This window comes from Ananas comosus, linkage group 13, assembly GCF_001540865.1.
Source record: "Ananas comosus cultivar F153 linkage group 13, ASM154086v1, whole genome shotgun sequence".
NCBI classification, from domain to species: domain Eukaryota; kingdom Viridiplantae; phylum Streptophyta; class Magnoliopsida; order Poales; family Bromeliaceae; genus Ananas; species Ananas comosus.
The window spans coordinates 2,346,514-2,466,513 of NC_033633.1; the positions used below are offsets into that span (position 1 = coordinate 2,346,514).

The 120,000-nt window shown below is 34.6% G+C and overlaps 9 protein-coding genes and 1 non-coding gene across 15 annotated transcripts in view; 4 read left to right on the plus strand and 6 right to left on the minus strand.

Annotated features, from left to right (window-relative positions):
• The window catches only part of LOC109719687 (cytochrome P450 714D1-like), a 10,461-nt gene extending 2,699 nt beyond the window's left edge, over positions 1 to 7,762 (plus strand). Inside the window, exons 2-5 of the mRNA XM_020246469.1 lie at positions 4,369 to 4,595; positions 5,643 to 5,890; positions 6,398 to 6,767; positions 7,251 to 7,762. Of these exons, the coding sequence (XP_020102058.1) occupies positions 4,369 to 4,595; positions 5,643 to 5,890; positions 6,398 to 6,767; positions 7,251 to 7,721 (1,316 nt within the window). The 3' untranslated portion in view covers positions 7,722 to 7,762. The remainder of the gene's footprint in view (positions 1 to 4,368; positions 4,596 to 5,642; positions 5,891 to 6,397; positions 6,768 to 7,250) is intronic.
• TRNAL-CAA lies at positions 8,653 to 8,736 on the plus strand. The gene has a single exon. It is a non-coding gene; the product is annotated as a tRNA-Leu (tRNA).
• On the plus strand, positions 9,958 to 12,067 carry LOC109719088. Its single transcript, XM_020245613.1, has 2 exons — positions 9,958 to 10,069; positions 10,950 to 12,067. The coding sequence occupies exon 2, from the start codon at positions 11,088 to 11,090 to the stop codon at positions 11,883 to 11,885; it is 798 nt and encodes a 265-aa protein (XP_020101202.1). The 5' UTR covers positions 9,958 to 10,069; positions 10,950 to 11,087; the 3' UTR covers positions 11,886 to 12,067.
• LOC109719690 lies at positions 16,504 to 17,330 on the minus strand. Its single transcript, XM_020246473.1, has 2 exons — positions 17,310 to 17,330; positions 16,504 to 17,264 (listed from the first exon to the last, which is right to left on the minus strand). The coding sequence occupies exons 1-2, from the start codon at positions 17,328 to 17,330 to the stop codon at positions 16,638 to 16,640; spliced, it is 648 nt and encodes a 215-aa protein (XP_020102062.1). The 3' UTR covers positions 16,504 to 16,637.
• LOC109719772 lies at positions 25,195 to 30,410 on the plus strand. Of its 2 annotated transcripts, none has more exons than XM_020246582.1 (8): positions 25,195 to 25,683; positions 26,753 to 26,897; positions 26,981 to 27,131; positions 27,226 to 27,351; positions 27,427 to 27,507; positions 28,320 to 28,515; positions 28,604 to 28,874; positions 29,859 to 30,410. In XM_020246582.1, exons 1-8 carry the CDS (start codon positions 25,492 to 25,494, stop codon positions 30,065 to 30,067), a joined length of 1,371 nt encoding a protein of 456 aa, XP_020102171.1. In that variant the 5' UTR covers positions 25,195 to 25,491; the 3' UTR covers positions 30,068 to 30,410. The 2 variants fall into 2 exon arrangements, with proteins under 2 accessions (XP_020102171.1, XP_020102173.1); XM_020246584.1 differs by having other exon boundaries at positions 25,199 to 25,683; positions 28,323 to 28,515.
• Positions 41,602 to 46,047, minus strand: LOC109719546 (cyclin-dependent kinase B1-1). Its single transcript, XM_020246294.1, has 8 exons — positions 45,700 to 46,047; positions 45,478 to 45,622; positions 44,819 to 44,880; positions 44,617 to 44,728; positions 43,620 to 43,713; positions 42,870 to 42,939; positions 42,339 to 42,477; positions 41,602 to 41,983 (listed from the first exon to the last, which is right to left on the minus strand). The coding sequence occupies exons 1-8, from the start codon at positions 45,894 to 45,896 to the stop codon at positions 41,891 to 41,893; spliced, it is 912 nt and encodes a 303-aa protein (XP_020101883.1). The 5' UTR covers positions 45,897 to 46,047; the 3' UTR covers positions 41,602 to 41,890.
• LOC109719057 lies at positions 46,790 to 50,042 on the minus strand. The gene is made up of 4 exons (XM_020245565.1): positions 48,945 to 50,042; positions 48,239 to 48,505; positions 47,797 to 47,888; positions 46,790 to 47,690 (listed from the first exon to the last, which is right to left on the minus strand). The coding sequence occupies exons 1-4, from the start codon at positions 49,983 to 49,985 to the stop codon at positions 47,018 to 47,020; spliced, it is 2,073 nt and encodes a 690-aa protein (XP_020101154.1). The 5' UTR covers positions 49,986 to 50,042; the 3' UTR covers positions 46,790 to 47,017.
• LOC109719058 (protein LURP-one-related 8-like) lies at positions 56,553 to 57,770 on the minus strand. The gene is made up of 2 exons (XM_020245566.1): positions 57,392 to 57,770; positions 56,553 to 57,266 (listed from the first exon to the last, which is right to left on the minus strand). The coding sequence occupies exons 1-2, from the start codon at positions 57,659 to 57,661 to the stop codon at positions 56,874 to 56,876; spliced, it is 663 nt and encodes a 220-aa protein (XP_020101155.1). The 5' UTR covers positions 57,662 to 57,770; the 3' UTR covers positions 56,553 to 56,873.
• LOC109719529 lies at positions 91,726 to 92,266 on the minus strand (the record flags this gene model as incomplete). Its single annotated transcript, XM_020246272.1, is given in 1 exon segment — positions 91,726 to 92,266. A coding segment is annotated over 1 exon segment (235 nt), but the record flags the coding sequence as incomplete, so codon positions are not given.
• Positions 99,910 to 112,536, minus strand: LOC109719393 (probable serine/threonine-protein kinase PBL8). Of its 5 annotated transcripts, none has more exons than XM_020246039.1 (7): positions 112,305 to 112,536; positions 112,004 to 112,100; positions 110,141 to 110,469; positions 109,372 to 109,507; positions 102,320 to 102,456; positions 102,049 to 102,172; positions 99,910 to 100,754 (listed from the first exon to the last, which is right to left on the minus strand). In XM_020246039.1, the coding sequence occupies exons 3-7, from the start codon at positions 110,453 to 110,455 to the stop codon at positions 100,291 to 100,293; spliced, it is 1,176 nt and encodes a 391-aa protein (XP_020101628.1). In that variant the 5' UTR covers positions 110,456 to 110,469; positions 112,004 to 112,100; positions 112,305 to 112,536; the 3' UTR covers positions 99,910 to 100,290. The 5 variants fall into 5 exon arrangements, with proteins under 5 accessions (XP_020101628.1, XP_020101626.1, XP_020101627.1 ...); XM_020246037.1 differs by having other exon boundaries at positions 111,892 to 112,100; XM_020246038.1 differs by lacking the exon at positions 112,305 to 112,536 and having other exon boundaries at positions 112,004 to 112,245.

Consider the following 120,000-nt stretch of genomic DNA (forward strand, 5'->3'; position numbering starts at 1 on the left):
TATATATATATATATATTATAATATAAATCTATTCCGAGTATATAATTATTAATCGACCATCCCTAGCATTGACAGGAAAGGTTTTGATGGTTAGTGCCTAAAGTCCTCTAAGTTCGAATCTTACTTGTTTTACACTTACAACTAAATTCACTTCTGAAAACAAATGATCAAAGAAAATAGTACGCTATCTTTACTTTAAATTTTATCTACAATGTTCATAGTAAATAAAAGATTAAATAAAATAATGAATAAGAAGTTTAATCGGCCGGCAACATTGTCAACATCTTCGGATATTTTAGGAATTTGTAATGGGGAAGCTTCCTACCAAATAAGAAGTCTTTGAATGAGGTGATTGAATAATTAAATAACTATGCCACCTACCAAGTATAATAAGAACACTTCCTAACTAATTTGATGCAAATTTTCTGCGAACTCAAGCAAATTATTGTGACAATTTCAATAAATTATTATAAATAGAAGAGAAGTTGAAATTGACCAATAAGGTGCATATATATCTTTCTATTTCACTACATGAGTAACATTTGGTGTTAGTTACACATATGTTGTATACAACAACAATGCTTTATTAGAATTATTCTTTTATAATCTATGTAATTAATTAAATCAGCACATGCTGTAGCCACAGAGTAAGTCCCTGCCTATTTTAACACAGTTTCCAATGATTAAAAAAATAAATAACTTGCCATACATAATATATATATAGCTTCAAAAATAAAATGATTAGAGCGTTCATTAAAAAAGAAAGAAACGGAATGTGGTTAATTAATAGATACGTACTCCATCCAATTAAATGACAAAGTAACGTTTCTCAGCAGTTAACTTACAACTTTTATATATATATATATTATAATATAAATCTATTCCGAGTATATAATTATTAATCGACCATCCCTAGCATTGACAGGAAAGGTTTTGATGGTTAGTGCCTAAAGTCCTCTAAGTTCGAATCTTACTTGTTTTACACTTACAACTAAATTCACTTCTGAAAACAAATGATCAAAGAAAATAGTACGCTATCTTTACTTTAAATTTTATCTACAATGTTCATAGTAAATAAAAGATTAAATAAAATAATGAATAAGAAGTTTAATCGGCCGGCAACATTGTCAACATCTTCGGATATTTTAGGAATTTGTAATGGGGAAGCTTCCTACCAAATAAGAAGTCTTTGAATGAGGTGATTGAATAATTAAATAACTATGCCACCTACCAAGTATAATAAGAACACTTCCTAACTAATTTGATGCAAATTTTCTGCGAACTCAAGCAAATTATTGTGACAATTTCAATAAATTATTATAAATAGAAGAGAAGTTGAAATTGACCAATAAGGTGCATATATATCTTTCTATTTCACTACATGAGTAACATTTGGTGTTAGTTACACATATGTTGTATACAACAACAATGCTTTATTAGAATTATTCTTTTATAATCTATGTAATTAATTAAATCAGCACATGCTGTAGCCACAGAGTAAGTCCCTGCCTATTTTAACACAGTTTCCAATGATTAAAAAAATAAATAACTTGCCATACATAATATATATATAGCTTCAAAAATAAAATGATTAGAGCGTTCATTAAAAAAGAAAGAAACGGAATGTGGTTAATTAATAGATACGTACTCCATCCAATTAAATGACAAAGTAACGTTTCTCAGCAGTTAACTTACAACTTTTATATATATATATATATATATATATATATATATATATATATATATATATTATAATATAAATCTATTCCGAGTATATAATTATTAATCGACCATCCCTAGCATTGACTGGAAAGGTTTTGATGGTTAGTGCCTAAGTCTTCTAAGTTCGAACCTTACTTGTTTTACACTTACAACTAAATTCACTTCTGAAAACAANTATATATATAACAGGTGAAAATAGTCAAAAGAGTAAAATCTAACAGCGGAAAATCCGATAGCACCAAACGCTCGGTGCTATTGATAGTATCCCAGTCGAACTCTATATATAGAACTAAGCTGGAATATTATCAATAGCACAGAGTTGTTGGTGCTATTATATTTTCGGCTCTTGGATGAAGAAATGTACTGTTAGGAACTTAAGGTTAAGTGAATTGTTGGTTCAATAGTATAATCTAATGGGTGAAAATAGTCAAAGAGTTGAATCTAACGGCGGAAAACTCGATAGCACCAAACATTTGATACTATCTTGCGATAGTATCCCAGTCAGACTCTCTCTCTCTCTCTCTCTCTCTCTCTATATATATATATATATATATATATAGTCCGGTTGAGATATTATCGATAGTATTTCAGTATATTTTATTCAATGGATTAATTGGTGAATAAAGTTAACTTAAAAATAATTTTAAGACACTGATCAATTTTATGTTCATGCAAGTGAGCGTTAAGATTCTAAATATATTTTTTTGATCACTTAATATTGCATCATAGTATTCTTTCTTTTTTATTTTTTTTTTCTTTTGTTGGTCGAGAAGGGTTGGATGGAACTGTGGAATTATCAATATACAATAATGTTTTCTTATAAATGCACATTAATATTGCACACAAACTATAATGCATATATGTACGCAATAATGCACCTTTTTAATAATTAATGTACAGTAATATTACTACTATATAAATTTATCAAGATATTAACAGTGCATAAAGATTATCTACATACGTACGCAACCAATAATAGAAGTACATAAACACATATAGTCAATTGTAACACTATTGTGAGTGTACCCACGTACTTTATTTAGATTCCTTGTTGAAATGGTTTTATCTGTACCATTTATTGATGGGATTCGATAGTTTCAATGCAGCAAATTCTAAATTAATTTGCCTAAAAATATTCAAACGGTTGTGGGAAAAGTTGATAGTACACACTTAATTATTTGGACAGGTAACTACCAAAAGAAAATTAATCAAAATTGATGGTGACAATTAATCAAATGGTCGGTGAGATAACCCCCAAATAATCAAATGGTCGGCATGTTATATCTATGATCTTGTTCATATAATTTACAATATTCTATACTTATAGTCAAGTTTTATTCATAATTAAGCATTTTATTTGGCATATCTTTTTGATTTAATTAGCTAGTTCTTATTTAGATGTCGAAATAAGTTATTCAATAATATGATAGCTTATTCGGTATGAAAAATTGTTTCGCATGATAAGCTATAAGGAGTTTAATTTTTGGCCCCTTGAAGGAGTATTTTTAACATTCATTATTTGGTAAAATACAAGGTATTTTTTTATTCCAAAGAATTGACGATATAGAAGGCCAAATCTGGAATTCTAATTTATATATTTTTTTTATCACACTTTTGTATTAAATGCTATGAGGTTCTTTAGTAAATCAAAAAGATATTCTAAACAAGATATTCTTGCTCAAGAGACATGTAGGTAGTTGAAGTTCAAAATGAAATGTTGTCTTGAATAGGATACCATAGGTCTTCGTGTCATTCTTTTCAAAATAAAATGAATCATTATGTAGGTATAATTTGCTATCCAATTAAATTATAGATGCCAACACTTTTTTCAAGGAGCAAAAATGAAACCCCTAGTTTCCAATAATATAAGAAAATCTTCATACCGAATAAGTTATTATTGAATATATTTTATTCCGACATCCAAATAAAGTTGCAACATTCAAAATCGCTTCATTCTAACCAGCTCCGTTCTTAGGCATAATTCATCTAGACTTTTAAGTTCAATGGTGGAATTTTAAATCTAGAGAATCCTTTAATTCAATAGATGATTTGGTTGACGTGTAAGATTGAAGATCATTAAAGCTTTATAGAAATACATGGTGCATGAAGATATATATATATATATATAGGAGAAAGTCCTCTTTGTAGCAGTTACTCCACCTAGGTACAATACCAACAAACAAAAAGTCTCATTTTGTATAAAAGCACAAGAGAAAATTTTTGTTTGACTTTATTGCAATATGAAATTATTTTCGAGAGAAAAGTAGCCCACTATCTACTTGATTCATTTTTTTTATAAATAACTTATTAGCAGCAAATATGAAGTAACTAAGTTTCAAACTTGTGAGCTCACTTGTACTAGGAAGGGTTGGTGCATACATGCATGAAACTATTATGCTGTCCTTGATTAGACTTGAGTGTTGCAAATTAAGGAGAGCTGTCTGGAGATAGAGGAGCAATAAGTGTAGGTAACAAATAATTATTCTTCGAAAATTTCGAACAACGATAAGGATTAAAATGAAACACTTTGAAAATTTTATTTACCTATTTACACACATTAACTTTACTATGTTTGAGATTTTTCCATACAACTCAAATCTTGATTTTCTTCTTTTTTTTTTTTTTTTCCTTATTGTTACTAACAGGGCCAACATATTTATACTGGATGGAGAGGAGACCTGCATTGTATGTGACAGATCCTGGTCTAATTAAGGACATAAGCTTGTGCGTATCATTGGATCTGGGAAAGCCAAGGCACCATCAGAAGGGTCAAGAGCCCTTGTTTGGTCAGGGTATTTTAAAGTCAAATGGACCTGTTTGGGTCCACCAGAGAAAGAAAATTGCACCAGAGTTTTACATGGATAAAGTGAAAGTGCGTGTGTACTTACTCATTTCTTTGCCTGAGATACAGGGTGGTAATGTGGGTCGTGCCGGGCCAACACAGCCCACATTCACTCATGGCCGGTCGGGACCGGAGGCCACCTGGCACGGCACGAATCCTTATCCACACCGTGCGGTGCCATGTCTGGTCCCGACACGGTTTCTGGCCCAGGCCCGTTTAGGTTGGGCCTAGCCATCCTAGGGCATAGGCCACCAGCTCATAATTTTTTTTTTTTTTTTTCACTTTCTACTTCCTTTAATCTTTTTTTAATGTTTTGATTTTATTTTTCTATGTTTTTCATATTAATTTTATAATATACAGTATAGTTATTTATTGGCTAAATAAGTTTTGAATAATTTCTAAATAGTACTTTAAGAAAATTATTCAAAAAATATAAAAAACAAAAAAAGAAAGATACCAGGCCAAGTGTGTTGTGCCGGATCACGTGTCGCCGAGTCGTTTTTTTTTTTTAGGGAAAACTTTAAAAACCTGCTATGTGGTTTCGTAGTTTCTCACTTTGTCCTCCTGTAGTTTAAAATGTATCAATTTGCCCTCCCGTGGTTTTTTTTTTCTCTTTTTCTTATAAATTTTATTATTATTTTTTTCTTAAATCAGTGATGAAGTTAAAATTAAAAGGTACTAAAGTAAATATTTGATAAATCTAGATGAGTACATGAAGTTTTTTGTGTATAATTTAATAAAATATTAACAAAAAAGTTACCGAAAAGATAAAAAGAAACCACAGGGGGGCAATTTGATACATTTTAAACCATTAAACCACAGGAGGACAAAATGAGAAACTACGAAACCACGGGGGGTTTTTTGAAGTTTTTCCTTTTTTTTATATCCGGCATTGTATATGGCGACAGAAATTCTATACCGACTTAAAATAAAAAAATTAATTCTAGTTTTTTAAACTGTTCTACTCAAATAAAACTTTTGCGACGACACCGGTGTCTAAACACGGTAAATCGTATTCTAGGAGTGAAAGATGCAACAATAAGTATCGATCACCATTTTAATTGTAAGTAACTGCAGGTGATGGTGGAGCAGATGACAGAAGCAGCAATCCCAGTAATGGGTTCGTGGAAAAGCACTGTTGATCAGCAGGGTGGCACGGCAGTCATAGTGGTGGATGAAGATTTAAGGGGCTTCTCTGCTGACGTCATCTCCAGGGCTATTTTCGGAAGCGATTATTTGAGAGGGAAGGAGATCTTCGTCAAGCTCAGGGCCCTCTTAAAGCTCATAGCAGAGCCGAGCCTCCTCTTTGAACTCCCTTATATGAGGTATAATGTACTTTAAATTAAGTTACCATTTCTTTTTTCATTTGTCGCTTTTTTTAATGAAATGTAATATACTCGCTAAATACGTAAAGATAAATAAAATATTAAAATTTTGAAGTTGAAAAATTACTGGATAGACCGACCGTCCCTAATGTAAGTAGCAAAGAATTTGGTGATTGATACCCAAGGTGCCAAGTTTGAAATCTAGTTATTTTATATTTCAAGCTAAATTTATTTTTTTAAAAATAAAAAAACTATTAGATAACTAGTAATAATTTAGACATGTTTTTATACATTTTTACCAATTATACGCGTCTCCGACACGAATACGTATGTGTTCGATACGGACACACGAGATTTACAGAAATGTCACGATACATAGATTGCAAATAGCTTTGTCATTTTCTCAAAGAGTAACATGACCGTTCACCGTTTATCTCGATCATACTTCAATTCTTACCATTCAGTATGGTTGCAATATATACTTTCTCTAACGACGCACAAAAATAGGTGTCTACCGACGAAGAGGAACCGAGAAATACGGCGACTGGAGCGAGAGGTTCGGGTTCTGATACTCGATGCAGTGAAGGAACGAAGAGAAACTCCCACAACCTCTAGCCAGGAGAAGGATCTCCTGGGTTCAATATTACTAGAGAGCGATCGCGGCGCAACTCAAACCCCTTCCGAGGACTTCGTAGTCGACAACTTGAAGAACATCTACATCGCCGGGCACGAGACGTCGGCTGCCACCGCCGCCTGGTGCCTCATGCTCCTCGCCGCCCACCCGGAGTGGCAAGATCGCGCTCGCGCAGAGGTTACGGAGGTGTTGGATGGCGGCCGCCGACCGTTGGACTGGGAGATGCTCCAGAAGATGAAAACTGTATGTACATTGATCATCGCCTACGTATGTTATGTTCGAATCGCATGAAATAATAACTAAAAACAGTACTTCTACGTTGTTTTTATTGATAAAATTTCTGAATCGATAATCGACGCTGTCAAATATAATCAACATTATTCATCTATTATTTGTATGGTCTCAAACAATTTTTAATGATAAATATAAAAATATGTTTGGAACCATAGATAAATAATGTCAAATAATATAAACTTTGATATCTAAAACTTTAAATAACATTCAGATGCTTTATAATTAAAAATAACGTAAAATTATTAAGAATTATTATTTCTAGAACTATTCTAACTCTAATTTTACAAAAGATTATCTTTCGAGTGGACGCATAAATGTGACAACTAAACTATAATAAAAGTCTATATGCCTACGTAAGTGCTTCATGCAAAAGCACTTTTATTCACTTATATTTTTTTGCTTTGTTTTGTTTTTCTTTTAAAACACATGCAGTTAACAATGGTGATCCAAGAGACACTACGTATTTTCCCTCCCTCATCCTTCGTGGTGAGGGAGACGTTCCGGGACATAACGTTAGGCGGCGGCAGCGGCGGGGGGGGGGGGGGGGGGGGGGGGGGGGGGGGCGGGCTCCGTATCCCCGACGGTGTGAGCCTGTGGATTCCGACAAGCACGGTGCACCACGACAAGGCGGTGTGGGGCGCAGACGCCGACGAGTTCAAGCCCGAGAGGTTCGCGAGCGGCGTCGCGGTGGCCTGCGGGCATTCGCAAGCGTACATGCCGTTCGGATTGGGAGCCCGCACGTGCGTCGGCCAAAACTTCGCCATGGTGGAGCTCAAAGTTGTGCTCTCCCTCGTCCTCCGCAGCTTCACTTTCGCGATCTGTCCCAGTTACCGCCACTCCCCGGCTTTTCGGCTCATCGTTGAGCCTGAATTTGGATTGCCTCTTGTAATGAAGAGATTGTGAAAATATGAACCTTGTGCATGAATCGATCCCTGAAAAGAATTACCCGGAAATTACTTAAGCAATAATTAAGTGTAGCATAATATTGATTAGATTTAAAGAAAATATATATATATATAGTAGTAGTAGTAGTACCAAATAATTACCACTCTGATTAAAATTGTACTTTGTTGTGCATAATTTTTGCATGTGTAGTTCTTTAGAATTAGTATATGAAGCTTGGTATATTTAAAGAAAATAGAAAGTAAACTACGTTCATTTACGGCTAAAACATGAAGTAACTAAAATTCGAATTTGAAATCTAGACCTCTGATGTTACGGAGGATGTCCGCGAACTCTGGACCAAAGTTTGTGAAACTGCCGATACAGAGTTGAGATCTAAAGGCTTAACCATCCTGTCGGCAGTCTGGTGGGTTGTTTGGACCGACAGAAACTCAATTGTCTTTCGAGCTTCATCCACCGACGCTGCCCGATCAATTGAGCGAGTGAGACTCTGGACGCGTGACTGGACCTTACTTCATTGAACGACCCACTCCCGACCTCTCCCTCTTTATTTTTTTGCTCTTTACTCTTTACTTTTCTATGACTCGTTTCTTTTAGTGTTCTTGTTTTTTTGCCTCGGAGGCCGCAGTTGCCTCCACCCTGTACGCTTAATTCATCTTGCTTTATGAATGAAGAAGAGAGCTTGCTATCTATTCCTCAAAAAAGAAATATAGAAAACTAAACATCAAGCGCAGGATATACTTATGATTTTCATCGATCGAATATGAGAATGATAAAACCTTCCAGTAAACTGTTAAGAATTCTTGAAATATTATAAACTACGAAATTAATCACTTGATAAAGTAAAATTAGTTGTTTAACATGATATTAGAGTAGGGTCCAAATATTAATAAAGAATAAAGATATTTAAACACAAAATATGTATCAAATTGTCAGGATGGCCGAGTGGTCTAAGGCGCCAGACTCAAGTTCTGCTCCTCGTGAGAGGGCGTGGGTTCAAATCCCACTTCTGACAAATTTTTATTTTGTTTATTTTTTTTGTTTGTTGTTGTTAACTTGTTGTTGACATATATGCTCTACTTAAAAATGGTTTTTTTAAAAAAAATAAAAAGGTTGTTTTCTTTATTGTTATTTACATATATGCTGTGCTTTTTTTTGTTTTTTCGTTTTGCTTCATCATTTTTTTAAGAGAAAAATAGACTTTTCATTTCATTCATCTTTTTATAAAAAAAATTATCTGAAAATATGAAGTAGCTAAATTGTTAATTTAAGATCTCTAGTACGAACTATTAGGTTTTTTTAAATTTCAATAAAACTCACAACCTTTGAAATCTGCTTCATTTGTTGATATTTAGTAATCAACGTTAACATGCATGATCTACTTAAAAGTTAAAATTGTGATTTTAATTATGATAAATATGATGGACACATTTTTACCATCCGATTTTAGAATTTTATTTTGAGCTTTTGTTTTAAAACCTTTATTCTAAACTTTCAGATAAGTTTCATTAGCAACGGTTTTTTTTTTTTTTTTTTTTGTAGTTTCATNTCAACGTTAACATGCATGATCTACTTAAAAGTTAGTAATCTTTAGAAGCTTTTTTTTATATCCTACTTAATTAACACATTTTCTTCAATTAAAAAATAAAATTGAGAAATTGCAACTTTAATTATTATGATCAATGATCAATATGATGGATATTTTTTTTTTGAGAGATAGGTAGCACGCTATCCGTTTCGTTTATTTTATTTAGAAATAAACTTAGCTGGAAATGTGAATTAAGTAGGATTCGAAATTGGATCTCGGATACCAATCACCAAGTTTTTTGTCACTTGCTTTAGGAATGGTCGGTAATGTGATGGATATTTTTTTAAAATTTAGATTTTTATACTTTGGATAAGAATTTTAGCAACGCCCGTTAAAAACAGAATTTAACTCCGTTTACTTAAACCGTTAAAGCCAATCCGTATCACAATCACGGGAGCTATCCCGACCGTTGAGGAGGGATCGGACGATGGATAACGGAACGAAAAAAAGGAAATATAAAACACGACGCACACAGACATCGCACTAATGGCGACGCGACACGCGGCGTGGTGCCATTGGTCGAAACGGGTTCCGACGGATTCCGGAGCGCGGATGCGGTTCGAGGCTTCCTAGCCGTAGGATCAGGCCCGTCCCTTCGATCCAACGGTGAAAAGGACCTTCGTTACCATTTCGGCGCCTTCTTGTTGATGCCTCTTTTCGCTCTCCCGCCACTATCCCTAAACCCCTTCTCTCTCTCTCTCTCTCTCTCTCTCTCTCTCTCTATCTCTGTGTTGAGGTGATGTGTGCCCTTTTGTGTAAGGTAAGCTCCCCATTTGTGTATTTTTATCATATGATGATGATTAGGGTTTGATTAACAAGTTTTTGGTTCACATGGATTGATGGATATGTTGTTTTGTGTGTCAAAATCGAATCTTTGTGCTCTTATGTTCGTGTTAAAATGGTTTGTATTTGGGGGTTTATTGTTGGAAATTTTGAGAAGTAGGGAGCTAGCCTAAATATTTGAGGTTTTGTATCAAAATCGACTTCTCTTTTTTTTTTTTTAAGTTGTTGTGTTGATTTTAGCTAGATTAGATGTTCTAAGCATAGTGGAGATTGGTTTTCATCCAAACGCAAAATTATTTTAATTCCTGCTTATATCTCAATTTATACCTATATCTGGAATAACCATTTTTTATTTATTTTCGAACCAAACGATACCTTAGGGTTTTATGGTTTTAACAACTAAGTTGATAGATCAAGCTTGTTTGTTAGATCAAACTCAATGTTTCTTCCTTAATTCTGTTTAAAGGATTAGTAACTTTATGCTTTGAATCAGCTTATCTACTTGGTTATTTAGGGTTAGAGGGATTCAAATAATGAGTTTATGTTTGGAAGATGATATTTGATGCATCTACTAGTAAAATAGTAGATCAGTTTGCTATGTTTTAACACCAAAAAAGAAAAAAAAATGAAAAAAAACTGCTCGTTTTATCGATGTACTTTTGGAATATTTTGTTTCTGCTTGATCAGAAGTTTTCTTAACTACTTCTGATTCAAAAAGTTATAGGCTTTGCTGCTTATCTTTCTTTTTTTTAAAAAAAAAAACTTATTTTTAAGGGGACCTTTTCTTGTGAGTGGATATTTTTGTGAAACTAACTCTATTTCCTCATGTTATTTCCTTTCCCCCCTGCTGTTTGCAGTGAAGAATTGAAGATTTAGCTTCGATTATGTCAGATTTTTTATGGCTGATTTAATGTCAATGAAAGTTGGTAGAAGGTAAAACCACGTCCTGCAATTGCGGCAGTTGTTCTATCAGAAAGAAATTTGCTCATTAGATTATGTGCAAAGAGAACATCTGGGTTCCAGAGAATAAAATAAGCAAGGTTGTGAAAATGGAAGCTGATCAAACTGTTCTAGTGAATGGTGCGGCGTGCTCTCCTCCTGCTAATACCTGCTGCATTGAAAAAATCGGAGCTTCGTTAGCTGAGGAATTTGATATCCATAACATGGGGCCAAAAAAACAGGCGGAGAAACACGAGAATGACACTGATTTAGTTTCTTCCCAAGCTCCATGCTTGGGAAATACCGGTGAAAAAGAAGATCTGAGTGTTAATATCTGCAAAATTTATACAAGGGAAGTCATTGGTTCTGATCCAGCGTCCTCGCCCTGTAAAATTGAGGATGATTTGGTAGTCGGTTGTCAAACTCCCACGGAGAGCATCTTCGACCCCTTTGCTCCTGGCCCAGACGAATTGGCATTTGCGCCCAAGAAGAAGATGATGAAGGGAACACTAGTCCCTCTTCGGAGGCAGCTAAATTTCGATCTTAACGGTATAGCTGCTAAGAATTTGGAGATGGATTTTTCTGGAGATACAGAAGAAGAAGATCGAATTATTGAGTTGGTTTGCAAGTCGTTTCTTGAGCTGATTATTTCGAATCAGGTGCAGGAGATTAATGCTCAGAATTTCCCGACTGAGCCAAGTCGATCGGAAGGCTTCAAAACACCTGTTTCGTGTCCTCTTCTCAATGGCGATGCAGATACTTGTCCGGCTGCACCTATCAGACCAAATTCGAAGTCGAAGAGACTCAGTCCTGGTATTTGTCGAAAGCTTGATTTTGGGTCTAATTTGGTTTGAGATTTGTGACCTTTTTTTTTGCGCAAGTCTAGTTGAAGAACAGCGAGACATATACTTACTTTTTAACATGCTCTTGCTGTGTATCTGTAAGAAAACTTGTTACTTTTGAATGCCATCAGTTTATGGCCTGAAAGTGGAAGCCATCTTAGAATATTATATTAGATTTTGTCTTTTTACTTAAACCTGCTGTTACTAAAATGCTATACTGAACTCTTCTTGCAGATTCTTCCAATGCTCAGAGTTAGTAATCACTTGTATTTTTTGAATAGCTGCATGAGTGGCATGATTTTCCAAATCTTTAATAAAAGAACATTTTAATACTGAGGTTGAAATGCTTACCGATGCTCAATTGATATGATTTGTACTCTGAAAGTTGCAAAATTACTAACTATAATTATTCCAATTCATTATATTTTTTTTAAAAAAAACAAGATCTTTTAGTAGATATCAGAAAATGAAAAGTGAAACTGCCAAAACTGCTGATGTTATTATATCAAATCATTTCATTATGGCTAATGATTGAGCAAACTCTTAGGCATGTAAATATGTATCAGCATATAGTACAAAGGTTATATAAATGTTTGAGATAAGTATATAACTCAAACATTTCCTAAAATATGTATGCAATAGTTTTTACCCTGATTGGTCTTAAAGACTAGTAGTAAGCCTAAATGGGCAAGGATCAAAGTAAAAGGCCCAATCGTGTACATAAATGAAGCTGAAAACAAATAAGAAAACAAATAACTGATTTCAGGCTATAGGGCAAGCTCTTTATATATATTTATTTCTTTTTTAACCACCTCATTAGTTAAAGGTGCTATCTCAGAATATAGGCAACTATATAACTTTATATATATTTTTTGTAATCATTTCAAACTTGCTTGTTTGGTTCAGCTTATGTTTATGCTTTCAATAATACTTTTCTTGAGTTTGAGTGTTTTATAAATGTAAACTTTTAGAGATCTAACTACGAGGGAGAGCAAAATTGTGGCAAAGAAAGGAGCTAGTTGAAAATATAGTTATTTTTCTTTTTTCTAATGCAGTTCAAATAATATTTTTTTCAAACAGTACTATATCTTAGAGCAGTACCAAATAACTCCTTTAACTCGTGGACAATTATTCCCCACTCAATTGTTCAAATTCCACTTGAAATTTTGCTTGTAGGATAGGTAAGGATTGACCAAATTCTTCAAAATGTTCTTAATTGTAGAATTCCAATACAGATCACTGTTGAACTTTTTAAACCCTACCAACCAAAATTATATTCATACAATTATTATTATTATTATTATTTGAGAAAATATTAGCACGTTAGCCACTTTATTTATTAATATTTTATTTGGAATTGCAGAAAAATTGCGTCACGTGCCGTGAGAAAGTACGATAGAAAATATAATATTTGTTTCCGTATATAATATTGTATTTCATATATTGTAATACATCGGTTACGATATATTTTTTGCGATTCCATCAGAAAATATAAAAGCATACTTCTTTATAATTGTTTTTCCAACTTTATTTTATTTGCGGCCCCATCAGAGAATATAAAAAGCATATTTTTATATAATTTTTTTTCTAATTTTATTTTATCTGTTAGTGTTAGATGAATTTCAATACCAAAACGAACTTTAAGAATAAAACCCCAAAGAAAGCAAAACAGAGGGAGAAAGGGAAAGGAATAAAAATAAAAAAAGAATCTCAAAAAAAAAAAAAGGGGGGGGACTCCTCGATAAATTGTTCAATTTCTCTTTTCGTATGTTTGTCATAGTGCGAACTCATTTTTTTAATGCTCCTACCTATTTGATATTTTCACTTTAAAACTAGTTATTTACTTTATGTATATTACAAAACATAAATTTTTATTATTTGCATTTTATTTATTTATATATCTTAAAAATATATATTAATTAATGATTGAGATTAAGCATTCAAATTTAATTTGTTGGTGCATTATTCACCTGAGTTGGGCCGAGAAGGCGAACGACACGCACGCGCTTCTTACAAAGAAATAATTTGAGAAAAAGATGATTTCTTCTTGTCTTGCTTATATTTTTTAGGTAGATTTTTTTATGAGAAAAGAGTGCTGCTTGATCGTTATAGTTGGTGGAATCTTCGCGGTGGCAAGCGTTGCTCGACCGGTGCGTTGGTGAATTCCTCCGCGTAGCGAAGAATGTGCACGAGTTCAACGTGGTGGATTCTACGGTAGACTAATTGTTTATCGGATCGTATTTGTTCCGTTTTCACATCCCCTCCGAGTTCCCGAGTCACTTTCTCGTACTAAAAAACCTAAGTCTAAGCTGCCTAACAAAGCCAAAGAAATGGGTGGAAATTGGAAGCAGGAAACAGATCCGGTTAGTCTACATTCGCCTTACCCCCAGCGACTTTTGTCTTCCAACCACTTCATTAATGCTTCATTCAGCAAAAAGCACCATTTTAAGGATGTTTCTATGTAGAACTCACTCGCATATAGGTTGTTGGATTAAGTATCATTTATATGGTTACAGATCATCCCTAGCGCAAGTGGTAAAAAACTTAATGATTGATATTCAAGGTCCAAGTTCGAAGTCTAATTACTTCATATTTCCAGCTAATTAAGTTTATTTCATAAAAAGATGAACAAGATGAATCGAGCTAGATGCGCAGAGATCGTCTTAATCAGAGTTTAGATGCGAAACACCATTTTTGGCTTGATTTTTTTGTAATGAACAACTTAAGTCTAATCGTCCACCACCCATGTTCTTCTTCCGAACCATGTGTGGTTCACAATTTACCAACTTTAATGTATCTTCTATATATATGCAAATAACAAAAGTTATTGTCACCTTCTTTAATTCGATTCCTAATAATTAAAATTGCTTCTGGAATATGTCACTATAATAGTTCCAAATCACACATCTAAAGTTTAAGTTGCCTGCAACTTTTCAAATCACAAGCCAACACATAAGCCAAGACGGGGCCCACGAAAAGATCATGTTATTATTTATTATTTCTAGAGATGTCCACTTAATTTTGGCTAGTGATTGTTCCTTTCTCCTTTTATTGCTAATTGTTTACATTATCTTCTATAAAAAGATGTGGAGAATCTTAATTATGTTTCTTTTTTTGTGTTTTGTGCTTTGGAGAGAATTGTTGAGTTCTCTTTGCTTCCATAATATGATATTCTAGCAAGGATTTTGTCTGATCCGAAATATTAACAATATATTATTAAATCTCAACAATATTAAGTTGAGGATTCTTATTTCACTCTATATTTATGTGTACAAGAGTATTTAAAACAACCTCTTTTTTTTTTATTTGACAAAATAACCAAAATTATGCTTGTAAAGTGAAAAGCATTTTCACATTTACAAATGCTCCTTTTTTTAAAGATTTAATAATGTAATAGTGGCAGTTGTAATATTAAAATACCACTTTAAATTTTTTCTTAGATAAAAATAAAGTATGTATAATATTAAAAGATAATTCTTAACCGCACAAGTTTGTGAAAAAAATGTTATTATTTTATATTTTATTAACATAATATCAGAATAAAAAAATTTAAATTTAAATTCTGTTAGATCGATTTTTTAGTCGGCAACGTCTACGTACGAACAAAAAAACCACAAGAATATATATATATAATACTAGTATATATATATTAATATATATATATATATTATACTATATATATAGTATATATATAAGGAATATGTGATATTGCATATTGATCCCTCCAATTACCTATATTATATTACACACGTAGGTAAGCAAAACTAAGTAATAAATTAAAATCATCTTATTCAGTGTAAACAATAAAACAAAGCATGTATCTATCATCAATATCACTAAATTACAAATAAAAACACCTGAAAAAAAAAGAAAGTAAAAAAAAAAAAAAAAACTGTAGTGGTCTCTCTCTACATACAAGTATAATATGAGTATCTCCCGTCATGCAGTAATAACGTACCAAGGATTAATTGCACCATTACGTTCCCAACTTTTACCGAATTTTTCACTTTGATCCAACACTTTACAATTTTACAATTAAATCCCCAAATATTTATTATAATTTATTTTAATTAAGTTTCTACCATGGTCCATGGATGCCCCATACGGCAATTTGGTACAGTCGCTAGTTGTCGATAGTAGATATTTAATTAAAAAATAATTATTCATAAATAATGGGGATTTATTTGTAAAATTAAACAATTAATTGCACTATTAAATCTTCCCAATCTTTTACTTGAAATTTTACTTTGGTCCTCAATTTTTTTTTTCCAAAATTAGATTTAAAATAAATAAGGGTAAACTTCAAATATCATTTCTATAGTTTCACACTTTCTTACTTTAATACCCTATGATTTAAAGTGCATCAATTTAGTACCTTATAATTTCATTTTCTCTTTTCGTCAGCTCCTCCATTAATATTTCGTTAAATTATACACAAAAATTTTAGATATCCCACCTAAATTTATCGAATAAACTTTTCACTGATATAATGAAAAAAAAATTAACGGAGGAGATAATAAAAGGAGAAAAAGAAAATTATAGATACTAAAAGCACATTTTAAACCATAGGATACTAAGTAAAAAAGTGTGAAACTATATGCGTGGTGTTTGAAGTTTTCCCATCTAATTATTCAGAAAAAAAAAAAATTGAGGACGAAAATGAAAGGAAGGTAAAGGTTGGGACAAACGGTGCAATTAATTTAGATATTAAGGTGAGGAGGGGGTAGAGTGAAAAATAGGTACATGTGGGGGTGAGGCGGTCAATTAGAGCTGGGTCTTGTTGGTGCAATTTTGGCTCCGCACAGCGAGGTCGGGGATTCCGACGTCGACGTGGCACTCGGATCGGGCGACAGCATGGCGTTTGATGAATCCGAGGATGGTGACGCGGCCGGGAATGACGGTCTCGGAGTCGAGGGGGACCTGGCCGGCCAAGACGTCCCCGATAAGGTTCCCGAGCTGGGCGGCGAACCGGTCGGCCTCGACGGTGAGGGTGAGCCGGACCAGGCCGGTGCCGTGGCTGGGGATCCGGCCCGGCTCGACGGCGGCGTCGCCGACGGCGGCGCCGTGGTAGGAGAGCGCGGAGCGGCCGACGCCGTGCGCGAAGGCGGCGCGGTTGGGGTTGTAGACGCGGACGAGGAGGTCGAGCGTGACGTTGAGCTGGATCGACGCCGCGGGGAGGGAGACGCGCGGGGCGACGCCGGAGACGCGGGTGGAGACGATCTCCGTGACGGGGTCGCGGACGCGGAAGAGGGTGAGCGCGAGGACGAGCGCGAGCACGCCGAGGGCCGCGACGCCGACGGCGACGCAGAGGAGGAGAGTGGGGGATAAGCGGTGATATGAGGGGTTGGGGAGATGGGAGGGGGAGTTAATGATCCTGGAACTGCCAACAAACTTGAAAATTGGGGTTTTTTAAGTGGAAAATGCTGTCTCTAATACCCTCCTATCTGGGGCGTACATAGTAGACTTTTAAAATTACGTTATTAGATAAAATACAGTTAGAAAAAAAATATACAGAAATATGTTTCTACAGTGGGACCATAAAATATATCATGACCGGCTCATCACAATATAGAACGTAATATTACGTACAAAAACAAACAGAATATTTTTTGTACTTTCTCACCGCACGTAACACAATCTCCCACAATCCCAAAGGAAGCCTTACACATTTACAACTTTGAGTTAATCTCAGGAATTGAGCTCTTTTAAAAGCTAGGAGTTATTAATGCTTATAGATTTTTGATTTTTGGATAAGAATTTATAGGGGCAAAAAAAAATTGTTATGTAGAGTTGAGTGAGTGGTTGGTGAAATAGTATAATTTTACTAGTAAAATTGATTAAAGAAATAAATTTAATAGTAAAAAACTTATGAGCACCAAAGTCTATTGTCGGACTATAATTCTGGCTACAAGAAGGCTAGAATATAAAATTTATACCTGAAACATAAGTGTACAGACATTATTATTATTTTATAATAAAAAAAATACTGCATGTATATTTTTTATGAAAGTGTACATTTTACAACTCACCTTTATATGAGTATACATATTTTGCGCCCAAACATACCAGGAGTGAATTCTCTTTTTGGATTTTAGTGAAAAAAAAATGATAGTAAGATAAGTGGGTAGCTTAATAAGTCCATAATAAGAGCCACAAGAGAGCCACAAAAGCCCTATAGGTGTAAACTGTACATTCATGTACTGTTTATAATAGTAATAATAATAATTAAAAGAAAAAGAAAAATTGTCATTTGTATATCTTACTAAAAGTAGTATATAAATCTTATACCACTTATTTAAGAATTGAAAACTTTTTAAAAATTTGATAAGACAGTGAAAGAATGTGGACTTTTTGGATGAATATATAGGATGTGAGATTTATATCATATTTATAAGTGTGCTAGTAGCATTATTCTAATTATTATTATTATTATTATTATTTATAATTATGAGTATATTTTTTTTTTTTGAGAGATAGGTAGCACGTTATCCGCTTCGTTTATTTCATTCAGAAATAAACTTAGCTAGAAATGTAAATCAACTAGGATTCGAACTTGGGTTTCGAGTACCAACCACCAAGCCCTTTGCCACTTGCTCTAGGGTTGGATCAATTATGAGTATTGTTGAGAGCGAATTGATATTGTTATAGTAAGTTTGGATATTAGTAGAATAAATATATTGTATTGCTGATGATTTGCATTATTTTGCTCTGAATACTTTGGCTATATCTATTCTTTAGGGAAAGATAAAAGTAATCACCGTCCCTTTTATTTCAAGATTCAAGTAAGTGAACCCGGGAATCATGGATGGTAGCAACTTTCAGACAAGGGTGTGTTTGTTTTATCAAAAGTGGAGAGAAGTGAACTGATTTTCGACCGTAAATGTCTATTTCTGTTATTTTTTTTACCACAATTTTACTTTCGGTCGAAACTTAAACTCACTAAAATACCGTAATTGATTTCAACCCATTCGTGATTAAAGTCAATTACTACTACAAAAAAAGAGAGAATTTCTTTTTTGAGAGATAGGTAGCACTCTACCATCTTCGTTTATTTTATTTAGAAATAAACTTAGTTAGAAATGTGAATCAATAAGGATTCGAACTTGGGTCTCAGGTACCAACCACCAAGCCCTTTGCCACTTGCTCTAGAGACGGTCAATAAAAAAAAGAGAATTTCAAATTTTACGTCATCCACTTTTTACTAAACAAACATCAAAAGTAAGAGAACTTTAATTCTACAGTTGTAGAAATAAACAGCCAAAAAAAATCTCTCTAAACTCTCATTTATCGAACATTTATCTTAACCTAAACTTAGCCTTCGGTGAAACCAACTTGAATAAGAGAAATAGAGAATTGGTACTTAGTTATTAGACTTTGTAAAGGACAACAAAGAAAGTAGGGACCAGAGGGAAAGGGGTGACAAACCACACATGTTAGGCTTGTCAATAAGCTCTCTTAAACAGTGTTTGTGTTGGGAATTCATAGTTAAGATTGTGAAAATATGAGTTTGATTAGAATATTCTTCAGAATAAGTACCTTGTTACACTAGTAATTCTTTTTTCGATGATCAAACATCCAAATTATTTAAACCGGCCATAGTTGCTTACAGTTTTGTCGAAGAACTCTTAATATGAGGGTGAGTGTTGTATTTTCAACTAACGCAGTTTAAGACTAATGCCATGGACCAGATCTACTTAATAATTTCTTCTACTTTTGTTGGAAAAGTAATCAATGGTAAATTGTACGTCGAGTTTTCAAACTATAAAACTGGTGACACTTTAGCCCTCAAATTTTATATTAGAAATATATTAATATTTAGTCAACTAAATTAGATTATAGCACTTAATTATCATAAGCTTAAAATTTGAGATAAAAATTATTATAAATTAAAGTTTGAAAACTAAAGTATCATAATAATTTGAGGATCTAACTTGCAATTCCCTTAAGCATGGCCATTTATTGTGCATAAGTCAACCAGTCAACTATCATTAAAATAGATCTGAACCTGTATCCCATTAAATATAGACACTGACTTTAATTTTAAACCCAATTTTGTACATGATATTAACTGCTATGGGCGTGTTTGGACTTTAGATGTCCAATTAAAGTACGGATAATAACTTGTGGATAAAAATATAGAAAATTAATCTTAATTATTATGTATTTTGATCTGATCATTTAACTTTTTAAAATTTTAATTTTACCATCTAATCTTTTAATTTATTTGATTTCCACCGGTTAGTAACTCTTTAACTTTTAAATTCAAATACACCGTTTTTCTTTATATATTTAATTATGTGTAATATTATGTAACTATAATTTTATTAAAATATGCAATTAGCTTAAATTTTGTATCCGCATAGTTATCAAATTATTTAAATCAAATAAATTAAAAGATTGAATAATAAAATCAAAATTTTGAAAAATTAGATAGTTTAATCAAAATGGACTAAAGTTCACGCAATACCTTTTTAGTTAACTTGTGCTAAATGATAATTTTTCTTTTTGATTACTATTTAGAAAGTGTATGTATCTTTATGCCCTATTTGCATGCCGAAGCAAGTTATTCAAAAATATTCATTATAAAGGTTTGAAATTGAAAGTTAGAAGTTTGATTTTAATTTTTTTTTAAATGTCTTCGTATTCATGTGGTAAATATCACAAAAATTTGGAGTGAATAAAAAAAAAATTCTAAATAAAATACTTTTGTATCAAAATAGAGCTTTTAGTTTCTTTCTGAAGTGCTTGCAAATTTTAATTGTAAGAAAATAGTATTTTATCTACGAAGTAATTTATTTTATTTCTTAAAAATAACTTAGACATTGAACATATCATATCGTTATAATTATCCAACTCAACTCTTTATCAATCAAATATTGTTTATATGCTTTTTGAATAAAACAAAAGTTAAATATATATAAAACTTACTTGAACTTTGGTTATTTGATTCAACTATAGAATTAAATTTATATTATGTTATAAAAATATATTGCCACTGAAAAATTCTTTAAAAGGGAAACGTCACATTAAGGGCATTTTTGGATTAAGATTTCAAGTTTGGAATAAAAATCGGAATGATCCATTCCTAATTGTTAGTATTTGGTTTAAGAAATTGACAAAAAGAATCATATATTTTTTTCACTAACAATTATTTAAATTTAAATATTAATCTATTTTCAAGTTTGAATTTGAGTCACGGATTCAAAATTTAATTTTAAATTTTTAATTTTAAATTTAAATTCTAATATATGTTTGAAATTCAAATTTAGTTCTAAATTTTAATTTTAATTTTGAATTTAAATTTGAATTATACATTCAAATTTTACATTAAATTTGGGAGTTAAAATTTGGATTCTAAATTTTAATTATGAATTTGGATAGTAAAGTTAGGTTATAAATACAATTTAATTTTTCTGGATTTTAATTTGATTATGATTCCGATTTCGATTCCTCTTGTAAAACAAACAAATTAGAGAGTTCCAATTCCATTTTCGATTTCTTTCCATTTCTATTTTGAATCAAACGTGTCCTATTTGTGAATTTGAGGCCTAACAACCAAATGCATATCTTAACTTGAATTCGAAAATTTAGCGAAGCTCATCGATCCGAATATACGACTAAAAAAATTGTCTCGACTCTAAAAAGCTAAAAGTGTTGCTATAAGTCATTTGATCCACTTTTAGGGTTCATTTGGTAGTCAAAACTGAGTTAAAATTGAAGATATCATATCCTTTGTAAGATCCACGCAATGTATTATTACTTATAAAAACAAATAAAATATATTTTCCCATTACATTGTCTCGCGACACGGAAGTAATTTTACTCGCAATCGTAAAAGAAGCTCTAGTCTTTTTTCTTTTCTTTTCTTTTCTTTTTTTTTTCGGTTTGATGTTTCTCATGAGCTAAATAAGTTCTATAACTCGCTACAAGAAACTAAACTGATTTTAACTTCCTATCCATCACCTTTCTTAAAGTACCATGAAGTGGGAAAAAAAAAAGAAATCAATGTCACAAATTGGAATTAATCATCAATAATCAATATTTTATGTGTTCTCTTATAAGTTCTCAATACACATTTGAATAATTCAAAAAAAAAAGGAACATCATTTCTACTTTCGTAGTTTACAAGTTAATGAAGCACTCAGCTTGATTTTAACTTCCCATCAAACACGATTTTATTAATGGCTTAAAGTGAGAAATGAGCAAAAAAAACTTTAAATGTTTTAATTCCTAATTTCTCAAATTTGGAGGGTTTTTTTTGTCCTTTTCGTGTGGCCATGGCCATGGCCATTTTCACGCTACTTAAAAAGCTCGGAAACGTACGCCACCGAGGCCCATGAACCGGACCGGTTCGATGGATCCGTGACACCGACTCGCCACCTGCTTAAGTTCATTTATTTGAGTTATTATCTCGTTTGGACTTTTTCGGAAAATATATAATTTTATATTAAAATAGAGGTATTTTTTATAAGTTTTTTTTTTTTTTTGCATTTAGTTCCCCTTAATTTTTTTTTATAAATAATCCTAATAAATTTATATTTGTACATATGACCTCTTCTTGCCACACGAGCATCACGTTTGTATTTTTAAGTTGAACACAGTAAATGAATTACTGTATTTACCGTATTCGTATCCATACTCTAGCCCTTCTTCTTTTTTTTTTTTTAACTTACGGATGAAAAAAATATAAAAGGGAATAGAGCATTTTTATATAACCCTTCTTCTTTTTTTTTTTATATAGCATTTTTACCGTGTTCAACTTAAAAATGCTATCTAAGCGCTCGCTTTGTAAGAAGAAGGTTATTTATATAAATATAAATTTATTGGGGACATTTGTAAATTTTTTTTTAAAGGGACTAAATGCAAAAAAATATTTTTTTTAATATTTTATGTAATGTGAAATATTTTAATTGAATATTATTATTTTTATATAAAATAATTATTATAAAGAAGATTTTTGCCTCTTTAAGGCGGTTGATGTGCGGCCAAGCATTTTTATTGTACTTGAGGGATTTTAAAATTATTTATATGCTAAAGTCTATACGAAGCTGAGGACCTATTTTGCCTTTCTATAGAGTGTAACCCTGTGAACTGTATTGAAAAAGATTTAAAATAAATTCAAGCAAATATTTTTGTTGGAAAAATTGATATATTCAGAATAATTTTTGATATATGCCACAGTAAATACATTGCATCTAATTATAATTTAAACCTCTTTGCTTTGTTCCGGCAATAGTAAAATTTACTTTGGATATATTAATTCTTTTCCGTTGCAGGGTAACTAGAATGTTTTTTATCGGGTTATTTTAGTATTTTTGCTTTCAACCATAGCAGAACGTTTAAAAAGTTTCTAACTTTCAAATGCTCTTTTATAGATAATTGTACTTAAAAATTAGAAATAGACGCTAAGCCAAACGGGCCTTAAAAAGAGCGGGAGGTGAAGATTTAATTCGTGGCCCGTTTTGGCCGGATACAATGAGACGACAAAATTGAGATTTGCGTAGAGGTTCTACCAGTTTCTTTCATTTAGGGCATGCTTGTTTCAGCGAAACTAGACTTTGGATTGAAGTGGACTTTGGATTGAACTGGAGTTCGATGAAAACTACTTCTTCCCTACTGTTTGTTTTGTAGTTATGAAAGTGAAGTTCCATCAGTTCTGTTGTTTGTTTGGTAGGAAGTATATAATATAAAGCTATAATTTATATATAGATAATAAATATTTTAATAAATAAAAATAATATAATTATATTTTTTATAATTAAAATTTAATTTAATTATGCCGTTTGAGATTAACTCGAGTTTCGACCGTAACTTTTTTACGACGAGTCAAATAACGGAAATGATCGTTTAGGACGAAAACGACTTTCCTCCCTTCCACTTTCACCTCATTTCCATTCAAACAAACATGCCTTAGAGTCTGTTTGGTTAGCGAAAGTTTTGAGCGTCGGAAGTAGCATACACAATCAAATTTGTGAAACTCGAAGTTAAAAACAATTGAACAACCAAACATCTAACTATAATTCAACTGCACTTCAAATTTATAAAGAGCTAAAATATTAGTACGTTCATTAATCACGTTTAAGCCAAGAAGAACACCAACAAAGCCATGAGCTTATTTTCAAAAGCTATTTTTACTCAAAGTGATCTGGAATTATCTTTAGTTAAAGACTCAATATGTTTTTGATTTATCGCGAGATCAAAATTTACGCCCTTAAAATACTTTATTTATGCCCGAAATATGCTTTACATCAATCTGAAGCTCTTTAACAGTTGCAAATCTTTTGTTAGGAAGAAAAATTTTTTTTTTAATAAAAAAGAGAACGGTTGATTTAATTGAAAGGGATAATCGCCTATATACCCTTCAAAAATTTTGAAATATTTCATTTATTCTTACTTTTTTTTTTTGTTTCAAATATACCCCTCATATATTTCTCTCTTATTAAAAAATATCCCTGTTGTTAGTTTCTGTTAAACTATCTTGAGATAAATCCGAGTTAAATTTCCACCATAATTAAAAAAATAATAAAAGCACCTATTTTGTCCCTAATTTAAGGGCAAATAAGAAAAATTGATAACAATAGAAGAGTATATTTGAAAAGGCAAAAATTCAATTTACTTCTTTTACTCATAAGTTAAGTTAAGGGCAAATAAAAAAAGTTACTGACTGTCGAAGGATATATATATGAAAGGGTAAAATGGTAATTTTACAGAGATAATCATCCTTTCTATCAGCTCACTAATAGAATTTAACTCTAGGTGTATATTTGAAAGACTTTGAAAAATTAAAAATATATTTTTAATATTAGTTTACCTAACAGTTTACTAACAAAATTTAATTCTAGGGATATATTCAAAAATTTTTGAATCTTAAAAAAATATTTTTAATATTAATCTTCTGAAAAAAGTAAATATAAAATTCAGGAACTTTTCAGAAATATATAAGTAATTGCCCCAGTTGAAAATATAAGATAAATGATACAGGAAAGGTGACTAGGTGACCGGACTCGGCGCGGACCGGGCTAAATCCGAATCGGCTCGCCCGACCCAATCCACTTGAAACGTGGTCTAATGGGCCAGGGCTTATGGAGTCCAATTACCCGTGGAGTGGTGTCAAATTCGTAATTACCCGTTGAAGCAAGGGCATTTACCGCCGCCAATCCGACACGGACACACTTGACACTGTCTCGGTCCCTCTTTCCTTTTGGCGTGGATTCAAAATACAACGACTCTTTTTGTAATCGGACGCCACATCGAAATTCAAATCCACTTTTGTTCCAAATTTCACGCCCGCCACGGCCCCTCTCTCTCTCTTTCATCATCGTCTCTTCCCAAATCACAAACGACGAGGTTTATGAATAGGAGCTTCTCTCTCTCTCCCACACCCGCCCTACTCGGCTCCTAAACGCTCTCATTTAGGGTTTTCTAGGGTTTCTTAGCTCCTGAGGTTTCCGTTGGGGGAATTGGAGCTCGTGATCTCTCTCTAGGGTGTTTAGGGCTTCTCTCCGCTTGCTCCTTTCCCCCTCTTTGGGGGATTGGAGCTCGAGATCTCTTCGGGTGGGGGTTAGGTTAGGGTTTGTTTCGTTTTGGGGGTGGCTCTGTGGAGGTTTCTTCTCGTCGGATGGAGGGGAGGCGGATCCCGATAAGCCCGCGGCCGTGTAGCGGGCGGAGGATCGTCGCGAGGAAGCGGCCACGGGTGGACGGGCTCGTGAACACCGTGAGGAAGCTCCAGAGGCGGGAGATCAGCTCCGCGAGAGATCGGGCGTTTAGCACGAGCAGCGCCCAGGAGAGGTTTCGCAACTTCCGGTTGCAGGTTGGTTGCGTTTTGAACCCCGAATTGGCCATCTTGTTGTATGAGAATCTTTTATTTGGATTATGGTGGATGTGCTGAGATGAGGATTTAATGTTTGTTATAGTGTTTAATGATAACTTCTGTTAGTTGAACGCTTGTGGTAAGGCGGTGTGGATCTTCGGATTGATAAAAGATGGAAACCAGGGAATTAAGAATCTTGCAGATGTAAATTGTCTACAGAGGGTAGAGAGTGGGGGATAAAGTAACATAGAATCGAATAAAGATAGCATCTTGATAATCTAGAATAACCGCAATTTCATAAAGTTCTTATGTTGTGCGTGTTTTATGGCATAGTCTATTGTAGGATTTCGATAAGTTTGTTGAAACTATGTCAATATGTCATGCACGGCTCAGTCTTTTCTTTTAATTGAACGAGGAGAGAATCATATTTGATGACATTAGAACTGCTTATCTGGTAAAATTATGTAGCTCTCTGTTATCAAATTTGAAAGCATTCTTGTGTTGAAACCGTCAGGCACTAACTGAAACAACAGGTCGATAGGGGATAATAAATTTCATTTTCCTAATTTGTTATGTTTTGCTTGCTAAATGGCTTCTTGCTCGGTAAAATATGAGTAATTCTCATGGCATTAAGGAGTTTATAGAGGATATAATACAGGCGTGAACTAAATACTGGACATTTTGATATGTCATATGTCCATGCTGTTGGAGAACTAAATAGCTCTGCTGTGTTGAACTAGAAGTGCTGCAATCGGGTTTGGATCTTTATTTGAGCAAAAGATTTATTTGAAGAAATAGTTGGAAGCAATTAAGCATATAAATGCCCAACAGAGGGGATGCCCTTTCTATCTGTATGTTGTATGCCTGCTATTTCATGTTGCTTACAGAAAATAATTTTTGAAAAAGAATGTAGGCCGAATTCTAGACTGTTAATTTGTCTATTATCAATTACCAACTGCATGCATGTTGTTACTATCATTGCGAATTCATCTGCTTCCTTGCTGCAATTGTACTTGGGTTACTGACAGATGCTTAATTTGTATGATTTTTCTTATGCCCTTTGCTCCAGGAAGAATTCGATACTCATGATCCAAAGGGACAGTTTTTGCAGCTCCCTTATTTGAGAAAAAGGTCCAAAATTATTGAGATAGTTGCTGCTAGGGATGTTGTTTTTGCTTTAGCGCAATCAGGGATTTGTGCTGCCTTTAGCAGAGGTTTGAGTTACACACATTACCTTATAGTGTTATAATTTTCTTCAAATTTACATGAATGATTTACCTTTTCTATTTATAAACAGAAACAAACCAGAGAATTTGTTTTCTCAATGGAAGTCCTGACGAAGTCATTCGCAGTTTGTTCTATAACAAGAATAACGAGTCACTCATCACTGTATCAGTCTATGCTTCTGAAAGCTTCAGCTCCTTAAGATGCAGGTCTACTCGAATAGAGTACGTAAAAAACCTTATGTCTCATACATGTGATACTATATTGTGATTATGTTTTCCGTTGTTTAATAATCAAACTTAAAAATCTTGCATATAGGTATATCAGAAGGGGCAAGCCAGATGCTGGTTTTCCTCTTTTTGAGTCGGAAACATTAAAGTGGCCTGGTTTTGTAGAGTTCGATGATGTAAATGGGAAGGTTCTTACTTATTCTGCAGATGATAGGTACGAATGCTCATTATGTAGAGGACAGGACATTGTTTTAGATGATTACTGATATTTTTCTTATTTTGAAAGCAGCATATACAAGGTCTTCGACTTGAAAAACTATACGCTGTTGTATTCTATACCGGATAAGAATATCCAAGAAATTAAGATCTGGTAAGACTCTTTCCCTCTCTCTCTTATCATTTATGGCCAAAAGTTCTGTCAGCATGAATTCTTTTCAGGAAATTATGCAAGCTTACTATGCAGAAAGAACATAATAATAAACTAGTTTACTATGTTGCTCAACTTTTGTTATCGTATGTAAGCTTCATTGGCACTTTATTTTTACCACAAGTTGCATAATGGGAGAGCGATTTTGTTGGTCCTACAGGTCATGAGTTTAAATCTTTCTAATCCAACTGGTTTATCTTATTAATTTACAGACAGTAGGTTTCTGCTTTTAAAATGATGCTTCCCTTTAATGAAGCTTATTGGACATTCAAAAAAACAATGCTTGCATTTAAGAAATCTAGATGGTATGCTTTGAGTAGTGCAGTTTCATCTTGAATTTTATGAAGCTTTGAAGCCAGACTGGTTTAAAAAACACATCCAAATTCATCTAAGTTTGTTGTGTTGCCTCGGGAAATGCATATCCTAATTTTATAATGATTTTGTGAAGTACGCAACTGTTGAGATAAATGAAGGTGGCCAAGTGATCCAGTTTTATTCATACTTGTTAGTGCCCCATGAGAACCATTTCTTACAACTGCTTTCAGACTTTGTTTTGAATCTTGCGCGCTAATTGAAGCAAGTATGAGTAATTGAATTTTCTTTGTTGAGAATTGAGATAAAGGAACAGTTTGACTTAACTATGTAACTAAGTCATGGCGAATATGACTTTTATCAATTAGTGCTTTGTATGAATATTATTGAAGGGCATTGTATTGTGAGTTGTCTATAGATTTATATGTTCTGTTGTTTTGTAGCAGTCCAGGTATAATGCTATTGATATTTGCACGAACCACCAGTCATGTTCCTCTTAAAATTCTATCCATTGAGGATGGGACAGTTCTCAAATCATTCAACCATCTTCTTCATCGAAATAAGAAAGTGGACTTCATTGAGCAGTTCAACGAAAAGCTTCTGGTTAAACAAGAGAATGAGAATCTTCAAATTCTTGATGTAACAGTTTCTTCTCTATTTCTTTATCAAAGCAGTTCAAAACTTGGTGATTCTCCTGTTTCTGAAATGTCTATTTGTCGGTATTTAGGTCCGGAATTCTCAAATAACGGAAGTAAGCAGAACAGATTTTATAACTCCATCGGCATTTATCTTTCTATATGAGCTACAATTGTTTTTGACGTTTCGGAATCATTCAGTGGCAGTTTGGAACTTTCGAGGTGAATTAGTCACATCATTTGAGGATCACCTCTTGTGGCACCCCGATTGCAATACGAATAACATCTATATTACAAGTGATCAGGATATTATAATTTCATATTGCAAAGCTGATACTGATGATTCATCTGCCGAAGGCACTGGTAATGTTCATGTTTCCACCGATCACTTGTTAGTTGACAAGAAGTCCTTATCATTTTTGTAAATTCTTCATTACTACTTGCTTTTTTGTTTTCCAATTTAAAAACAGAAAGATGATATGTTTGACCAAAGTACTTTCGATACGTTCCTTATATCGTTTTGCATTTGTCTAGTTCAAATTGTTTTTATATAGCATCTATACATTGCACTACAATTATATTGTGTAATTATAATTAAGTACTTAACAGTAGTTACTTCAATTTGGGGAAAAATGGCATATAGGTCATGCTTTTTTTTTTTTCTTGCTATATTAAAGTGGCTAGGCTTCATTTATGTTCTTTTTATGGTAAATTTCTCTCTTCTTTAGATATCCTTTAAATTCAAACTGTTAATTTATGTAAGTGCCTTGTCTCACTCAATATCCTGGCAAACAGACGTTGCATGCTTTCATCGCTGAGGATCAAGTCGTATATGTAGTATTTACATTATGTGAGATTGTCTTGTGGAGATTTTCCTTAGTAGTCATATTACCACTCGTACAATCTAGCAAAGTGTCTGTGTCAGGTATTATCAGGAATAAGGATGCCGCATATAAACTATGACTCGCAAGCACTGAAGATTATCTTGTGAGGATTGACCCCGCTGTAGCCAATTAACTTTCGGAGTCGAAAGATCTATTGTGAAATATCTATTCTGAGTACACCGTACGAAAACTACCCTTTTAGTAATTCTTTACCTATGTCAGTTGGGAAGTATGGGGGAGCAGTGACGATATCCTCCCTTGCAAAATAATTGCTGTTTTTGTTTACACGGCATTCATTTGATTTCTCACAGGTTTTATTGAACCTTGGGATGTTGATTTTTGTAGCTTATACACTGTTGCGGTAAACACTAACATATTGGTCTATTGATGTTCTTAGTATCCATAACATTACATTTCATTGAACCTAAATTTCAAATACCGACTTAGTTCATTTCTGATGCAGCTGGATCTATAAACATCAGCAACATCTTAACCGGGAAATGCCTGGGAAAAATCCAGGCGAGCAGCTTAGACAAGCAAACATGTTCTTCTAGGTTTAAAAACACAGTTTCAGAAGCTTTGGATGACATAACCGCCCTTTATTACGACGAAGATCGCAATGAGATCTACACAGGTAATCGTCACGGTCTTGTTCATGTCTGGTCCAACTAGTAGAGATTTCCTCTGCAGAAGCGATATATCGGTATGACGGTAATCTTTGTATCATTAGCATGATGTACTTTTAGTTCTTCAGCCATTTTCTCCTGACCGCTTCATTATTTACCTTGTGAGGTTTGTTAACTTCTCGGCAACCTCTGCAGTGTTTTAACTTGTATTTCCTGTAGTTTTATCAGCCTCTTTTTTTTTTTTTTTTTGCCATTCATTGTAGTTTCGGGACTGTATGCACAACTCTTATTTGGTTTTAACATTTATTTTAGATGCTCATTCTTCCATCAGTTTGCCCTAACTCTCTTGTCCACCTGGCATTTGGCTTTGAAACCTGTTCATTTTTCTATCTTGTTGTGTGGTGAGAATTTTTTTTTGACCTGTGTGTAAGGAAATTTTTAAACTCTATTTGGTTCTTTGATCTTTAGTGAATGGATAGAACTCATTGTGAATGACTAACAATCCGAGTAATGTAAATGTTATTTACAGAATTTTGAAATATTTTAAAAAGACAATAAACCATGAAATTTTTTATATTGGACAGCCAATGATATTAGAAAGTTATACAAATGCCAATTGGATAATTGATCGAGAAGATCATGCATTTATAAGTCAGGTGGATATTTTTATTAGGTGGTGTTGAGCTAATTACATTGGGCCTATTTGCTATTTGGGCTTTGCTATTTGGGCTATGTAATTTAGTGAAGTCAAAATCTCCTCTCTATATTTTTATTATGTATGTGGGTCCTCTATTTGTAAGTCTTTGGATCATGGTTTTTTTGATCCAAAGGCTCATATTGTTAGCCTCTTCTCTTAGAGAGCTAAAGTAGGATATTAGAATATGAGAGAAAAGTAGAGAGAGAAGTAGAGAGTAAGAAAAGAAGTGGGAGAAAAGAAAGAAAACCCTAGGTTTGGTTTTGATCTTGGTTCTATCAAGAAGGTGAGATCTTCTTTGTGAGGTGTGGTTTACACCATTTGGGTAGAGCTAAAGATTGTTGGAGCTCTTTTTTATATCTTGGAGTTAAGGTGATATTTTTTCCATTTGAATCTCTCTTGTAATCTCCAAATTTATAGTGGAAGCTTCTTTTGCATTGTTCTCCCGTGGATGTAGGTATAGCCGAACCATGTAAATCTTTGTGTTATTGTGATTTGGTTTATTTTGTTATTGCTCTTGTGATTGATTCTCAATTGGATGTTTGTAGAGAGTGGGTTGTGAAATTGTCATCAATATTTTTCACCCTCATTTAACAACAATTGGTATCAGAGTTTGATTGGTGGTTATTTGAGCATTCATTTGTGTTTATTCACTCATCCTTCAAATGGAGAAAGCTATGAAATTTGAGAAGTTGAATGAGAGCAATTGGCTTATATGAAAAATCATGATAGAGGATTATTTGGTTGCAAAAGAGCTTGATTTATCAATATTGGAAAAAGGTGCAAAACCCACTAGTATGGATAATCATGAATAGGATATACTTGACCGAAAATGTTTGGCGGCAATTAGGCCATGCATTTCATCATCAATCTTGTTTGATATCTATCAATGCATGACCGCATCCGAATTGTGGGAGACTTTGAAGCAATCGTTTGAACAACCTTCTGGTGTGAACAAAATGCATGCAATGAAGAGACTCTTTCTCTTGAAGATGCAAGAAGGTTCTACTATTCGTAAGCATGTGAGTGAGTTCAACTGAAGTCTTTCAAAATTAATTTTGATGAAAAAGTCCTTTGTTTACTACTTTTGAGTTCTTTACCTTCAAGTTGGGATACTATTGTTACTATGGTGGTGAACACAATGGGGAACAAATTCAAGTTGAATGATATTGTTCCTTCATTGTTGAATGAGAAACTCGCAAAGCCACAAATCAATTGTTTAGTTATTTGAGTCAAGCAATAACTATTGATGAAAGAGGAAAGTCACCGAAGCGAGGCCAATATTCCAACACAAAGGGAAGATCTCAAAGTAAAGAAATATCAAAATCACAAGGTAGAAAGCTTACTTGTTGGTATTGTAAGAAGACGGGTCATGTGAGAAAGGATTGTTATGCTTTAAAAAATAAGCAAAAAGGTAAAGACAAGGATGTCAAGAATGAAGCTAACAATGCTTCGGATGGTGAAAGTGGAGTCACATTGAGTGTTGCTTGCACGGTCTCTTCTTGTGCAAACACTTGGGTTTTGGGTTCCGGTGCTTCTTTTCATATATGTCCGGATCGATCATATTTTTCTACATACAAAAAAGTGGATGGTGAATTTGTTTATCTTGGTAATGATCGGGCATGTAAAATTGTCAGTATTGGTGACATTGTCATAAAGTAAACAAATAGTCAAAAGCATACATTGACAAATGTGCGTCATGTTCCGGAGATCACAAAGAACTTAATATCGGCGGGACAATTGGATGATTTCGGTTTTGTTATCACTTTCGGGAAGGGCTTTTGGAAGATATCAAGGGATAGTATGACTATTTTGAAAGGGAAAAAAGATGGAAGTCTCTTTATACTTCATGGAACTGCTCAAAAGGGTGATGATTCAAATTTGATGGTTGCTACTGCAAGCAAAGGCGAAAATATGCAAGTTTGGCATAATCGACTTGGTCATCTAAGTGAGCATGGTATGAAGGTATTATAAGAATATAAACTTATTCCTTTTTTTGAGTATTCATTTCTTGATTTTTGTGAACATTGCATTATGGGAAAACAACATAGAGTTAATTTTAAAAGAAATGAGATGCATAGAAAGGGCAAGCAATTGAAATTGGTTTATTCCGATATTTGCGGTCACTTGGAGGTGCATACTACTTTGTTACTTTCTTAGATGATTATTCTAGAAAGAGTTGGATTTATCCTTTGGCTCCAAAAGATCAAGTTTTTGAAATTTTTAAGAAATTCAAGACCCGTGTTGAAAAGGAAAGTGACCATTTTATTAAGTGCTTACAAACCGACAATGGTCGTGAATTTTTCTCTAGTGTCTTTGATGATTTTTGTCTTCAAGTGGGAGATTATTGAGCTAATTATATTGGGCCTATTTGCTATTTGGGCTTTGCTATTTGGGCTATATAATTTGGTGAAGTCAAAATCTCCTCTCTATATTTTTATTATGTATGTGGGTCTCCTATTTGTAAGTATTTGGATCATGATTTTTTTGATCCAAAGGCCCATATTGTTAGCCTCTTCTCTTAGAGAACTAAAGTGGGATATTAGAATATGAGAGAAAAGTAGAGAGAGAAGTAGAGAGTAAGAAAAGAAGTAGGAGAAAAGAGAGAAAATCCTAGGCTTGGTTTTGATCTTGGTTCTATCAAGAAAGAGGTGAGATCTTTCTTGTGAGGTGTGATTTACACCATTTGGGTAGAGCTAGAAATTGTTAGAACTCTCTTTTATATCTTGGAGTTAAGGTGATATTTTTTTCATTTGAATATCTCTTCTAATCTTCAAATTTATAGTGGAAGTTTCTTTTGTATTGTTCTTTCGTGGATGTAGGCATAGCCGAACCACGTAAATTTTTGTGTTCTTGTGATTTGGTTTATTTTGTTATTGCTCTTGTGATTGATTCTCAATTAAATGCTTGTAGAGAGTGGGTTGTGAAATTGCCCCCAAAGTGTTTGTGAAATTGCCATCAATATTTTTCACCTTCATTTAACAACAGGTGGTGTAATTTTTATTAGGTGAAGGTGTAATTTTTATTTGGTTTATTTTTTTTTAATATCTTTTAACAACTTAATAGAGTGAGTGCTCAAAGATCTAACTTCGTATGTGCAAAACGCAATTAGAGTTTGCTTTATTGTATCTTAAAAGACTAGTCGATCCAGTGTATACCAAATTACTCGAACGGCCATTGGTCGAATTAAACCTTAGGCTATTGTTTGGTTGGGGGTTAAGAGGTGGAATAACTCCTTAACCCCCATTTTATCCTCAAACACTGCCAGTTTGGGGTGGGGTTAGCAAACCCCACCCCCCATCCTTGCTTTTGCCCCGCACGCCCCTCGAAGCACACCACTTTTCTCTTTCTCCCAGCCCTTTGTATTATAGATCCTTCCCCTTCCTCCTCGTTCTCACCCCGAAGCCTTTCACCTCCGGCTCTGCCTTCTCCCGAAGCCTCTCCACTCCGGTCGAAGCCCTTCACCTCCGGCTTCACCTTCGCCCGAAGCCCGTCACGTCCGGACCAAGCCCTTCTACACCCGCCCGAAGCCCTTCACCGCCGCCCGAACCCCTCCACCTCCGGCTTCACCTCCGCCCGAAGCCCTTCACATCCACCCAAATCCCTTCTTCCTCCTCGCGTTTGACATACCCACACGTCCGGATTTACCTTCTCACGGTTTATCTGCCCGGTCTACTTCTGCCCGAAGCCCTTCACCGTCGGCCGAACCCCTTCACCTACGGCTTCACCTCCGCCCGAAGCCCTTCACCTCCACCCAAAGCCCTTCTTCCTCCTCGCGTCCGACATACCCACACGTCCGGATCTACCTTCTCACGGTTTATCTGCGCGATCTACACGGCCGATTTGTTGGTTTCTTCGTGGATTTGTGGATTTCTTGTTGGTCTCGGTTAAGGCCCGTTCCTCGACATCTTGGTCGTAGGGAGGCGTTGTGCTGCTACCCTTCGGTCTTCGGTTCTGATCTTGCCAACAGTGTACGAATTCCCCGCCGTTGCGTGCTATCGATCTCACTGTCGCGCCTTGACTATCTCTGTGCTTGGTTCTGGCCATTTCTGAGCTTAGACAGGTTTGATCTCCATGTTTACCGTTCCCATATAGCGTTTCTATATATCCAATGTTGTTGAAATAATATCATCTATTTGCACAATGGTTGGTATAACGCACATGATGTTGATTTGAGCATACTTGAGAATATTAAGTATTGGTTGGAAGCTTGTGGTTCGGCGATGATGACGGATTCCAATTAAGATTAGAAGGATGGCATCGATGGAAACATCGATGCAATCCCATGTTAATTGGAATCCACTTGAGCCAATTATGGGAATGAACCATCAAGACCATATTTCGTGGACTATGCATTTTTCTGCGTTGGACACAAATATTGCATGAAACATTTACTCTATCCATGTTTTTATCATATCATTCTAACCTTTATTATATGTAGTCTACTTAGTACTAGAGAATAACAATTGCATCAGTTTATTGTGACCGCAATGCTTATACATTACCTCATAGGGCCTTTACTTTATCTGCCAATTTAAATAGCATGTAATATCGTATAGTGTATTTATGTACTTTGTATGCATCCATCATGCACTGGTTAATTATTAACTACAGATACGTCCCTTCAAAAAAGTTACAAAGTCCAAACATAAGCAAGGTGGGTTGGCAGATGACTCACCTAATGAGGCTAGTGGTGGTATTCGTAATGATACCAGAACAAGGAGTCAAAATTGGAGCAACATGCTCGATGCACGATTGTTGGGGCTGATGAGAGATGAACATGCATTTGGTAATTGCGTAAACGGGTCGTTCACTCCGATTGCTTGGAAGAGGATGGTAAATGATTTCAACAGTCGAAACAATTTGAACCTAACGAAGCAACAATTGAAGAATAGATTTAAAGTTCAAATTTTTTTTTCAATTTGTATCATTCTCTTACCAACAAAAGCGGGTGGGGATGGAATCATGACTTGCACATTCCCACACCTGATGACTTGTATCGTTATTTTGTTATTAAGGCATGTACATTAGATGACAGTATTAAATTGTTAATATCATTTGTTCAGGAGAATTCGGCGTACGCTAGGTGTAGGGATAAGCCATTTCCCGCCTATGATGACATTGATTTTCTTACCCAAAATACTACTGCGTCAGGAAGATATGCATTTACAACTGCTGTGGACACTCCCCCTACAATTGAAAGCTCCTTTGGGTCATCCCCTGGTGAGGATGATACTATTGCTGGCATTAGAATGTCAGCTTGTAATATCTCAGCGTGTCCATTCGAAGCAGGGACATCTGGGTGCGCCAGAAATGTTAACGATGATAGCGCAGATACGTCACGCTCCCTAAGCCCTCCCGTAATGCGCACAACTGGTGCAAGTAGTTCTGGTCATAGCTCTGGTAGTAAAAGAGCTCGATTCCCAGAGCGCAGCAATAAGCAACCACAAACGACATCTACATCCGGGGAACGAAAAGAGAAAGTAGATGCCCGAGCTTCTGCGATGGCCGACATGGTTGAGCTGGGAAAGGAAAAGCTTGTTTTGGTGCGGCAACTATGCCAGGTAGAGCTGAGCAGTCGTGCTGATAAGCCATCACAGAACAAATGCATGCAACGAGTGTATGGAATGACGGGGTTAAGTGATGATCACATCTTGGCTGTCGTCGATGCGTTTAAGAAAGATAAGAATCGAGTAGCTTTCATGTCATTGAAGGACGACCATGCAAAAACGTGGGTTGAGCGACAGCTTACGGAGCAAAATGTTATCTATAGGCAATTATTTTTCGGGCTTTAGACAAATGGCGTATTGGTAATTGTTCTTTATCGTTCCTCGACCTATGTTGCTTGTGGTAGTTCATTATGTTGTATGTTACTTTGGTTTATGTTTTCTGTAGTCTTAGCTTTGCATAATTTCTAGCTTGTGGTGGTGAATGATGATTATATGATGCTTTGATTTATGTTTTCTCTACTCAAATTAGCTTTGCATAGCTATATGTTCGTGTGTAGTTATTTTTGTTTTAATTTATTGCGTGCTAATTTATTCAGTATTTACAACAGTTTGATTTTGAACGACATTAATGGTGAACGCACTATATAAAATAATTTTTTCTTCAGCAACCATAGCCACCGTTATGACAATATTAGACGATGATGAATCTTTCGAGGCTATGATGCAACTTGAGTTAGAATCTAAACCAGTTGCAAATAGAGTACCCAGACAAAGGTGTCGGACTCGACCGTTTACCGGACATCAAATATTGTGAGATATATTGTCTGGTCATCATGAACGCTGCTACCATAACTTTCGTATGAGTGCAACTATATTTATTGCACTCTGTGATGCGTTAGTCAAGAGGGGGTTGATAAGTAGCACAAGAAATATGACTGCTGATGAGCAGTTAGGTATATTTTTATATGGCGTAGGGCATGGCGTGGCAAACCGAATTTTGGCGGAAACATTCCAATATTCCGGAGAAACCATCAATAGGCATTTTAACAATGTTGCACGCGGCATTGTGAGGCTAAAAGATGAGTATATAATATTGCTGTTAAGTAATGCTGCCGTGCATCCAAGGATTCGGGATAATCCAAATTTTCATTCTTTCAAGGTAACCATGCACGCTTATATATATAATACATTAGTGTATAAATAAATTTTATTACTACTAATATTTTTCATCTTTTCTTTTGTAACTGTAGAATGCTATTGGCGCGATCGACGGAGCACATATTCCAGTAGTGGTCAGAAGGAGTAAACAAACACCATTTCGATGTCGAAAGGGTTTACCTCACAAAATATGATGGCTGCGGTGTCATTTGATCTAAATTTTTTATTTGTATGCACAGGGTGGAAAGGCTCTGCTGCCGATATGAGAGTACTTCGATGGGCGTGCAAATCAGGTGGTTTCGTTGTTCCCAAAGATAGTGTTGCTAATAATTTTTCTGTTTAATTAAAATATATATGAACACTATTCTAGATAATTCCTGTTTACTTATGACATTTGGTAATTATATTATTTGCAGGCAAGTATTACTTAGTAGACTCTGGATACGCAAATTCAGAAAAATTTCTTGCACTCTATAGAGAAGAGCGTTACCATATTAGTCAATTTGACGCTAGCACAAGAGCCCGCGTTCATCGAAATCCACGAGATTTGTATAACCACCGGCATACTCAATTAAGAAATGTGGTCGAGAGGACATTTAGCATTTGAAGAAGCGTTTCAAAATTCTCAATATAACAACATCGTTTCCGTATAAAGTTCAATGCTTGATTGCTATGGCATGTTGTATAATACATAACTTTATTCGTCGTCACCAAGCAAATGATGAAATTTTTTCTGAGGATCCAGATGAACAGGACGCTGAAAATGAAGGTGGAGAATGCGATTTAGTGGGAGTAATTGATGACTTCCAAAATGGTGAGGATCTCCGTGCTAATATTACAAATCAATTGTGGAGCAGTAGAATATAAGTTTATCTAAATTTTATAATTGTATTGCTATTTGGTAGAACTAAGTGCAGTGGCTGTATTGTTATTTGACATTTGTAAGATGATAATGTATGAGATGCATATGCTTTGTAATACTTGCTTATTTATGCCTTTTATGGAACATGTATTAATGTTAGAAGTTGTGATGATATTTTCTGCGTTAAATGTTGGTAGGTAGATCATGTTGGTAGATATAATTGTTTTCTAACTCTGTTATATAGTTTACTCTTTCAAACTGTTTTGGTTGTATATGTATTTGTTTTTGATTCAATGTATTGTTATCTTTGTAAAAGTTCGTTGATGTGCAGATTGACTTGATGTACTTAAATATTTGTGTATTATTAATGATATCCAAATGGTAATGCTAATTTTTATCAAATTTCGCAACGTCTCGTATGACTGCCATAAGTGAAGTGCAAAAGTTGGGCGTACGCGTTGTGGTGGTTATATGTGCTTATTGGAAGTAAAAGTGTTATCGGCACAAATCGAATTTGAAAACGTCTAACGGTACTCAACTCTACTAGAGGCTAAATTTGAAAGGTTGAAAATTAGTGTTTTTGGAGGGTTAAAATGCAATTATAAGTAAAATATTAAAATAGTTCGGAAAATGCAAATGTGAGTGAAATTTGAAATTAAGACAATTTTAATATAGTTGTTTGAAAATTTTAGAAATTTTCAAAATCACAAAAGAGTAGTGAAAAATATTTTTTTGTACAAAATTACGCTAAAATGTATTTAATTTTAATCCTCACAATTATTTGCGAGCATAGAATTTTAAAAACCAAAAAAAAAATTTTATTTCAATACATTAATGTGAGGGTATTTTCGTCTTTTTATCATTTTACTAACCACTATCCTTCTTATCTCACCTACTCCAATCAAACATAATTTTTTACTATTTCGGACTAACTCTAACCCTCAATCTAACACAAAAATATTTTAATTCCATCTTAATTCTAAACTTAATTATATTTCTAGAATAACTAATTTTTTTTTAATTCCGAACCAAACGGTAGTCAGGAAAATGACTTTTTACACATTTTGAAGTTTTTTTCATCTTTCTACTGCATAGACTTTTTACCCATTTTGATACAACCACTGGGAAAAAAAAAAAAAAATCTATTTCTATCTCGAGGGCGTGTTTGATTATGCTGAGCTGTACCTTGCTGAAGTCAGCAAGGTCCGTCCTTACGACGACTCGACATCACGCCACACTCGTTGGGAGTGAAGTCGGAGGACGCGAAATCGCCATCCCAGTGAGACTGACTGATTGTGGTGTTATTTAGTATCAAACGTTATAATTTAGTCTTAAACAAGTAATCTTGTTTCAAATAGTTTTTAAAAAAAAAAAAAAAAAAAATAGATAGCACGCTACCCGTTTCGTTTATTTTATTTAAAAATAAATTTAGCAAGAAGTGTGAATCAATTAGAATTCGAACTTGAAACCTCGAATATCAACCACCAAATTCTTTGTCACTTGTTCCTGCTTTATTTATATATATTTTTTTGTTTTGAGCCTTTCTTATAGCAGTTATGACATATGATAATTTTTTATGGAGAAAATTTTTTTTTTCTTTCATCCTTATGGCCCACAGTTGCCGACCGTGTCTCCGCATTCGCTCTGACGTGCTCTTCCTTTTAGTCATCCTCAAATCTTACAGTACCCTCGCCGCAGTCTATTCTTTCGTCCTCCGCCGTGGCCTCACTTTCGAACTCTAAGTCTCTACCGGCAGCAGAAGTGTGGGTGAAATAAGAGAGGATCATAGCATCGACGTGGGGACAATGGAAAAGGGAGGAGAAAAGAAGAAGCGGCAAGAAGCAAGTAAAGAAAAAAAGGAGAGAGAAATAAGAGTAATTTAATCAATTTACTAAAACTCCAAATCTAATTTACAAAACTCAGAAAAATGTTCAATTTTTATAAAAACACAGTTTTTTTTTTTTTATAGAATAGAAATTGGCCAAACCTTTTTTAATTTAATTATTAATTCATTCCCCAGTAGCTTTTATGAAATAAGTAATAAATACCGATTAGTTCTCAAATTTCTAAATAACCTGATTTGATTAATGATCATTCATTTCTTAGTTCTCTGTTACCTCATTTGCATAGTGAAAGGCATCAAAATTTATGTTATTTCCAGTTATGCAAACAATTTTACCTATATCATGTCCCGCCATCTTTCTCACTATTATTTTTTTCATTTGTGAAAAGAAAATTAACACAAAAGTAATAGTCACAATTAATAAACCACCATATTAATTTTAAGATTAATTTCATACAAATTCCTGCAAACATAGTGAATGGCAAATGTATCCTTACAAAGTTTAACTTTCATATATTATTCCTGCAAAAGTAAGTCATGATGTTTTCAAATTTGTCCCTCTAATTTGTTACCGTTAGAGAGCTGTTTATATTTTCAAATTTGCAATCACAAATACGTCCCTCCAAAAGCCATTACAATATAATATAAGAGGAGTAAAAATATCAAAAACTAACCAAGGTTAAGTATTAACCTATGATTTGTCGGATTGTTGGCGCTAACCATTAATCCCAAAAGCTCGAACTGTTAGAAATATGCAACCAATTCATTTAAAACGTACAGATATAGCGCCCACGGGTCTCGATTGTGACTCGGCCCAATGAGCCTCACGCCACTTCGAACATGACTCGGCCCATTCAGCCTCACGCTATTTCGAACATGACTCGACCCATCCAACCTCATACCATTTTGAACATGACTCGACCTAACATGGCCTCCTGCCATAAGGCAGGATGCTGGCTCATTTAAGCCAACAATCCCCCATCCAGCAGCTGCACACATTCGCAGCATCCGAAAATCAAACCCGTGACCACTAGCTCTGATACCACTTGTCGGATTGTTGGTGCTAACCATTAATTCCAAAAGCTCGAGCTGTTAAAAATACACAACCAATTACTTAAAACATACAGATATAGCGCCCAGAGTCTCGATTGTGACTCGGCCCAATCAGCCTCACGCCACTTTGAACGCCACTTCGAATATGACTCGGCCCATCCAACCTCATGCTATTTCGAATATGACTTAGTCCAACATGGCCTCCCGCCACAGCAGGATGCTGGTCCATTTAAGCCAACATATTTTAACTTAATTTTCTAACGGCAGAAATATATTCAAAAATATCAAGACTTTTACAAGAACAACATACAAAAGTTGAACTTTGTAGAAATATATTTGTCATTCACTACGTTTGTAGGGACCTGTATCAAATTAATCCATAATTTTATATCATATGCACATATATAACATACCCAACTCTAGTATATTTAGAATTTATACTCTAATGTAAATTTAAGTTCTTCCCAATTTATCTTTTACGTATTTAAATCTTCATCTTAATATAATTTAACTACAAATGTGATCAAATCCAAACATCATTAATGCCACAACATTTGTGAATAGTGTCTGATGATGTAAAACTAATTATGACAGCATGAGAAATTGCCAAATATAAGTCACATACCGCACGCGGCATGCTCAGCAGCACTTTCTGGAACAGTAGTGAACAAAAAAACATAAACATACATCAGTAATCAAGAATTCTGGTTAGAGGCAACAAATGAAGTTACCAAAAAGATAACTGAAAGCACATTCTGACCATACAAACACACTGCTCTCTCTCAAAATCTGACTTGAGAAGGTAGATATTAGAATTGTGATTTGTCGAGGGTATCGAAGTAGGGATGTTCCATCGCTGCTTTTGCTGATATTCTGCTTGCCGGGTCGAACTGAAGCATTTTCTGCAGGTTATTAAACACCAATACAGAATTTTAATGGACACTAGATGATGATGATAGAGGTAGAATCTTGTTTTGACAAATTTTAAATTCCTATTTGATGCCGAAGGTACTGGAACTTGAAACACCACAGTTACAAATCATGCATTTTAAATTAAACGCCACCATCAATTCATCTAAAGATTTATTATGTTCCCTAGTTCAAGATTAAATTTGAGCTAAAAATCGGTGGATGGTATGTTTATCAATTATATAATCCTATTTTAGAAGCATCATAACTAACGAAGTGTTGCTTTTCCCAATTTCTGGATATCTAATTTGAGGTTCTATAAATTAGTTTAATGATATGGTGATTTACCGAGAGAAGGTCTACACCCTCCGGTTCCAGTGCTGGAACTGCACGAGCCAAATTTTGGGACTTCCACTGCGGATATTCATGCCAATCTCTCAGAGAGCTGACTCCAGGCCATAACTCATCATTCGGAGTCCCCAGCATCCTTTCAGAAAAGAAGTACAATATTCGGATAAAACAAAATAATTTATTAACATACATATAGTCGATGAAACTAGGATACATTACTTTTGCCTTACCCAGATCTAGAAAATGTTGATTAAGGTGGATCAAAATTGTTAAGATAGAATGTTAAACTTTCTACAGTCAAAACAAGAATGTGTCAAAGGTTCATTAGAAGATATTAATACTTAATGACAATTTAGTTTGATTTGGAAGTTGAAACAAATTCATAATTCTAATTCACTTTATTTTTGGATAACCTTTGTAATTCTCTAACTCCAATCAGGCAATGTAAGAAATGAAAACACACTAATGGTGATAATTGCATATGTAATGTGTTGAATAAACTAGCAGCTCATATTATTTTTAACGAACCTGAAAATGTGTAGCAACTGCTGCAATTCCGAATCACCAGGGAAAAGGGCTTGTCTTCTAACCATTTCAGCTGCATAAATAGAAAATTAAGTCAGAAAAGGCATCAAAAGGAGCAGAAACCAGGCAACATAATCCATGCTTGCTTACCCTCCCAAAGTTTCTTAAGCCATGCACAGTTTAAATCCAGTGTGATTTACATAAAAGTCACAAGAATTTGCTATTAAAGGGAAATAGAATCTCTAAATTTTCAAACAGTGCCTGAACTTTTAAACTTAAACTAAAGAGAGTTAGTAATATTGCCCATGCTGAGGCAACAAGAACTATTTGGTACAGACTAGCATTATTTATGATTTCAAGGCCATAAGATTTAGGCAGTAGTAGGGGCTAAGTCGGCTTCCATGTCTCTCAATAACTCATGTCTTTTTGCTTTCAGTCACACCAGTAGCACACAAAATATATGGACTCACATAAATATCAGAAAGTGCTGTTGATCTTAAAGAAACAAGTGTGCGAATTATCTTGTGTTAGCTCTCAGATTTGGTAGCATTTTCTTAACCGTCTCTTTTACGACAATTCTGAACTGGCTCAGATTTAGTTATTGAAAAACAAGCATCCTGTGAATCAGAAAGTGCTACTAGTATGCTACTCTTATTGGTCTAGATTGAACTGAAGGTTGGTTAGACAAAACAAAGAATTTAGAGAAATAAAAAGTTATCCAAATGAATTCGAAGAAAGTAGTACTTAACATACCAAATATACATCCAACAGACCACATATCAACTCCAGTAGAGTAGTGTGTTGTCCCTAGCAAAACTTCAGGAGCTCTATACCACAGGGTAACAATCTACAACAGCAGAAACTGGTTTAATAGTCTATCCCATTAATTTAACTTAAAAAATGGAAGTGAAAAATATACAAAAAGATCAAACAACGTGGGTGACATTAAAGATGTCCGTGGATCGGGTCGGGTCTGGATAATTAATATACTGTACCCATACCCTAAAAAGAAATGGTTACAAAAAAATATATAGACCCTATCCATTTAACTTCGGGTCAGGTCCGGGTCTGGGTACTAAAGTTTCTAATATACCCATCGGGTCTATTTGAGCGGGTCTGGATAGTGACTACTCGTATACTACCCGTTCAAAATCGGATATGGATCGGGTCTAAATCGGGTACGGATATCCGTATAAATATATTTTTTTATAAACTTTATTAAATAGTCAATAAACAAACTATATTGTTGACAATGAAATATTGTTGGCAGAAATGAAATGAAAAAAAAGAGTAGAAAACAAAGAGTAAAAAAATTAGAAAAAAGTAATGAGTAAAAGAGACGGCTAGGGTTTCATTAGGATGAAAATACATAGTGACTCATCATCTATGAGTCATATTAAAATTGATCCTTCAACTTCAAAAGTTTATTTTTTTTTATTTACTATCGGATATTTCATCGGGTCCGGGTCCGGGTCCGGGTCCGGATTTGAAAACTATTCCGGACCCTACCCATTTAAAAGTTAGGTTCGGGTCGGGTCCAAATCGGGTATGGGTATAAAATATCCGGACCTATACCCGAAATTTTAATGGGTAATTTTTTTTATCCGTATACTATTCATTTTTTATCGGGTCCGGTTCGGGTCCGGTTCGGGTCTGGGTAGGGTCCGGATCGGGTATGGGATATCGGATATTTTGGACACCTTTAGGTGACATAGGTTGATGATGGATAAAGAAGCTGATCAGGCAGGACCTCATGAGTGTAGCTTTTCAGAGGGATGGTGAAGGCTCTTCCGAGACCCAGATCTGCAATCTTCAAGATACCCTTCTCTTTGTCAACCAAGAGATTTTGAGGCTTCAGATCCCTTTAATCATCATAAAACATCGCATATCTCATCACTTCAAAGTTTCACGTTATAGAGTAAGGTAACAAATTCATAAAAGCAAAATCCGACCTGTGAAGCACGCCATGTCCATGGCAATGGGCAACTCCTTTACACAACTGATACAGGAAACTCTACAATAACAAGAATAAAACATAACATAATTCTCACATCAAGAATCAAGAATAAGAAATGAAGTCCAGCATAATCTAATGAACAACTATTAAACAAAATGAGTGATCAGCATAAGGATATCCTGTGCAGATTTATCTCTACATGAAACTGTTTGTTAATAACAAACCAAGTGGTCTTTTGACTTGTTGACTCCCCTTGATCAAACTCAGATATCTCATATACCATTGGCAATACCAAACATGACTGGATAACAGGAAACAAAATTAATGAGTGAGCCTGAAGTCAACACGGCACGAACTCGCCTAACCGGAATATGAACACAATATACTAAGGCCTTCACAATTATTTTTTTATTTCTTTTTCAAAAATTCAAAAATTAAGGTTACAATACAAACATGTAGACATAGTTCTCAGGTTGATCTGACGAATCCGAATATTAAACAGGTTCACGGCCCACAAACCTGAATCGCCACCCTGATCTCATTTAACAGCTACATGATTAGGAAAAAATCCAACACTAGCCAATTATCAATCAAGATTTCATTTTTCAAGCAGAACACACTCACAACACCCAAGAAACACATATAGAAGAATACCTGAATCACTTGCGGCGGAAGAGGCCTCGGATTGGGGCCCCTCCTATGCGAATCAATGAACTTCTTGAGATCAGTGTCCAGATACTCAAACACCAGATAAAGCAGGGGCTTTCCGTTCTTCTCCGCATGCTCCACATTAAGCAATCTACAGAACCAAATCCACTGAAGAAGAAGCACAAAATTTAGGGCAAAAATTAGGGCATGAAGGTGATCGTCGGGTACCGGACGATGTAGATGCTCTGGGAGAGCATCTGGAGGAGGGAGATCTCGCGGAGCGCGGTGGGGGGGATCCCTTCCTCGTCCATCTCGAGGCGCGTCTTCTTGAGGGCGACGAGTTGCCCCGTCGCCTTGTCCTGGGCCTTGTACACCTTCCCGTACGTCCCTTCCCCGACCTTCTCGAGCTTCTCGTACTTCTCCATCGCCGAGAAACCCTAGGTCGTTCTCGGATTCGCGAATCGTCGAAAACCCTAGATCGGAGCGGATAGTAGAGGAAGGAGTGAAACCCTAGCGCGTGATCTGTTTGAGGTTGGGAATGAGAGGGGACGCGAGTTTTTGAAATGTGAAGGGAGGAGGGAAAAAGGAATTAGTGGGCCGGGCCATGTGGGGAGTGTAATGGGCCGTGCGAGGCTATAACGGTCGAATTATTTGAAATTTGAAATGTGTAGATAGTTTATCCATTCTACTTACCTGGAAAGGACTTTTTGTGCATAATAAAAGTCGATGACAAGAAAAATTTTTTAAAAAATTCTTGCTTTGATAGGGTGTCAAATTCGCCAACCGAATCTGAATTCGAAAAATTAATCGGATTCAAACCTAGAATTGTACGATTTTGACCGTACATCGGATTTTATACAACTGGTTTAATTTTATATACGATGACTCGTAATGACAGAGTCTTAAAGCATGTGAAAATTATGGCTTCTTTGTTTGGCTGAAGCTGCTGCTAAAAAGCATTGTAGAAGACAATCGATTGAGAAAACATTCATTAATATTTTATTATAAGTTTTAAGTTGATACCTAGTTTTGTAACTCAGAAGCATCCAGTATTTGTGAAAAAGATCAAATTTGATTGTTCACTATACAATTTATCCCATTTCTAAGAGCATATACACTCCTTTCTCATGTAACTTCAATCTTAAGAAGCACAGTATTTGTTATCCCTTTTTTGTTTTTCTGCTCACCTTTTTTACTTGAATCTAGCAAATGCTACATAAAATTCCATAAAAAAAAAATGTAACTACTAAAGCGAAAATGTAAAAAATTTCATTCTTCAATGAAAGAACCAACTTTGCCGAGCTACTACAGATTAGGGCAATACTAAGATGCATTTCACTCCATTAAGTCAAGCTTTTGATAAGCTACTTCACCAAGTACAAAAAGGACTTCCTCTTATTCATGAAGCTCGGAAGCATCATCCATTGGCAAGAAACGAATTAACCATAAATACAAATCAAAATGAGTTTCATACTCTTAATCACGATTTCAAACTGCGGAGCATAAAAAGCACGGAGTATTGTGCTGCGAGCAATAGCGGTTGCTGTCAACACTTCGAGAGCGAAACTGAGCTATCAAAAGCAGACCCCACATGGCTTATAACAAAACCGTAGATCTTGCGCTTCAACTGCTCGACTCTTTCCTTCACCCTATCTTCTCCTTGCACTCTCCCCACCCCATCCAACCATTCATTGATCCTCTTCAGCTGTGAAAGCACTGCTGCCACTCTACCATTGTTATCCTTTCCGTTACTCGAGCCATCTCCGAACAAGCGGAAGCCCACGTCAAGCGCTTCTTCAACGAACTTCAAGAACCAGTTCTGCATCTCATGCCGAAGAGCCTTTGCGAGCTCGAGTGTTTCGCTCATTCCTTGTCCTCTTCTCCACTTGTTGGCTATTGAACTTGGTTGCCTCTTCGAAAGGCTTGTTCTCGGAGGATCTACGGAGACAGCTTTTGGCTTTTCTATATCCTTTTGCTTGTGGATGCATTCAGTAACATCATTTAATAGGCGGAGCGCTTCAAGATCTGTAACTAACGCTGCCTCGACCCAAAGAGTGGCTGATTTAGTACTCTCTAGAGATGTTGTATCATTCGGTCCATTGTTAAGAGACTCAGAAGTTGAGTTCAACTTCACAATATCTTCATAGATGGAGAGAAAGCGATCGATTGTCGGGAGCGGATTGTTAGCTTTCGATGTTGAACAAAGATTGGAAAACATGCTGCAAATGAAAGTTGACAAGCAAACCAAAAAAAAAAAACCTATTACTAACAACAAAGTTATAGAGAGATTGGTTGGAGTTAGAACCGAATAAAAGGAATTTGTACCTTAAATTCCTGATCACAGATTCGGTGACCAATGCCTCTTCCAACGCTTCCGCTGCAGCTACTGATGCAATGTCTCTCCTCAGGAAAGCATCCTGTAATTTAAAGTGAAAGAGGTTAGAAGGTAAAATAGATTGGTTATAGGATGAATTTATTTTAACAAAGCTCATTTCAGAGAGAGTGAGGATGCAAAAACAATTCTAGAGATGTCACAGATTTAATTATTCCTGCAGAATCTGAAGTTTGAACTAAGATCTTCAAAGACTTATTTGTTACATGTGTAGGAAACCTTTTCTGATAACAAACCAACTTTCGTGCGAAATTGCATGGGTTTTCAATTAATGGCTATTTGGCAAGTTCTCGTGCGGGGATAAAAACAATTCAGATATTAGTTACTGCGATTTATGAGCAGCAAAAGATGCAATTTTCTGAGAAGAACATCTACCTTTCCGAGCTTCGCGAGGTTACTAGACACACCGTCCAGTGGGATGCTGCCATCTGTCCACTTTCGCTCCTGAACTGTAACATTTGCAGATGCCAAGTTCTGCTTCTCTGAAGAGGTGGATTCCATCTTTTTACTCGATTTTGTTTTCTCATATTTAGAAACCTCCGGTTCGACCTTCTTACTTGGTTTAGGCTTCTCATTAGTGGATGCTTCCTCATTATTTGATTGTTCCCAACTAGCGTCGCTCAGTCGCCGTGACATTGCAACCTATCCAGATAAAAAGATGCAGAAAATGAGTCAGCATTTACAGATAAAAAAAAAAGCGCGGAAAAAAAAAAATACAAACTTAAGCATTCACACAGAACACGAAGCACAATAACTTTTTGTTTTTTAGCCTAGACCAGCTGTTTTAATTGAAGAAATCAAAACAACTTCAGTTTCAAAAATTTAACAAAATTCAGTTTGAGATAGCTTTCTCAATGAAATAGAAGAAAAACCAAAATGCCGTTTTATCAGAGCCATGATTGAATGCAATTCGGTACCGCTTACAAAGCCGTGGTCCTAAGTCCACATTTACCACTTCATGGCATAAATTTATATTTGGCGCACGTGATATGATTCACCAGATCTCCATCACCCATATAAATTTATATTAAGATTGATCTTTCGGTAAAAAAATAAACAGAAATTAAAGTGAAGTAGTAACCTGGGTCCTCAAAATGGCTTCTTTATCCACTTTACTCTTGGACCCTCCCTTGTCCTTGAGCTCCGAAGAGACCGACGAATCGTCCCAGCTCTTCCGCATCGACTTCACCGACCCCAGGAGCGCGTCCGACACCTTCGAGATCCCCGCGACCACCACCCCACCCTTCTTCTTCTCCCCCGTGGCCGGCGACATCTTCAGCCCGCCCGACAGCCTCCTCGCGGGCGACATCGACCCCCGCCTCCCCATCGGCGAGCTCGCCGACTTCCGCCCTGCGGGGGACGGGTTCCGGTACCTCGACGGGACCACGATCGCGGGCTCCCTCGCGGCCCTCCGGTTCTCCTCCTTCGCCGCGACCAGGCTCGGCACCACGCACTTGGACGGGGCCGGCGAGGAGGGCCGCGACCCCACCGACGGCGACGACGGCCGCGAGCTCTCGCCGTTGCTCTTCCTCGCCGCCAATTTCGCCCCCGCCGGCGACGAGAAGCGCCGCTTCCCGTTGGGGGCTGCCGCCGCCGCATTTTCCTTGTCGGAGATCGAGTTGTCGGGTTCGAGGGGGAAATTGGGGGATTTGCGGGAGGAGGAGGAGGAGGGGAGGAGGGGGGGGCCGGCGTGGGCGGGGGAGGCGGGCTGGATGACGAAGCCGCGGTGGGAGGGGGCGGAGCGGGCGACGAGGGGCTCGGGGGAGCCGGCGAAGGGGAGGGGGCGGGAGGCGGGGACGGGGCGGAGGCCGAGGGCGCGGGGGACGGGGGGGCGGTCGAAGCGGAGGCGGTCGACGTGGACGAGCTGGCCGAGCTGGGGGCGGGCGGAGAGGACGGCGTCGGCGTCGCGGTCGGAGAGCGCGACGTAGGTGGAGTGGAGCGAGTCCGACAGCTGCAGGTAGAAGCCGTGCGCCGGCCAGAGGTCGTCGGCCGTCGACGCCGACAGCGCCGGCACGATGCCCGTCACCTGCAGCACCGCCGACCGGTGCTCGCCCGCCACCCGCGCCTCCGTGTCCATCGACTGCAGCAGCTTCAGCAGCACCCCCGGCGTCACCGTCGCCATCGTCCGTCCCCCCACCACCACCACCACCACCAACCAAACTGTAAAAATAAGCTTTAATTTAGACCCCACTACTACTCCTACGAGGGGAGAGGCTTTGAATGAGCGAATGAGCGAGTGTGAGTGGTACTACTACTACTACTACTACTACTACTACTGTATTGTGTGAGATCATAGAGAGAGATGTGGCCATTTGGATTGTCGGCGGGGGGGGGGGGGAGGAGAGAGCCGTTAGGATGACGTTGGGGGAGGATTTTGAATTTGAATTTCAAATGATGCCCGCGTGGTCGGGGTGTAAAAACAGGAGAGAGCTGGGGGGTATTTTGGGAATTGTGGAGCGTACTATTCTCACGGGTGGCGGGTGCGACGGACTCGCGGTGGGGAGGGCCGTTACTCTGTTTTTTTTGTTCGAGAGGGCCGTGACAGTTGGCGAAGACTTATTGGCTCACCTATAGATTTTACCATCCAGTGATTATAATTAGTTAGAATTATTATGAACTATTTTAAATTAACTATCAATTTTCTAAAAAAATTAAAAATTAAAATTTTAATTTTTTAAATTTATTTGATTTGAGTCAATCAATAATATTTTAACTTTCAAATATGAATGTATTATTTTTTTTAAAAAAATAGTTAATATATTTTATATAATTCTCGCAACTGTAAATTTATTAAAATAAGACATTAGTTTAACTTCTGAAGTTAAAATACTGTTGACTGACTCAAATCAAATAAATTAAAATATTGGATAATAAAATTAAAATTTTGAAAGATTGACTAATAAATGTTTATGTTTTTACCTTTAATTATTGTTAAATGGCTCAACAAAAGAATTTTTGTTTGTTTGTAAATATCGATTTAAATTTAAAAAATTTTATGCTTATCATTATAAATATTGTAATATATCTATTTAATAATTTATTTATTTCCCAAAGAGCTTGAATGGAATCAATAAATCAATAATTTATTTATTTCTAGGAGTGCTATGCGGGACTTGTTTTCACTGTAAGTTACCCCAGCATTTTTAATTAAAGCATATATATAAACTATATTTTAAAAATCTTTGAACTTTTAAATAAATTTTGAATGGCTTGGCAAGGTGCTCCCAAATACGGTCCCATGCACCGTGTGCGGTCCGTGTCGTGCCGTGCCGTGAGCTGCTTGGCTTATTTTACACCTTTGGAACTTCCACAGAAACATTGATAGGCATTGGCGTGTTCGTGGGCCCAACTTGAGATCAACGAGCGTTGTCGCCTATTTTATTACTTTGAGCCTAGTTCGGCCCAATCCATTCATTCGGATTAAACCTTTTCGGGCTTGTCTTTGTTTACGAATGTAAAATTGCGTGGAGACATCTGTTATTCTGAATTGGTCACTTAACTATTCTTCTATCAACTAATGTCCTCTAGGGTTGAGTGGATAGTTAGTTGAATAGTATGATCTAACGGATGAAAATGATCAAACGGATAAATCTAACGGTAGAAAATTTGGTAGCACAAAGTACTTGGTATTATTAATAGCATTGTAGCTGAACTCAAGAGAAAGAGCTAGGCTAGAATATTAGTAATAGCACCAAGTCATTGGTCATATTAAGTTTCGGCTTTTTGATGAAACGATGCACAGTTAGGATGATAGTGGTTCTCTAGGGTTAAGTGGATAGTTGGTTGAATAGTATAATCTAACGGATAAAAAAATGATTAAAAGGATAGATCTAACGGCAAAAAATTTAGTAGCACCAAGTGCTTAGTACTATCGATAACATTATAGCCGGACTCTATGTGTGTGTGCGTGCGCGCATTCCATTGCTACCAACAATTAATAGTTAGCAAAATTCAGACTCCAAGTGGTATTAATGGTGTTTAGAATAATTAGATTTAACTAAATCACAACTATGTTTAAGATCATCTCTAATTTGATCAATGAAAATAACTGAAAATAAATAAATCAAAAGTTAAAGGATTTGAATGAAGCCCAATGCAATGTTAACTTAGTATCTAATTTGCCATGCTTTCATGCATTGGCATGTGACATAGATCAAGTGAAAAGAGCTTTGAACTAAAGATTACTCTTTTATGAACAAATCCATCATAATTTTCATTAATGAGTTCACAGACTCTAGTTGTTTCGCGTTCATTGATCTACGTAGGCGACTACTACAGTACAATTTTATAAAAATTTGAGTAATCTAAAACTTTTACTGAAAAAAATTTATTTCTTGTCGTACCAATAAAGAACAAAAAAAAGAGCTTACTTGATGTGTAATTTTTGCCGGCACATAAATATTTGGTGTTTTTTTTTTAGAGAAAGGTAGACTTGCTACGTGCTTCAGTCATAATAAATATGAACTGAGTTACAGAAATAAGACAACTGGCCCCGAGAATCATAAAAGTTCCAAACAAGAGTTGACTAAAAAAAAAATCAATTACATGCTAAGGTAACTTATGACAGTCTACTAGAAAATTCTTCCATTACTTCGCTAGCAATTTGGCCTTATTGACTGCCGCCAACGGCTCAGTGTTGATCCCTCTGAAAATAAAATTATTCCTTTGTGTCCATATAACCCACCAGCAAACTACAAATAAACGTGTTCTCGTCATCTTTTTCCTGTTACAGTCTTTCCGAGTCGCCCTTTTTCAAACTTTACGAACATCTTCACTGAGGGTACACCCTAAATCCCCTTCGCCAATCATCACCGTAAGCATAAAATATCTACTGAAAATACAACCTGTGAAGATGTGATCTATCGTCTCTAAAGAGGATCTACAGAACACACAAGATAGGTTCTACGTCCAATCTTTCTTGGATAAATATTTGATGTTGATGTCGTGCAAGTGTAAAACCAACAAAAGTTTCCTTTACGTTCGAAGTAGTAAGAACTTTTTCCCCTTTCTCCGGGGCACTGAGGCAACACATGAAGGAGACTCTTATATATTCAAATTAGAGTGAGAAATTCAACCATTAATGTGTGGTGTTTTTCCTTGACTGAGTTCTATGAATTGAAACAGTGAGAAACTTGACCATTGAGCAGTGCTTTTTTTTCCTTGATTGAGTCCGTAGGTGTTGCTTTCGATTTAATTCATTTCCGATATGTAGAATTTAGGAGTACCAAATCAAGAGAAATTTGACACGCATAGGTTGTTCAGAATGAAGATGGCAATGTAAAATGAAAAACATGGAACACGAGTTATCTACCGATAATATTACTCTACATGGCAAACATAGTCAACATAGTAATTGCAAGAAATTCTCTACTTGCTGAGACAGCTTAATCAATGAATGGTGTCTTATTCATTTACCTTGTAGAATGCCTCAAGGGAGAAGAATCTAGCAACCAAAAGTCATTAGCTTGACAAGAAAGTAGGAATGAGATTTTGTTTACATTCTAATGCACAATTTCATGCAAAATGCTTAGAGATACTCTTGATAGTTTTCAAGGTAAAAGGAGTAAGAATTGAATACGAATGCTAAAATCACAATTCCCTAACAGCTAAAACTTTGAGAGAAAGCAGTTATTTTATGTAAATTTTATATACTATCAGAACAAGAAATCCTAAGTGGAAATCCGGCCGGATCCTTAGTTTTATTTAATTTTCTTCCATATAATTTCAGTCCACGTCTTGAACTTTTCAAAACATCTGAAGGCTAGATGTAACAGCTATCAGGCCATTGGGCTTATTTAATTTCTTTTTTCTATTTAATTCAAGTCTGAAACAACAAAATTTTATGAAACAAGTAAAATATTTTTTTATTATAAATAAAATATTCTAGTTGTAATTCCAACCAGAGCTACAAGAAGGTTAGTAAAAAAAAAAAAAAAAAAAAAANTATTAAGCGCTTGATGCTACCGAGTTTTTCACCATTAAATCTACACCTTTAATCATTTTCATCCATTAGATCATGTTATTCAACAAACCATTCGCTCAACCCTAGAAGACTATTATCACCTTGATTGCATATCCTTTAATACAAGGGTCAAAAATCTAATAGTATCAATAACTTTGTGCTATTAATAGTATTCTACTCTAATTCAATATATAATTTATCAGGTTAAATGCATACAGATACCTGTAAACATAGTGATTTGCAAATATATCTTTACAAAGTTCAATTTTCATATATTATTCCTGTAAAAATTCTAATGTTTTCAAATATATTTTTCTAGTTTGTTACTGTTAGAGAACTATTTATATTTTCAATTTTGTCATCACAAATATGTCGCTCCAAAAGACACAACAATATAATATAAGATGGATAAAAATATCAAGTTATGTAATAAACTAACAAGGTTAAGTATTTAATATATAGTTAAGTAAATTTTTCTAACGAATTCTAATAACATGAATTTATTTAAAAATATTAAAATTTTTACAGAAATAATATATAAAAATTTAATTTTATCGACATATATTTATAAATTAATATATTTGTAGGAACCTATACACAACTAACCCACAGATCACCAAAAAAGATATTATTATGCTAATAAATAATAAAGTGTTGTACATAGTAGTACTATGGTGGTCAAGCGTGACAGATTTTGTTGTTTCCATTTAAGCCGTTGCATGCGTAGGAGCCACACACCTGGAGCAAAACAGTTGGTCGACGCCTCATCACGAAGACTCCTGCGTTCTCCTCCCACAAGAAAATTAATTTAAGCATTCGGTAGTCGGTAGAAGTAGTTATTTTAATCACTTAACTCCGCGTGAGAAAAAAAAAAAAAAAAAAAGAGAGTCTCGAGAAGCACTTTTTTCTGCTGTACGGTCAAGCAGAATTTTTTTTTTTTTTAAAAAAAATTCTCCACAAGAAGCCAAAATCATCCTCACAAGTCGACATGGCTTATTTGGACAGTGTGCCGACGAGCATAGACTGCCGGTGTTGATCTTGAAAAGGAAAAAAAAATATTTCTAAAATATCTTCAATTTTATCCAAATTATATTTTCATAAATAAAATTAGATTGGAATGCTTAGTAAAAGATTATTTTTACTATCAAATTTCTAACCTTGGGTGAAAAATTATAGACTTAGAATGATATTAGTCCCTTATGATTGAATGATCTTCTAGAATTGAGTGGTCCCCACTTGGTTATAATATTTAATTTAGAAATGATGAAAAGAGTTGATCCAAGGCCTAAAAATTTGATAGCAAAAAAGATCTTTTGCTATCAATAGTATTATAACACAATTTTTCATAAATATGTATTCTCGTTAAACAAAAGATCTATAATTGTTATTCGGGTTGCCGTCGTTGACATAAATCATGTACCAGTCTTTTTAGGTGTCAGAAACGAGTATTGTGATGATAACTCGATGAAAATAGAGATAGTGTGATGAATTGCAATCTAATCATTATTGAGATTTTAGCGGCGATTTAATGTGTACCCTTCAATATTTAATCTATATTTTGGGTGAAATATTACTAATATATGGATAGTTTTGATCATTTTATTAAATTTGAGGAGTTTTTTTATTTTTTTTAATCTTGATTACTTCTGGAGAATTTCTATATAATTAGGGGTGGGCTTATAGAATTAATCCTAAATTATATCGTGGAATAATTTAGATTATTCTTGAAAACTTAAATTAACCCTAAATTATATGTAATTAGAATCTTCTGATCTTTCTCTAACTTAATATCAAATGGATTTACTCTTTTTTTTATTTTTTCACCTTTCACTTTCTTAAAGCATAAAAGTAAAATCTATAGAATCAGATCTGGAGATTAAAAAAAAATAACAACAGAAAAAAAAAAAAAAAGAAAGAAGAAGAAGCAATTCCATCTACATTTATTTCGATTTGGCTATGCATTTATACCTGAGCTACCTTTTGTCATGTAAACCTATTATTGTAATTAACTTATCGACATTATTTTCACTCCTACATAAAACATATTTTCGACGTTAAAAAAAGCCATTTTTGGAACTAATAAAACCGATGTTTCTAAACATGATTAGGTATGATGATCGCCAATAAAACTCGTTAATCAAATAATCGTCTTCGATTGTCAGATTTACCCTCATCAAGTATTTGAAAACCGTCTAAACAATTTGAAATGTTAGACAGATCTCAGTGAACGAAGTTCTATTCTTGAAATGCAATGAAAAAAGTTGCGATAGAATATTTTACTTTATGTACTTATAAATTTTTTTTTATTCTGCATTAATTGATTTTCAGCAAAAAAAGCCTCTCCATCTATTCAACTTTTTTTGTTTTAGAGATAGGTAGCACGCTATCCGTTTCGTTTATTCATTTAGAAATAAACTTAACTAGAAATGTGAATCAATTAGAATTCAAATTTAGATCTCAGATACCAACCATCAAACCCTCTCTATCGATTCAACTGTTTATTCGTGAGTTGTAATTTCTCCCTGCAGAGATATTTCGGTACTGAAGCCAACTTTATCGTTAACGCGTGTATGTACTTACATCAATCAATTTCGTGTATTTGATCCGCAATCCAGTTGACGAGGTTCATTGGAATTTTTAAGGCTGTGGTATCTTACGCGAACTTCTCTACGAGGACGAGTCCACAGAAGGGAAAGGAGAATTTTGTAGCATGTAAAACAATTTAGATTCAAAAGAAAAATCAAAATTCGTTTCACTAACTAGCAAATGAAGATACACTCGCCACCCCTCCTCTCCAACTGCTATTGCATAAAGCATCATTAAATACAGATATATATATGTACACGAAAATTATATAACTTGGCGCAAGGTTTATGAGAGAGTTTTTTTTTTTTTTTTTGAAAAAAAAAAGGAAACGGAAAACGAAAACCCCGCACCAAAAAAAAGGGCCCCAAAATCAAACAAAGCTCTTAAAATTTGCCATTTCCGAAATTCCGAAGGGCGCAAAAGCGCTTTTGGGCCAAGCCGAAGACTAAAAAGGAAGCGCGTTTAGGAGGACCAGCTCCTGATGAGGGAGGGGCGGGGGCCGAACATCTGGTCGAGGACGATGACGATCGCCATGGCGAGCGACGCGTCGAGCTCCGGCTGGACGACGAAGCGGAACACGTCGGCGCCGAACGCGGCGCCGCCGTTCGCCGCCGCCTCCTTCCGCCGCACCTCCGCCACCGCCGCCCTCCGCCGCGCGTCGTACACCACGCAGCTCCGCCGCGCGTACGATCCCTCAATCTCGAACGCCGCGTCGCCGCCGCCGCCGCCGCCGAAGGGGGTGACGTGCGCTAGGGCTTTGGAGTGGCGGAGGTTCATGTGCCGCTTCACGGAGTAGAGGGGGCGAATCGTCTCCTCCCCGTCGTAGATCACCCAGTGATCCCCCAAACTCAGCCTCTGCATCGCAAAATCCACAGGGATCGGGTTAGGTTCCGGCGATCGCCGAGAGCCGAATCCGCCGCGAAATGCGGCAGATCTAACGCTTTAAGCCGATCGAGAGATCGGGGGATCGGATCGCTTACCTTTCGCCGGATCGTGAGCAGGGCCTTCCCCGCGGCGTCCATGAGCACGACCTCCCCCTTGGCGCCCGATCCGTAGTTGTCGACTCGGTACACGAGGTTCCCCTTCGCGTCGAACACCGTGAACCCGCTGCAGTTGAAGAGGAGCGACTTCGTCCACACCGTGAGCGCCGCCGCCTCCTCCCGCCGCCCCTCCCCGCCGCCGCAGCACGCGGCGGAGCTCGTAGAGAGATCGAGCGCCGGGGACGCCGCGTTGGGGTACACCTTCGTCATCGACCTCAACAATGGTGCGAATCCGCAAACTCTACTACAGAGGAAGAGGAAGAGGAAGAAGAAGAGGAGGAGATCGAAGAAGCGCTTCTTCTCACCACACCGCCTTGTTCAACTGATTAAGAGTTCTACGCCACGGTGCTTCATATATACCCGTCGCATGGACGAAAATACCCCTGGAAAGTCCCACAATCCCCGCTGAGCCTCTCACGTGCGAGGCGTGGCGGTGGTGACGTGGCCACTGGCCACGGGGTTAAGAATTCCCGGCTTCGGAAGGTAATTAATTAGTTCAGATTTAATTAACCGCTATAATAATTATTAATAATATCGTCGGATTATATTATATTTAAGATTAAACACTTAATTTTTTATTTCCGGGGTGAGAATCGTGAGGGACACGTGGCGGCGGGAAAGTGACGCGAAGGGTTTAAAAAAATGGGAGCGAGATAAGCGTCGGGTCCCTTGGGCGGTTGGGTGGGGTTTTCGCATCATAATTGTGCTTCTCTTGGAGCCACTCGCGTAGAAGAATAATGGGATTAAAATTAATAAATTAAGGTTGTGCGGAACATAGAAATTAATTATATAATAATATAACAGAGTGGACTATGTCCCCAATACCAAATGTTTATTTTACTTGCTCTTAAGTATTATTTTAAAGTAGATTTAAAGGCAAGTTTTATTTGCCACAAACAATAGGGATTAAAGTTCGGAGACGGGTAGTGTCAAAAACTTATTCGCATGGCATGACACAGTATGGTATATGCGTGTCTTATCGTGCTAATATACATCGATTATAATGATATTTTTGTACTGATATATTATGACATAAAACGTATAAATTTTATAATCTCAATATATTTTAATTATTTATTATATTATTTTTATTAAATTTTTTATATTTTATTACAATAAATATTTACTAATGAAAAAGAAAGTGAATGTTGAGGTGTCCCTCTGGCACGAGAGTTGTATAGTGCCAATATTCTATTGGCAAAATACGACACATCATACATGGACAAATCATAAGTTAATTGTATATAAAAGATAGATAAGATTGATTTGCAAATGAATTAGAAGTTTTATTCTATTTGTATGTAAAATTAAAATATGTGAAGTGTTACGCAATCAACTTTGATTGCTTTATGATTTGACCCACATAGTGTGGCGGTTACATAGATTTAGTCAGTAATATATTAATATTCCAATTTGATTTGTATTGTGATTATAAAATTACTAATTTCGTAGAGTTATTATTCGAAGAAATCCCAAAAAAAAATTCATAGTAAAAACCCTTCTATATATATTTCTTTCACTTAAATGAGACTAAAATTTTTTAAATAATCGATCGTAGTTTAATATTCAGAAGTTTATTTTAGTTTTTATGGCACGTCATTTTCTTCTTGCCTAAGAACCTATTTTAGAAGTCATGCCAAATAGGGTGTTAGGTTCTAATTGCTAAAAGAGGTAATCACTTGTTTAACTACTTAATGACTCGTCAAACATAGTTAATAAATTAATGTAACCGCAGATTTAACAGGTTATTATATATTGTCAATCATGGTTTATTTTTAACACTAGGGTTGTAAAATTTTCTCCTTGACTATTCCTAACGTTTTATCTAATATCTTATTTTTAGAAATCTCTGCCATTTTTATATTGTTAACGCTAACAATATTTGTCACGTCATTATCAAATTTTGTCATATGATAAACTAGATAAAATTAGAACTCTATGGTACAATTAAACTTATAATATTTTAAGGGTTAATTGCATATTGTTCTCTGTAAATATATGCGAATAGCAGATATATCTCTAAAAAGGTTCAACTTTTTATATTTATTTCTATAAAAGTCTTAATATTTTCAAATATATTCCTCCTGATAGGATTTGTTAGAAAATATAAAAAATTAACTATAGGTAAAATACTTAACCCTGATTAATTAGTGAATGAGATTTAATTGATCTTTTTATCTCTCTTATATTATTTTGATGGTAGAAAAAAAGAAGATGGCCGTTGAAAATTTTTTGAAGAATATTTCTTCATAATTTTAACAGTTGGGACTTTTAGAGAGACATATTTATGATGACGAAAATGTCATTTCACTTATCATCTGTAAAAAAATAAATCGTACTTTAATGATATGATAATTATTGGACTTTTGTAGGGACAAATATGAAAAATTAAACTTTAAAGGAATATATTTGTTAATCAATATGCTTACAGCGAGTTGTATGAAATTAATCTTATACTATTTTAATATAGTTTAGTGAAAAAGTGCATCAATAGTCGTGCATGCACGCACCCCACATATATTACTGTGGTCAAATTATGACACATGGAATAGTTTCACTAGATTAGCAACTTTTGAGTTAATCTTTTGCTGTGGTACTTTTATAGGGATTAATTTTAATTTCTAATTTTTAATAATACAAGTGATCCGAGTTCAACAAAAGTGTAACGTTGAGGCCCTTTGTGTTGGTCGGCTTGCCATGATCAAAAGGAATCATAATGTCCACATCTTCATCATTTTATCATCCACTCACAATCTCTCTTTTTAAATGAAACTTAACCAGTTGATTATTAATACTTCATCATGTTAAACATGAATTAAGCTCAATGCAACAACAATAAAAGGTTGAAATTAAGTAAAGATTAACCTTGTATCCCCTTAATTTGTTAGGTATTTTGGATCGGTTGCACATTGCGGGTCAACCCAAATCTGAACTCGGACCAATAGTGGATCTGATTTGTTCAAATCCGGTAAAAATCCAATATGAAAAAGAAGTGGCAAAGGCATGATTCTAAGGAATAGGAATGGTTGTGCTATGATAGTACTACGATTTTATGTACCGTCGGCTGTTAAAAGATGATGACCGTATTTGATTTAGTCAGAGCTTTCGTTCTCAGAAATAGCTTTTTGCGCAGTTGTGCGTCTAAAGCACAAACACAACTATAAGGCTGGATTGGCGCGATATATCTTTTCTCTCTCTCTCTCTCTCTCTCTCTCTCTTTTTTCTTTCTGCAATACATCAATTTCACGTTGTCCATTCTCTATGAACTCTTTTCGATGACTCGGCACGAATGAGAGGCTCTTTAGCGGCGGATCCAAGACAGTCCCTCTAGTGTGATCTCCTTTTCAAAATTTTCTTTTTGATTAGATGGATTTTATCTTCTTCTGAGATTTGAGGAATAGGGTAAGAGGTTTGGTCCAATTCCCATACATTGGGCATGTATTTAACACCCTTGGATAATGATTCGCTTTATTTGTTAAATATAATGAACTTACATGTTATTTTTTTGGCATCTTAAATTTTTTGGAGAAATTGGTAGTTTCGTGATAAAAAAAAAAAAAACCATAGATTTTTAATTGGCACTTAAATAGTTATATCACATATATAACTATTCAATCGAGGTAACGATTTTTTTTTTTGGGGGGAAAGAAAAACTCTGTGAAAAGATATTGCTACATCTAAATTATAATTATTTTTTCGACATTTCATTGGAGCAAAAAGCTCCTGATAAGATTAGGCAACTGCATTTTTTTTTGTGCCCATCATTTTCATGAGTAGGGGTTCAAAAAGAGGCACGTTGACTGTGGGGGCTCACTACTCATATATGCTAATAATAAAGGTGTACATAGCATGTTAACATGATCTTATCACAAAGTAATCTTCAATTTGGCCAAGCAACCCACGCTGTGCCGTTCCTGCCCTTTTCCACACACAAACACACAAAAAAAAAAAAGAAAAAAAAAAGAAAGCTATTCTTATCTGCACGCATCCCATGCAAAAAATGGGACGAAACTTAAATTGTGAGCTTTTCCAGCAATTTCGTATTAAATTATATGAAACAATCGTTGTGAAATATGTTCAACATTCATGCCTAAGGTAGAAACACTTTAGTAGGTCCAAGACGTGGACTTAAATTGAGTGAAAGAAAATCAATACTGTTATGACCCAGCATATACCTTCTACTCTGATATTATGTTTAATTATATAAAATAACCGTTAGTTTCTAAATACTTATGCCGTTAAAGAACGGTATTTTAATATTTTTATATTCAACACTCTATTGTTGTCATCTATCTAATCAGCATGTATCTCAAATAAACAACTAACAGGATTCGGTAAGAAAACTCAATTCGCTTTATTAATTGTGAATTCATTATTTAAAGAGAAATGCTAAGTCTACAATCTGTATCTTTGTTTTCGGTCTAGTTTTTTCGGCTTTGCCTTAGAGCCTGATGCTTGTCGATAGGACATGTTAAAAATATAGTTCAATATTGATAGCTAGAAATAAGAATGTTGTTTACATATACTGTTGAAATTTTTTTCACCTCTATATATATATTAGAGGAAGTTTTTGAGTTAGTAAGGACCTTGAAGCAACATTACAAGACTATTTAGATGCATATTAGCTGAAATTGTGCTGCAGTTTTAACTGCATGTAGGACCGATAAGGTACGTGATTTGTTTCCTTTGGATCTTACTGTTGTCGTTGAAACTACACTAAAAGACTCATATGCAGTAATTGAAATAATGCCTAAATTGGCCAGAATTCAAACTACAGCAATTAGAGATAAACTTATCTACCTATTCACTTTTAATATATATATATAGAGAGAGAGAGAGAGAGTGAGAGAGAGAGGGGGGAGAGAGAGAGATAGAGAGAGAGTAGGGCTACTATACTCTAATGAGTATAAAGCCTTTTATACTCATGAGTTGTTTTCGATAATGGAGCTTCCGAATCGACAATCCACTCCGTTAAATATAATTTAGAGTATTTGAAACTTCTAAAAAATAAATTTTATAATTTTTCAAAATCATAATAAAATCTATCAAGCAGGCCTAAAATGAACGGTCAAAATTGAACTACGTCCTAAAAATAGATGATCGGATCCTTCAATTTTGAGATCGGAGTTATTAATCATTATCTAGGTAGTGAATATAATTTTCGATAAAAAATTCAACATATTTCAATTCTTTTACACCGTTAAACTAGTAAGTATTCTATATCGGCTATTAAAAATTATCAATTTTGTGACTTTTTTATCGTAAGATAAATAATGTCGAAAAATTATAAAATTTGATTTCTAGATATTTTAAATATTTTAGATAATGTTTAACGGTATAGATCATCGATTTGGAAGCTCTATCATCGAAAACGACTTATGAGTACGAGGGCTATCGTATTCATAAGAATATAATAGCTGAATTCTCTCTCTCTCTCTCTCTCTCTCTCTCTCTCTCTCTCTCTCTCTCTCTCTATATATATATATATATATATATATATATATATATATTTCAATATTACGGGTAATCTCATCATACCATATATAGAGTGATTAAATTTATAGATATTATTGTCAATTGCATGTATCTCGAACTAAAATTTCTTTAGTTGTACTGTATTTATAAATACATCGAACGAACCAGCTGCCGCGGAGAGGCACTTTTCACCCTTTATTCTTTGTGCTTTTTCTTCAGTTGAGAACTACATATATAAAACTAAGACAGTGAATGATTGGGACATAAAGCATATCTGAGACGGCACCCAAGAATCAAATTCAGGTAAACATGCCCCTCAATATTGTGCGCGGCCAAAGCTGCAGCAATCTTCTACAGTTGTTTCAATTATACACCCTCAATGTTTCCTCAATTTAGTTTTCTATGCATTGATTTTTTTTTTTGGGGAAATTTTATTAATGCATTAATTTACAATGTAATTAGATCTTTTGAGTCTCAATCACTGCCACAATGTTTGGTCAAAAAGTAACACTACAACAAATCTTATACTTAATGATATTTTAAGCAATAATTAGCGACGTTTAAAGTGTCGGCAAAAATAATTCCGACGCTTGTAAAAACATCGAGTAAAGAATCGTTAAATAAACATATCGGGATAAATATACTGACACTTTAATTAATATAGCGTCAAAAAATTTTAATCAAATATTTAATAAAAATATATTTATTAGCGACACTTAATTATAGTGTCGACACATGCCAAATATTGAAGACACTAGAATAAAGCATTGCATAAAAAGCGTCGTCTAAAGCATATTTTATTATAGTGTAAGTTTCCTAAAAAGCGTTAAGTTTATGTATTATTCCTGTTTATTTTTATTTACATACATATTTATTCTTCTAGTAAAGTTAAGAGCTTATATGTTTATCCATTAGTGTTATTTATTATTATGAAAATGATTGATTTGAAGAATAATTTGATACAAGATGGTGTAAATATTCATGTTAAGATCAGGCGAATCACAACACAACATGTACACCAATAGAAAAACTAACGAAAAAGACAATAAAAAGGCTCCTCGCCTTCCAATAATTGACTTTGATATCATATATAACTAAGAATTGATCTTATGAAAAAATAATTTAGAAATATTCTTCTTCTTTTTCTTTTTTTTTTTTGTGAGAGATAGGTAGCACGTTACCCGTTTCGTTTATTTCATTTAAAAATAAACTTAGCTGGAAATGTGAATCAACTAGGATTCGAACTTGAGACCTCAGTTACCAACCATTAAGCCCTTTGCCACTCATGAAGTGACTAGTTCCTAATTTCTTTTTTTTTTCCCTTTTCTTTTTGTTTCCTTTTTCGACAGTAAGGAGACTAATTCAAATTATTTAAAAAACAGGTGACTTGCCCAACCCACTAAATTCTTTTCAATTTCTTAATTATTTTCTGGGTATCATGCCATTATTAAATGGTGACTTATTAAATATAAAAATATGAAATCATCGTTCTCTAGCTATTATTTTAAGCTTTTGGAGAATTACAATTGTTTCATTTTCTTTAACATGGCTAACTAACCGGTTCATATATAAAACCTTTAAATTTTTTTAAGTTAAAATATTTGCAGGCCCCCTCATCTAGGTAAATGCGAAATTAATTGTTTTGAGATTTTATGCTTAGTTATGTTAAAGTTTTATTAAATTTAGTTACTCTATTGATTGTTAACCATCACTTAGTCTAACTCTGTTTACTAAAAAATGATTAAAGCTATCAAATTTGGTAAATTAACTAATAGATAAAATTTCAAATTTTACGAGTAAATACTTAATTCTACAAAAATCAAAAGTTAAGAAAGACTTAGTTTCAAAAAAAAAAAAAAAAAAAGTTGCAGCGGCTATTTCAAAATGCTATAGTATTTTCGAAAAATTTTCTTTATACATCCCAAAAGTGGGTGAGATCTTATACCCTCAAATCCTAAAGTTCTTAATAATTTAAATAACTTTTAGTAAAAATAAAAAAAAATGATGTGATAAGTAGTGAATGATAGCTTTTGAATGAAGATGATATTGTAACACATGCACTCCCACTTTCAAATGTACCAATTACATTGGTTAATTTTTTTCAGATTAAATAAACATTGATATATAGGACATTAGCTAGTGTACCTCTGAGTTGGTTTCTGTAAAAAATGAATAAAATTATTATTTTAGAGAAAATAAAAAGAAAATAAAAAATTCAATATGCTTAGCAATCAAAAGACAAAGAAGACTCAGCAGTTGCATCAACTTGTACTATCTGAATATATTCATATACATCCCATCATGCTTTCCTACTATACTAAGATACTATTTTTGTACTTGGATTAGATAGAAGTAAGCATATATAATATGTAGTTTTTTTTTTTAAAAAAAAAATACCAATCACAATATATTGTTAAATTAGGAGATCCCCTCAACTATAGTCCATCTTGAACAAGCCATTAAACCTTATTTTTTTAATTGATGTTAAAAATAACACTCTCACATTAGATTGATACTGAATCTTAGTACTTATATAATATTTTGATTTATCTGTTTATACTTTTGAATTGTCTCGTATCTTTTAATACGGTACTAGAGTTTGATTCACGCTTCCTTAATTTATTTCTGATTGACTCAGTGATTGTAGTGTGTTAGAGTATTTGTACTCTCCAATTGATTTATAATAACTCAAATCAAAATAAATAAAATTTGAGAATGTGTCAATTGAAACAAAAAAGAAAAATTAAGTTTATGGAATTATTAAAGTTGACAACGAATGAAATGAATTATTGGAATAAAGTTATATATTCTCAATTATTTTTTTTAGATTGGATAATTGTAAAAAAAAAATTAATTTTTGAGTGCTCAATGACATTGAAACGTTGACTCTTTTATGTAAAAAAATAATAGAAGATAATGTTGCTAGAGATGTTTCAACTGTATTGGGAAGCTCCACCAACTGTTGCGTGGGGAAGCTTTTTCAAAAAGCACTTATTAATTGATATATTGAGAATATATATATTAGATTCCCCAATCACTTTGGTTATTCCTAGACACTTGGAATCCATAGATTAAAAAAGGATAATAGCAAGAATATTTTTCTTTTTTATATAAATGGTCGCATTATTTTGTTAGTGAATAAACGTATAAAAAGATAAAGTAGATGAGCCGAATCACCGAGGACCTTTGATGAAGGCGTGGATCGACATCTGATTCGCCAAGCCAATTCAGCTTGTCAAATCAGTAAATTTAGATTTTTCCGAAATAGATTCTATCTGCAGAAATTGTGGTGAGAGAACTTCATTTTCATTATAGAGTTTTTCTTTTCTTTTGTTCTTTTTTTCACTTTTTTTTTTCCCTTTTCATTATAGAGTTTGTTTATTGATTAGTAGTTTTAATATTGGCGAGACTCAAAAATCAAAAAATTTAATAAAGGGTTCACGATCCAAATAGCAATATATGGAGTAATAACACATGAATTTCTCATTTTACCTATCTAAGCATACCGAAACCAATCTGGCATCTCTTTGTGAAACTTATGATTCATGAAAATTTTCTGAAAATAACTAGTTACTGTAACAATGATATAATTATTGAGAATATTAGTCGTATACACGGCATGAATTAGAATTTTGATTGCATATAATGTTCAGGAATGTTTTCGTCAGTTATCTAAGATTTTGGTTTGCAATCGAAACATTTTAAACTGTATTAGAATTTGGTTCATATGTCAACCTCCTTACAGCCATTTCTATTCATCCTCATTTTAATTTGGTTTCCTTCAATTTTGCTTCAATTATTTTAATCCCATTTTACCTAATTATTAGATGATTGTACTAGACATTAAATTGCTTTTATATCTATCAGCTTAAGTTTCTAGATTAGATTCGAAGAATCTTTAGCAATAATGAGTTTAAGCAACCAAACAAATAAAAACTTAACTAATGACATAGATAATAAAAACCAAAATTTGAAAACTAGCAATTATAATAATTAATTAAAAATCTTGATTCAATTCAACCCAAAGAAAAGGGTATTGGTTTCACACTTTCTCACTTCAGTACCCTGTAGTTTAAAATGTATCAAGTTAATGTCACGTGGCTTCATTTTTATCTTTTTGTTGGTTTTTTTGTTAATATTTCGTTAAAATTATATACAAAAAATTTCAGATACCCACATAAGTTTATCGAATATTTACTTTAGTACCTTTTAGTTTTAACTTTGTTACTAATTTAACGAAGAAAAATTAGTAGAATCGATAATAAAAAAATAAAAATAAAACCACGGAGCACTAATTGATACATTTTAAGTCACAGAGTATTAAAATAAAAAAATGTAAAACTGTAGTGATGGTATTTGAAGTTTTTTTTTTTAAAAAAAAGAACTCCAAAGGTGATAAAATCAAACAAAATTTATGTACTGTTTGGTTCGAGTATAAGTAAGAACTAGCTATTACAGGGATAGGTATAAGTATGGGGATAAGAAAAATAATGTTTGGATGAAAATTGGGTTATTTCCGGAGATAAGAAAAATTTTAGGTAGTTTTATATAGAAAATGAAAGTGTTAGTAGGGATAACCGAGAATTATTATTCTCGGATAAAAAATTAGCGTTTGGATATAAAAGGGAAGATAAAAGCCTATTTCTATTCCTTTCCCCTAAATTTGTACGTCATCGCTGTAACTGGCAGGTCCGGTACAAAAACTGTTCCAACGGTCGCGAGGAAAGGACGCGCGAGAACAAGACAAAAGTATATATATATATATAATTTTTTTTTTTTTTGCGCGTGGATCAACCTCAGCCACAGTGCCCCGCTTACCCACCAAGTCAAGAGTAGAACCGTTGAAACGCGCGGTCGGGGCGTCGAAAGGATGATAAGGAGTAGTCCACAAGAGGTGGTGTTGCAGGGTGGGGGGAAAGGGCGCACACCCCGGGTTTAAGCTGCCGCTAAACACCCGGACTGCTTCTTAAGAGTGGGTGAACTTGCCGCTGTGCACCGTATCCAGNATAATAATTGTTTATGTTGGCACACATTGTCAACGATATCTGAAATTTTATTCGAATCTAAATTCGAACGGAATGAATTTATTCGATACTAAATAAATATAATTTTGAATATGAATATTAAAATTAAAAATATGACGAATTTGAATTCATGTATGAATTTTAATTGTATCCGATTCAAATCCGAACCAGACCCAAATCCGAGATTATTTGACATTTTATATATATGTTTGATGTTGTATTAGAATTTGTAGTTTAAATATTTAGACTTAATGTGATATATTTTGAAATATTATAAAGAGAAATAATTATTTCAGGCCTAGATTTTCGGGTTCGGACTCGAGTTGAGATTCGGATTTTTGATCAAATTCGGATTTGGATATTGATTTTTAAAATTTGTCAGATTCGAGTTCGGATTCGCCTTTTGGGTTTGGTAGTTAGGTTCGGGCTCAAATATTTTAAAATTCGCTCCGAATCCAACCTGTTGACATTCCTAATGTTGGCTATGTTATCTTAGACTTCTTCTTATCCAAGTCTATCTATAGTGTATAAGAGTGCTGCTACATGTATCCCAAAATACATATATTCTATAATATTATTATTGATGACATAATAATATCATTATTACACTCTAAATATTAATTATTAAATCGTAACGTATTATCATTATATTCTAAAAATGCTAAGATATCAACAATCAACAATATAATAGGATATCCAAAAGTGTGGTATCCGGCCAAAATATTTTTTGATATCCGATATTCACAATTTGAAACTTAGTCGTTTTACATTTTAGTTGAGTTTACAATTTCAAAAAATGAACAAAGCTGGTAGCTTACTATTTTTTTTTCACTCATACGAGAACACAAATTTCCAACCTTGCGATAGAACCCGCTAACCTAACTACTAAGCTAAGGAGAGGGAACGTCATAACTTTTGCTATGAACCCTTGCTAGACAATTTAGGGTTTTTTTTTGGATTTCCACATAAATATAGGAGAAATTTATGTGAAACGAAGCTTAAAATTATTTAAAGTTATCATTTTTTCCTCCAAATGTTGCAATGAAAGTTACTATTTTTCTTTCTTCTTTTTTTATTTTTTTTTTATTTTTTATGTTTATAGGTTGTAACCCACACAACTTTCGGCATGAAGCAAAATTCGAATGGAAGCCTCCTAACTAAACAATTTAAGTATCAACCAATTGCTCTGTGAGCGTTGGCATGAGAATCATTAATGTAAAAGTAAGGTTGTACTGCTTTGTTGTTAATTTCTTTCGCTGGAACGTAGCTATACTCATTCTTCCCTAACATTTATAGAATACGAGAGTCATTAATGTAAAAGTGAGGTTGTACTGCTTTGGTATTAATTTATTTCGCTGGAACTTAGTTGTATTGATTTCCTAATATTTATAGGATTTGTTTTTATCGTAAGACATCGAATCCTATTATCTCCGAATAATTTAGAGTGCAGAGACAAAATACTTTAGATAGACTGTTTTTCAATAATTTTCCCAGATTCTCAATTGTATTATTTTTCTACAATAATACTGAAACAAATAGGCAGAGTTGTCACTTGTACTGAAATGATCTTTTATTGAAGTAAAAAGTAGAAACCGAATTTTAAGTTTTAATGAAAGTAGAAGTTGAAAATTGATCTTTTTTATTGTACTTAAAAAAAGATGTTTGTTTGTGGGTCTTATTATCGGACCCTTGATTTTTAGCATCTAATTATTCAAAATAATTCTTTCTATTTGAAAATAAAGTACCGAATAGCTGATCAGAGTCATACTTAATTATTGTTCATTTTGGGTCTTATTGTCGGACCTTGGTTCGAATCTCCGAGTGAATGGTGCTTATATAATTTCATATCTAGACCATATTGATTTTCTTCTATTAATGCATTTACAAACTATTTCATCATACAAATTTATTATATATTATATATATTAATTATACAGTAGGACCAAACAAGTTTAGGTCACGCTCAATATAGTGCAACGAAGTATATACCACGAAGTATATACCATAGTCTCTTATACTCCATTATAGTAGCCTAGTTGCATTATTCAATATTATATGAGAAATAAAGTAACAAAGGGGATCTGATTCTCCATAACTAAAGGAACTTGGAAACGCTTTTACCTACCAATTGTTCATGCATGGCCTTCTTGGTTCCCTAACCTCAGTTTTTCTTTTTACTCTTTTTCTAATTTTAAAAAGATGCATCATGAGATCTTATATTTTACTTTAGATGCTCTTAACCTAGTCATCTTTGTAGATTTAATAAGTTATGTCAAACTTTGGAACATTTTTTTTTTAATGATAATTGGTAACATGTCAAAAGTTTGTTCCAAGAACAATTCTTTAAATTTACCCACACATACATAGGAAAAGCATCTATCTTTAGTTAAGATAATAAAAAGAAAAAAAGAAGCAAAAGGATCCATTTAGAGCCAAGTAGGGGGAATAACCCCTATAAGCATGGTTGTAATTATAATATTGCAAGTGAAATTTTTAAATGTTACTTTAGAAAATAAAAAGCTATTTTAAAGGCAACTTGCTTAATCAAATGCTACTTTGTTTTCACATATAATCACCAATATCAAGTTACTCAAATTGACCCCATCAACAATTAAGGATTTTTCGCGCTCCTCGTAATGAGGGTAACTTAAGAGCATGTAATTAAGATCAAAATAAGTCCCACTAATTGTTACTCTTTTTTAGTTTTCAAATGTTTAATTCCTTTCCAAAAAATATTTATGAAGGACCAAGAAAAGTACTACTCGGATTTTGCTTCTTGTTTCACTGCTAGGTTGGTCCTATGGAATGGAAAGTTTGCCTTGTATATAAGTAGCAGTGTTTTAAAAGTTTGAAGATAATGTAATGTTGAAAGAGTTTTATAAAATAAAGAAACACAGAAAAAGAAAAAGAAAAAAAAAAAAGGTGAAATGGGCCCTTTTGGAGTTTACTTAATTTTGTGGTGTTCTTGTCGAGAGATGCCCATTGACAAGAGCTTCTTCCAAGAAAAATATTTTGCAGCAAAGACCAAATTTTTAGTGGTCCCGAGTCCTCAAAAGTTGAGAAATTATAGCAATCAAGTCCAATGCAATAGTAGATTCTGTGAATCGCACCTCATCATTTCTGTTTATTTCATCTCCTGTTTCAGCTCTCATCATACGATCAGTGATAATCATATATTTCTTAAATTAATTAATGAAATTAAGTTCGATAAAAAGTTGAATGGTGTGAATTAAAGCATATAATGATATATATATATATATATATATATATATATATATATAGAGAGAGAGAGAGTTGAGATGATGGTGGTAGGTGGTGCTAGGTGGTGGTAGTTGAATAGTGTTTGATCCAAATGCTATTAGTAATCAAGAAGTAGATCCAAGGCCTAGAAACTTAGAAGCATCAATGAGATGGTGCTTCTAAAAGTATNTCTCTCTCTCTCTCTCTCTCTCTCTCTCTCTCTCTCTCTCTCTCTCTCTCTCTCTCTCAGGCCGACGATACGATAGCTATCGTGGTTTGTGAACCACGATAGTTCAAAAGACGGCAATCTAATTGGGGAAACTAATAAAAATGGGCAAACTAATATGATAAGTTGGTTGATGGGTGATATATATATATATACTAGCTATATATATCTTGATTCCGATCTTATGATTATCGTAGTTTGATAACCACGATAACTAAAAAACTCGGTCAAGAATATCTAACTCTTATTACCCACCAATCCTACTAAAACCTCGGGGGAAGTAAATCCAACTCACTCACCAACGCTAACTTATCACTAAGCATTAAATTAGTCTCATAAAATTCATGACTTTTATTAGATACTAAAAAGTTATATTGCACACATCTCTAGCTTCGAGTTTTGAGTTATTAAAATACCATATCTCTATCGAGAAAGTTAAATTGACATATTTTTATAATTTATATATAAAGACTATATTTTAAAATCACAATATAATAGTGAAAAACATCCTAAAAATAAAAATCGGCAACTAAAACTCAGGAAAGCAAACGATCCGTTTATTATAGCTTTTTAGAATATTAAATAAAAGATCTATGAAGTTTATGAGATCTAGTTCAAATTGCCTCGGCTAGCAGCTAAGCTTTCAGGTAGTAGCTTTTGCCGGACCTTACCAGACACGAAGGTCTTCGTATCATCGGAGTGATATATATATATATATATATATATATATATATCTCGATATATATATATATAAGGCCGATACCACGATAATTATCGTGATTCGTGAACCACGATAATTAAAAAAATGGTAATCTAAATGTGAAAACTAGTCAAAATGGGCAATCTAATATGATAAGTAGGTTGGTGGGTAAGTTGGGATCCTCTAGGTGTAGTAGGATTGGCGTGTAGAGAATTAGTTTCCCGGCTTTTGAATATCATGGTTACTTAACGTTTATATAGAAAGATTTATATCACTCAATATAACAGTATGTACAAGGAGATTTATATCATTTAACGACTCTATATACGGATGTTTGAAGTTGAAATTATATATCAAGATGATGTTTTAAGGAATATAAAAGTTCGTAAACCACAAAAGCTCAAAAAACGGCAATTTAGATAACGAAATCGGTAAAAGTAGGCAATCTACTATGATAAGTTGATCGGTGAGTGAGTTGGGATCCATACAGGAAAGTAGGACAGGCGTGCACGGAAGTCACTTTACCCGATTTTTCCAGTTAAGTGGAATAATCGATTAATCCAAATTCATAATAATGATCATATCAACGGATTAAAAAAGATTACATAGGATTAACGTCCCCGTATAAACTTATATAGGCTTGAAAACGTTAATATATTATATTATCAATATAAAACATCTCTATATAAATGTTAAGTGATACAAATATTTCTTAACATACTTATAACCCGGGAATAATGGTATGGTCATTTTAGGAATTGAGATTAACCAAACACAGAAAAAGTGAACTGGAGCGTCTCACGAAATGGGATTAAAAAAATTATAATATCATACCATGAAAACCTACATAAGTATAAACATACAACTTGATAATACAGTAAAAAAAATAGTTTAAAATCTATCATAAAATTGCCATTGTTTAATCTCACTATATAAACTGTTATAATCCTTAAAGTTCGTTGAGCAAATCCCGAGATAGACCGAGCTGAACTTAAAACATCCGAGCGAAATAAAGACGAAGTTAATATAAACATCCCTACGACATACGGATTTAAATACGAGCTTAATATTAAAGTTCAGTTCGAAATCGACTCTATTAGAGCGAGCTCAAGCCGAGCAAAGGTGGGGATTACTGTTGAAAACTTCTCTGATTTCATATCGAAATTACCAAATAGCGCTAAACGTTAAATTATTCCTATTTGAATTAATTTATAATTAAAGATAATCAAATTAGAACGTACAAACGTCCAGCTGAGATCTCCTAGGGGCCCATGGCTCGAGCTTAAGAGAAAAAAAACTCAGAAATAAATGTTAAGCGAACAACAAAAAAACGTTGCAGAACTGAAGCAGAGGAAAGAAGAGCGGAAAGGAAGTAGAGTAAAAAAAGAACGAAAGAGAGAGAAGAGGAGGAGGAGGTAGCAAATGTACAGCTACGGCATGAAGAGAGATAAAGCGGGTGTGGAGACGGTCACGGCCGCCGCTACTGCGTCCAAACTTATACCATGTCTAACGCCTCCACTCGGACACCGTCCACCGTACCGACACCTGATGCTGCCGCTGCTTTCATGGTATCATAAACTCATGCTACCCTTCCCTTCCGTGCAGTTCCGCCGCGCCGTTGACGTCGTCTCTTTTTTACTACCCCTCCCACCTCCGTTTTCCCTTTTTTTTTTAACATTTTTTTACACAAAAGGAAAAGACCTTTCCAGTGTGCACAGCACCGGTGACATTCCTTCCGGTTGTTCATCTCTTCTTTCTTTTTCTTTTTTCCCAATAAACGTATGTGCAGGGGCGTTTGTATCACTTAACGCCTTTATAGGGACGTTTTGCCTTTGAGGTATTCGACAGGGACGTTTTCAGGATTAAATACGTCTATACAGGGAGACTAATTGTAGACAATCTCTTGACAAATAAAAAATTGTCAAAAATACACTTTACTGGTAAAACGGGAGTGTTTATATAGGGAGGTTTTCGTAGAAGGGGGAGAGAAAGAGAAGGAGAAGGAGAAGCCCGGCGGCCTCGCATATATATATATATATATAAGATTAGAGTTGAGTTGGTATACTATCTGTAGTAAATGGACTCCGTTGCCACTCATTTGTTTTCGATGATGGAGCCTCCAAATCGACGATTGACACCGTTGAATATTATCTATATCAAACTAAATTTCATACTTTTTCGATATTATTTTTTTGTCCATCAAGTGGGCACAAAAATGAACAACTGAAAACGATTATCTTTTAAAAGGTAATGATAAGAGTCTCACAGTCAAGATCAAGAGTATGGATCTTGTTTTAAATAGTTCAGAGAATTTTTTAATAAAAATTTAATTAATTTGGATATTTTTACACTATTAAACAAGAAAATGTCTCATATCGACCATTAAAATTACAGATTTTAAAATTCTTTGATCATTAGGCCAATGATGTCGAAAAAATTTGAAATTTGATTTCTATATACTTCAAGTGGTATAGGTCATGGTTAACGATGCCGATCGTTGATTTGGAGGCTTCATCATGTAAAATAAATGGTGGCAATAGAGTCTGTTTGTTATTTATAGCAATCCGGCTAAACTCTATATAATTAAATGTTTGTTTGCATAATATTTTCTCTCAAGATTTCTTAGTTTCCAAGAGGATGTTATATATATATATATATATATATATATATATATATGTATATATATATATATATATATATATAACTATATGTACATAGCTACAAAAAGTAAATATCTCCAAAAAGGGGTACTCCTCTAGCACAACGACCAGAGTAGACAGGGATCTAACTCGTGACTCNATATATATATATACATATATATGTATATATATACATATATATGTATATATATACCAGAAAAACGTATTTTTTAGGTGAATAAAACCCGAAAACGTTTTAGCCCAGTAAAAAAAACAAAAACGTCTAAACCAGGCAAAAAAGTCATTTGACTGGTTTTATGGGAATAATGAAAAAGAGAAAGGAGAAAGAGAGAGGAGAAGCAAAGAAGGCAAGAAAAAAAAAAAAAAAGCAAGAAAAAAGCTCGGGCGGCGGCTCGGACAGGAGGCGGAGGCGTTCGGCTTGGGGAGGAGGAGAGGGGGCAGCGGCGGCGGCTCGGGTGGGGGTGGCAGCAGAGCGGAGGAGAAAGAGAGAAGAGGAGTTCGGGGAGGAGTGGAGGGGCAGCGGGAGGAGTTCGGGCGGCGCTTCGAGGCGCAGGAGGAGGAGGCGGAGGTGTTCGGCTTGGGCGGCGGCGCAGCAGTGGCTTCAACGTCCCCGCCTCGTTCGAGGAGCAGTTCGAGTTCCAGCTCCTCAGGGGCTAGCAGAGGGAGAAGTGCGCTTCGAGGCGGCGGCTCGGGGAAGAGGAGAGGGGGCGGCGGCGGCGGCTCGGGTGGGGGTGGCAGCAGAGGCAGCGGCAGCGGCAGCGGCTCGGGTGCAGGGCGGGGAACAGCTGGCGGAGCAGTGGGAGGTTAGCGGAGCAGTGAGGGGAACGACTCGGGAGCAGTGGGGATGGCAGCAGAGGCAGCGGCAGTGGCAGCAGAGGCAACGGCAGCGGTTCGGGTGCGGGGTAATTACCACATTACCACGTGGTAACGTGGTAATGTAGTAATTACCACGTGGTAATGTGGTAATTACCACATTACCACGTTACCACGTGGTAATGTGATTACCAGGTGGTAACGTGGTAATGTGGTAATGTAATGTGGTAATTACCACATTACCACGTTACCACGTGGTAATGTAATTACCACGTGGTAATGTGGTAATGTGGTATTGTAATGTGGTAATTACCACATTACCACGTTACCACGTGGTAATGTAATTACCACGTGGTAATGTGGTAATGTGGTATTTTAATGTGGTAATTACCACATTACCACGTGGTAATGTGATACTTCTTCTTCTTCTTCGTCGGCGTCGGGCGGGCGGCGGCGACGCACGTGGCCGCAGCGGCGGCTGGGCCGGGGCGTGGCGCCGACGCGCGGGGCGCGTTCCTCGTCGGGCGCTAGTCGCGGAGGGGGCAGCGGCGGCTGCGGAGTTCACCGCAGCAGCCGAGCGCCGGGCCCCCGAGTTGCAACCGCGACTTGAGGTCATCGTCGACCTTCTCCAGGCCGGCCGGAACGCGCTACCGGCTCACGTCGTCCAGCTGCGGCCTGCGCAGCTGCCGCAGCCGGCCCGCGGTTAGGCCCAGTGAGGCGAGGTCGGCGGCCGCTGCTTGAGGCGTCGGAGAAGGAGGCGGCGCGGCGGCTGTCGCTGCTGCTGGCGCCGCCGCCTGCTCCCCGAGCCGCTGCCTCTGCTGCCACTACCGCCGGTACCCCGGCGGCGGCGGTACCGGCACCCGAGCCGCTGCCGCTGCTTCTGCTGCCACCCCCACCTGAGCCGCCGTCGCCGCCCCCTCTCCTCCTCTCCAGCACCCGCCACCTCTCCTCCCACTCCTCCCTCCGTTGCCACTTCTTCCTCCCACTCCTCCCTCCGCTGCCAGGCTAGGCGGAGAAAAAAAAGTCGCTCTTTTTTTTTTTCTTGCTCTCTTTACTTCTCCTCTCTCTTTCTCCTTTCTCTTTTTCATTATTCCCATAAAACCAGTCAAACGACTTTTTCGCCTGGCTTAGACGTTTTTGCTTTTTCCACCGGGCCAAAACGTTTTCAGTTTTTATTCATCTAAAAAATACGTTTAACCGGATATATATATATATATATATATATATATATATGTATATATAGAGTTTTGCTAGAATACTATCGGTAGTAAACGGCTTGGTTTGCTATCGATTTGTTTTCGATGATAGAGCTTCCAAATTGATGATCGGCACCGTTAAACATGATCTAAACTATTTAAACTATCTGGAAATCAAATTTCACATATTTTCGATATCGTTCTCTTGTCCATCAAGTGAATAGAAAAATGAATGGCTGAAAATGAATATCCTTCAAAAAGTGATGATACAATTTTTATATTTGAGATCTAGAGTCTAGATCTTATTTTTTATAGTTTTAAAAAAATTTTAACAAAAATTTAGTTGATTTGAACTCTTCTATACCGTTAAACTAGTTAACGCACCATATCAGCCATTAAAATTATAGATTTTGTGACCCTTTGATCGTTCAGTTAGTGATGCCAAAAAATCATGAAATTTGATTTCTAGATAATTTAAATGGTTTAGATCATGTTCAACGGTGCCAATCATCGATTTGAAAACTCTATCATCAAAAACAAATCGGTAGTAAACCGAGCAGTTTACTACCGATAGTAGCCCAGTCAAACTCTCTCTCTCTCTCTATATATATATATACAGCTAGGCTCCTATACTTTCGAAAGTACGGAAGACTCCGTATTTGTAAATTATTTTCAATAATGGGACATCCGATTCGGCGATCGGTTCCGTTAGACATGATCTACGCTATTAGAACTATCTAGAAACCAAATTTCATAATTTTTTGATTTCGTTTGTCTAGTAAACGAGTAGTCTCAAAATAAACGGCTGAAAATGAAAATCTCATAAAAAACAGTGATAAAGAACTCAAATTTCAAATCGGAAGTATTGGTCTTGCTATTGATGTTAAGTAAATTTTTTTATTAAATTTTCATCTAATTTGGATACTTCTACACCGTTGAACTTAAAAACATGCCACATCGGCCATTAAAATAGTCATTTTGAGACCTTTTGATCGCTTGATAAATGATGTAAAAAAATTATAAAATTTGGTTTCTAAATAGTTCTAATAGGGTAGATTATACTTAACGAAGTCGATCGTCGAATCAGATTTTCTATTATCGAAAACAACTTACAAGCACGGAGATCTCCGTATTTTCGAAAGTACAGGAGTATTGATAAATTTGATAGACCTTTAGTTTAAAGTGTATAAAAGCTATAGCAAGAGAACAGGTAGTTCACTTATCTTTTTACTTACCGACTTTTACTTATAGGAAGTTTTTCACTACTATGTTAAAAATATAAACTCTAGATCTCAGATCTAGAATAAAAAATATCAAAATTTTTTTAAAATTGTTTTTAAATCAACTAAACTTGAGAAGATATGGCAATTTGATCAATTGCGTGGTATAGTCGGTAATTTTAATATCTAAAACACTGGGAAACTAGCAAGTCAATCACTACGGTTTTTTAGTACTTTAAACTAAAGATCTATTAAATTTACCAAATCTAGTACAAGTTGCCACGGTTAGTAGCTAAACTTTTGAGATAGTAGTTTTTGTTTAGCCATCATTTGGCTCGTCAAATGATGGCTATCATCGGGTCAGTTTGAGAGAGAGAGAGAGATATATATATATATATAGATACNATGTTATCGGAAGTATAGATGATTTGATGTTTCTGACTTTTGAACCCTTGAATCAAGAATTGTACGATTGGAATAATTGCGATCCTTCCTAAGATTGAGTAGTACTCCTAGGGTTAAGTGGTTCCTACTGGGTAATAATATTAATTCAAAGGTTAAAAATGATCAAAAAGATTGATATAAGGGCAAAAATGTCGGAAACATCAGAAACTTTATGCTCATGATAACATAGTAGCTCTACTCTCTCTTTATATATATACTAGTTATAGTGCACGTGCAATGCACGTAACATTTAATTAAATTAAATTTATATTTAATTTTAAATTTAAATAATTATTAATGGTATAAATCTATTTATTATTTAATTTTTTTCTAAAATTAATTTTTTTAATATGTATCCAAATTTTAAAAATTTAAAGTAATTCTAAATTTTAAATTAATAAATTCATATTTAAATTTATGAATAAAACTCAAAATTTGAAATTAATTTTGAATCCATAATTTGAATATAAATAATTATTAAAGACATTAATATTATCATCCATTATTTTTCAAATTTGATATATTTTCAAGTTAATTAATTATTTTAATTTGAAAATATGTTACACACTCAAAATTATTAAATTTTAATTAATTTCAATTTTGAATTAAATTAATTCACATTTGAAACTATGAACCAAATTTTAAATTTAAAGTTGATTTATAATCTTATTTAAATTATTTTTTTTTAATCTAATTTTTATTAGCCTACTTGAGAGATAGTAGATACAAAATATTTCAATGATTTGTTGCATAGGATTTTCGTTTTTATTTGATAAGTATGAAATATTATTTATTGGACGCGCAAATATCTTTCATTGACAAAAATTTGGATAAGTATAAATTTTTTTTATTCTTGCAAATAGAATGCATATTTATTTCCGACTAAAAAAATGTATTGTCTGTGTCAATAATTATTTATAATTTATCTCAAATCAATATCAATTTGTGAATCATATTTTACTAAAATTTAAAATTTTAAATTGTAATCTTATATGCTATATTTTATTGAAAAAATCTCAATATTTAAATAATTAGTAGGTAAAATTGAGATAATTTATATATCACTATTTAAAAAATATGATTAATATTTATATATGCGGAAGTATTATTTGATTGGATATTATTTAAGGTGCGAAATATTACGTGTGAGAATGAAAATATTTAGAAATGCGAAATATATTATGTGATAAAATATGTATTATATGGCGGCGTTATTAGGATATGACACACATATAAAAAGTGAAATTTGATACGTAATATCTAAGAGTAATTTAGGTAAAAAAAGTGACAGATACTTAATTCGTCAGTCATTGGATTAGAATCGAATGACTAAGAATTAATATATTTTATGATAATTAAAAAAAATAAAAATTGTACGCTGTGATTTATTTTATTAAAGTTGAATGAATTATATTTTATGTATGTAATTGGAATTATATTAATAGGGGGCATTTGGGAAAAAGAAAAAATTTCAAAACTCACGCTTTATAGTAGTAATATCATTTATATAATCTATATATATATATATATATATATATATAAAAGAGAGAAAGCTTCATGTGTACACCTCAATCTTTAAATTTCGTGCAAAATTCTTTAAGCATATTTATCTTTTGATAGAAACATGACTTTTTCACTCTTTAAGGTCTCTCTTCACATGGAAAAATTCTAGAATGCAACGGGTATATTAGTGACGTGGCGTAACAAACCAATTAAATTAATTCTTTTAAGAATATATGTCCCATCATGATTGTAAAAAAGTATTTTTATTGTACTTTTGTTTGAAAAGAAGGAATGTGATTGGCTTGTTATTGATGACGTGGTGCAAGTGTGACAGTGTAGAATTCCTCACATGGGATGCATCTTTATAGTAAGACGGAAATCATCATTATCGATCACTCTAATAATTCGAATCTCAAAGCAAAGGGATTTACGACAGTGGATCCCGTGTCTCACGTACGGTGAGGTGCATATTGTATTATGGATTGTTGGTATTAATCACTATAAGAAAATTAATATTTAAAGACGTTATTTTTTATATTTAACGATGTTTAAACAAATTCAAAATAGTCCACCGTCATATTTAAAACTGTTGGCAAAATAAAAAATCGGTACGTATATACTGATATTTTAAGACGTCGAAAAATTAAAATTAATAGTAAAATTTATCATTCAATAAATTAATTTGATATAATAGATAGTCCATGTGACGACATTTTTTGAAAAGTTAGCATTTGCTATATTGTAGGGAGGTTTGGAAACGTTTCTTCTAAGCGTCGTCTAAAAAACATCCTTGTAATAAGATTTTTCTCGTAGTGAAACATTATTCCAAAAGCCCAAAGAAAGAAAACAACAAACTCACCTAAAATATATATTCTGAATATATAATGCTCATAGATCTTGATTATGATTCAATTCACCCCAGTCTCTGTCACGTGGATAGAATGTTGGCCTACTTGCCACATTTTAAGTAGCTGCATATAAAGAAATGAGAATGATTAAATCAAAAGCTATAATATGTCGAATATCAACAAATTTCAAGCCACTTCCTTGACTTCTTATTGAGAGAATGATAGCATAATATTATTTTATTTATTATTTTTAAAAGTAAACTTAGTTGACAATGTGAAGTAAATAGATTTTAAACTTGAAACATTTGGTACTAGCTATTTAATCTTTTGTCATTTGCACTAAGATGGGTCGGTAGCGTCATTTATTGCCATCAAGTTCTTTTTCTTTTTCTTTTTCTTTTTTAATACCAACAAAGCAATAGTAATTACATTGTGGTGCTTCTAGTGAAAAATCAAGCATCATAATTAGCTGCCTCACAAAAGAGGCCTGATGATATTGCAGTAACTTTTGCACACATTCCCCAAAACCCGGCAACATGTCCCAAACAAGCTTCATTAAGCTTGTCTCTTGGGCTTAATGAGGACATCTAAGACACAGCCATAATAACCCCCTCCACCCCTCCACATTGGAGTTCCCCATCTCTCTCTCTCCCTCTCTCTCTCTCTCTCTCTCTAGAGGGGACCATGATAGAAATAGTACAAAGCACAAAGGATTAGTTGTAGCTTACATTGTCTCCAAATCCAATGGAATTGCTTTTATTGTGGGGCTCCAAACACATGGGTTTTGTGAGCTTAACAAATGCCAACAATGGGCCAAGAGATGAAGGGGTTTCCCCTCTCCAAGGAGGCATCCACATGGAAGAGCACAAGCTTTTCTTATCACCTCACACACCAAACAAACCCATGTGGGTTTTAAGTACTTTTTAGTGTAGGAGAGAGGGACAAGATAGAGTGATCTATCCAATGGTTTGTTTGATGTGACTTTGGGCCCACTAATTTATTGGCACAATTGATGCCTCATATTTCAAGCTATTTATGGAAATTAATGGGAGGAGGGGGTGGATTCCCTATTGGACAAGAAATAGGCATCTCATTTCTTACTGTGAAGAACATGTGGAAGATGATGGAAGTTCATATATCTATCGCAGGCGCCATCGCAAGCGTAATTTGCTCTGATACAAATTGTATGATTCAAGATTTAAAAATATCAAAAGAAAAAAAAAATGAAAAAGATATAATGGAGGATTACGATAGCTAGACACAGATATTTTATTAATGAATCATAAAACACGTCTGGCTAGTTTGCAATTAAGATCTTATCAGAATTTGCGTTTACTTCTAATTGAATGGACACAAATTTTAAACTAACTTTAAATAAAAGTGAATATAAATCTTCAATCCTACTCTAATTAACTATGTTATTTTTAAATATAATCAAAATCTAATTTAGATAAACTCTTATCTCTAAAGAGAATTTTGGGCTAAGTTTGGATTATGATTTCAAACACCATCATCTACAATTAAGCATCCCCAACATTAATTGTTTATTTATGATATCTGTAAGGAAAGCCAAATAACTAGAAAATGTGCCTTTAATTCTTTTGCATGCTTATATGATTATAGGAGTATTGTAGACATTTGACTCTCATGAGGTTGAAAATCAATAAGTAAATATAAAACTAGCTGGTTGAAAGAATTGTAAAGTTCTTAACAGTTTAGTATAACTTTTTAAAGTTTGAATGACTAAATAGCTTAGAATAATAATCCAAACTTAATTAAAATATAATTAGAGATAAGTTTAAATCTTTTATTTGATTATGATTAGAATTTGTAGTTATCCAAAGTAAAAAGTGAATTTATCATTTGTTATGACTTGATAGCTATATATAATTAGGTATAGATTAATTAGATGAATAAGCCACGCTAGACAAAGCTACATAGGTTTCGTCTTGTTTTTTGTTGATAAATTATTGGTTTAATTTTTTCTTCCTCCTCCAATATCTCTTCTCCATTCGATTGATCGAGTTATATAATCGGTATCACGCTTCCAACATCATCGAATGTTTAGGAGGCTCTAATATATTTTTCCTGACTTAATTATGACGAATAGCAATATCAAGGCTTAATCTAATTTAATCCTCAAGCCCTAGAATTTATGCTTTGTCACTAATTAGCTAGAATTTTCAAAACTAATTATCTAGTTAGGATTTTTCTACGATTTTTCTATGATTCAGTTCTTAATAGGCTTTTTCTACGATTTTTCCTCTTTGCTTTTATTTGTATTTTCTATTTTGTTTACCTTAATATTTTTCGAGGCCACGTTACCTCAACTCCTGTAGCCAAATTTATTTTTTAAATGAATGAAGCAGGTAGCGTGCTACCTTTCTCTCTCAAAAAAAAAAAAAAAAAAAAAAAAAAAAATCTAGTTAGGACTGAATGGTGACATACCAACATGTGAGGTGTGTTAGAGAGAGAATTGGCTCTCATGGAATTGAGTGCCAAAACCCTACACACCATGGCCCCTAGTCTGATGTTGTAGCCCATGTGATCTTTAAGGAAGGATACAAAATATAGTAGGGACTTTGAGGGTGACTCATGGGGCATGAACAAACTTTTGTTGAAGCTATTGTTGCAGTGTGGTAGCTCTCAGAACAAGTCCTGGTTTTAGAGTGTGTGAACTCCACAAGATTGTGATAATTAAAAAGATTCCGGGCTCCATTTCGGAGAGTGACAACAAAATTTTACGACGTGTTTATGGCGATGTCTAGCGTCCAGAATTTTATTGGATAGGATAAAATGATAAGTGTAGTGAAGGAAAGGGAAGGTTTAGCTATTCGATGGTGTTACGGATCATGATGGCTAGGGGGTGGAGCCAGTGGAATACTATTCCGAATTTAATCCCTTTCAATCCCAGCCTCTCAGGTGAACCATCAATTTTCTCATTGCGTCTTCATCAGATTCTTACTAACTAATCTCCAGGCTAAACCTTACACGACCCTCCTGGCGAGAGGGCGTGTGATTTATATGGTACACGTTGGCGGACGATAGAGAGGTCCCAGGCGGCTATCTGGTGGACAACCTGACTAGGGAGGAACAACGTCATCTTTCAGGAGAGAGGCAACATCTCCTATTGGTGCATTCGAAGTACGTCTGAAATATGTAGATAGCAAGATAAGTACAACTATGACAAGAATACCCACAAATAATAAGATATTATAATATATACCAACAAAAATACTTGCTCCGTGGGACCAATCTTGCTAATCTGTACCTTCTTTCGTTTTCCTCTTCTTCTCTCTCTCTTACTTTTGTTTTCTATTTTTTTCGTGACTCTTTTCTAAGCCCTTGCTTGCTGTCTCGTTTTAATAGCTAAGTTCATTTCTCTCGATAAATAAAGTGGGTAGCAAGTTACCTTTCTCTTCCAAAAAATAAGAGATTATTTGACCTAATCAAAATCCTGTAAAAACCTTTAAGGCCAACAAATCACTAAACCCGGTCCTCCTCCAACTTTGCCTTATATTCTCGTCCTATCCAATCCAATCTTGCATGTTAGACAGGCACTATCATGTGAGGTGCAAAAAACAAACCTGCCTCATGAAAATAGGAGTAGAAGCTGTTTCAAGCTATTTTTCTTTTTGTAACCATAATTCCACTTAGACCAACAAATTTGAACAATGTAAATCATCATAATATAGCAATCAAAGATAATGTTTGGCATGTCACATAACTGTAGATGCTCATAAGCTGCTGGTGCTTTTTGCAACATATATACACACTTTATCTACAAGTGAAGATGGGTTGAGTATTCTCTGTTTCTTTTGGATACATATCAGCCTCTGAATATATTTATTTAGTTGTGTGTAGTTCTTCGCAAGCTCGATCCTAATCTTAATTCATGGTTATTTTTTTGAGAATCACTGGATCCAGATCTTCTGTTTATGGTTTGGATTTGTTAATTCGGCATAAATATGCATCCATATGGGTATTTGGATACATTTATTTGGATTGGGACATAGGTTAAACTACTCTATCCAAATTTAGATCTCTATATGCAAATTGTATAGTACTATAAAAAATTATATCCTCTACACTACTTATCTGATTGCATTTTATATGTCTATGACTGCAGAAAAAATGATTCATGTCCATTCATAGCCATTTGTAAATTAAAAAAGAATTGCTTAAAATACTATATCTGTTTAATATCCTTGTATGTAATTGGTTCTACAAAAATTGAGAAAGGTATGATTTAGCCGTTATACGATATAGTGAACTAGCTTTAAGCCCATTTTCCTGTTTAGCTTTTCAACTAGTATTAAATTAAGACGATCTGATCAGCTGCAAAAGCACAAGCTACAATAAGAAGCTTTTCCTTTGCTCCAGCTTCTAACTAAGAATCAAAGAATAAGGTTTTCATTTGTTAACATTTTATAGATTTCAGTATCAGTAATTAAGTTATTACTCAGATATGCATTACAGAAGTATATATATATATATACTTTGTGAATTGTGGAATCCCTCACTTGGACCTTTTGAAAACAAAATGCAGAAGTGGCGCGAATTTCATAAACCCTCTTTCTATTTACATATCCAATTCACCTATCGTATATATCGCGACATTAACATTTGGAATATGCACCCGCTTTTGCTTATTCTATTCAAATAGCAGCACACCAAGAACAACAGTAACAATGGCTACGCGAATTTGGCTCTTTTTCCATTCTTTGTTACTCGCCAAGCAAAGAAGATGTGAGAGAAATTATGCTGCAGAACTAAAATATCAGAGTGAAACAAATAAAACTAATCATAAGGGAATTAATCGAATTATAAATGTCTACAGATTTCGGGGTATATATCTGACGGAGAACATTCAGATAAAAAAGACTACAAATTAACAATGTCCGTAAATCGGCTCTGTGGTTTCAGAGCTGCTCTAGCACAAGAAATGTACACTGGCCATAGAATTTCCTCAGCATTTAGAACTTAAAACAATTTAAGAACAGAATACGAAAAATCTTCTCTCTGTGCAAATGTTGGGGCTGATCCAACTACAATTTGAAGCTGAAAGTGTTTTCCAGCTGTTCTCATGATCCAAATTACTTTTACATGCATGCATGTGTACTACCTGAAAAGCTTATCTAGCTATGGATCACTCTATGATGGTCAATGAAAGTGGTGAACACTCCCTCTCTGATTCAAAGGGAGTATGCTTCTTAATACAGAAATCTACGCAATATCCACTACCATCAAAGTGCTTGCTGATTCAACATTTATTTTAGAACTCCCATGGCCATGGCCCAATCAAGCAGATATAGTAATAAGAAGCTCAAAACAAAGTCAACCATCAGTTTAACTAAGGAAAAGAAAGAGATGTTTCATTCGGAAACGGACAAGTTGCAACGAATTACGCGATCCGATCTAGTGGAAGATGTGTCATGTAATGTTCGAGTGCTCCAGTCACTTTTCGCAGGGAAAGTCAACATCTAAGTTAGAATAATGAAAGTGCACTAACCACATTGCTATATATTGTAGGATAAGATTTTGTAAATGATATGAACCAATAATTAATGGTAATTTGGATTAAAGGAATACCTGAATGTTGTTTATTTTGCAGCAAAGAGTAGAAGCTTCAACACAGAACATGCCAAGAAAAATAGATGAGATCTGGAATACTTCAAGCATTTGCGAATCCGTTAGTCAATTTACAAAACATAAAGGAAATGTGTTCTTAATCGTGTTCATGAAGATCGAAGGTTCGATTGTTCGACTTTCTTGTTGTAGCTCCAAGAATCTTAAGCATGTACACGACAAATGCTGCACCAGCTGGCATGGCAGCATCTGAATTTAAGTTGTTGTAGTGTTTGAAGCAAGACTACTTGAGCTTTAGATGAGACCATAAGATCCGATATTCGTAGTTAAATTTTCCAGTGATTGATTAAAGTAGTTTAAGTTCTTTGCTAATTTGATACCGCCGAATATATTAGTATATTTATACTCAATTTTATCTATCCTCTCTTATTAAGTGAGCATATCCAAAAACAGGACAAAAGAAATGAACAAAACCCTTTGTCACCTGATTGAATGATGAATTGCTTTACTAGACATTATATGTTTCTTTGATCCATAGAAGTTTAAGTTCATAATCCAAATTTTATTACTTAAGATGTGCCAATGTTGCAAACTGCAATGAAAGTGAGCTGTAAAAGCTACAAACTACTAATAAAAAAAAGTACTTTTTTGCCATTTTAAAATGAAGTACTTTCCTTTTGTTTTGAAGATTGAAACACTGAGTGATTCATGTACAAATATTGTAAAATGTATCAAATTGTTAGTTTAATTCGGTTTCATATATAGGGCACGAGTTGGTTATCACTACTTGGATTCCTAATTTAGAGACAATAGCATACAATTTAATTTTCATAACCCTGATTTTAAACCTCCCATTTAAATTACCTAAAATGCGGTACAGATTAGAAATTACTACCTGCAACTGGTGCATCTATGCAAATCGTGCACCACCCTCCACCATCCATCCATCTAGGGGTGTAATGTGGGGCGCGAGCCGGCACGTCCCACATTTTTTGCGCCAATTCGGGCTAGGGGCCGGCCCGGCCCAGTCCGGTTCCAAATCCGGGCCGGAGCTACCAAATCTCTGGCCCAGCACGGCCCTTCGGCCCGGAAGGCTTGGGCTGTGCTGGGCCGGGCCAGGCCGTGCTCCGGGACGGCCCCCTCAAAGGTTTTATTTTTATTTTTTTAAAAAATATATAAAATTTAAAATATAAAAAAATAATTATTTATATTTAAAAATTTAAAATTTATAAAATAAATATAATATAACAAATATTTAAAATTTTTTAAAAATATATATATAATTTTTAANTTTTTATTTTGGAAACTCCCCCGGCAGGGCCTCGTGCCGGACCGGGCCGGGTCGTGTCGGGTTCGGAAAAAAATTTAAAATTTATAAAATAAATATAATATAACAAATATTTAAAATTTTTTAAAAATATATATATAATTTTTAAATTTTTTTAAAAAAAATAAATTGAAGTGTTTTTGGTCCAATGGACCAAAATTGTTTGGTCCATTGGACCAAAAAACTCCTCTCAAAATCTGCTCACTACAGCAGACCTTGGGAGGCGATCTCCTGGGGAAAAGGGCCCCAGGAGATCCACCAACCCCTGGGGAGAAGGGCCTTGGGTTCGGGCCGTGCTGGCCCGGCTAACACGGGTGCCGTGCCCGGCCACGGACCTATCCTCGGCCTTGTACGGCCCAGGCCTGTTTCGGGCCGTGTCGGGCCGGGCTGTCGGGCCCAAGAGGAGAGGCCCAGCACGGCCCTTAAGCTCTGTCCGGGCCGGACGTACACGAGTGCTACAACATCCGTGCCGTGCTCCAGTCCGGCCCGAAACCGTGCTGGGACCCCTTCATCCATCCCATCACATATTGTGATCCCAACCATCAAACAACTGAGCATCGGAAACGGAACAATAATGGACGGTAGGGATTGAAGGATTGGGCGGTGCACAGTTGGACCGGGTGCAGGGAATAGATTTAACCGGAGGAAGGATTGAGCAAACCTTAGAACCATTTATGGATGCAAATGGGCCTCAAGGCCCATTAAATGGTCCGCAGGCCCAGCTCGAAATGAGCCAAACATTTCGGTCCATTTAATTGGGCTTGGAACGTGGCCAACAAAATGCAAAAGCGGGGTGGGCTTTTACTATAATATTTGGCCCATTTGTGGCCCAAACTGTAAGCTGTTAGAATGAGCTGTAGAGGTCGTTGAGTATTTAGTGCTTTTTTATTTGCCGCGGCAATTCCAAAAATAGTTTCTTATCATATTTTCTCATTGTATATAAAACTATTTTTCTATAATTCCAAACGGAGGTTTAACAAATTCTCAAGACATCACGTAATAATTTAAACATCAAATTTATTTATTTATCCTTTTTCATATCATACCGTTGGTCGGTCTGATATTCCAATCCTACCCTAACAACCAACTTACTATTATCTGAGAAAGTCGAGAGCTCAAGCTTTAACATCCTAATAGTCTCGCATTGGATAAGAAAGAGATTATGGGTATATAAGGATCATGACCTTTAAGACTAATAATTTTTTTTTTCTTTTGAGCGATAGGTAGCACGCTACCTGCTTCGTTTATTTTATTTAGAAATAAACTTAGCTAGAAACGTGAATCAACTAGGATTCGCACTTGGGTCTCGAGTACCAACCACGAAGCCCTTTGCCACTTGCTCTAGGGACGATTGGTCCTTTAATAAAAATAATTAGACTTAAGTATTTTTAGCCGATGATTTTGGCCCATCTAGTATTGTTGCTAATAAATTTGATCGTTACAATTGGCATCAAAGTTGAATACCAGATAGAAGTGTAAATGTTAAGTGCTACGCCATGAGTTTGGTTAAAGTGATCGATTGAATCTACAGAAGGCACATTTAGAATTTCATATTAGCGGATGCCATCTCTTGAACCCACATAAGGCATCTCTAAAATTTCACATTGCACGAGGACATTAGGGTCTCAACTGACAAGGACATCAGGACAAAATGCTATACTATGGGTGGACAAAATGCTATACCATGGGTTTGGTGAAAGCCGCCTATTGAAGGTGAGGATGTTAGGACAAAATACTTTTTTTTTTTTTTTTGAGAGAGAGAGAGAGATAGGTAGCACGCTATCCGCTTCGTTTATTTTATTTAAAAATAAACTTAGCTAGAAATGTGAATCAACTAAGATTTGAACTTGAGCCTCGGGTACCAACCACCAAGCCCTTTACCACTTGCTCTAGGGACGGCCGGTATGTTAGGACAAAATGCTATACCACGAATTTGGTTGAAGTCACCTCTTGAACTCGCAGGAGGCATCTCTATCTCTAGAATTGCACCTCTAGCGAGGAAATCAAGACAGTGCAACAAAGAGCTATACTACGGGTTTGATGGAAGTTATCTCCGGAACCCGTAAGAAGCACCTCTAAAATTTCACACTGCATGAGGACATCAGAGTCTCAACTAGGAGAATTTGTAATATTCCAATAATCTCGTATCAAATAAAAAAGAGATTCTATTTGGATGTGTAAGAATCAAGTGCATGGATATGATTGGATATATAAGAATTAGGGAGACACCCTAATAATAATAATTAGACTTAAACATATTGAACTGATAGTTTGGACTCGATGAATTATTAATAATGGGTCAGATGGTTACACAATTTCGACAAATATGCGCTCGTACGGCTCCAAGCCCTGTGTCAGGCACATCGACCCTCGAGAAGAAGAACTAGTGTACTGTGCGTCTTTCCCCGTCTTGCTATTAAAGGAATCAAGTCGACAAGTCAAAATATGCAGAAAAGATATAGGATTAGGCACCATTAATATCCACGACAACGATGCGATCTACATTGATGATACATTGCTATCCTTTTTTAACAGTACATTTCTATAAAAAATCTAAAACAAAATCTACAAGATGTTAAAATAATATGAATCACTGAATAGTAAAATAATACCGCGTGTAGCACAGAAGGGCATTTTGAAGTTTCTTCGAAACATGATCATCAAAATGGTGGATTGGTGACCATTAGGATCCATGATAATGACACTCATATATGAAATAGAAACTACAATTGCATACAACATAAAGCAACTATGGCGTAATTAGTTAACACGTCCACTACAAACAGTTCATGTTCCATCCATTGCTTAACTCAGCTATTTACCTACTTACATAATGTGGGACATTGGTTTCTATTATATAAATTAAATTGTTACATATTTGGACGTCACACTAATTTAAAATTAAATCTCAATGAATAATTGTCTTGGGGCATATTTGTTTAGACATTAGTCCAATCAAACCCAACAGTACGAATTATATTATTATTTTTTATATATATTAGGAGAGTCCTAATTCAACTCGAGCCCACGTAATGTAAGGATGTGTGACATATTTATTAAAACCCACCTAATTTAAAAGCTTGGTATATAGGCTTAGACTCATTTATACATATTAGTCCTTTAAAATGTTATATTAATCTCATGTGAAATTTTGCACATGTAAATTTCCAACAAAATCTGCGACACAAAAGTAGTTATGCCAAAAATAGTAAAACAATATCTATCTTCATTGGAAGGGCTTAAAATAGAAATATTAAAAGTAGGGTGCATTAAATATTATCTAAATAGATTGTTTTTTTTTTTCTTTTTTCCCCTTCTGAAGTTAAATTTAAAATTTTCTTGATTATTATCCTAATAAGAGTTTTTCCTTCTTTTTCTTTTTTTTTTTTTTTGGATGTTCCCTCCACAACACGCTTCTTTCTCATTCAATCACAATCCTAAATCAATTGATTGGGGTTCTAATTGAATGGGACCATTTTGTTTCACTAAATTGACCAAACCACTCTTATGTCACACTATTTAGCTCATCCCCTAATTGGACAAGAGGAAGAGCGCAGCTCACCAAAAAAAATACATTTTTATTTCCCTCGACAAGGAGCTCAAGTACAACTCAAACACAAACAACCCAAAAAAGAAGAAAAAAAAAAAATCATGAACTATTTTTTAAAAACATTAATTCTATATTATAAAATTAGAAATACTGGTTTAATTTGAAAACGCGGTGACGAAATGTATCTATTTTGAAATGTTAAGAATAATTCTGAAATGTTTTATATTACATCGATCGATCATTATAAATTAACAAAAAATCAGAGTCGGTACCGAGCCGCTTTCTTTCGAGAGGTCCAAACTCTCTAATAACATCGAAAAAGGAGTGAATTTGATTATCGCATTTCTAAATTGACCTTAATAATGAGGTGTCAAGAGTTTGAAATATAATTATTCTTATTTTTTCAACCGTGTTTTTTTTTTTTTTTATGTTAGCGTACTTCAACACCCTTTAATACAATTGAAAAACTTAAAAGGCAAATTAATAGATACAAATTATTCCAGTCCAAGTAAAACACATGCATCATTAGTCATTACCCACCCCAAAAAAAAAGTGCACATGGATTAGTCCACTTAATTAAGAATTAACATGCAAAAATTATGCACCCCCAAATCATGAACCAATCTCAAATTCTCTTTTTATTCAACCTATCCTCGATCTCCACTATCAAATCTATGGAAAACAAATATGTACGGTATCTTTTCCCTGCATGTATGTAACTTACGAATCCAAATTACACTACCAGGATCAGCACAGCAAAGCATCTCATTCACAGGAGGTGCAGTTGCAGGTCTTCGGCACGAAGCCGCAGACGCCGAAGGGCTTGTCGGGGAGGTTGCAGTCGATGCCGAAGCAGCAGGAGGTGTCGAGGCAGTCGGTCGCGTTGTCGGCGGCGCAGCAGCGGCACCCGAGACACAATTGAAAGGGGTCGAAGTCCGCGGTGTGGATCGGAGGGTTGTCGATGGGACCGACCGGTAAGTATTGCACGACGGCTCGCGACNAAAAAAAAAAAAAAAAAAAAAAAAATCCGTTGACTGCAATAAAATAAAATAAAGTTACTGAATTTGAAAAACGATACGGCCTATTAAACTATATATATATATTATGTATAATTTGCTTGGTTCATGTGTAAAAGTGTGGAATTATTATACCTTTGATGGGTTTTTGGTTGATGAAGAGTAGGAGAGTGAGAGTTAGGATGAGTTGTAGTTTGCCCATGAGAGAGAGAGAGAGAGAGAGAGAGAGAGAGAGAGGAAAATAGAGAAGAGGAAGTGAACAAGGCTATAGAAACTATATTTAGAAACTATATTATTATCTATGTCCTATGGAGGAACCTTTTGGCTAAATTAAGATTTTATTTTATTTTATTTTTTTTTTTATTTTTTTTTTTTGTGGGGAGAGGAGATTTTGGGGTGGGAGAAATTAAAGCACCCGTAGTGCCAGGGAAATGACAAAACCAATATTCATGGAAATGCCATGAGTTCCATTCCCTATACCTATACCTATCATGTGTAATATATATAATAGGGTATATATATATAAGGGCATGTTTGATTCGTTAAAAAAGCATAAAAAACTGGTTTTTAGGGGGGAAAAAATCATAAAAAATATTTTTTTGCATAAAAAGTAAAAAAAAAAAAAAATCAAATCACTATTTATTTATAAAATTTAGGAAAAAAAAATTCAGAAAAATTACTTTCTCTAAAAATCAAATACACAGAAATATATTTCCAACCAAAAAAAAAATATTTTTAAAATATCTTTTCAGAAAACCAGGTACTCCAAAGTCAATAACCATATAGATATTTTTGGTAAACATGTATGGATCGAGACCCAGCTGCATATAGATCGATTTGAAATAGCACCCTAAACTATGGGCGTGTTTGGTTCGTTCATTTTTTACTTTGGAATTGAAATTAATCGGAATGAACGAATTTGTTTGTCCATATTTGATATGCAGAATTTTCACTCCGATTCTGATTTCCGGATGAATGAGAATCTCCAATTATTCCTTTTTCCACTCAGGCCTAGGAGACCTGATTGAAAATTAAATTCGGGTGGAATAGATTTGTTCGGATTAAATTTAACATTTGAAGCTTATTTTTTAATTAAAATATAAGTTTAAATTTAAAAATTATATTTATAAATTTAAATTTTAATTAAATTTAAATTAAAAATTAAAATTCAACCAAGCATTTCGAATCTAATTTAAATTTAATTTAAAATCTAAAGTTTTATTCAAATTTTATTCAAAATTTAAATTAAATTTATGGATTCAAATTGAAATTGAAATTGAAATTATAATTTTAAGTTTGAATTTGAATAAATCAAAATTTAGTTTTATATTTTGCATTATCAGTTCAATTTCAAATTTTAATTTTTTTAAAAAATATATTTAAAATTTTGACATCATTTTAAAATTTTGACGTAAATTTTTAATATTTAATTTTTAGCTTGAATTTAAACTAATATATTATAAAGATAAAATTGACATATTAATTTAATTATGTTTCTGATATTTATCTAACCCAAATACCGATAATGGGAATGGTTTATTTCGATTCCGATTCAGGTGGCGAATTAAACAGAATAGGGTAATGAATCATTCCGATTCCATTTTCAGCTTATTCTCATTCCGATTTCGATACCGATTCCCACTTCAAACCAAACACACCCTATATTTCTTTATATTATATTTAGTTTTTTTGGAGTTTTGAGTACATTGATGTAAATGTAATTGATTAATTAAATTAAAAATTTTATTAAATTTATCAATAATTTTATCAAATTTAATAATTTAATTATTTTTAGTAAATAAATTTGGATCATTTAATAGCTAACACACTGTGTATGTTTGTATTATATAATTTAGATAAAAATGTACGTAACTTATCTAAACTACAGACCATTTTAGTTGGCTATTTGATTTTACTTTCTAATATTTTAATTTGAGTTAATCAACAACACATCAATTTAAAAATTTGAATACGCCAATTATCTTCACAGATATAGTTAGTATACTTCATATAATTTTGGCAACTATAAATTTATTAAAATAAATAATTAGTTTAAATTTTGACATCAAAGTGCCATTGACTGATTCAAGTCAAACAAATTGAAATATAAAATAGTAAAATAAAATTTTGAAAAATTGGATAGCCGATTCAAAATCGTATTATTATTACTACTGTCTATAATCTCTCGTACTTTAAAATAGCATTATTATTACGGTCTATGGTCCCTTATATTTGGAACTATTAGTGTGTCGTAGACCACCCCCATTATGATATTATTACTACGGTCTATGGTCTGCCTTCCTTGGACCAGTGGGGTGTCATAGAGGGGTGTCATAGACTAGGGATCCCAGTTTAGACGTGCTGACGATTAGGGTGTCACAGCGACCCCCATTATCTCTGATTGGCGTGTCACAAACTATCTCCGTGTAGGTCCTTACGCACATGACAATTCAATTACACACACAACGCAAAAGATTACCAAGCGGTCCTCAAGCGGTGCGAGGTCCACCTCGCACTTTTGGCTAATGAACTGGCACGTTAGGTCCAAAATACTTTAGGCCAATTATTATTAAGAAGGTCCATAATCTCTTATATTTTTAACTATAATATTATTTTCATCCAATACGAGACTATCAGAACATCGATCGCGAGTCCATAGTTTAAATAAATTCTTTACATTTTTACCTGTGACTTAACATACACACGTTTGAAAATGCAAGGAGGAGCACTTAAGATGATGCCACCCACCTATAAGACACTTTATTGCGCAATGCTCACACCACAAGTTCTAGAGAGACTTTTGAACATATGCGTTCATGTATCTACCTAAAGTCTCAAGTTTCTGCACAATCTGCCAAAGATCGATGCGATCAAAAGTCAAATTTGGTGAAAAGGCATAAGCAGGTTTCTCAAAAGCCAATCCAACACAAAAAATAGAAGAAGAAGAAGAAGAAGAAGAAGAAGAAATATTAATAAAAAAAAAACTCTCGAATTTGGAGAAATTATTGTCTGAAATTTGGTCCACAACATCGCTTATGGACCGCACTGATCTGTCGCTCTGTTTCATCTCTTCAATCATATTGAATAGTAAAATTTAAATATTTAAAGCTTATAATTTAATAGGCGGTTGATGTAGACTAAAATAATGCGCGTATTAGGTTTAGGACCTATATTTGTGTTGGGTCATGATTGACTCTTCATCTACTTGATCCAAATCGGGCCACTTTGGACTCGAACGTGCATTTAAAAATTTTGGTAAAATTGCATGTAGAAATAACTTAAACTTTGGTGATTTTTTTTAAAAAAAAATTGATTTCGACGCCTAACCATTTATATCGATTAATTTGCTTCACATATATCTTGTGTATCATTCTTCTATCCATAATTAAAGCATTGTATACTTTTTAATCAAACGATCTAATTATTAAATAGGAAAAAAGGCATCTCATTACGGTGCAAAAATGCGTGGATGCACCAGATATAAAAAGGAAAACCTTCAAATATTACTCATGTGGTTTCGTACTTTCTTACTTTAATACCATGTGGTTTAAAGTATATTACTTTCCTATGGTTTCATTTTTCTCTTTTTGCTGTTTCCTCCACTAATTTTTTTTATTAAATCAGTGACAAAGTTAAAACTAAAAGGTACTAAAATGAATATTCGATAAACTATAAGTGGGGTATCTGAAGTTTTTTTGTATATGATTTCACGAAAAGATAACGGAGGGATTGACGAAAAAAAAAAAAAAAAACCACAGGGTACTAATTGATACACTTTAAACAACAAAATACTAAAGTGAGAACATTACAACATAAATAGTGTATAGCGACACTTTTAAATATCGACACAGGTCAAAAAAAGTGTTCCTAACTACATTACCGATATTTTTTAAAAATGTTGCTATATGTGAGATCGTTATATGTAGGACCGCTTTCATATTTGGCACCCACTCCTCCAGCGATCTGTGGCAGAGGGACACGTGGCGATCGTAGCCCTGTACAGTCCCTGCGAGATTCTCGCGACTGAACTCCAGCCGCCGGAACTCTACCACGTCGGCTGCGATGGTGGAGGAGGAGAAGAGGAGATGGTGATCAATTTTTCTTTTTTTTTTCTTTTCTATTTGTAATCCGGTTGAGTGGACTGAATGGATTTAGTTGAGTAGATAAACTTTTTGTTTTTGATTGAATTGGACTTTATATTTAGGCTTTACTAGATTTTTTAAAAAAAATTTGGTATAAACAGAACACTTACGCAAAAGTGTCCCAAAAATGTGTTTATATAACTTAATTCTGTTGTAATGAAAAGTGCGAAACCACATGAATGGTATTTGAAGTTTATCCATATAAAAAATAATTTCTCCTAGCTCTCACATGTTTTAAAATAAACTAATAAAAAAAGAATTAGATAGCAAACTAAATGGTTATTTGTAGATGACCTGAAGTTTAGATTACTTTTGTGATTTTTTTAACCCTAAATTTTGTGTCACTTTGTGAGTGATGTAACTTGGTGTCTTCCACACAGAATCCTTGGACTAGATTTTTAATCAATCTAGCAAATAGACAAATTTGCATCTCCAGATCAAGATACTTCTTCAGAATCATCTTCTCAATTGGGAGTCATAGAAATAGAAAAACCAAAAAAAAAAAAGATATCATAAACACTCTTTCAACAGCTTTTTTTTCTATTGTGGCCGTCTCATTTTATCTTCCTCCTATATATAGCAAAAATTTTACAAAGTTTATATAATCAAAACAAATCTAATCGCTACTTCTCAAAGTAATGTTGTTGTTTTAGTTGCTAGATTAAGTGTCAGTGTAGCCTTGCTATAAGATATAGAAGTATTGTTGGATGAAATATTGCATGAATAACGTTTTCAAAAGAAACATTATGTTTAAATCGTATATTTAGAATTGTTTGTAGTAAAAGTACAATTTTCACATGGAAGACACTCCAAACTATTGAATTTTAGTAAATTATTAATTATTATTATTCTTTAAAAACTTAAGCACTACAACATAATTAGGTTATAGGGACACATGTTTGGAACACTTTTGAGTAAGTGTTCCATTTATCCTAAAATTTAAAAAAATATCTACTAATGTCTAAATATAAAGCACGATCCAACCAAAAATAAAAGATTACTCTACTCAACCCACCACACCCAGTCCATTTGGCCCGATTACAAACAGAAAAGAAAAAAAAAAAAGAAAAAGCAATTACCATCTTTTCTTCTCTTTTCACTCAATCCACTAAAATTCTAGACGAAGAGCCTTTCCTGTCGTCCTTCTCCGCCACTGCAGCCAACGAGATAGAGTTTTGGCGGTTGCTAAATGCTTAAATAAGTGTTGGTAAATTAGCAGCACTCTTTTAGGTTATAGCGACACTCTTTAACTGTCACTATATACCTAGCGACCCCACATATAGCAACACTTTTTAAAAGTGTCGGTAATTTTAGCTAGCAGTACTTTTTTGATATGTACTTATATTTAAAAGTGTCGCTATAGACCGTTTTTGTTGTAGTGAAGCTATTTCAAAATAAATTTTTTTAAAAAATATTATATTTAGCACTCTTCCTCGCGACTAAACTCGATATTTTGCTAGATCCGAGATCGTGAGAGAAAATTAAATACATTCGGAAGTCGGACGGGACGAGAATTCAAGACCTCCTGGTTTAATAATATATTAAACAAAGTAAAATTATTATTATTATTTTCACAAGTTTAAACTTGTTAAAGAATAAAAATTAATAACATGTTATAAGAACACAAAGCTCTACGTTTAACTAAATTACATACCTATGAAAAATACCTCAAGCGGAGACGTTAGGAATTAAGAATGTTAAATATTACTATTAAAAATACCGTTCTTATTTTACAATATTTTTCAACAATAATCATAATTTTTGCTAAAAAAAAATTAAAAAAAGAAAAAGCCAGCTAAGCGAATACGTCGACACAAAGTGTGAAAACGAGAGCGTGGAAAAACTATTGAGCTCGACCGCGGGTTAAGTGCGTGACAGGCGAGAACATTCCCACCCCCACTTGTCACTCCCACCCAACATCCAAGGATTTATTGTCGCAATCTCTTTTTCAAAAAAAAACTTTAAAATGCACCGGTTATATTACTAACATGATATTTCAAACTAATAAAATTATCTCTGTTAGATTCACACATCCTATTATGATTAATAAAAAAATATTTTTATTATATTATTTTTTAAAAAATAAATAATTGACTTGTTATTGATGATGATGTGGTGTAAGTATAATACTGTAAATTTTTTTATTTTCAAAAACCGAAAAAAGAAGAAGCATCTTTTTTTGGGAAGCACTTTGTTTCCTTCCTTTTACTCTAATCAAGGAAGCTGAGGACAATTCCCAGTTTCCCACACAGAGTTTAGAAGGAGAGAGTTGTGTTGTGCATGGATAAGATTGCAGTGGCGGCCCCCGAAAGAGATGCCCATTCTTTTGGTGCTTTTGTACTACAGCTGGCATGGAAAAGGACCAACCAATCACGTATCATCATCATCATCATCAAAATATTTTTTTCTTAGTCTTCTCTGTTGGCTTAAATAGACCAGCATCATGTCCTGTGGCGAAAAGTCGTGTTGGGTCGAGTCATGTTCGAAATGGCGTGTATCTGTACGCTTTAAGTGAATTTGTTGTGTATTTCTAACTGCTCGACTTTTTGGGATTAATGGTTAACGCAAACGACCCGACAATCTTCTTCTATATTATTAATGTTTTGAGTATTAATATGATGTAAGGCTTTTAATTTTTCATATAAGAAGTATGCAAGTCCTACTATTTGAGGCTTAAACAATAGAACCTAACAAGTCGGTAATGTTAGTGGATTGAATTGCTGCGTATATTTATACGATATTGGAATTAGTTTAAAAATATTTATATTTTAAGTGATCTCGAATTCAGCTCCAGCGTAGCGTCTCATGCTATTGTTCGTCGGTGCATATGACATCATGTGTGCGCGAGTTGAAATATTAAGACAATTTATAGATTATTTTTTTAGCGGATTGATATTTTAAGTACCGGATAACACTCTCTCTTTCTCTAATGTGGTTGTGGGTGTCATCAATGGGCTCTACTTTACTGGGAACTAATTAATCAACAAAGAGGTGGCCCTACTAATCGATTGAACTCTTTAGGACAAGATACATGAAGATCATTATAAAGATTCGAGTGATCCCGATTATTTGTAGCCAAGGGAGAAATGGCCCACCCAGAAACGAGCGGTTCCGACGTGGAATTAGCCGTGCGTATCACACACACGAACAGCTTCTTGTTGCAGCAGAAGCACGTAGATTTTGTTTGCCAAACACCTGACTATCACTTTCCAAAAATTACGAAAGCTATTTCTGAAAGTCTGGCCAAACAACATAATAACACTAACAGAGTAAGAGGGTGGTAAATACTCCATAATGGATGTTATTCCTGAAAGATAATAGAAAAACTAATAAAATGCATACTGAAGAGGAAAGGTTGTCCATTGGGCTATAGCTTATTTAGTAACACAGGCAAAGAAATCACAATTTCTGAGACAGGGTTCAGATTAAAATTTAAACACTAGTTGAGACTCAGGAGCTGCTAGAAACAGCATTTCTCAGGATCAGAAAGTAACTATTTCTCACTCCAACCTCATCTTATTTCACAAGTCAGAAAACATAACAGCATTCCCAGAACACAAACCATGCCATTTCAGTTCAACTTAGCTTTCATTCTGGAACAGAACCTGGCCCCCTTTTTTGGGGCGGGGCTTGCCTCAGTTGCGATACATAACACCGACGCAGGAAATTGAAAAGATACCACTAGAAGCAACGACATGCCGACCGCATTTACATCAAAGTTAGGGAGGTAAAACGAAAAACGGAAAAAAAGGAAAAACCCAATAAGCACAAACAACGACACGCATGCGCACCCGAACGCACCAGCTAGATTCTCATATACACACTCCACCTACTCCAGTTTGTAAGAGTCGAAAAAGAACTCATACTCACCTCACCCTGCAAGCTGGAACAGCAGGGGAGCACTTCGTGCTCGGGCTTGCTCTGCAGTTGACGCCATTTCTAGTGAGCCCGTGGGCCGTCCTGTAGTCCGGTAACCGACTAGTAGTGAAGGACTGAATTGTCTGAATAGGGCCATCACTCGGCCCGCTTCCTAGCAAGGGCTCGAGCGTCTCGACCACGTCGCTCATGAGCGGCCTCGCCTTCGGGTTCTGGCTCAAGCAGTAGTAGGCCAGGCTGCAGGCCTTTTGGGCCGCTCGGACCGAGTACTGGCCCTCGAGCCGCAGGTCAATGATCTGGAGAAGCTTCCGCTTGTCATTGAGCTTGGGTCGTGCCCAGTCGACTAGGCTGTGCTCCTTGCTGGGCCGCGTCTTGTCCACAGACCGTCGGCCCGTGAGCAGCTCGAGGAGGACAACTCCAAAGCTGTAAACATCGCTCCTCGCTGTCAGGTGCCCTGCTCACATAGTCAAGTGAATACTTCAGTTCAGAACTGGGAACAAAATTTTAATGGGCAACTTGATGAATAATTTAACTATTTTTCCTTCCGTAAATTAAAACCCTAGTAGGACAATACTGGATACTAGTTAATTTGGCTTTGTATTTCTCATTTTTAATATGAAACAGCAGAGTATATGCATTTCAGGGTTATGACACAATTTGTTGACTTCTAGTTGTTATTGTCAACAATAAAACTATCGAAATGAAGTCAACGTCGCTGCTGAATTAGCAAATTTGATTGGAAAGTTCAATATTAGTCTCGGAAAGTTCTAGTTTGAGACAAAATTCTATCTAAGTTTATGTATAAATAAATAATTTTAATTGATGTTAGGGAAAAGAAAAAACCTCGACAGGTCACAATATTAGAAACCAAATTTGAGCTAGCAGAGCAAAATTGTATTTGACTCACAGAATTCATAACAGATGAAAAACAAGTTGTGTAACTCAATCTGTATTAAATACTAAATATTAAGTACAAAATAGTATTTTGGAATGTCATAATAGAAGATCCATTCGAAAACAAGACCAATTGACATATAAGGAAAAAAAATTTGAAAAAAAAAATTGCATTTGATTTACGTGTATTGTGACTTGTCTCAATGACCTACTTCTAGCCAAGTTCTTTCCTGAAAAAACTGAGAAGGTTGATGAGGTCGATCTGGAGTAGGTTCGGGATGTCAAAGCAGAAAAAAGAAAGAATCTGGAAGAAATATAGACACAGAAAGAAAGGGAATGAACCAACACAAATAAATAGATCTAAAACACCTTAAACGGAATGGTACTAGAGAAGTTCTGAGATCATTTATTGGAAATATTTGCCCATAGATGGAGCACTTAGTGAGAGCACTAAAATCTTAAAGATAGAAGCAATATTTAAATCATTTGGTTTAAAGCAAGAAGGGAGGTGAAGTAAAGGCCCTGATACTTGATATGCCGAGAGAGGAAAATTTGGCGGTCCAATGCTGGATTTCATTGTTGCCTTAGAAAGAAGGGCCAAAAGAGAAAAGTACGAGCAAACATGCATACACTACTTCCAAAATTTGCTGGTAGTGGTGTGGGTCATTGCCCCCAGCAAGCCCCCTACACCACTGGTTCAGTGCAAAGGTCAAATAGAAGAATAGACAATAGACGGTATAACTAGTATCACACAATTCAGTAAGTGCCAGACTGGCAGCACACAGTAAAGCTAAAGACAGCAAGCATTAATTTAAGAACAACACAAAGCAAATATAAAGTGTAAAGGTCCATACCAGTCATTACATATTCTGGTGCAGCATACCCATAGGTGCCCATCACTCGAGTCGACACATGGGTCTCGTCGCCTTCTGGACCAGCTTTTGCAAGGCCAAAATCAGACAGTTTAGCAGTATAATCCTGTGAAGATGTGGATAAGAAGTAGGATAAGTATAAATAATGGAATAAGTATAGATAAGACATCTAGTATACAGAGAAGTAAATATGTGATACAGTGATAATTGTATGTAAGATGAAGAAAAAGGAATTCAGAAGGTCAATACTTACAGAGTCCAACAAGATATTTGAGGTCTTGAAATCTCGGTAAATGACGGGTCTTTCTGCGTTGTGCAGAAAAGCTAGCCCTTTGGCAGCACCCAGAGCTATTGACATTCTCGTTGCCCAAGACAAGGGAGCAGCCGTCTCTGAGCACACAAAGAAAGAGGAGTATCAAGGAAAAAAGTCATATTTGTGAAAACTATCTAAAAATTGTACTGCATGGAGAAATGTAACTATTATTGCAATATGGTTTCTGAAGCCTTATCAGATGTTGAGGTGGAATTTTGATATTTTTCCACTAACGGTTAGTACCCACATGTCATATACGAGGCAGAAAAATCAGAAGATTAAGCAAACACTATATACAGGACAGAAAAGAAACTGTGTCAAAGTAGTAAACAGTCTCTAAAAATTAATTCTCCTTTTATGTATTCATATATATATTTTTTTTTTGGTCTAAATCAAGATATATCAAGATCTTTATACTTTTCAACTAGTATGTCCAGTTCAAGGTTCACATGATTTGCTACCAATGCTAGGAAACTGGAAAGGAAGGAGCCATATTAACGAGAAAAGTTAAAAACCTTATTCATTCTAGTTACTCTAACCGGATGAGAAAACGCCCTGCAAAAGCCAGATGAACTAATTGGATGGACTATGAGACCTAGTTGCCCGGTACGGTTTGAGCAAACCAGCACTGCAATGAACATACTAACCTGACTGAAATGAGATAGGTTTCAAACCCGCCCAAGTTTAAGTGTCAAATACCATCAACAATATATCAAAGATATAGCACATAAATGACAACTATTTAATATCAAGAACTTTGAACTTAACAACTGTTTTCCAAATACACAAAATGTTAAATAAGTCTAATGCGGAAACTTTGAATTTCTCTTTAAAAGAGATGATGATATATCTTCTTTTCATTTTTTTCTTCAAAAAAGTAAACATCTCTTCATGATTGATATTGTGTAGTCTAATGTGCATATGGCTTACGCAACGATGAAAAGGAAGAATAAGGTGCTGAGTTTAGTTTGTCACTCAAGTCTTAACAGGTTCCTCGTGCCAGTTGCCGGCTAATTACCTTGCTTGTTAACTTGTAGAATAAGATCTCGTCTAGTAACACACTTTTAAGCTCTTTAGTGTTTGGCACCCTAAGGGACTGAGTCGTCACCATAGGCTATATCTGTCACCACCATGTAAGACAGGGTTGTTGTAACTAACATAGATACTATCATTGCCATTTCTCATGTTGTCGCCACCTATTGTCTCCTACGAGAAGAGGAAGGCACTATATGACACATGCTCGGCATGTCAAAGCCCATCCCCGCAAAATAGCAAAGTATGAAACGATCGACAATGTCTTGATTTATGGTTATTTTACTAGAAACAATCACCGATGGTTCATCTAAACTAGAAAAAGAATGCTAGTCGTTATGTTCTTTCATTCTTTATCTTTTTTTCATCCTCGTGCACAGTGATTTTGAGTTTTCCATCTTAAATCGACCTTTCATAAATAGTTTCCTAGTTTGTTGTCTCAAGCATTAAAAATATTCACATTATAAGGAGAACATCAAAGTTGACAAGATATTATAATTACCCACATGATGACCAATCCAGTTGGGTCGACAAGTTTGTCAAATCCTACTAGCTGATCTACCTGCGAAGTCATAGTAAAGTTCGATTCCTAAAGAGTTTAGAATTCCATTTTTTTTCTTTTGAGGAAAAATAGTATACTATCTGCTTCATTCATTAGGCAAATGAACTAGGCAACAGAAACTAAGGCAACTATTCCTCCGGAATCGGGGCAAAAAATCACTTCAGATTTTCAACCCAATACTCCAACATCCTATGAATATCCTTAAGATCTGTGGTTGATTCCGAAAAACGACATTATTCCTATGTAGCAATACGCCCTACCACGCCACGGTTAAAATGTTTAGCCCCTTCTCCCTTGTATCAGTATCCTATTGCATCATGAAGAAATCCCACATTTCATCCACTTGTTGCTTTGGCTGCCAGCACAAGGTTCCTACCATAGCACAGTAGGGAGGGGACAGAACATACGTAAAAACATCCACCAAAAAAGTGGTCCACCGTCTCATTCTCTCGCATAGTGTGACACCCCAATAATCCCATATCGGATGGGAATTAGGTTGTGATTGGATATGTAAGAGATTATGAACCCTAATAATAATAACTGGACTTAAACATTTTGAGTTAATGGTTTGGGCTCAACGAATTATAATTACTAACAGGTCGGGTCGTTACATTTGGTATCATAACCGATTCATCGGCTGGAAGTGTGAGGCGGGCCTCCCATCACCTAATGATCTTGGGCTGTGTTTGATTGGACTGACGAGGACATCAAGGCCTAAATGGGGGGAGCCTGTGACACCCCAATAATCCCACATTGAATAGGAACTAAGTCGTGATTGGGTATATAAGAGACTATGGATCCTAGTAATAATAACTAGGCTTAAGCATTTTCAGCTAATGGTTTGAACTTAACGAGTTATTATTACTAGTGAGCCGGATCGTTACACATAGCACACACCTTTGTTCGCTTGTCCATCCCCTCTTGAGAAGGTTATCTACCGTTAGGACCCTTCTCCTAAGAACTATGTGAAGATCTTTACTTTTAGAGGTATTTTCAGTTTCCATAATAGCGGTATTGTGCGATCCCTTATACCTCCGTTTGAAATTAACTTGTAGCACGAATTTACAATGAAAAGTTCATTGATGGTCCATCTCCATTTAACACCATCAGTCCCTTCATTCTTTTTTTCTTTTTTTGAGAGAGAGATAGGTAGCACGCTACCCTCTTCGTTTATTTTATTTAGAAATAAACTTAGCTGAAAATGTGAATCAACTAGGATTCGAACTTGGGACCTCGGGTACCAACCACCAAGCCCTTTGCCACTTACTCTAGAAACGGTCGGTTCATTCAAAGATAAGTTGACAAGCATTCTTTTAAACTCTTGAAGTCAATCTATCTCTTATTGCGTCCCTGCCGCAAAATATTGTTCCTTATTAGTTTGATCTCTTAAATTATAACTATCTTCATATAGTAATAAATTCTTTTCACTAGGTAGGATTTATTCTCTTATGTTAGGACTTATATTTCCGTAATTATAACATCTTTTTTATCATATTAGGATGCTATTGCAGACTTCGGCAATATATAAAGTCCTCACTCCCCTTTTCCATGATGGGATAATAGCCAAGCTACGAATGAGGATTAGTTCAAAATAATTAAGCTTTCAAAGTAAAGAATAAGCACTACATTCTAAAAAGAAGAATGTGAGGTATATTCACAAAAAAGCCGAATGCATATATGGTAACAAAATAGTGGTTATCATTGGCGGATCTATACAAACCTTAGTGGGTTCCATTGACTCTTCTGAGGTATGTCAAAAAAAGGCCACATTGGCCAATCTTGGGTTGTTAACCCCACTTTGGCGCCAAAGTTGACCCAAAGTGGGGTCAAACAATATGGTTCTCTATTTTTTTATCTCATAGGACTACGTGGTAGTGGGCCCACAAAAAAGGATGGAGGGACTAGGTAGAACAGTAGAATAAAATAGGGGAAAAAAAGAGAGATAGCAAGTCCAATAAAAATGTAGAACCTGCTAACCTTAAACTTTTTCTTTTGTTGAGACGAAGAAACATGGTGTTTCCAAGGATTTCTTTACTTTTAAAGTTGACATTCATTCTACCAGTTACTACTACCACAGTCAAAAGAGCTTTTTCTATAATAAATTTCATAAAGAATAAATTGCGCAACCGTATGTGTGATCAATTGATGAACGATTGCTTGGTGACACATAAAAATATATATATTTGGCGGTGTCACCGATGAGGCTTTCATACACTGTTTTCAGAATATGAAAACACGTCGAGTACAAGTGTAAATAAAAATGATACATTTTTTGTTTTTGCAATTTAATGACTAGTTAGTCTTTTTCTATTAATTTTTATTTTATGTTTTCTCTTCATTATATTGACCCCACTAGTGAAAATTTCTAGATCCGCCACTAGTGGTTATTAATTATATATACACATTAGTTCACATTGAGAAATTACCATAGCATTATGGATTTTGGGCCGGAAACGGGCCCAAAGATGACAATGCAAAAATTAGGCACGATCAAAGACTAATTAACTAGAAAGAATAGGAAACAAGTCACAATTTATTAAACATATGCCAATGGATATTGTCGACTATCATCGTAGTCATTTAATATGCCAATGGATATTGTTGACTATCATCATAGTCAAGCATTCATTCTGCCAAAGAACTAGACTTCATTCCACCATATGGATTTCAACGCTATTATCAAATTGTGCCGTACATGCCTGCCATATTGTTCGAGTCGATAAGCTTGGGTAGTACATGCCAACATATAACAAGAGTCTGTGCAGAAGCATGCGACATGTTGTGCAATGCCGATGGCACACTAGCACTTGCTATGCCAGTGGCATTGGCAATTCTTGTCACATATAGCATATAATGGTGTATAATTGATAATTGATTGATTCGGGACTTAATTTAGGTAGAATTGTTTCCTTGTATGAACACGTGTATTGTTTTACCAAATATTCCGATTCTGAGTTAGCTTCTCATGATTTCTTTCTACATAGAGAGGGCAATATGAATAAAATATGAGAAAGTGTATTTTCTAAATTTTTTGTTCATTATTAGAACCAATCTATGTTCCTCTTCTTTCTTCTTGTTCATCATAGTCGGCAGTAAATCGACAAGCTACAACATAGCATTGCCCTTCTGCTCGAGACTTTTCCTTTGCAACACTATGAAATCATTTCTGCTCGAGCCACATTGTCAGCTTTTGTCACCAATGTACACCTCCTAGTAATTGTCCTCTGCCACCTCTACCTTGTGGCTGTCGAGGCACGCCACTTGATCCATATTATTACCACTACCAAGATTAATTTGGGTTCTCTTGTGACACCATCCATAACCGCACAATGACACCACTAAGATTACCTTTATCACTGTCGACAAATCTCCATCATCTCCTTCGCTCTTCTCATAGCAACTAAAGATTCTTTCTATGATTTTCTTTTCTCATCCTTAATTAGCGGTCCACTTCCCGAAATTAACCCTTCCTTTTTTTTTTGCATCGCATAAAGCACTACTTGATATGTTTGTTCGACCTCCCAAAGTTGGCTTCGGCATTTGGACTGAAATTAGGCCCAATATTCCTTAGTTCTATTTTCTCAGAGAGATAGAGAGAGAGAGAGAAAGAGAGAGAGAGTTTTCTTCTTATTTGCATTCTTGGTGAAACTTTATACGATCCTCTTCGCCGATAATAGTTTCGTTTGTTCATAATCTTACTCAACTTGATGATAAGTTGGCAAGTATGAATTATTGATGTCTCTTAAAAGCTTCTATTTGGTAGTCTTGATCTTATCAGTCACATTGACAATATTGCAATATTGACTAATAAAGATATATCAACTAACGGGCTCTTGCCAATCAATGTACCCACAGCATCATTCTTCTTTTGTGGATGTTGATATTAATATGCGGTTGGTGAACTTCACTCTTGCGCGAGAGATGTGGGTGCATTTTCAACATTTTTGAACAATCAAGTTATGCCAAATCTTTGACTGAGTTTCAAGAGTATCTCTAGCTCATCTGGGCTAGGAATTTTACGCCTTTATGCAAACCCGATTGTGTCAAATTGTAGAGCTCACTCCACTTGTAGTTGTGCTGCAAAACAAAATCTAGTGCCTCAATAAGCAACGCCTCTTTCAATTTCTTATGCAGACACGACTTGAATTTGAAACCATGCGGGGTCAACTTCTTCATCAACTACCACTTCCAACACCAGATATAGCTTTGGTAAAGATTATTGCTGAAGAAACTCAACTTCGGATGATTAATTCATTTATACCTTCTCAACCAACTATAGTGGATGCAAGTGCAACATTCGTTCTCACTTTTGTAGTATTTTCACTCCCTATATACTCCCTCCTAGGGCTAGCAATCCAACTTGCTGTTTGTGAGCTAGGCAGCCAGCTCGCGTTCGGCTCAAAATAAGTTTGAGATTGATCGCTCGTTTAACGAGCTGAACACGAGCTGGGGTCAACTCACTCATGTTCGGCTTGATATAGCTCAAATATATATATAATACAAATTTCTACTATTTAAATTTTAGGCAAACCCAAATGTAAAGAGACCTATACTTTGTGAATTTTAATTATTAGATTAAGATTCTAATTTTCAAAGTAGGGATGACAATAAAAGTTGAGCCAACTCGTGTTCGGTTCGTTTAATAAATGAGCAAACACGACGAGCCGAACACAAACCAGCCCCGACTAGCTCGTGTTTGACTCATTGGCAGCCCTACTCCCTCCAGTACATCTGGCCTCCAAGAAAAGGCAAGCAAAGTTTCTATAGTTCACGCCATTCAGAAATGGTGTACAATGATTGATTTGGGGCTTAATTTAGGTTCAAAAATGTTTCCTTGTATGAACATATCTATTACCGGATTCCAATTCCCGTAACCTTGAATAGTCCACGACTTCCATCTATATGTAGATGACAAATGATGAATAAAACGTGAGTAAAGCTACTTTCCAAATCTTTCGTTATCAGACACTACATGCCCTTTGAAACAATCCAATAATTTTTTTTTAAAAAAAAGAAGCATTTTAGCAACTCTATGCCTCTAATATTTGGTTCTCACTTCTCATTGATACAGATAGGCAACCTAAATGCATTGCTGTTCCTTAAAAATGCACTATCTATATTTTGTTACATAGGATAAAAGTTGGATAGAATAAAGTTTCCAAACACTTCAGTTAAAATAGCAATTTCCAAATATAGATATCTTATTGATAATATGTCTCTTTAGAAGTAAAATCCTGAACAAAGGACAAGTCCGCATTCAAATGTCTGTAATAATGTATTGAAGGGCATTGAACCAGGAAGGGCACTTAAAAAACACCTAAAATAAATTGCACGTGAAAAACTATCAAGCAAAAAGACCAAAAGCCATGCCAGTAATAGAAAAAGATAGAATCATTACTGCGGAATAAGTGGTTTTCAAGACTGCCCCGGAACAGGAACTCGTAGACAAGCAGCCTGTGATCATCTTCGCAGCAATAACCGATCAACTTCACCAAATTAGGATGCCTTAGCTGCCCCAAAAAGTTAACCTCTGTCTGATAAAACAAGAAATTAGTCAAATCTTAAGATTCATCACAAATTCATCACAGCCCAAGTACCAATGTTCTAAGTAACCCTACTAAGGTAATACTTCATATTTAAAACTAGACAGCAAGTTCAAATCCTAAGCCTCTGCAGCTCTGCGAACAAAACTTTTGAATGTCAAGTTAATAGCCTTCACAAATTAAATGCTTGATAATGTCTAGTTTGTGCTATAACAAACAAAAAAAATCAATCATACCTGAAGATTACAAGAATATAATATACCAAGATTTAGAGAACTACAATATCTTTTTGATAATTCATCACATTTGCCAGGAGAAATTAAGAAGTTCGACGAGAAATCAAACTTCCATTCATTATGAATAAGAAATCATCGGACAACTTTATAGGATGTAACTATAACAAAGTATGCAAGTAAAATGTACCATCGGTAAAGAATAAATTTTGGGTCTCTACATGGAAAGAACAAAACATGGAAGTCAACTATGACAAAGCCAAACAATGCATAAGGGTCCATTATACACAATCATGTGCAAGTAAGTCAACCAAACTCAGCAATGGAGCTTTCATGGAGAATTTTCTCCTACCATAAATGGCAAGGAATACATGAAGAAATGTGAGCTTACAAGCCATTCTCGGTGCCCTTGATGACCATCCTTGTTGAGCACTTTGACGGCAACAGGAAGTGATTTGAGGCCAACCCTTACATTCTCATCTATGTATCCTTTATAGACAGTCCCGAAACCGCCCTCACCAAGAACATAATCTGGTCGAAAGCTCTTTGTGATAGTCTCAAGCTCGAACAGTGTGAAGGCAATCACATTGGTGTATATAGAAATATTTCTTGTATCTTCAAAGTTCCGAAGGCTCGATGAGTCACTGATGTCCGAGAAGGTCCGGGTGTGCTTCTTCTCCGAAAGAGCATTTTTCCCAGGGAACATTTGAAGCTGCTGAACTGCAAGTAAGAAAATATGAAAGACAAGTTAATCACTTCAGAAATTACAAAGAAGCCCAGAAGTAATGACAAAACTTTTAAGACATAAAATTGCTTCAAGTAAACATCATTCTTGAGTTCAAATTGTTGATAATTAAGACGGTGCGAAAGAACTAAACATACGCAATTGTGTCAATAGAAATCCTGAATTCCCATATTTCAGCCATAATCCAAATATGTGATGTTTAGACAAATCAGATCTGCCAGATTGTTGCATGCAAATGAACAAAAAAAATTTCCAAACTAAACACCTGAAGAAAGGATTAAAATTTTACATAGCTCCTCCCATGATATAAGAACCCAGAACATAAGGAGGCCCAGATATTGAAAAAGAAAAGAAATATTAAAAAAAAATTAACATCAACACCAGAAAAGGACACAAAATGAAGAACCACCAACAAAAATATCAATGTGAAAAGTGCAGAAACCAAATTAGGAAACAATTAAACCTACAACTCAAATTGTGGGGGAAAAAAGGAAAGGAAAAAAAAAAAAATCTCTAAACCTATCAGTCAAATGGTCTAACAAACAATCAAAAAACCAAGAAGAATAGGAGTAAGAGGACATAAAAAATTTAGGGAGGAAACCGAATTAGGAAACCATCTAAACACCCAAAAATCAGATTTTGGACAAACCACATTCAAGAAAACGAAGCTTTCATTAAACCCACAAATCTACTGGGCACTAAATAACAATTTCAACGAGGGAAAGGAAAGGGGAAAAAAAAAAAATAGAGTAAGAGGACATAAAAACTCGAGAACCAGCAACAAAACAATAATGTGAAAGGGGCAGAAACCAAATTAGGAATCCATCCCCACCACAAAATGAAACTTTGGACATAAACCCATATGAAAGAACAAACCTTTGATCTAAACCCCTCAACCTAATGGGCTCAACAACAACAATTAAAGGATGAAACAAAAAATCAAAAATCAAAAATCAAAAATCAACATCAAATAATAACAGGAGTAAGCAACAAAACAACAATGTGGAAAGGGCAGAAACCGAATTAAAAGACAATTCAAACCCTAAAAACAAATTTCGGACAAAACGCAATTGAAAGAGCAAAACTAATTCCATAATCAATAGGGCTAAACAACATCAATTCAAGAATGAAACGAAAAAAAAAAAAAAAAATCAAGACATCAAAAAATAACAGGAGTAAGCAACAAAACACCATTGCGCAAAGAGCAGAAACGGAGTTAGGAAACAATTCAAACCCCAAAATCGAATTTTGAACAAAACCCATTTGAAATAACAAATCCTCCAACAAATCCCCTCAATCAATTGTGCTCAACAACACCAACTCCAAGGACTAAACGAAAACAACAGCAACAACGAACCCCAGAATACGAGGGACCCAAATGCGAAACAATTACGCACCCTGCGAGTGAGCCGCGACCACGGCGTTCTCCTCCCTCGTTCCACAGTTTCCCATCCTTCACACTCCCTCTCATCCTCCGCCCCCGCCCCCCCAAAGGAAGAAACAACGCACCTCACCTCCCTCCGCGCGCCGCCCCTTAGCCGCCGCGCCGTCCTCGGCGCAACCCCACCTCGGCGCTCGGCCTCATACGCCCCTCGGGGAACCAAAGCTGAGGGACAACAACAACACCCAATAGAGATTAGAGAGAGAGAGAGAGAGAGAGAGAGAGAGAGAGAGAGAGGTTGGGGGGAGGTGGGGAGTCGAGAGAGAAGGGAAAGGGACGAGTAAAAGAAGGGTTTTTTTTTTTCTCTTTTTTTTTACATGGGGTGGTTAAAACAATAAAAAAAAGAAAAACAAAGTAGTGGGTTTCTACAAGCCGCTTCTTTTGATTCCGCTTTTGCTTCTTTCTTTTTCACCGCCTCCACCAACACCACCTCCCAAAGATTCCCCCCCTCCCTCCCCTCCCCTCCCCTCCCCTGCTGCGCTTTAATTAAGGGCCAAGGAATTCTCCTGTGAGCGTGAGCAATGTGAACCCAAGTAGAGAGAGAAACAAGAGAGAGAGAGAGAGAGAGAGAGGATGGAGAGGGTGAGTGTGCTTGTGTGCGTGAGGAGAGAGAGAGAGAGAGAGAGAGAGAGAGAGAGAGCGCGTGGTTAGGAGAAAAAAACATGTGAGCCTAATTACTAAATTGCCCTCGCCTCTGTCCTTCAAAAAAAAAAGGCATTTATTGCCGGAGATTTGTGTATCTTACAAAAGGTTAATTGCATGCAGCTTTCCGTAAATACGTCGAATAGCGAATGTATCTTCACACAGTTTAACTTTTTATTTTTATCTCTGTATATTATTTTTTTACATTATTAAGTAAAATATATTTTTTAAAATTTTTTTTATATAATTCTAACAGTTGAAATTTTTTTAGGAATATATTTGTAAGCATACAAAATATTATTTTACTTATCTGCTATTAAAAAATAAGTATTGCTCTAATAATAACAAATTAGAGGGATAAATATAAATATCATTGAACTTTTGCTGGGATAAAAATGAAAAGTTAAACTTTGTAGTTTACAGAAAGCTGTATACAATTAACCCTATCTTAAATGACAATAAAATAATATATAGAGTACGGCTATAATACTACTAATAGCACCAAGTACTTTGTGCTACCAAATTTTTCGCCATTAGATCTAGCTTTTTGATCATTTCCACCCCTTAAATCACTTTATTTCACCAACCATCTACTAAACCGAGAGTGTTTAGTTGGGGAATAAGAAGTTATCCTCCCTTATATCCAAAGTTCCAAACACAAAAAAAAAGAGGTGAAACAGTTATCCCACCACTATAATAGAATTAGATTATAAAGATACATTTTTGAAATATTTTTATGTAAGTGTCTTATTTATGCTAAAAAGTTTTTAAAAAATCTATTAAGATCTAAATATAAAGCTCAATCCAATTAAAAATAAAAAATTTCATTACTCAACCAACCCCACCGAGTCAACTCGGCTCGATTACAAATAGAAAAGGTAAAAAAAAAAAAAGAAAAGTTGATTAGTTTGGCCGCGAGGATCTCACAGGAACCGTAGAAGGTTACGATTGCCATGTGTCTCTCTACCACAGGTCGCTGGAGGAGTGGGTGCCAAATATGAGGCGGCCCCACATATAGCAACACTTTTAAAAAGTGTCGGTAAGTTAGCCAACAATACTTTTTTTGATATGTACCAATATTTAAAAGTGTCGTTATATATTATTTTTGTTGTAGTGCACCCCTTGTGTGGGAATAGCTGTTCCCGCTCCTATTTAATTTTTAAAATTTTTAAATTTTAAATTTTAAAAATTCATAATTTGTAATCTCAAAAATAAAATTTTATAATTTTAAATTCTAAATTTTAAATTTTAACTTGATATTTTAAATTTTTTAAAATTTGATATTTTATATATTTAATTTTAATTTTAATTTTATATATATGTGTGTGTGTGAGTTCGGCTATTATATTATCGATAGTACCAAACTTTTGATACTATCGAATTTTCTACCGTTAGATCTATCCATTAATTATTTCCACCGATTAAATTATACTATTCAATCAACCACCCACTCAACCCTAAAGTACCACTATCCATCATTCTAACTATACATCTTTTCATTCCACAGTCAAAAATTCAATCGTACCAAGTTCTTGGTACTATCATAGTTAGTTGCATAATTCTCTCTCTCTCTCTATATATATATATATATATAATATTATAGTGTTAAACCTTAAAAAAGCTCTAAAAATGTATCTTATATATATGTAAATAGTTGATATTGCAAGGGGTAGATAAGTAAAAGATCCACACTAATGAGAAGTGGCTTCTTTTTATGGAGTCAAACTCCAACTTTAACTACCTAGCCGGAAAAATCCAAGGTAACGCTTATACATACACGTTAAGGGGCTGATACGTGGACTTAACATGTGAGGGCTCAAAATAATAATAATAACAATAATAATGAGCCTCATTTATGCATGTGAATACATCTCAATTTAATTAATTAGGTGCTTTGATGAGCCCAAAAACATCAGCGACGACTCTTCTTTGTTTGCTTAATAATTGTAAGGAAAAACTTCGAATACCCCCTTATGATTTCGTACTTTCTCACTTTAATATCTTGTGGTTTAAAGTATATCAAATTAGTACTTTGTGGTTTCGTACTTTTTCACTTTAGTACTCTGTAGTTTAAAATGTATCAAGTTAGTACCCAATGGTTTCGCACCTTCTCACTTTAGTACCCTGTGGTTTAATATTTTGTTAAATTATATACAAAAAACTTCAGATATCCTATCTAAGTTTATCGAATATTCATTTTAATACCCTTTAGTTTTAACTTTGTCACTGATTTAACGAAAAAAATACCCAAAAATAGATAATGAAAAAAGAAAAATGAAACCACAGAATACTAACTTGATATAAAAATGAAATCACAATGTACTAACTTAATACACTTTAAACCACAAAGTACTAAAGTGAGAACGTGCGAAACTACAGGATACGTACTAACTTGATACATTTTAAACCGCAGAATACTAAAATGAAAAATTGCGAAACTACAGGGGCAGTTTTTGAAGTTTTCCCTAATTGTAAACACTTAATAATTGGTTGCATTTTTTATGATTGTTTAGAGAAAAAAAAAATTGTGAATATTTTGCTTTCAACATCACTTTCAATTCAATCACCCTCATGATGTGAAGCAATATATGTTTACACATTAATCACATTATCTATATTTTTCAAAAATATGCATAAACAATTCTCGAAATGTTTGTTGTTTAGACAATTGTCAAATTATTAGCTCATAAGATGTTTTTAGAAAAAAAAAATGAAAAGGTAGAATACTTTGTGATCTATTTAAAATTTAGGATTAATTATTCTTTAAGTACTTGTATTTAAGTGAAAATTTTTTCAAGATTTACAATTTGCTCATTCATCATATACCCCTTCAAATCGTCATAACTTAATGAATCTATATATATCTCATTAAGTTACAGTTTGCACTATATACACACTTATTAATACCACATATTTTTGCATCATATACCCCTTCAAATAACCATTAATTAATGAATCTATATCATTAAGTTACAATTTGCACTGTATATACACTTTCTAATATTACATATTTGCATATCCATATTCCGCAGCAGCACTTCAATCCATATTCCTGCTGAAAAAATTATATTTAGAAATGAATTAATAAAGGCAAAACTCACATTCGAAACTCAAAACGAATAAATATTCTTAATTTGTCAAAAAAATCGGACAAATATTACTGACTTACTTTCTACTTGAATTTACTTTCCAGTTTGAGACATTTTTAGGATAAACTATATATTTTTTATGCGTTTAAATGTTAAATATTTATATTTTATTAACTTAGTATATTACATTTTTCTTAATTCCAGCTTTTCAACTTTGAATTCCAATAACTGAGTCTTATCGAATTTATGCCGAATGCTTGAATCAAGATTAGAACCCAATGTTTAACATGTACATAGTTTACATTTGAGGAGGATATATTCAAATAAAATTACAATTTATTTCATCTTTTATGTATTTACCTTACGTTAGCAAATAATTCGGTAAAAAAGTATGAAGCAGATAAATGAAAAAAAAAGTCTGAAAAATAATTAATCAAAGAAGTTTAAAGTAAACAAATTGCATTAATTGTAGTGTTAGGTACTTTGTCATTTATTAATTAATTGAAAAAATCATTTCACCTCTATTTAAATTTCTTCTAACAGTTATGATTAATTTGTTCAAGTTCTAATATTACTTGTCCCCTTGTACACACATGGATATCACATCTAGCTTCATCTGTTAAATTCTCTATATGTTTTTGAATTTGAAACCTAGATATTTAAGCAAATATATATTTAAAATTGTCTCTTCAAAGTATTCTCAATCTCAATTTTCGAAATTACACATTTCATCAATTAAGCTTATATATATAATTATTTATTATACTCTATTTCATTTATTATGAGGTTTTAGAGACCTATGAACAACTTCGGAAAGAAATTGTTATATGCAATGGAATAAGCAATACAAAACTAATCACCAAAGCAAAAAATAAATAAATAAATAGTGTATAATACAAAATTAGCAACTTTATTTTTAGATAGCTACATAAAATTTAGTTTCTAATACATATTCAAAGTATTGTTAGATATATCTCAAAGTTTTTTAATTAATAAGCTTATTTTATTTTGCGGTCAGACTTTTTTCTTTTTATTGAAAAGCTAATTAAATTGCAAGTCTATTTTAAATCTGCCGTTTGTCCCTTATTAGAGGCTACAAAATGTTATATATTTTGAAGTGTAGAGCTTGTGTAAGTAGGTAAATTGGATAAAATTCTTATTATTAACAATTATTAAGAAGAGAAAATATATATATCGGGCAGCAGATTGATTATCTACACATGTTGTAAATTTACACTTTCTGTACTATTTTGATGCGACAATTCTCGTCAGAAACAAAGTATTTACCGCTGACTTCTCCTTCGCAATCGCCCAAATTTTGAATTGAGAATTCTGTCGGAGGTTTTGCTGGGGATTTTAAAAGTTTCTATATAGGTTTCAAGACTAATGGCGCAAATGCTGAAAGATTAAGAGTCCTTCAGAGTTTCTAGAAGGACAATAAGTATAGTCTTTTGGGAGCTTGTAGCCTCTCCTCTTTGTCTTATTGTTATGCACCATTTTGCGCCTTTTTGTTTGTAGCTTAGATGACAAGTAACCTATATAAGGTTGTGGCCTCCACCCCGGGCTTCTCTTTAGAAAATCGATTGTAATCTCTATTTTTATCAATATATAATATTCCTCAAACTCTTGCCTCTCTTGTACTTAGTCTACAGCGAGTAGATCCTAAATAAGTAGATAGACAAACTTTGCTTATTTCGCGAAGGAAGGCGAGTGCCATACGGGCTAAACGAGCAATTTCGCTTTGTCACCGACAGTTCTCTTTCTGTGAATTTTGGTGATGTATTTTTTGAAAACTTTATTAATAGCCTCTTTTTGCATGGTGTAATTTTTTTTTTTTACTAATATATTAGCATTCGGCCTTTTTTACTCAAAAAAGGAAAAAAAAAAAAAACCGAAATGATTCTCTAACTCCAGGGCAATAATAGCTACTTATGTACTAATATCTTGTATCATAAAAAGTTTGCTAATATGGACAATATTGAACATATTCACCCACGCAAGAAATTACGTTTTTTCAAAGAACAACTATTTTTTTTTTACATTACTTTTCATTACAGTAAAAATATTTGCTACATTTTTGCTCCTACTATATATATATAAAGAGAGAGAGAGAGTCTGGCTACTATACTTTTATAAATATAGACCATTTTGTACTCATAAGTTTTTAGCCGTTAAATTTATCTCTTTAACTATTTTCATCCGTTAAATCATACTATTGCATCCCTTCATTCAACGACCGAAAATTTATGAATATAAAGAGGACTATACTCGAAAGAGTATATGTATAGTTTTAGGGTTAAATCATATATAAATTACTTAGCCACCTCATTTATTTTCTATTTTTTTTAAAAAAATCACTAGCTTATAATTTGCATTTTCTGCATATTTTAAGCATAACATGTACTACTATATATTGTTTAACAGTAAGTTTTATAGCGAAACGAAAAAAAACTACAGAGCAGTATAAGAGAAACATTTGAAACTACATAATGACTTAAAATAATCGCTCTGAATTATAGGAAAATTAATTGAAATTTCTCATAAATTTAGGTAAAAACCGTGTAAAACTTACCTAAACTATTAACCATTTAAATTTAGCTACCTAACCTTTTTAAATTTTGACTTAACTGTTCAACCTTTCAATTTATTTCATTTGAGTCAGTTAATGATGTTTTAACTTCAAAATTTAAGCTAATTATTTTTAATAAATTTAGAGTTGCGAGAATTATTTGAAATATACTAGATAAATATATAAAGATAAATAATACATTCAAAATTTAAAGTCAAAGCACCATTGGCCAGTTCAAATCAAATAAAGTAAAAAGTTAGATAGTAAAATTAAAATTTTAAAAAATTAAATACTCAAATCAACAGCCTATAGTACTAGTACATTCTGTATGTTTTCTTAACCAAAAATTTTAAGTTAAAAAATAAAGAGACCAACTTGCGATACGGGGATTGTGTTAAAGGGACTAACCATGCAACATATATATATAACCCTTGGATGAAAAATTGTAGGATCAAAATGATATTAGTCGGTTAGAGTTGAGTGGTCCCCCTAGGGTTGAGTGGTCCCCACTGGGTTATAGTATTTAATCCAATGGTTAGAAATAATGAAAAAAGTTGATTCAAAGGCTAAAAAACTAGTAGCAACAATGGGATTTTGCTACTAATAGTAGCCCAGTCCAACTCTATATATATATATATATATATATATATATATATATTATAGAGAGAGAGAGAGAGAGAGAGAGAGAGAGAAGAGAGAGAGAGAGAGAGAGATGAGAAGAGAGAGAGAGTCCGGCTACTATACTTTTATGAGTATGATCGTCTCGTACTCATAAGTTGTTTTCGATGATAAAGCTTCTGAATCGACGATCCATACCATTAAATATTTTTTAGAGCATTTAACTTCTAGAAATCAAATTTCATAATTTTTGACATCATTTACCTTAGATCAAAACGTAACAAAAATTGACAATTTTAACGGCCGATATGGAATACTTGCTAGTTTAACGGTGCAAAAAGAATCGGAATAGGCTGAATTTTTGATAGAAAATTTTATTCGCTACCTAAATAAAGATTAATAACTCCGATCTTAAATTGAAGGATCCGATCATTCTTTTTTAAGACGTCATTCGATTTTGACCGTTCATTTTATGCCCGCTTGATGGACTTTATTATGATTTCGAAAAGCACGAAATTTATTTTTCTAAAATTTCAATACTCTAGATCATATTTAACGGAGTGGATCGTCGATTCGGAAGCTCCATCATCGAAAACAACTTATGAGTATGAAGGTCCAATACTCATTATAGTACCCTACTAATAATTTATATATATATATATATTATATATATATATATATAATATAATATTATATATACTAGTCATATGCACGTGCAATGCACGTGAGACTTATTTGAAAATATCAAATAATTTTTCTAAAATATATATTTATTTAAATTATTAATGAAATTGAAATATAAACTACTATACTACTATTCCGAATTATTACTGTTCAAATTAATTGGACTTAATTTGGACAAAGATTTTAATATTTTACACCCTCAAAAAATATATATATATACAAATTGATTGAAAAGATCATAAAAATAGTAATACAATTTTAGAAGAATTTTGAATCCTATCGCTCATATTTTGAAAAGTTTTGCAGTTTTATACACTATATATACTTTATATTTGATAAACGTATACGTAAAAATAAAAAAATCAAAAAATATGCTAAAATAGTATAAATGCACATAAAAAAATAAAAAATTTTCAGTGAGATCAAAATACCTCTCTAATTATGACGAAGGTGGCGAAAGTGA

Coding starts and splice junctions, on each gene's coding strand:
- LOC109719088 (XM_020245613.1), top strand. CDS start 11,088: ATGTGCAAAGAGAACATCTGGGTTCCAGAGAATAAAATAAGCAAGGTT.
- LOC109719690 (XM_020246473.1), bottom strand. CDS start 17,330: ATGTACGCCCCAGATAGGAGG. Junction 17,265..17,309: donor TGTACGCCCCAGATAGGAGG/GTATTAGAGACA, acceptor CCAATTTTCAAG/TTTGTTGGCAGTTCCAGGAT.
- LOC109719772 (XM_020246582.1), top strand. CDS start 25,492: ATGGAGGGGAGGCGGATCCCGATAAGCCCGCGGCCGTGTAGCGGGCGG. Junction 26,898..26,980: donor TTGTGCTGCCTTTAGCAGAG/GTTTGAGTTACA, acceptor ATTTATAAACAG/AAACAAACCAGAGAATTTGT. Junction 27,132..27,225: donor TGCAGGTCTACTCGAATAGA/GTACGTAAAAAA, acceptor TCTTGCATATAG/GTATATCAGAAGGGGCAAGC.
- LOC109719546 (XM_020246294.1), bottom strand. CDS start 45,896: ATGGAGAAGTACGAGAAGCTCGAGAAGGTCGGGGAAGGGACGTACGGG. Junction 45,623..45,699: donor CAGAGCATCTACATCGTCCG/GTACCCGACGAT, acceptor TTGGTTCTGTAG/ATTGCTTAATGTGGAGCATG. Junction 42,478..42,869: donor CAGTTGCTACACATTTTCAG/GTTCGTTAAAAA, acceptor CTTTTCTGAAAG/GATGCTGGGGACTCCGAATG.
- LOC109719057 (XM_020245565.1), bottom strand. CDS start 49,985: ATGGCGACGGTGACGCCGGGGGTGCTGCTGAAGCTGCTGCAGTCGATG. Junction 47,889..48,238: donor ACCTCGCGAAGCTCGGAAAG/GTAGATGTTCTT, acceptor TTTAAATTACAG/GATGCTTTCCTGAGGAGAGA. Junction 47,691..47,796: donor TCTGTGATCAGGAATTTAAG/GTACAAATTCCT, acceptor TTTCATTTGCAG/CATGTTTTCCAATCTTTGTT.
- LOC109719058 (XM_020245566.1), bottom strand. CDS start 57,661: ATGACGAAGGTGTACCCCAACGCGGCGTCCCCGGCGCTCGATCTCTCT. Junction 57,267..57,391: donor TGCTCACGATCCGGCGAAAG/GTAAGCGATCCG, acceptor TTTGCGATGCAG/AGGCTGAGTTTGGGGGATCA.
- LOC109719393 (XM_020246035.1), bottom strand. CDS start 110,725: ATGCAACAATCTGGCAGATCTGATTTGTCTAAACATCACATATTTGGA. Junction 110,470..110,631: donor ATTTCTATTGACACAATTGC/GTATGTTTAGTT, acceptor TCTTACTTGCAG/TTCAGCAGCTTCAAATGTTC. Junction 102,457..109,371: donor TGAAAACCACTTATTCCGCA/GTAATGATTCTA, acceptor TTGTGTGCTCAG/AGACGGCTGCTCCCTTGTCT.